Genomic DNA, 144,179 nt, shown 5'->3' on the forward strand with positions numbered 1-144,179 from the left:
ATTGCTCAGGTGCAATTTCGAAATGTGGTTGTGCTGCCCAGCTATGTAATGGGGACCTAGCTACCCAGCTATGTAGTGGGGACCCAGCTACCCAGCTATGTAATGGGGACCCAGCTACCCAGCTATGTAATGGGGACCCAGCTATGTAATGGGGACCTAGCTACCCAGCTATGTAGTGGGGACCTAGCTACCCAGCTATGTAGTGGGGACCCAGCTACCCAGCTATGTAATGGGGACCTAGCTACCCAGCTATGTAATGGGGACCCAGCTACCCAGCTATGTAATGGGGACCTAGCTACCCAGCTATGTAGTGGGGACCCAGCTACCCAGCTATGTAATGGGGACCCAGCTACCCAGCTATGTAGTGGGGACCCAGCTATGTAGTGGGGACCCAGCTACCCAGCTATGTAGTGGGGACCCAGCTATGTAGTGGGGACCTAGCTACCCAGCTATGTAGTGGGGACCTAGCTACCCAGCTATGTAGTGGGGACCCAGCTACCCAGATATGTAATGGGGACCTAGCTACCCAGCTATGTAGTGGGGACCAAGCTACCCAGCTATGTAGTGGGGACCCAGCTACCCAGCTATGTAGTGGGGACCCAGCTATGTAGTGGGGACCTAGCTACCCAGCTATGTAATGGGGACCCAGCTACCCAGCTATGTAATGTGGACCTAGCTACCCAGCTATGTAGTGGGGACCTAGCTACCCAGCTATGTAATGGGGACCCAGCTACCCAGCTATGTAATGGGGACCCAGCTATGTAGTGGGGACCCAGCTACCCAGCTATGTAGTGGGGACCTAGCTACCCAGCTATGTAGTGGGGACCCAGCTACCCAGCTATGTAATGGGGACCTAGCTACCCAGCTATGTAGTGGGGACCCAGCTACCCAGCTATGTAATGGGGACCCAGCTACTCAGCTATGTAATGGGGACCCAGCTACTCAGCTATGTAATGGGGACCCAGCTATGTAATGGGAACCTAGCTACCCAGCTATGTAGTGGAGACCTAGCTACCCAGCTATGTAGTGGGGACCTAGCTACCCAGCTATGTAATGGGGACCCAGCTACCCAGCTATGTAGTGGGGACCCAGCTATGTAGTGGGGACCCAGCTACCCAGCTATGTAATGGGGACCCAGCTACCCAGCTATGTAATGGGGACCCAGCTATGTAGTGGGGACCTAGCTACCCAGCTATGTAATGGGGACCCAGCTACCCAGCTATGTAGTGGGGACCCAGCTATGTAGTGGGGACCCAGCTACCCAGCTATGTAATGGGGACCCAGCTACCCAGCTATGTAATGGGGACCCAGCTATGTAGTGGGGACCTAGCTACCCAGCTATGTAATGGGGACCCAGCTACCCAGCTATGTAGTGGGGACCCAGCTATGTAGTGGGGACCCAGCTACCCAGCTATGTAATGGGGACCCAGCTACCCAGCTATGTAATGGGGACCCAGCTATGTAGTGGGGACCTAGCTACCCAGCTATGTAGTGGGGACCCAGCTACCCAGCTATGTAATGGGGACCCAGCTACTCAGCTATGTAATGGGGACCCAGCTATGTAATGGGAACCTAGCTACCCAGCTATGTAGTGGAGACCTAGCTACCCAGCTATGTAGTGGGGACCTAGCTACCCAGCTATGTAATGGGGACCCAGCTACCCAGCTATGAAGTGGGGACCCAGCTATGTAGTGGGGACCCAGCTACCCAGCTATGTAATGGGGACCCAGCTACCCAGCTATGTAATGGGGACCCAGCTATGTAGTGGGGACCTAGCTACCCAGCTATGTAATGGGGACCCAGCTACCCAGCTATGTAGTGGGGACCCAGCTATGTAGTGGGGACCCAGCTACCCAGCTATGTAATGGGGACCCAGCTACCCAGCTATGTAATGGGGACCCAGCTATGTAGTGGGGACCTAGCTACCCAGCTATGTAGTGGGGACCCAGCTACTCAGCTATGTAATGGGGACCCAGCTATGTAATGGGAACCTAGCTACCCAGCTATGTAGTGGAGACCTAGCTACCCAGCTATGTAGTGGGGACCTAGCTACCCAGCTATGTAATGGGGACCCAGCTACCCAGCTATGTAGTGGGGACCCAGCTATGTAGTGGGGACCCAGCTACCCAGCTATGTAATGGGGACCCAGCTACCCAGCTATGTAATGGGGACCCAGCTATGTAGTGGGGACCTAGCTACCCAGCTATGTAATGGGGACCCAGCTACCCAGCTATGTAGTGGGGACCCAGCTATGTAGTGGGGACCCAGCTACCCAGCTATGTAATGGGGACCCAGCTACCCAGCTATGTAATGGGGACCCAGCTATGTAGTGGGGACCTAGCTACCCAGCTATGTAGTGGGGACCCAGCTACCCAGCTATGTAATGGGGACCTAGCTACCCAGCTATGTAGTGGGGACCTAGCTTCCCAGCTATGTAATGGGGACCCAGCTATGTAGTGGGGACCCAGCTACCCAGCTATGTAATGACGACCCAGCTATGTAGTGGGGACCCAGCTACCCAGCTATGTAATGGGGACCCAGCTACCCAGATATGTAATGATGACCCAGCTACCCAGCTATGTAATGGCCACCTAGCTACCCGGCTATGTAGTGGGGACCAGCTACCCAGCTATGTAATGGGGACCTAGCTACCCGGCTATGTAGTGGGGACCTAGCTACCCAGCTATGTAATGGGGACCCAGCTATGTAGTGGGGACCTAGCTACCCAGCTATGTAATGACGACCCATATACCCAGCTATGTAGTGGGGACCCAGCTACCCAGCTCTGAAATGACGACCCAGCTACTCAGCTATGTAATGGCGACCCAGCTACCCAGCTATGTAATGGCGACCCAGCTACCCAGCTATGTAGTGGGGACCCAGCTACCCAGATATGTAATGGGGACCCAGCTACCCAGCTATGTAATGGGGACCCAGCTCCTCAGGAGGGAGAGGGTTAGGGGAATAGGAGAGAAGGAGGAAGAGGGGAGTAGAGGGAGGAGATGAGTTGAGAGGGATGGTGGAGGCAGAGGAATTGGTGGTCTCACTCCCAGCCTCCCTCCCCCCTCTCTCTTCCTTCCTTCCTCCCTTTCCTCCCTTTCCTCCCTTTCCTCCTCCCCCACTCCCTTTCTCCCATCCTCCCAGACGACATTTCTCTCTCATTAATCATTGATGGCGACCTTTCTCTACCAGAAGCACCAACCTCAATCACAGGAACACTTAGCAAATCTAACCCTCCATTCCTACTAGCCCCTGGGCTAACACTAGGCTAACACACTTAACCCTTAATTCCACTAGCCCCTGGGATATCGCTAGGCTAGGTCCAATACCATTCCACTAGCCCCTGGGCTGCTAACCTAACCCTCCATCCCACTAGGCCTCTGGGCTGGGTCCTGCATGGACCTGTACTCTATGATGGAAGCCCCTGAGAGAAATATAGCACTAAACCAAAGTGTGATGTTGGCTCTGTCTTGAATAACATTAGAGGCAGTGACTAATGGCCATCCTTTAGTTAAAATAACAAAAATCCATCAGTCATTTATGTTGCCCTGGAGGTTGTCATCTGAAATGGCTGATTGATTGGCATTGCACCTGGAATAGCAGACCATGAGATGGAGAGAGGTTTTCTAATATAGAGAAAGGCAGGGACAGAGACAGAAAGACGTAAGAGAGAGAGAGAGAGTTTTAGACAGAAGGAAAATACAAATCTGCATTTGCAGGAGAAACAAACCCAGGCTTAATTAGCTTATTATATGACAGGGATCATGCTGGTAGAGGTATCAGCATGTGAGTTCATCACTGAGCCCCTCACCCTTATTCTATGTCTACCCCTTCTCCCCGCCCACTCCCTCTCTATCTCCCCCACTGTGTGCGGGAAGTCGGGGGTGTCACTGGCGTACATTTCATCCCAGAGCCAATCATCTCTAATGGATGATGTGCCACAGGGTTCGCAGTGGAGCTCACAACATGCTAACGTTAATTAGCTCACAGTGCAGGGGGGGGGGGGGTAATTAAGATAAACAAACATCGCCCCCTGCTCCACTACCTCACCCGTACGTCACCAATACCCCCCTTCACCTCAAATCTACCTACCTCACCCTTACATCACCCATACCCCCCATCCTTCGCCTCAAACCTCCCTACCTCACCCTTACATCACCCATAACCCCCCCTTCACCTCAAACCTCCCTACCTCACCCTTACGTCACCCATAACCCCCCCTTCACCTCAAACCTCCCTACCTCACCCTTATGTCACCAATGCCCCCCCCCCCCCCAAACCAGCCTCTCTGAAGACATCTACAACTTCATGTGTGTGTGTGTGTGTGTGTGTGTGTGTGTGTGTGTGTGTGTGTGTGTGTGTGTGTGTGTGTGTGTGTGTGTGTGTGTGTGTGTGTGTGTGTGTGTGTGTGTGTGGAGGGGGTTATGGGGGCCTTGATGTTTGTGGTCTTCTGATTGGAGTAAATCTGTCTTTCATCTCAGTGAAGATCCAAAGGACAGGAACCTTTCAGGCCCTCTGTGTGAACTTATAGGGGGTCTCTTTTTAACTCTCTGCTTTATCCACCGATCTGAAATCAATCATTGAAAGCAAATAAACATTTGCTAAAAATATTTGTTTTGTTTATCTCAAACCACTAAGTTAGGCTGGGATTCACTTTGATCTCGGGTTGTCAACAATGCAGCTTTAAAGACAATTTCTGATTGAGCCGACATCTGCAGTGATTATTGTGATTACGATCTCTGCAAACACGGGGACATTGCCTTTAAAAGCCACATTGTTGAGAACCCGCGATCAAATTTAATCCCTTAAAGTATATAGCTCTTACAGTGAAGTTTTTGTAATATTGCCCAGTTGCTAATTAAGACCGTGAAGCAACAAGACAATCGCTAGATTTGAGGGGCGTCGGCTGCTTCTGACAGAGAGGATGGAAAAAAGAAGAGGAAGAGGGAGGAGTTGGAGAGAGAGGAAGAAGAAGAAGAGGAAGAGGGGGGAGAGGGAGGATGAGCTGTCTGTATAATCGGCTGGTATATTCTAGTAGTCAACAACAACAGCAGCTGGTAGTCATGACACGTCTTCTGAACTGGTACAGTCATAGAGACAGAGACGTAGGCCTACTTAGGGCTAGAGTGGAGGCTGCTGAGGGGAAGACGGCTCATAATAATGGCTGGAACGAAGCGAATAGAATGGCATCAAACACATGGAAACCATATGTTTGATGTATTTGATACCATTCCATTTATACCGCTCCAGCCATTACAACTAGCCCATCCTCCCCAATTAAGGTGCAACCAACCTCCTGTGCTAGATTCAATCCGTAGCGAAGAAGATGCTGCTCTATAGCGGGATTCAAATGTAAATATCATTTTGATTGCGTCGATGTAAGCATACTGTATACGTTAACACTCGGCTCCCTACGCAGGGCAGCAGGTAGCCTAGTGGTTAGAGCATTCAACTAGTAACCAAAAGGTTGAAAGATCGAATCCCCGAGCTGACAAGGTAAAAATCTGTCATTCTACCCCTGAACAAGGCAGTTTACCCACTGTTCCAAGGCTGTCATAAAAATGTGTTCTTAACTGACCTGCCTAGTTAAATAAAGGTAAAAAACATAGGTTTACTGTGAATGCAGTCTTTGCTAAATATTTTTTAAACATTTTATTTCACCTTTATTTAACCAGGTAGGCTAGTTGAGAAAAAGTTCTAATTTGCAACTGCGACCTGGCCAAGATTAAGCAAAGCAGTGCGACACAAACAACAACACAGAGTTACACATGAAATAAACAAACATACAATCAAAAATACAGTAGAAAAATCTATATACAGCATGTGCAAATGAGGTAGGATAAGAGAGGTAAGGCAAGAAATAGGCCATGATGGCGAAGAAATTAGAATATAGCAATTAAACACTGGAAGGGTAGGATGTAAAGAAGATGAATGTGCAAGTAGAGATACTGGGTTGCAAAGGAGCAAGATAAATAAATAAATACACCATGGGGATGAGGTAGATTGGATGGGCTAATTACAGATGAGCTATGTACATGTGCAGTGATCTGTGAGCTGCTCTTACAGCTGATGCTTAAAGCTAGTGAGGGAGGTAAGAGTCTCCAGCTTCAGAGATTTTTGCAGTTCGTTCCAGTCATTGGCAGCAGAGAACTGGAAGGAGAGGCGGTCAAAGGAGGAATTGGCTTTTGGGGTGACCAGTGAGATATACCTGCTGGAGCACGTGCTACGGGTGGGTGTTGCTATGGTGACCAGTAAGCTGAGATAAGGCGGGGCTTTACCTAGCAGAGACTTGTACTTGACCTGGAGCCAGTGGGTTTGGCGACGAGTATGAAGCGATGGCCAGCCAACAAGAGCGTACAGGTCGCAGTGGGGGGTAATATATGGGGCTTGAGTGACAAAACGGATGGCACTGTGATAGACTGCATCAAATTTGTTGAGTAGAGTGTTGGAGGCTATTTTGTAAATGACATCGCCGAAGTCGAGGATCGGTATGATGGTCAGTTTTACGAGGGTATGTTTGGCTGCATGAGTGAAGGATGCTTTGTTGCGAAATAGGAAGCCGATTCTAGATTTAATTTTGGATTGGAGATGCTTAATGTGAGTCTGGAAGGAGAGTTTACAGTCTAGCCAGACACCTAGGTATTTGTGGTTGTCCACAAATTCTAAGTCAGAACCGTCCAGAGTAGTCGGCAGGTGTTGGCAGTGATCGGTTGAAGAGCATGCACTTAGTTTTACTTGCATTTAAGAGCAGTTGGAGGCCAAAGAAGGAGAGTTGTAATGGCATTGAAGCTCGTCTGGAGGTTAGTTAACACAGTGTCCAAAGAAGGGCCAGAAGTATACAGAATGGTGTCGTCTGCATAGAGGTGGATTAGAGAATCACCAGCAGCGAGAGCGACATCATTGATGTATACAGAGAAGAGTCAGCCCAAGAATTGAACCCTGTGGCACCCCCATAGGGACTGCAAGAGGTCCGGACAACAGGCCCTCGGATTTGACACACTGAACTCTATCAGAGAAGTAGTTGGTAAACCAGGCGAGGAAATCTTTTGAGAAATCAAGGCTGTTGAGTCTGCCCAATAAGAATGTAGTGATTGACTGAGTCGAAAGCCTTGGCCAGGTCAATGAATACGGCTGCACAGTAATGTCTCTTATCGATGGCGGTTATGATATCGTTTAGGACCTTGAGCGTGGCTGAGGTGCACCCATGACCAGCTCTGAAACCAGATTACATAGCGGAGAAGGTACGGTGGGATTCGAAGAGGTCTGTAATCTGTTTGTTGACTTGGCTTTCGAAGACCTTAGAAAGGCAGGGTAAGGGCCTCCTGGGTGGCGCAGTGGTCTAGGGCACTGCATCGCAGTGCTAACTGCGCCACCAGAATCTCTGGGTTCGCCCCCAGGCTCTGTCGCAGCCGGCCGCGACCGGGAGGTCCGTGGGGTGACGCACAATTGGGCCAGCGTCGTCCAGGTTAGGGAGGGTTTGGCCGGTAGGGATTTCCTTGTCTCATCGCGCTCCAGCGACTCCTGTGGCGGGCTGGGCGCAGTGCGCGCTAAGCAAAGGGGGGCTAGGTGCACGGTGTTTCCTCCGACACATTGGTGCGGCTGGCTTCCGGGTTGGAGGCGCGCTGTGTTAAAGAAGCAGTGCGGCTTGGTTGGGTTGTGCTTCGGAGGACGCATAGCTTTCGACCTTCGTCTCTCCCGAGCCCGTACGGGAGTTGTAGCGATGAGACAAGATAGTAATTACTAGCGATTGGATACCACGAAAATTGGGGAGAAAAGGGGATAAAAATTAAAAAAGAAAAAAAAAAGAAAGGCAGGGTAGGATAGATATTGGTCTGTAGCAATTTAGGTCTAGAGTGTCTCCCCCTTTGAAAAGGAGGATGACCGCTGCAGCTTTCCAATCTTTGGGAATCTCAGACGATATGAAACAGAGGTTGAACAGGCTAGTAATAAGGGTTGCAACAATTTCAGCAGAGAGCAAAGAGAGGGTCCAGATTGTCTAGCCCGGCTGATTTGTAAGGGTCCAGATTTTGCAGTTCTTTAAGAACATCAGCTATCTGGATTTGGGTGAAGGAGAAATGGGGGATGCTTGGGTGAGTTGCTGTGGAGAGTGCAGGGCTGTTGAAAGGTGGAAGCCAGGTCGAAAGCATGGCCAGCCGTAGAAAAATGCTTATTGAAAATCTCAATTATTGTGGATTTATCAGTGGTGACAGTGTTTCCTAGTCTCAGTGCAGTGGGCAGCTGGGAGGAGGTGCTCATATTCTCCATGGACTTTACAGTGTCCCAGAACTTTTTTGAGTTTGTGCTACAGAATGCAAATTTCTGCTTGAAAAAGCTAGCCTTTGCTTTCCGAACTGCCTGTGTATATTTGTTCCTGACTTCCCTGAAAAGTTGCATATCGCGGGGACTATTCGATGCTAATGCAGAACGCCGCAGGATGTTTTTGTGCTGGTCAAGGGCAGTCCGGTCTGGAGAGAACCAAGGGCTATATCTGTTCCTGGTTCAAATTTTTTTGAAAGGGGCATGCTTATTTAAGATGGTGAGGAAGGCACTTTTAAAGAATGACCAGGCATCCTCTACTGACGGGATGAGGTCAATATCCTTCCAGGATACCCGGGCCAGGTCGATTAGAACGGCCTGCTTACTGAAGTGTTTTAGGGAGCGTTTGATAGTGATGGCCGTTTGACCACAAACCTGTTACAGATGCAGGCAATGAGGCAGGGATCGCTGAGATCCTGGTTGAAGACAGCAGAGGTGTATTTAGAGGGCAAGTTGGTTAGGATGATATCTATGAGGGTGCCTATGTTTACGGATTTGGGGTGATACCTGGTGGGTTCATTGATAATTTGTGTGAGATTGAGGGCATCAAGCTTAGATTGTAGGATGGCCAAGGTTTTAAGCATGTCACAGTTTAGGTCACCTAGCAGCACGAGCTCTGAAGATAGATGGGGGGCAATCAGTTCACATATGGTGTCCAGGGCACAGCTGTGGGAACATTGCCCTTACATTTTTTATCTCGCTATAGTGTGAATCTTCCGCACTACGGATTGAATCTAGGCCTTCTAGCTACTACCACCAGCAGAACAATGTTTATTATATTTTGAATGTAATGCCAATTCATGCCAGTAGAGAGAATAAGTGATCTGATGACACTAAAGGCAGTTAGTTTATGTACGACAGTACTGCCAGCTGTAGATCATTCTAGGACAGTACTGCCATCTGTAAATCATTCTATGACAGTACTGCCATCTGTAAATCATTCTAGGACATTACTGCCATCTGTAGATCATTCTATGACAGTACTGCCAGCTGTAGATCATTCTATGACAGTACTGCCATCTGTAGATCATTCTATGACAGTACTGCCATCTGTAAATCATTCTAGGACAACACTGCCATCTGTAAATCATTCTATGACAGTACTGCCATCTGTAGATAATTCTAGGACAGTACTGCCATCTGTAGATCATTCTAGGACATTACTGCCATCTGTAGATCATTCTATGACAGTACTGCCATCTGTAGATCATTCTAGGACAGTACTGCCATCTGTAGATCATTCTAGGACAGTACTGCCATCTGTAGATCATTCTAGGACATTACTGCCATCTTTAGATCATTCTAGGACAGTACTGCCATCTGTAGATCATTCTAGGACAGTACTGCCATCTGTAGATAATTCTAGGACAGTACTGCCATCTGTAGATCATTCTAGGACATTACTGCCATCTGTAGATCATTCTATGACAGTACTGCCATCTGTAGATCATTCTAGGACAGTACTGCCATCTGTAGATCATTCTAGGACAGTACTGCCATCTGTAGATCATTCTAGGACATTACTGCCATCTTTAGATCATTCTATGACAGTACTGCCATCTGTAGATCATTCTTGGACAGCACTGCCATCTGTAGATCATTCTAGGGCAGTACTACCATCTGTAGATCATTCTAGGATGGCGTTGCCATCTGTTGATCATTCTAGGACGGTACTACCATCTGTAGATCATTCTAGGATGGTGCTGCCATCTGTAGATCCTTCTAGGACGGTACTGCCATCTGTAGATCATTCTAGGGCAGTACTACCATCTGTAGATCATTCTAGGGCAGTACTACCATCTGTAGATCATTCTAGGATGGTGCTGCCATCTGTAGATCATTCTAGGATGGTGCTGCCATCTGTAGATCAAGCTTATTTCTCTCAAATGTTGTGCACAAATTTGTTTACATCCCTGTTAGTGAGCATTTCTGATTTGCTAGAGAATTGAATGTTAATTTCTCTACCATAAGCCGCCTCCAACGTCATTTTAGAGAATTTGTCAGTACGTCCAACCGGCCTCACATCCGCAGACCACGCCAGCCCAGGACCTCCACATCTGGCTTCTTACGGATCATCTGAGACCAGCCAACCGGATAGCTGATGGAACTGTGGGTTTGCATAACCAAATAATTTCTTCACAAACTGTCAGAAACCGTCTCAGGGAAGGTCATCTGCATGCTCGTCGTCCTCACCAGAGTCTTAACCTTACTGCAGTTCGGCGTCGTAAACGACTTCAGTGGGCAAATGCTCACCTTCGATGGCCACTGGAACACTGGAAAAGTGTGCTCTTCACGGAATCACGGTTTCAACTGTACCGGGAAGATGGCAGACAGTGTTATGGCGTCGTTTTGGAGAACGGTTTGCTGATGTCAACGTTGTCAACAGAGTGCCACATGGTGGCGGTGGGGTTATGGTATGGGCAGACATAAGCTACGGACAACAAACACAATTTGCATTTTATCAATGGCAATTTTAATGAACAGAGTAACCATGACGAGATCCTGAGGCCCATTGTTGTGCCATTCATCCGCCACCACCTCATGTTTCAGTATGATAAAGCACAGCCCCATGTCGCAAGGATCTGCACACAATTCCTGGAAGCTGAAAATGTCCCAGTTCTTCCATGGCCTGCATACTTGTCATACTTGTCATTGAGCATGTTTGGAATGCTCTGGAACAATGTGTACGGCAGCAGGTTCCAGTTCCCGCCAATATCCAGCAACTTCGCACAGCCATTGGGACAACATTCCACAGGTCACAATCAACAGCCTGATCACTTCTATGCGAAGGAGATGTGTCGCGCTGTATGAAGCAAATGGTGGTCACACTAGATACTGACTGGTTTTCTGATCCACGCCCCTACTTTTTTAAAGCTATCTCTGACCAACAAATGCATATCTGTTTTTCCAGTTATGTGAAATTCATAAATTAGGACCTAATTTATTTATTTAAATTGACTGATTTCCTTAAATGAACTGTGACTCAGTAGTCTTAGAAATAGTTGCATGTTGCATTTCTACTCTCATCGAGTGGAAAAGGCAACATGTAGAGATAGTGTAGATTGGAATTATTTTCTAAACACTTTATTTAAAATCAAACTGAACAACGTAGTCCTGTTTTTAAACACTTTATTTAAAATCAAACTGAATGACGTAGTCCTGTTTTTAAACACTTTATTTAAAATCAAACTGAATGACGTAGTCCTGTTTCTAAACACTTTATTTAAAATCAAACTGAACGACGTAGTCCTGTTTCTAAACACTTTATTTAAAATCAAACTGAACAACGTAGTCCTGTTTCTAAACACTTTATTTAAAATCAAACTGAATGACGTAGTCCTGTTTCTAAACACTTTATTTAAAATCAAACTGAACGACGTAGTCCTGTTTTTAAACACTTTATTTAAAATCAAACTGAACGACGTAGTCCTGTTTCTAAACACTTTATTTAAAATCAAACTGAATGACGTAGTCCTGTTTTTAAACACTTTACTTAAAATCAAACTGAACGACGTAGTCCTGTTTCTAAACACTTTATTTAAAATCAAACTGAATGACGTAGTCCTGTTTTTAAACACTTTACTTAAAATCAAACTGAACGACGTAGTCCTGTTTCTAAACACTTTATTTAAAATCAAACTGAAGGCACACTGTTTGCATAGGTCTCATGGTGGATCGTGAATTTCAACAATCAAGGAAAACCAGATTATTTTATATACATTCATTTTATGGGCCTGACTATAATTGTGTTGACTATGCTGTCCTGTGCATCACATGTCAAAAGATAACAGTTATACAGGAACTAAAACCTTCCAGGTGTCCAAATATCCATTCATCTATTCAGTCAGAAGACCTGAATTTAGCACCCAAAAAAACAAGAACAGTACAATTTACAAAAACATATATTAAAAAAACAGTCATAACAAAACAATGTCATTTTCAAATAGTTATTGCTACATTTGAGATGTCCTTCATCTTAGGCATACACATGTAGTAATAATAACATGCATGTTTGTGTCCTTATAATTCCAGTATATCGTTTATTCACATACTAGAAGCATTAAGCATCATTCAATACATGGCGTTTTCTTAACATAAGATGTTCCCTTTAAGACTCATGCTCTTGTAGAAACAATATACAGTACATCCCCTTTAAATACTAGTCTCTTTGCTCTGAAGCTTTGCAAATAAATAGACCTGAAACAGCATATCAACACATGATACTGTTAACCCATGGTATAAGGTACCATCTACAAGAACTAAATCAGTCGATAAAGTCCAGTCTTAAATATTACACATTTACAGGATGCCTGGTTTCAAGTGGTAAGAAAAGACATAGCCTGGCAGCTAGTCTAGTAGCCAGAGATGTTTGTTAATCAGGCAACTCCATTGTCTTTGTTGTTGGAATGAAATAAAAGTACTGAGATGGGCCAACAGAGGCTACCAGGCTAGCATTAGTATAATTCTATAGTAATGGCATCCCTGGACAGATCTGAAACGGAACCCTATTCCCTATATAGTGCACTACCTTTAGGGTGCCATTTTGGACTGAGTCCCTGTGTGTCAAGCCGTGGCCCTCCTCTCTCCGTTCCCACAGTGTAATTTTCTTCATAAAGGCTGACGGTGATGTTCCTCTTTGTACAACCTTGGGAAAAGACGCAGCTCACAGAGAGAGAAGGGATTTCCAGTTAGATGTCTCAGTAATCTCACTGAGCTCCGTTGTCCAGTGTTGGTCCTCGTCTCCTCCCTGAGACGTTGTTTTGGGATCTAGAAAAGAAAGTGGAGCGTCATGAAATTGAGTGAAAATAACAGATATTTTTGTAATTAACTGTTCTGTTGCTTTGGAATCTAGAACAGAACAGATGAGTCAAAACTAGTGCACTTTAAATAGGAAAAAGGGTGCCATTTGGGACATAGCATAGCAAACACTTTGTGATGTTCTTGAGGTTCTATATTCTGTTCTTACCTGCTGGGTTTCTTCTGTCCACCAGGTGACGACAGATTGGATTTTCCTCTCTGTAACACGTCTGATGGTATTTTGGGCTTGGTGAGCGGGCAGGGGGGTGGGGGTCGGTTGGGGGGGTCAGGTCTGTGTGTGTGAGGTGTTGAGTGGGGGTTGGGGGGCAGGATGGCTGGAGGAAGGGGAAGAAGGGGTCCTTTCTGCTGGGCTAGGTAGCTGGGGATGGGAGGTTTAGGCTTGGGCTGTGGCAGGGGCTTGAGAGAGGGTTGGGGCTTGGGCTGGAAGGAGGGTTGGGACTTGGGCTGGAGGGAGGGTTGAGGCTGGGGCTGGGATTGAGGCTGGGGCTGGGGCTGGGGTTGAGTCTGGGGCTGAGGCTGGGGCTGGGATTGAGACTGGGGCTGGGATTGAGGCTGGGGCTGGGATACAGCCTGTCTCTGCTGGGCTGCGTAAGCAGGTATAGGAGGGGGTTTCACAGTCGGATGGAAGATAGCGTGCCTGGTCCTGGTGGAGGGGCTGGGGCGAGGACTGGACTGACGCTGTGGAGGACAAACACAAGCAAACGAGCAGCATTGATTTTACTGTACATACAATGTACTTTGGTTTTACTGTACATACAATGTACTTTGGTGTAAGGTGAATGAACAGATCCCCTCACCAGTCTGTCTGAGCCCTGTCTCTTCAGTAGGAAGGCAGGGTTGGCATGGCCGTTGGCATGGCTGTTGTCAAGGTGACTGTTGGCATGATTGTTGACAAGGTGACAGTTGGCAAGACTGTTCACAAGATGACCATTTTCAAGACTGTTGGCTTGTAGATGTTTGGCTTCAGCAGGGACTGGCCAACTGACTGGACAACTAAGGAGTCAAACACAGTGTTTTTCATTCTAGAAGTTAAATCTGAGATGTTGATTACTGTGAAATGTCTATGGTGCATATTTTCCTTGAATAAAATAAGATAAATTCAAACAGTTGAAGATGTGAAAACAACTGAAATACTGATTACACACATTGTCTTGGGTGGTGGGACCGAGGTCTTCAGAGGAAGGTTTTTATGGACTTTATGGCTGTAGCAGCACCACAGTCCCACAGCAGCCAATAGGACAAAGAGAACCATGGGGAGGAGCAACAGGACAGGAAGTAGACTGCCTAGAAACACAAACAACATCAACAACAAAGGTCAGATCAAAGATTAACCTGGAAGATATGACTTGAAAACCAACAATCAAATATATGTGGTTTAACCTAGTAGTCTTTTGCAACACCACATCAGTTATTAGATTTAATCAGTTATTTGACTGACTGAATCATTATTTGAGTGACTGGTTGGTTGGTAACATACTGTGGTTGATGACAGGTCCACTGTCGACACTCCCTCCTGTCCCCTCCTGGTCACACAGGGGAGGAGCCCAGCCTGAGTCACAGTGGCAGTGGTGGTTGTTGTTACACAGCTAGAGGGAGAGAGAAAGAGAGAGAGAGAGACAGAGAGAGAGAGGAGAGAGAGACTTTCAACACTGACAACCTGTCAATATTCCTCCTACTCCATATGATGTGTTATAACAGCTTTATTAAACCCCTGAGTCCATAACCTCAGACCCAGCACCTTCCCTTATTCTGCAGTAGCCCATACGCCTACCTACCCCTCCCACATCACTCCCATACCCTTCCCCTATCACACACCCAGCCCCTCCCATACCCCATGGCCGTGGCACTTGGCATTGCACTCATCCGCCCTCAGGAAAGACGCGTTGCGGCACTCTCCTCCGAAACAGATCTGTTACAGAGAGAAAGAAAGAGAAGGAGGGATGGAGAGAGAGGGTGAGAGAGAGAAAGGAGAAGGATACGAGAGAAATGAGAGGGATGAGAGAGCGAGAAAGAGAGAGAGAGAGAGAGAGAAAGGAGAGGGATAAGAGAGCAAGAGAGCGAGTGAGCGAGAAAGAGAGAGAGTCATTATCATAAGTAGATTGTCCAGTAAATGGCATCCTGCCACAACAGAGAGCTCATAGAGTACTGAAAGATACACAGCGCGCACACACACACACACACACACACACACACACACACACACACACACACACACACACACACACACACACACACACACACACACACACACACACACACACACACACACACACACACACACACTACCCCCACTCCTCTTCTCCCCTCCTCACCGAGTCCTCTCCACACTTGGTCCCGGTCATGACCAGTCCTGGGTCCAGTGTGTCCCCCTGTTCCTCGTCCCCCTGGCCTGGTCGGTAAACGTGTGTCCCCCTACAGAGGACCTTCTTGCCTCCCACCCGGACTGTGGTGTCGATGGGAACAGCGTTAGTCTCCAGGGGCTTGGAGGCTGAACTCACACACTGGATCTTACCACATCTAGCATCCCTAAAGCAACAGACCGGTCACATGGATTCAGACATGTAGGGATTGTTTTGTAGGTGTGAAAGAAATGTTAAATGGTAGTTCAAGGAAGAGACACTTCTATACAAAGGATCACACATTTGGTGCCGACTGTGTGACTCCTCACCTGTCCCTGCATCCTTTGTATTTCCCCAACAGGTCTTTGCCACAGTTCCCAAAGGTGTCTCCTGCCTCGTTCACCTTCTTAAAGCACAGGTCTAGAGCAGGACGGCCATCTAGAGAGGACAGAACACACACAGTGTTATATGACCTCCTGCAAGCACACAAATGTTCCTGTGGTCAGGTAAAGCCTGTCCTGTGAAGATCTGTGATAGTAAAAATAGAAATAACACCAGAGCCCAGTCCAGTAACAAGCCCTAATCCTTCTCCCTTGGAGCCAATTTGAAGGACCCAGATAGGTGTGAGCAATATTGTCGAAGCCGCAGACCAGACAATGGTTTCAATAGGGTAGAATTACATTGAGTGCTATAAAAGCAATCCATTACTTTATAACAGCATGCAATAACATGCCTACTAACTCTGCCCCAGAATGATTGATAGGTACTAACCCCGCCCCCAGAGTGATTGACACTGCTGCTCCAGGGTGAGACACATGCCGGTGTAGCAGTAGGCCCGCCCCCCATCACAGGAAGTACCATCCACCAGGTATAAGTTAGAAGGACAAGACTCCGCCTTCCCATCACAGTACTCGGGTAGATCACATGACCCTGATGGAGTACGACACAACACACCTGGACTCTTCAACTAGAGAGAGAGAGAGAGAGACAGAGACAGAGACAGAGACAGAGAGAGAGAGAGAGAGAGAGAGAGAGAGAGAGAGAGAGAGAGAGAGAGAGAGAGAGAGAGAGAGAGAGAGAGAGAGAGAGAGAGACAGAGACAGAGACAGAGAGAGAGAGAGAGAGAGAGAGAGAGAGAGAGACAGAGAGAGAGAGAGAGACAGAGACAGAGACACAGAGAGAGATAGAGAGAGAGAGGTAGAGAGAGAGAGACAGAGACAGAGACACAGAGAGAGAGAGAGAGAGGTAGAGAGAGAGAGAGAGACAGAGACAGAGAGAGAGAGAGAGAGAGAGACAGAGACAGAGACAGAGACACGAGAGAGAGAGAGAGAGAGAGAGAGAGAGAGAGAGAGAGAGAGAGAGAGAGAGAGAGAGAGAGAGAGAGAGAGAGAGAGAGAGAGAGAGAGAGACAGAGACAGAGACAGAGACAGAGACACAGAGAGAGAAGGGGACTATTAAACGATCCAACACACCTCGACTCTTCAACTAGAGAGAGAGAGAGAGATAGAGGGAGGGAGGAAGGGAGGGGGGGAGGAGGAAGCATAGAGAGAGAGAGAAGGGGACTATTAAACGATCCAACACCCCTCGACTCTTCAACTAGAGAGAGAGAGAGAGAGAGAGAGAGAGAGAGAGAGAGAGACAGAGACAGAGAGAGAGAGAGAGAGAGACAGAGACAGAGACACAGAGAGAGTTACAGAGTTACCTTGAATGAGTTACAGGACAAAATAAAAACCCTCCAACCCAAAAAGGCCTGTGGTGTTGATGGTATCCTTAATGAAATGATCAAATATACAGACAACAAATTCCAATTGGCTATACTAAAACTCTTTAACATCGTCCTTAGCTCTGGCATCTTCCCCAATATTTGGAACCAAGGACTGATCACCCCAATCCACAAAAGTGGAGACAAATTTGACCCCAATAACTACCGTGGAATATGCGTCAACAGTAACCTTGGTAAAATACTCTGCATTATCATTAACAGCAGACTCGTACATTTCCTCAATGAACACAATGTACTGAGCAAATGTCAAATTGGCTTTTTACCAAATTACCGTACAACAGACCATGTATTCACCCTACACACCCTAATTGACAACCAAACAAACCAAAACAAAGGCAAAGTCTTCTCATGCTTTGTTGATTTCAAAAAAGCCTTCGACTCAATTTGGCATGAGGGTCTGCTATACAAATTGATGGAAAGTGGTGTTGGGGGTAAAACATACGACATTATAAAATCCATGTACACAAACAACAAGTGTGCGGTTAAAATTGGCAAAAAACACACATTTCTTCACACAGGGTCGTGGGGTGAGACAGGGATGCAGCTTAAGCCCCACCCTCTTCAACATATATATCAACGAATTGGCGCGGGCACTAGAACAGTCTGCAGCACCCGGTCTCACCCTACTAGAATCCGAAGTCAAATGTCTACTGTTTGCTGATGATCTGGTACTTCTGTCACCAACCAAGGAGGGCCTACAGCAGCACCTAGATCTTCTGCACAGATTCTGTCAGACCTGGGCCCTGACAGTAAATCTCAGTAAGACCAAAATAATGGTGTTCCAAAAAAGGTCCAGTCGCCAGGACCACAAATTCCATCTAGACACCGTTGCCCTAGAGCACACAAAAAACTATACATACCTCGGCCTAAACATCAGCACCACAGGTAACTTCCACAAAGCTGTGAACGATCTGAGAGACAAGGCAAGAAGGGCATTCTATGCCATCAAAAGGAACATAAATTTCAACATACCAATTAGGATCTGGCTAAAAATACTTGAATCAGTCATAGAGCCCATTGCCCTTTATGGTTGTGAGGTCTGGGGTCCGCTCACCAACCAAGATTTCACAAAATGGGGGAAACACCAAATTGAGACTCTGCATGCAGAATTCTGCAAAAATATCCTCCGTGTACAACGCAGAACACCAAATAATGCATGCAGAGCAGAATTAGGCCGATACCCACTAATTATCAAAATCCAGAAAAGAGCCGTTAAATTCTACAACCACCTAAAAGGAAGCGATTCCCAAACCTTCCATAACAAAGCCATCACCTACAGAGAGATGAACCTGGAGAAGAGTCCCCTAAGCAAGCTGGTCCTAGGGCTCTGTTCACAAACACAAACACACCCCACAAAGCCCCAGGACAACAGCACAATTAGACCCAACCAAATCATGAGAAAACAAAAAGATAATTACTTGACACATTGGAAAGAATTAACAAAAAAACAGAGCAAACTAGAATGCTATTTGGCCCTAAACAGAGAGTACACAGTGGCAGAATACCTGACCACTGTGACTGACCCAAACTTAAGGAAAGCTTTGACTATGTACAGACTCAGTGAGCATAGCCTTGCTATTGAGAAAGGCCGCCGTAGGCAGACATGGCTCTCAAGAGAAGACAGGCTATGTGCACACTGCCCACAAAATGAGGTGGAAACCGAGCTGCACTTCCTAACCTCCTGCCCAATGTATGATCATATTAGAGACACATATTTCCCTCAGATCACACAGATCCACAAAGAATTCGAAAACAAATCCAATTTTGATAAACTCCCATGTCTACTGGGTGAAATTCCACAGTGTGCCATCACAGCAGCAAGATTTGTGACCTGTTTCCACAAGAAAAGGGCAACCAGTGAAAAACAAACACCATTGTAAATACAACCCATATTTATGCTTACTTATTTTAACTTGTGTGCTTTAACCATTTGTACATTGTTACAACACTGTATATATTTAATATGACACTCGTAATGTCTTTATTGTTTTGAAACTTCTGTATGTGTAATGTTTACTGTTAATTCGTTTTGTTTGTTTCACTTTTGTGTATTGTCTACCTCATTTGCTTTGGCAATGTTAACACATGTTTCCCATGCCAATAAAGCCCCTTGAATTGAATTGAATTGAAATTGAGAGAGAGAGAGAGAGAGAGAGAGAGAGAGAGAGAGAGAGAGAGAGAGAGAGAGAGAGAGAGAGAGAGAGAGAGAGGAAGGGAGGAAGGGAGGGAAGGATAGAGAGAGAGAGAGAGAGAGAGAGAGAGAGAGAGAGAGAGAGAGAGAGAGAGAGAGAGAGAAGGGGACTATTAAACGATCCAACACACCTCGACTCTTCAACTAGGGAGAGAGAGGGAGGAAGGGAGGGAATGAGGAAGGATAGAGAGAGAGAGAAGGGGACTATTAAACAATCCAACACACCTCGACTTCAACTAAATAGAAAGAGAGAGAGAGCGCGAGAGAGAGGGAAGAGACAGAGAGAGAGAGAGAGGGTGGGGGATAGAGAGAGAGAGTATGAGAGAGAGAGAGAGAGAGAGAGAGTGGACAACCAGAAAGCGAAAGAGAGAGAGAGAGAAAGACAGAAAGAAAGAGAGAGAGAGAGAGGACAACCAGAAAGAGAGAGAGAAAGAGGACAGTGTACAGTACCTTACAGTTGTCACAGCAGACTCCGTGGGCACATTCTGCTCCAGCCTTCAGAGTACAATTGTTGGCATTACAGCAGGGACTGAAACACTCCTGCAGAGAGAGGATGATTAATCAGTATATATATATATATACACACACACACCAGTGGAGGCTCTTCAGAGGAGGAAGGGGAGGACCATCCTCCTCAGTGAATTTCATTTTTTTTAAATTGTAAAACATTGAAAAAGTTACCGTTTTAAGATAAAACTATACAAAATATATTCACATCACCAAATAATTGATTAAAACACACGTATTATCTTATTCACTTATTTAGCTAGCAAATGCAGCTGGCTAGTTTAGTAACTCAAACACCCGGCTCAAACAGAGGTATGCTATGTTAGCAAGCTGGCTATGGCTATCCAACACAACACTGGAGCTCTTCCAATTCAAGGTAAGCTTTTGGTTTTATTAATTTATTGCCACTGTGGCTCACGGATGTAACTGCTTACTGACTGTACACTGTAACGTTACTGCATGATTGTAGCCGGTTTACCAATGAATTAGTTATATTAGCTATGTTGACTAGGATGTTACTTTAGCTAATATGGGGAGAACGATGTAGGCTGTGTGTAGCGGTTATGACATGGTTTGGCTTGGAAAGTTTTTTTCACCTGGTCACAAACAGCTGATGTGTTGTTCATTGAAGTCCACAAACAAAGGGAAACGGCGTGAGGAGGAGAGTGCATAGAGGCGAGAAGGAATACAACATGGCTGCTATGAAAGTGAACTGTTTTTATGCGTGATCACTGTTGTGTTCATTGCGCCGATTCTGTTGACAAACGTTTCTTAAACAGAGCTAAAAATACCTGAATTTGTCAAATGGAAACTCTCGTTTGCAACTGTTGGACTAATGATTACACCATAGATAAGCTACATGCAGTTAAGAGTGTGCAAGGCGGTATTGAATGTGTCACTGTCTGTCATCTCTCATTGTCTTTCTCTCGACCTAAGTGCACCTACGTTGTAAACTTTCATTCATAGGCTAGGTTTCAGCAACCTCATGATTGATATAGGGAAAATGTGAATATCATGTAGTAGTCTAAACCTATCGATGTTATATTGAACTGGGTGAATGGAATATGAATGACAGTCATCCAACATGCTGTAATAGAAGTAAGGCCATGTCAATGGCGGCACTGACCATCACTGACACACACGCACACTTCCCCCCCTCACCTTCTCGTCTCCACAGTCACACTCCTCTCCATCCTCCAGGTAGCCGTTCCCACAGCGCTGTCCCCCGTACATGGCTCTGGTGTTGGGGAGGTTGAACAGACACTTTCCCCCTCCGGAGCTCAGGTACCTGCTCAGCCCCCGCTGGTTACAGCCATTAAACACACGCGGGAACGGGTGGCTGCGACACACACACCACGAGTGTATTCAGTAAGGTGCAACGCATTGCAGATAGAAATGCCATCAATAGACTTTACATTATTCCTTCTACTCTACGTGTCAGAGAGGAAATTCTGCTCTAAGTAATATATTTTTATACAGACATTACTTTTCCACTACATTTTGTGTCCCGGGAATGTCTTTTACAAAGCAGGATCAATCATTATATCATTATTTAACCTTTATTTATACAGGTTTATTCTCATTAAGATAAAATATCTTTAATAAGAAAGATATTTTCAACATAGATAGATTCTCTCACCCAGTGGCAGCAGCCATGACGCAGCCTCCATCATCAGCCTTGGCCTGGCAGCACCCAGGGCTGTCATGGCTCATGCCAAAGTTATGCCCCATCTCGTGAGCCATGGTCGCTGCCACGCCCACAGCACTGTCAGAGTGGTCCTGCAGGGGGTAGAGGTCAGGGTGTAGAGGTCAATGGTTAGAGGTGGATTCCCGTATTGAAAGTCAAAGGGACATACATCTCATGCTAGCTTGGTTCTAGATCTATGTGTGCTATTATAAATACATCACAACTTTATTACAACTTTAGAGAAATCTTACTGAGTTGATTCCCCCTGACTGGTACTCTGAACACATGGCTCTGAGAGGGGCCAGCCCAATGGTGGTGCCCTGAAATGCCACGCCCCTGGGGAAACAAAAACCACAGCTGTGTAGTTCCACTGAATGGTCTTAATGGAAGGAAAGAGAGATGGATTGAGATTAAAGAGATCTAGAGTACAGTAAGGTGTGTGTCACACTAACGTGATGAGTTGAGCGTTGTCGTTAGGTAGTGTGTGTAGCTGTTTGCGTCTCCAGGCCAGAAACGCTCCCAAGGTACTGTAGGGGTTACCAGACACACTGATCTTGTCCTGATCAGACCACACCTCCAGACCAATCACTGCCACACGAATACTTAGAGACTTGTAGTACTGCACAAACACACACACACAGATCATTTGACTAAAAAAATTGTATTAATTATTTTATTTCAACTTTATTTAACCAGGTAGGCAAGTTGAGAACAAGTTCTCATTTACCAAGATAAAGCAAAGCAGTTCGACACAGAGTTACACAAACAAACGCACAGTCAATAACACAATAGAAAAAACTATACACAGTGTGTGCAACTGTAGTAAGATTAGGGAGGTAAGGCAATAAAAAGGCCATAGTGGCGAAATAATTACAATTTAGCATTAACACTGGAGGGATAGATGTGCAGATGATGATGTGCAAGTAGAGATACTGGCGTGCAAAAGAGCAAAGAAATAACAATATGGGGATGAGGTAGTTGGGTGGGCTATTTACAGATGGGCTGTGTACAGGTGCAGTGATCGGTAAGCTGCTCTGACAGCTGATGCTTTAAGTTAGTGAGGGAGATAAAAGTCTCCAAGCTTCAGTGATTTTTGCAATTCGTTCCAGCCATTGGCAGCAGAGAACTGGAAGAAAAGGCAGTCAAAGGAGGTGTTGGCTTTGAGGATGACCAGTGAAATATACCTGCTAGAGCACGTGCTACGGGTGGGTGTTGCTATGGTGACCAGTAAGCTGAGATAAGGCGGGGCTTTACCTAGAAAAGACTTAAAGATGACCTGGAGCCAGTGGGTTTAGCAACGAATATGTAGCGAGGGGCAGCCAACGAGAGCATACAGGTCGCAGTGGTGGGTAGTATATGGGGATTTGGTGACAAAATGGATGGCACTGTGATAGACTGCATCCAATTTGCTGAGTAGAGTGTTGGAGGCTATTTTGTAAATGACATCGCTGAAGTCAAGGATCGGTAAGATGGTCAGTTTTACGAGGATATGTTTGGCAGCATGAGTGAAGGAGGCTTTGTTGCGAAAAAGGAGGCTGATTATAGATATCATTTTGGATTGGAGATGCTTAATGTGAGTCTGGAAGGAGAGTTTACAGTCTAACCAGACACCTAGGTATTTGTAGTTGTCCACATATTCTAAGTCAAAACCGTCCATAGTAGTGATGCTAGCCGGGCGGGCGGGTGCGGGCAGCGAGTTTTACTAGCATTTAAGAGCAGTTGGAGGGCACAGAAGAAGTGTTATATGGCATTGAAGCTCGTTTGGAGGTTTGTTAACACAGTGTCCAAAGAAGGGCCAGATATATACAGAATGGTGTCGTCTGCGTAGAGGTGGATCAGAGAATCACCAGCAGCAAGAGCGACATCATTGATATATACAGAGAAAAGAGTCGGCCCGAGAATTGAACCCTGTGGCATCCCTATAGAGACTGCCAGAGGCAGACAACAGGCCCTCCGATTTGACACACTGAACTCTATCTGAGAGGTAGTTGGTGAACCAGGCGAGCCAGTCATTTGAGAAACCAAGGCTATTAAGTTAGCCAATAAGAATGTGGTGACTGACAGAGTCGAAAGCCTTGGCCGGGTCGATGAAGACGGCTGCACAGTACTGTCTTTTATCGATGGCGGTTATGATATCGTTTAGGACCTTGAGCGTGGCTGAGGTGCACCGTGACCAGCTCAGAAACCAGATTGCATAGTGGAGAAGGTACGGTGGGATTAGAAATGCTCGGTGATCTGTTTGTTCACTTGGCTTTCGAAGACTTCAGAAAGACAAGGATAGATACAGGTCTGTAACAGTTTGGGTCTAGAGTGTCTCCCCCTTTGAAGAGGGGTATGACCGTGGCAGCTTTCCAATCTTTAGGGATCTCAGACGATATGAAAGAGAGGTTGAGCAGTCTAGTAATAGGGGTTGCAACAATTGCGGCAGATAATTTTAGAAAGAGAGGGTCCAGATTGTCTAGCCCAGCTGATTTGTAGGGGTCCAGATTTTGCAGCTCTTTCAGAACATCAGCTATTTGGATTTGGGTGAAGGAGAAGCGGGGTGGGGGGTGGGGGACTTGAGCAAGTTGCTGCGGGGTGCATAGCTGTTGGTCGGGGTAGGGGTAGCCAGGTGTAAAGCATGGCCAGCTATATAGAAATGCTTATTGATATTCTCGATTATCATAGATTTATCGGTGGTGACAGTGTTTCCTAGCCTCAGTGCAGTGGGCAGCTGGGAGCAGGTGCTGCTATTCTCCATAGACTTTACAGGGTCCCAAAACGTTTTGGAATTATTGCTACAGGATGCAAATATCTGTTTGAAAAAGCTAGTCCTTGCTTCCTAACTGACTGTGTATATTGGTTCCTGACTTCCCTGAAAAGTTGCATATCGCGGGGACTATTCGATGCTAATGCAGTACGCCACAGGATGTTTTTGTGCTGGTCAAGGGCAGTCAAGTCTGGAGTGAACCAAGGGCTATATCTGTTCTTAGTTCTACCAGGCAGTGATGGGTACGAGACCCGGCACCTATGATCCAAATGAGAGCCAGACGAAGCTGAGGCACGGTACCTTTGGTTATTTGAATTATCTCATGAAAAATTGTTGTCCCCATTTAATGTTCCACAGCCAACAACACGAGTAAACAACAGCAAAATCAGACAACTCCATAGTAGAATAGTTGACCTATTAAATTGCTCAACCTGTCGCATTCTATGAGAGAAACGAATATTTCTCTTGAGTCGCATTCAAATTGCAAGAGAAAGAGAGAGAGATTTGCATGCTCAGTCATTGGACAACATTCTTAATGCAGTCCAGAGGAAAATACATATTTGAAATCATTTTTGATGGCCACTGTTAAAAGTGGAGGATAACTGAGCTTTCTAGAGTTACCAGGCTATACTTAATTCTCAAATCCAAGAAATGAGTAGGCCTAAACTGCCCCATTTTAGAACCAGAGTGTTCAGCAGTGGTGTTCAGTAGTGGTATTGTTCCATGCGAGTTAGCGCTCGCCAATGGCGTCGAATGCATAGGGAAGACTGGGGCTAAATGTAACACGGGTCAGGTGTAACTAGGCCTACATTATATTCACAGTACAGGATCCTTGGTTGGCTGAGTGTCAGTGGAACAGTTTTTTTTTTTTTGGGGGGGGGGGGGGGGGGGGACAATCAAGTCATCAATATGTTTCTAACTAGCGACATTATAGCCTTATGTTTACACTTTTTAAAGTGTGTGATCTAACCTGCCTGATCATACGGACCTATATGTTATTGGGCTCATTTCTGGAGGGGGAAATTATATTTTCATTCAGTTTGCAGTAGAATGTTCTTATGAAAAGTCACCAGAACCGGCCTTCTCACAGTCCTTCTCCCCCACAAAATTGTAGGTCCCTCCACCACCTGTAGTATGCTGTGATATGTGCCTTTTGTCAGTATTATATTGTTTAGGTTAGTGTCTTATACCCCCCACCGCACCCCAAACTAAATTCCTGGTTAAATAAGGTTAAATAAACAAAAAATATAAAACTAGGGCCTCACAATCTCCCAAATCCCAAATGAACCACAGTGTTAATTTGTGTGGTTTTCTCACCTTGTCTACGTAGTTAGCTGCCTCCAGAAGTTTCGTCTTCGTCCTATTTAAGTCCCCGTCGTGCTTCTGAAACTACACACACACACACACACACACACACACACACACACACACACACACACACACACACACACACACACACACACACACACACACACACACACACACACACACACACACACACACACACACACACACACACACACACACACACACACACACACACACACACACACACAGTTACAGCCATGCTTGAAGAATTCCACCTGGAAGAGTAAGGACAGCAGGATGACCTCAACCAATCAGACACGTCGAACAGCAATAAAGGATATTAGAACAGACCCTGTTAGATCTCATTAGAACAGACCCTGTTAGGTCTCATTAGAACAGACCCTGTTAGATCTCATTAGAACAGATCCTGTTAGGTCTCATTAGAACAGAACCTGTTAGGTCTCATTAGAACAGACCCTGTTAGGTCTCATTAGAACAGACCCTGTTAGGTCTCATTAGAACAGAACCTGTTAGGTCTCATTAGAACAGACCCTGTTAGGTCTCATTAGAAAAGACCCTGTTAGGTCTCATTAGAACAGAACCTGTTAGGTCTCATTAGAACAGACCCTGTTAGGTCTCATTAGAACAGACCCTGTTAGGTCTCATTAGAACAGACCCTGTTAGATCTCATTAGAACAGACCCTGTTAGGTCTCATTAGAACAGAACCTGTTAGGTCTCATTAGAACAGAACCTGTTAGGTCTCATTAGAACAGAACCTGTTAGATCTCATTAGGGGGGAGTGGGGAGGATGTTGATGAGATGTGACGATAGAGAGATGGAGGGATGGGGGGGATGTAACAGAGTGATGGATGGTCTCTAGTTCAGTCTTTCCTTGGAGTATGAGTCACAGGTCAGAAGAGGAGATAGAGGGATGGGGGGGATGTAACAGAGTGATGGATGGTCTCTAGTTCAGTCTTTCCTTGGAGTATGAGTCACAGGTCAGAAGAGGAGATGAAGGTCATGCATCCTTTCCACGCTCTCAACTGACAGACTGGAATAAATGGCCATGTAAAATGGACGAAGGTGTCTGGCCTCTTACCTCAGCATGGTCAGCTACCAGCAGCAGCTCTACATACTTCATACTCTGGCCCACGTCTCTACGCTCCTGGAGAAAATCAGGACATATTAGAGAACTTTACAGCCAACTACTACAGTGCATGATTACTTGTTATAAGCATGGGCGCGCACCACACACATAACCCCGCCCCCATAATGGTGTATTATCAACTCATAGTATGTTTTGCCTCTATTTTTTATCAGTCTTAAAATGCCTGACATTTCTTGGATATTTCATTGATACAAAGCAGCCCTCTATTCACTGGAGAAGATAGTGGTTGTTCTCATATCAGATACCAGTCTAATCATCCCTCCTCCACTCACCCTTCCGCCCCGCGCCGTCATCATTCCCTGGATGAGGTCATCCAGACCCTCCCCCTGGCCCTGGTTGCTATGGCGATGCCCGCAAGTTCCGTTAGGCAGACGGAGGTTCTCGGCTCGGAACACAGCGTGAGGAGGCTGTGTATCCATGGTGACAGCAGGCAGGGGTTCTATCAGATAACTGACGCTGGTGTTCACCGTAATCAGTCCCCTAGGGAAACCGAGATCTGAATCACAACAGTTCCAGGCTAGAAAACAAACTAAAACTATTATAGCTGGGGAAAACGTAGTGGTTTTTCAGTCTCTGGTTTAAGAGAGAATCCATCAAATAACTATTGAGATAAGTTAGATATGGCAGAATGTAAAACTAGAAACAGCTGGGATTTACATGTCAGGTCTGAGACAACTAAATCCTGGCTGAACAGTATGTTGAACTGTGTATATAAATCCTGATACCGGATGGGTATCAGGAGTAGAGAGAAATAGAGAGACAGATAGAGAAAGAAAGAAAGAAAGAAAGAAGGAAATAAAGAAAGAACGGAGGAGTGAGAGAGAGAGACAGATAGAGAAAGAAGGAGGAGGGAGAGAGAGATAGAGAAAGAAAGAAAGAAGGAGGGAGAAAGAGAGAGAGAGAGATAGAGAAAGAAGGAGGAAGAGAGAGAGACAGATAGAGAAAGAAAGAAAGAAGGAGGCGGGAGAAAGAGAGAGAGATAGAGAAAGAAGGAGGACGGAGAAAGAGAGAGAGAGATAGAGAAAGAAGGAGGAGGGAGGAAGAGAGAGAGAAAGAAAGAAGAGAGAGAGAGAAGGAAGAGTAGAAAAATAGAGATTAAATTGGATCAGGGAGACACCCAGCACATATCAGGTTCTGACTCAGTGGGGACTGGATCAGGGAGACACCCAGCACATATCAGGTTCTGACTCAGTGGGGACTGGATCAGGGAGACACCCAGCACATATCAGGTTCTGACTCAGTGGGGACTGGATCAGGGAGACACCCAGCACATATCAGGTTCTGACTCAGTGGGGATTGGATCAGGGAGACACCCAGCACATATCAGGTTCTGACTCAGTGGGGATTGGATCAGGGAGACACCCAGCACATATCAGGTTCTGACTCAGTGGGGATTGGATCAGGGAGACACCCAGCACATATCAGGTTCTGACTCAGTGGGGATTGGATCAGGCAGACACCCAGCAAATAGCACCCTTCTCCAGATGCTTTCTACAGCCCTGTGTGTGTGTGTGTGTGTGTGTGTGTGTGTGTGTGTGTGTGTGTGTGTGTGTGTGTGTGTGTGTGTGTGTGTGTGTGTGTGTGTGTGTGTGTGTGTGTGTGTGTGTGTGTGTGTGTGTGTGTGTGTGTTATTCTCCTATAACCGTCTCCTCTGTGAACCCAGAAAGGAAACAACGTCATGGCTGGATCCCAACCTCTAAACTTCCTCCCTGATGCTGCTGGGGCCTCAATGACTTAACATGGAACCCAATGACCTAGAAACACACTGGCCTGTATATCTCAGCAACCTCTAAACTTCCTCCCTGATGCTGCTGGAGCCTCAATGACTTAACATGGAACCCAATGACCTGGAAACACACTGGCCTGTATATCTCAGCAACCTCTAAACTTCCTCCCTGATGCTGCTGGAGCCTCAATGACTTAACATGGAACCCAATGACCTGGAAACACACTGGCCTGTATATCTCAGCAACCTCTAAACTTCCTCCCTGATGCTGCTGGAGCCTCAATGACTTAACATGGAACCCAATGACCTAGAAACACACTGGCCTGTATATCTCAGCAACCTCTAAACTTCCTCCCTGATGCTGCTGGAGCCTTAATGACTTAACATGGAACCCAATGACCTGGAAACACACTGGCCTGTATATCTCAGCAGTCAGTGCATGGCCAATAAATAAACCATCTTTTCACCTGCTATCCTATTGTGTTGGTTTGAGAATGACCGTGTGACAAATATATGTCTGAATTGTCATTCAAATAAAATGTATTCATATTTAGGAGGCATGTCTTATTCAATGCCGTTAGTGATCACCACGTTCACCAGAAATGTTACCTGTGGTAACTCTTACCTGAGACCTGAGCAGGTGCTGAGTGCTGCACTGGACCCCTCCACACCACGGACGTCACCATGGTAGAAACAGTGGCCCTGCAACATGAGAGGAGAGTTAAACAAACTCACATTATGCACTTTTCTTTTCGCGATGATGTCACCTAAGATTTAAGAGCTTGGTTAGCCTGTCTCTGATTCAGCCAACTTTCTGCCATTTGACATCCACAAATCAGAAAAAGGCTGGTTACATGATTACCCCCCTATTGTGAGATGCTTTAGAACACCCCATTGAACTCACAGTGCTGGGTGGATTGGAGGTCTGGCGGGAACCACTGGGACTGTACCATATCTCCTGATATCCGGGGGCCAATAACTGCCTGGAACATACGGAATGGGAGAGAGAGAGAGAGAACATTACCTCACTGAAACCAGTGCTGGTGAATAGAATACACTCTCACCATAAAACAAAGGGGAGCAGGGTGCTTCAGTCAGAGAGAGGGAAAGGGAATGAGAACATGACAGGATTGTGATAGAGTGAGTGAGTGAGGAAGAGAGAGAATGAGAGTGAGCGATGAAAACTGAGAAAAGAAGAGAGAGAGAAGTACTGTATTCCTCTCCAGGGGCACACAGCTCATGAAACATTAATTGTGACATTCTGAGTTACAAAGGGAAAGAGAGTGCCTCAAAGCATTACAAAGAGATACACAGATAGATACACAGAGAAATACACAGAGAGATAGAGATACAGAGAGATACAGAGACAGATAGATACACAGAGAGACAGATATAAAGAGAGACAGAAAGATACACAGAGAGATAGAGATACAGAAAGATACATAGAGAGATACATATACAGAGCGATACACAGAGAGATACACAGAAAGACAGATATAAAGAGAGATACAGATATACAGAGAGAGACTGAGATAAATCCCTTTGAATTTAATTTAATTGATAGAGATACAAAGAGAGACAAATATATAGATAGATACACAGAGAAATACAGAGAGATAGAGATACAGAGAGATACAGAGACAGATAGATACATTGAGAGACAGATATAAAGAGAGACAGAAAGATACACATAGAGATAGAGATACAGAGAGATATAGAGAGACAGAGCGATACACAGAGCGATACACAGAAAGACAGATATAAAGAGAGATACAGAGATACAGAGAGAGACTGATATAAAGCCCTTTGAATTTAATTTAATTGATAGATATACACAGAGACACAAAAATAAAGAGAGATACACAGAGAGAGACAGAGATAGATATACACAGAGAGACAGATATAAAGAGAGATACACAGAGAGAGACAGAGATAGATATACACAGAGAGACAGATATATAGAGAGATACACAGAGAGAGACAGAGATAGATATACACAGAGAGACAGATATATAGAGAGATACACAGAGAGAGACAGAGATAGATATACACAGAGAGACAGATATATAGAGAGATACACAGAGAGAGACAGAGATAGATATACACAGAGAGACAGATATAAAGAGAGATACACAGAGAGAGACAGATATAAAGAGAGATACACAGAGAGAGACAGAGATAGATATACACAGAGAGACAGATATAAAGAGAGATACACAGAGAGAGACAGATATAAAGAGAGATACACAGAGAGAGGCAGAGATAGATATACACAGAGAGACAGATATAAAGAGAGATACACAGAGAGAGACAGAGATAGATATACACAGAGAGACAGATATATAGAGAGATACACAGAGAGAGACAGAGATAGATATACACAGAGAGACAGATATATAGAGAGATACACAGAGAGAGACAGAGATAGATATACACAGAGAGACAGATATATAGAGAGATACACAGAGAGAGACAGAGATAGATATACACAGAGAGACAGATATAAAGAGAGATACACAGAGAGAGACAGATATAAAGAGAGATACACAGAGAGAGACAGAGATAGATATACACAGAGAGACAGATATAAAGAGAGATACACAGAGAGAGACAGATATAAAGAGAGATACACAGAGAGAGACAGATATAAAGAGAGATACACAGAGAGAGACAGATATAAAGAGAGATACACAGAGAGAGACAGATATAAAGAGAGATACACAGAGACAGACAGATATAAAGAGAGATACACAGAGAGAGACAGATATAAAGAGAGATACACAGAGAGAGACAGATATATAGAGAGATAGAGAGACAGATATATAGAGAGATACACAGAGAGAGACAGAGATAGATATAAACAGAGCGACAGAAATAAAGAGAGATACACACAGAGAGACAGAGATAGATATACACAGAGAGACAGATATAAAGAGAGATACACAGAGAGAGACAGAGATAGATATACACAGAGAGACAGATATAAAGAGAGATACACAGAGAGAGACAGAGATAGATATACACAGAGAGACAGATATATAGAGAGATACACAGAGATAGATATACACAGAGAGACAGATATAAAGAGAGATACACAGAGAGAGACAGATATAAAGAGAGATACACAGAGAGAGACAGAGATAGATATACACAGAGAGACAGATATAAAGAGAGATACACATAGAGAGACAGATATAAAGAGAGATACACAGAGAGAGACAGAGATAGATATACACAGAGAGACAGATATATAGAGAGATACACAGAGAGAGACAGAGATAGATATACACAGAGAGACAGATATATAGAGAGATACACAGAGAGAGACAGAGATAGATATACACAGAGAGACAGATATATAGAGAGATACACAGAGAGAGACAGAGATAGATATACACAGAGAGACAGATATAAAGAGAGATACGCAGAGAGAGACAGATATAAAGAGAGATACACAGAGAGAGACAGAGATATATATACACAGAGAGACAGATATAAAGAGAGATACACAGAGAGACAGATATAAAGAGAGATACACAGAGAGAGACAGAGATAGATATACACAGATAGATATACACAGAGAGACAGATATATAGAGAGATACACAGAGAGAGACAGAGATAGATATACACAGAGAGACAGATATATAGAGAGATACACAGAGAGAGACAGAGATAGATATACACAGAGAGACAGATATAAAGAGAGATACACAGAGAGAGACAGATATAAAGAGAGATACACAGAGAGAGACAGAGATATATATACACAGAGAGACAGATATAAAGAGAGATACACAGAGAGAGACAGATATAAAGAGAGATACACAGAGAGAGACAGAGATAGAGATACACAGAGAGACAGATATAAAGAGAGATACACAGAGAGAGACAGAGATAGATATACACAGAGAGACAGATATAAAGAGAGATACACAGAGAGAGACAGATATAAAGAGAGATACACAGAGAGAGACAGAGATAGATATACACAGAGAGACAGATATATAGAGAGATACACAGAGAGAGACAGAGATAGATATACACAGAGAGAAAGATATAAAGAGAGATACACAGAGAGAGACAGAGATAGATATACACAGAGAGACAGATATATAGAGAGATACACAGAGAGAGACAGAGATAGATATACACAGAGAGACAGATATATAGAGAGATACACAGAGAGAGACAGAGATAGAGATACACAGAGAGACAGATATATAGAGAGATACACAGAGAGAGACAGAGATAGATATACACAGAGAGACAGATATAAAGAGAGATACACAGAGAGACAGAGATAGATATACACAGAGAGACAGATATATAGAGAGAGACACAGAGAGAGACAGAGATAGATATACACAGAGAGACAGATATATAGAGAGATACACAGAGAGAGACAAAGATAGATATACACAGAGAGACAGATATATAGAGAGATACACAGAGAGAGACAGAGATAGAGATACACAGAGAGACAGATATAAAGAGAGATACACAGAGAGAGACAGAGATAGATATACACAGAGAGACAGATATAAAGAGAGATACACAGAGAGAGACAGATATAAAGAGAGATACACAGAGAGAGACAGATATAAAGAGAGATACACAGAGAGAGACAGAGATAGATATACACAGAGAGACAGATATATAGAGAGATACACAGAGAGAGACAGAGATAGATAAACACAGAGAGAAAGATATAAAGAGAGATACACAGAGAGAGACAGAGATAGATATACACAGAGAGACAGATATATAGAGAGATACACAGAGAGAGACAGAGATAGATATACACAGAGAGACAGATATATAGAGAGATACACAGAGAGAGACAGAGATAGATATACACAGAGAGACAGATATAAAGAGAGATACACAGAGAGAGACAGATATAAAGAGAGATACACAGAGAGAGACAGAGATAGATATACACAGAGAGACAGATATAAAGAGAGATACACAGAGAGAGACATATATAAAGAGAGATACACAGAGAGAGACAGAGATAGATATACACAGAGAGACAGATATATAGAGAGATACACAGAGAGAGACAGAGATAGACATACACAGAGCGACAGAAATAAGGAGAGATACACAGAGAGAGACAGAGATAGATATACACAGAGAGACAGATATATAGAGAGATACACAGAGAGAGACAGAGATAGATATACACAGAGAGACAGATATATAGAGAGATACACAGAGAGAGACAGAGATAGATATACACAGAGAGACAGATATATAGAGAGAGAGACAGAGAGAGACAGAGATAGACATACACAAAGCGACAGAAATAAAGAGAGATACACAGAGAGAGACAGAAATAAAGAGAGATACACAGAGAGAGACAGAGATAGATATACACAGAGAGACAGATATATAGAGAGATACACAGAGAGAGACAGAGATAGACATACACAGAGCGACAGAAATAAAGAGAGATACACAGAGAGAGACAGAAATAAAGAGAGATACAGAGAGAGAGACAGATATAAAGAGAGATACACAGAGAGAGACAGAGATAGATATATAGAGAGAGACAGATATATAGAGAGATACACAGAGAGAGACAGAGATAGACATACACAGAGCGACAGAAATAAAGAGAGATACACAGAGAGAGACAGAAATAAAGAGAGATACACAGAGAGAGACAGAGATAGATATACACAGAGAGACAGATATATAGAGAGATACACAGAGCGAGACAGAGATAGACATACACAGAGCGACAGAAATAAAGAGAGATACACAGAGAGAGACAGAAATAAAGAGAGATACACAGAGAGAGACAGATATAAAGAGAGATACACAGAGAGAGACAGAGATAGATATACACAGAGAGACAGATATAAAGAGAGATACACAGAGAGAGACAGAGCGATACACAGAGCGATACACAGAAAGACAGATATAAAGAGAGATACAGAGATACAGAGAGAGACTGATATAAAGCCCTTTGAATTTAATTTAATTGATAGATATACACAGAGACACAAAAATAAAGAGAGATACACAGAGAGAGACAGAGATAGATATACACAGAGAGACAGATATAAAGAGAGATACACAGAGAGAGACAGAGATAGATATACACAGAGAGACAGATATATAGAGAGATACACAGAGAGAGACAGAGATAGATATACACAGAGAGACAGATATATAGAGAGATACACAGAGAGAGACAGAGATAGATATACACAGAGAGACAGATATATAGAGAGATACACAGAGAGAGACAGAGATAGATATACACAGAGAGACAGATATAAAGAGAGATACACAGAGAGAGACAGATATAAAGAGAGATACACAGAGAGAGACAGAGATAGATATACACAGAGAGACAGATATAAAGAGAGATACACAGAGAGAGACAGATATAAAGAGAGATACACAGAGAGAGGCAGAGATAGATATACACAGAGAGACAGATATAAAGAGAGATACACAGAGAGAGACAGAGATAGATATACACAGAGAGACAGATATATAGAGAGATACACAGAGAGAGACAGAGATAGATATACACAGAGAGACAGATATATAGAGAGATACACAGAGAGAGACAGAGATAGATATACACAGAGAGACAGATATATAGAGAGATACACAGAGAGAGACAGAGATAGATATACACAGAGAGACAGATATAAAGAGAGATACACAGAGAGAGACAGATATAAAGAGAGATACACAGAGAGAGACAGAGATAGATATACACAGAGAGACAGATATAAAGAGAGATACACAGAGAGAGACAGATATAAAGAGAGATACACAGAGAGAGACAGATATAAAGAGAGATACACAGAGAGAGACAGATATAAAGAGAGATACACAGAGAGAGACAGATATAAAGAGAGATACACAGAGACAGACAGATATAAAGAGAGATACACAGAGAGAGACAGATATAAAGAGAGATACACAGAGAGAGACAGATATATAGAGAGATACACAGAGAGAGACAGAGATAGATATACACAGAGAGACAGATATAAAGAGAGATACACATAGAGAGACAGATATAAAGAGAGATACACAGAGAGAGACAGAGATAGATATACACAGAGAGACAGATATATAGAGAGATACACAGAGAGAGACAGAGATAGATATAAACAGAGCGACAGAAATAAAGAGAGATACACACAGAGAGACAGAGATAGATATACACAGAGAGACAGATATAAAGAGAGATACACAGAGAGAGACAGAGATAGATATACACAGAGAGACAGATATAAAGAGAGATACACAGAGAGAGACAGAGATAGATATACACAGAGAGACAGATATATAGAGAGATACACAGAGATAGATATACACAGAGAGACAGATATAAAGAGAGATACACAGAGAGAGACAGATATAAAGAGAGATACACAGAGAGAGACAGAGATAGATATACACAGAGAGACACATATAAAGAGAGATACACATAGAGAGACAGATATAAAGAGAGATACACAGAGAGAGACAGAGATAGATATACACAGAGAGACAGATATATAGAGAGATACACAGAGAGAGACAGAGATAGATATACACAGAGAGACAGATATATAGAGAGATACACAGAGAGAGACAGAGATAGATATACACAGAGAGACAGATATATAGAGAGATACACAGAGAGAGACAGAGATAGATATACACAGAGAGACAGATATAAAGAGAGATACGCAGAGAGAGACAGATATAGAGAGAGATACACAGAGAGAGACAGAGATATATATACACAGAGAGACAGATATAAAGAGAGATACACAGAGAGACAGATATAAAGAGAGATACACAGAGAGAGACAGAGATAGATATACACAGAGAGACAGATATATAGAGAGATACACAGAGAGAGACAGAGATAGATATACACAGAGAGACAGATATATAGAGAGATACACAGAGAGAGACAGAGATAGATATACACAGAGAGACAGATATATAGAGAGATACACAGAGAGAGACAGAGATAGATATACACAGAGAGACAGATATAAAGAGAGATACACAGAGAGAGACAGATATAAAGAGAGATACACAGAGAGAGACAGAGATAGATATACACAGAGAGACAGATATAAAGAGAGATACACAGAGAGAGACAGATATAAAGAGAGATACACAGAGAGAGACAGATATAAAGAGAGATACACAGAGAGAGACAGATATAAAGAGAGATACACAGAGAGAGACAGATATAAAGAGAGATACAAAGAGACAGACAGATATAAAGAGAGATACACAGAGAGAGACAGATATAAAGAGAGATACACAGAGAGAGACAGATATATAGAGAGATACACAGAGAGAGACAGAGATAGATATACACAGAGAGACAGATATAAAGAGAGATACACATAGAGAGACAGATATAAAGAGAGATACACAGAGAGAGACAGAGATAGATATACACAGAGAGACAGATATATAGAGAGATACACAGAGAGAGACAGAGATAGATATAAACAGAGCGACTGAAATAAAGAGAGATACACACAGAGAGACAGAGATAGATATACACAGAGAGACAGATATAAAGAGAGATACACAGAGAGAGACAGAGATAGATATACACAGAGAGACAGATATAAAGAGAGATACACATAGAGAGACAGATATAAAGAGAGATACACAGAGAGAGACAGAGATAGATATACACAGAGAGACAGATATATAGAGAGATACACAGAGAGAGACAGAGATAGATATAAACAGAGCGACAGAAATAAAGAGAGATACACACAGAGAGACAGAGATAGATATACACAGAGAGACAGATATAAAGAGAGATACACAGAGAGAGACAGAGATAGATATACACAGAGAGACAGATATAAAGAGAGATACACAGAGAGAGACAGAGATAGATATACACAGAGAGACAGATATATAGAGAGATACACAGAGATAGATATACACAGAGAGACAGATATAAAGAGAGATACACAGAGAGAGACAGATATAAAGAGAGATACACAGAGAGAGACAGAGATAGATATACACAGAGAGACACATATAAAGAGAGATACACATAGAGAGACAGATATAAAGAGAGATACACAGAGAGAGACAGAGATAGATATACACAGAGAGACAGATATATAGAGAGATACACAGAGAGAGACAGAGATAGATATACACAGAGAGACAGATATATAGAGAGATACACAGAGAGAGACAGAGATAGATATACACAGAGAGACAGATATATAGAGAGATACACAGAGAGAGACAGAGATAGATATACACAGAGAGACAGATATAAAGAGAGATACGCAGAGAGAGACAGATATAGAGAGAGATACACAGAGAGAGACAGAGATATATATACACAGAGAGACAGATATAAAGAGAGATACACAGAGAGACAGATATAAAGAGAGATACACAGAGAGAGACAGAGATAGATATACACAGAGAGACAGATATATAGAGAGATACACAGAGAGAGACAGAGATAGATATACACAGAGAGACAGATATATAGAGAGATACACAGAGAGAGACAGAGATAGATATACACAGAGAGACAGATATATAGAGAGATACACAGAGAGAGACAGAGATAGATATACACAGAGAGACAGATATAAAGAGAGATACACAGAGAGAGACAGATATAAAGAGAGATACACAGAGAGAGACAGAGATAGATATACACAGAGAGACAGATATAAAGAGAGATACACAGAGAGAGACAGATATAAAGAGAGATACACAGAGAGAGACAGATATAAAGAGAGATACACAGAGAGAGACAGATATAAAGAGAGATACACAGAGAGAGACAGATATAAAGAGAGATACAAAGAGACAGACAGATATAAAGAGAGATACACAGAGAGAGACAGATATAAAGAGAGATACACAGAGAGAGACAGATATATAGAGAGATACACAGAGAGAGACAGAGATAGATATACACAGAGAGACAGATATAAAGAGAGATACACATAGAGAGACAGATATAAAGAGAGATACACAGAGAGAGACAGAGATAGATATACACAGAGAGACAGATATATAGAGAGATACACAGAGAGAGACAGAGATAGATATAAACAGAGCGACTGAAATAAAGAGAGATACACACAGAGAGACAGAGATAGATATACACAGAGAGACAGATATAAAGAGAGATACACAGAGAGAGACAGAGATAGATATACACAGAGAGACAGATATAAAGAGAGATACACAGAGAGAGACAGAGATAGATATACACAGAGAGACAGATATATAGAGAGATACACAGAGATAGATATACACAGAGAGACAGATATAAAGAGAGATACACAGAGAGAGACAGATATAAAGAGAGATACACAGAGAGAGACAGAGATAGATATACACAGAGAGACAGATATAAAGAGAGATACACATAGAGAGACAGATATAAAGAGAGATACACAGAGAGAGACAGAGATAGATATACACAGAGAGACAGATATATAGAGAGATACACAGAGAGAGACAGAGATAGATATACACAGAGAGACAGATATATAGAGAGATACACAGAGAGAGACAGAGATAGATATACACAGAGAGACAGATATATAGAGAGATACACAGAGAGAGACAGAGATAGATATACACAGAGAGACAGATATAAAGAGAGATACGCAGAGAGAGACAGATATAAAGAGAGATACACAGAGAGAGACAGAGATATATATACACAGAGAGACAGATATAAAGAGAGATACACAGAGAGACAGATATAAAGAGAGATACACAGAGAGAGACAGAGATAGATATACACAGATAGATATACACAGAGAGACAGATATATAGAGAGATACACAGAGAGAGACAGAGATAGATATACACAGAGAGACAGATATATAGAGAGATACACAGAGAGAGACAGAGATAGATATACACAGAGAGACAGATATAAAGAGAGATACACAGAGAGAGACAGATATAAAGAGAGATACACAGAGAGAGACAGAGATATATATACACAGAGAGACAGATATAAAGAGAGATACACAGAGAGAGACAGATATAAAGAGAGATACACAGAGAGAGACAGAGATAGATATACACAGAGAGACAGATATAAAGAGAGATACACAGAGAGAGACAGATATAAAGAGAGATACACAGAGAGAGACAGAGATAGATATACACAGAGAGACAGATATATAGAGAGATACACAGAGAGAGACAGAGATAGATATACACAGAGAGAAAGATATAAAGAGAGATACACAGAGAGAGACAGAGATAGATATACACAGAGAGACAGATATATAGAGAGATACACAGAGAGAGACAGAGATAGATATACACAGAGAGACAGATATATAGAGAGATACACAGAGAGAGACAGAGATAGAGATACACAGAGAGACAGATATATAGAGAGATACACAGAGAGAGACAGAGATAGATATACACAGAGAGACAGATATAAAGAGAGATACACAGAGAGAGACAGAGATAGATATACACAGAGAGACAGATATATAGAGAGAGACACAGAGAGAGACAGAGATAGATATACACAGAGAGACAGATATATAGAGAGATACACAGAGAGAGACAAAGATAGATATACACAGAGAGACAGATATATAGAGAGATACACAGAGAGAGACAGAGATAGAGATACACAGAGAGACAGATATAAAGAGAGATACACAGAGAGAGACAGAGATAGATATACACAGAGAGACAGATATAAAGAGAGATACACAGAGAGAGACAGATATAAAGAGAGATACACAGAGAGAGACAGATATAAAGAGAGATACACAGAGAGAGACAGAGATAGATATACACAGAGAGACAGATATATAGAGAGATACACAGAGAGAGACAGAGATAGATAAACACAGAGAGAAAGATATAAAGAGAGATACACAGAGAGAGACAGAGATAGATATACACAGAGAGACAGATATATAGAGAGATACACAGAGAGAGACAGAGATAGATATACACAGAGAGACAGATATATAGAGAGATACACAGAGAGAGACAGAGATAGATATACACAGAGAGACAGATATAAAGAGAGATACACAGAGAGAGACAGATATAAAGAGAGATACACAGAGAGAGACAGAGATAGATATACACAGAGAGACAGATATAAAGAGAGATACACAGAGAGAGACATATATAAAGAGAGATACACAGAGAGAGACAGAGATAGATATACACAGAGAGACAGATATATAGAGAGATACACAGAGAGAGACAGAGATAGACATACACAGAGCGACAGAAATAAGGAGAGATACACAGAGAGAGACAGAGATAGATATACACAGAGAGACAGATATATAGAGAGATACACAGAGAGAGACAGAGATAGATATACACAGAGAGACAGATATATAGAGAGATACACAGAGAGAGACAGAGATAGATATACACAGAGAGACAGATATATAGAGAGAGAGACAGAGAGAGACAGAGATAGACATACACAGAGCGACAGAAATAAAGAGAGATACACAGAGAGAGACAGAAATAAAGAGAGATACACAGAGAGAGACAGAGATAGATTTACACAGAGAGACAGATATATAGAGAGATACACAGAGAGAGACAGAGATAGACATACACAGAGCGACAGAAATAAAGAGAGATACACAGAGAGAGACAGAAATAAAGAGAGATACAGAGAGAGAGACAGATATAAAGAGAGATACACAGAGAGAGACAGAGATAGATATATAGAGAGAGACAGATATATAGAGAGATACACAGAGAGAGACAGAGATAGACATACACAGAGCGACAGAAATAAAGAGAGATACACAGAGAGAGACAGAAATAAAGAGAGATACACAGAGAGAGACAGAGATAGATATACACAGAGAGACAGATATATAGAGAGATACACAGAGCGAGACAGAGATAGACATACACAGAGCGACAGAAAGAAAGAGAGATACACAGAGAGAGACAGAAATAAAGAGAGATACACAGAGAGAGACAGATATAAAGAGAGATACACAGAGAGAGACAGAGATAGATATACACAGAGAGACAGATATATAGAGAGATACACAGAGAGAGACAGAGATAGATATACACAGAGAGACAGATATATAGAGAGATACACAGAGAGAGACAGAGATAGATATACACAGAGAGACAGATATATAGAGAGAGAGACAGAGAGAGACAGAGATAGACATACACAGAGCGACAGAAATGAAGAGAGATACACAGAGAGAGACAGAAATAAAGAGAGATACACAGAGAGAGACAGAGATAGATATACACAGAGAGACAGATATATAGAGAGATACACAGAGAGAGACAGAGATAGACATACACAGAGCGACAGAAATAAAGAGAGATACACAGAGAGAGACAGAAATAAAGAGAGATACAGAGAGAGAGACAGATATAAAGAGAGATACACAGAGAGAGACAGAGATAGATATATAGAGAGAGACAGATATATAGAGAGATACACAGAGAGAGACAGAGATAGACATACACAGAGCGACAGAAATAAAGAGAGATACACAGAGAGAGACAGAAATAAAGAGAGATACACAGAGAGAGACAGAGATAGATATACACAGAGAGACAGATATATAGAGAGATACACAGAGCGAGACAGAGATAGACATACACAGAGCGACAGAAATAAAGAGAGATACACAGAGAGAGACAGAAATAAAGAGAGATACACAGAGAGAGACAGATATAAAGAGAGATACACAGAGAGAGACAGAGATAGATATACACAGAGAGACAGATATATAGAGAGATACACAGAGAGAGACAGAGATAGACATACACAGAGCGACAGAAATAAAGAGAGATACACAGAGAGAGACAGAAATAAAGAGAGATACACAGAGAGAGACAGATATAAAGAGAGATACACAGAGAGAGACAGAGATAGATATATAGAGAGAGACAGATATATAGAGAGATACACAGAGAGAGACAGAGATAGATATACACAGAGAGACAGAAATAAAGAGAGATACACAGAGAGAGACAGATATATAGAGAGATACACAGAGAGAGACAGAGATAGATATACACAGAGAGACAGATGTATAGAGAGATACACAGAGAGAGACAGAGATAGATATACACAGAGAGACAGAAATAAAGAGCAACCCAGACTCAAACCTATTAAAGAAACAATCCTATTTGCAACATATACAATCCCAAAACTTTCTGTCCGGTCAGAAAAACTATTTTTCCCCCAGACATTTGGATAATAACTATGTCTACATCAATAGATTGACTGTTTGTTTGCCCAACGACACTCTGACAGGGCTTTCAGTCAACTCTTACTTCTGGACTTTTCTAACGTCCTAACTGAATGGGTTCATGCTGAATTTGGAGTGTCACTCTGGGTAAACTCATAGTTAGGAGTATGTGATAGTCTGGTCAAACACACACAGATGCTCTATAGACAGACCAACAAATATTCAGGGGTCTTGTGCAGATGTTTATTTTGTTGCTCTGATTGGTTCCAAGTCTGTCTCAATCCACACTTCCTGTTTTCATTCAAATATTAAACCACACACTACCAGCTGTTATGGGTCTCTCTCTCTACCTCTCCCTCCCTCCCTCTCTCTCTCTCTCTCTCTCTCTCTCTCTCCCTCCCTCTCTATCTCTCCCTCTCCCTCCCTCTCTCCCTCCCTCTCCCTCCCTCTCCCTCCCTCTCCCTCTCTCTCTCCCAGATCCATCAAACTAAGGAATGCAGTTGGACCATGCTGAACACACACACACACACACACACACACACACACACACACACACACACACACACACACACACACACACACACACACACACACACACACACACACACACGACATCTTTCTTCATCATTGGGCTTGGCTGAGGGCTCACACGAATAGCTAGAACAAACTCAAGAGTATCTATACCTCCACCCATCTCTCTATCATCCATCTCTTCTATACCTCTATCCATATCTCTATCCATCCATCTCTTCTATACCTCCACCCATCTCTCTATCCATCCATCTCTTCTATACCTCCACCCATCTCTCTATCATCCATCTCTTTTTTACCTCCACCCATCTCTCTATCCTTCCATCTCTTCTATACCTCCACCCATCTCTCTATCCTTCCATCTCTTCTATACCTCCACCCATCTCTCTATCCTTCCATCTCTTCTATACCTCCACCCATCTCTCTATCCTTCCATCTCTTCTATACCTCCATCCATCTCTCTATCCACCCATCTCTTCTATACCTCCACCCATCTCTCTATCCTTCCATCTTTTCTATACCTCCATCCACCTATCTCTCTATCCATCCATCTCTTCTATACCTCCACCCATCTCTCTATCATCCATCTCTTCTATACCTCTATCCATATCTCTATCCATCCATCTCTTCTATACCTCCACCCATCTCTCTATCCTTCCATCTCTTCTATACCTCCACCCATCTCTCTATCATCCATCTCTTCTATACCTCTATCCATATCTCTATCCACCCATCTCTTCTATACCTCTATCCATATCTCTATCCATCCATCTCTTCTATAGCTCCACCCATCTCTCCATCATCCATATTTTCTATACCTCTACCCATCTCTCTATCCTCTATCTCTCTATCCAGCAATAAAAACTCTAACATAGAGGAACTAACAGTACAGATAGATAGTAATAAAAACTCTAACATAGAGGAACTAACAGTACAGATAGATAGCAATAAAAACTCTAACATAGAGGAACTAACAGTACAGATAGATAGCAATAAAAACTCTAACATAGAGGAACTAACAGTACAGATAGATAGCAATAAAAACTCTAACATAGAGGAACTAACAGTACAGATAGATAGCAGTAAAAACTATAACATAGAGGAACTAACAGTACAGATAGATAGTAATAAAAACTCTAACATAGAGGAACTAACAGTACAGATAGCAATAAAAACTCTAACATAGAGGAACTAACAGTACAGATAGATAGCAATAAAAACTCTAACATAGAGGAACTAACAGTACAGATAGATAGCAATAAAAACTCTAACATAGAGGAACTAACAGTACAGATAGATAGTAATAAAAACTCTAACATAGAGGAACTAACAGTACAGATAGATAGCAATAAAAACTATAACATAGAGGAACTAACAGTACAGATAGATAGCAATAAAAACTCTAACATAGAGGAACTAACAGTACAGATAGATAGTAATAAAAACTCTAACATAGAGGAACAGAATAAGTTAGAAGAAAACTAATAGAAATAGAGGGACTTATTTAAGAAAGATCAAGTGTAATATATTGTAAAAATAAAGCAAACTGGATGGGATATGGGTATAAATGCACCAAATATTTTTTTTTATCTTCAACATAGAAATTCTAACAAAAATAATGTATAGGAATGTGTTATCCATGATTTACCAAACTATATTTTGAAAGAGGAAGCAAAGTATTTTAATTTAATTCTCCTCCATTTCCACTAACTGAAGTTAATTGAAATGATTTGTTTTCTATGAATAATGTAAACTTAACAGCTATACAGGAAGACTCATGTGAAGACCTAATTACAGAGGAGGAACTTCTAGATTCAATTAAAGCCTTCAAGTCTGGGAAAACTCCAGGGCTGGACGTCATACCAGTTGAGGTATATCAAATATTTTTCAATGTACTCAAAGGTACGTTATTAACATGTTTTAACCACTCTTAAAAATGGTAGACTATCAAATACTCAGCAAGAAGGTCTGATTTCACTATTACTGAAACATGACCCAGGTGGTAAATATAAAGATCCAGTCCACCTAAAAAACTGGTGACCGCTTACACTTCAGTGTTGTGATGCCAAAATCCTAGAAAAATGCATATGGCATAGAATTAAAAATGTATTGTCGGATATTATTCATTCAAATCAGACAGGTTTCTTACATGGACGGTAGATTGGAGATAAAATAAGACAAGTACTGGAAACAATAGTACACTATGAAATATCTGGGAAACCTGGTCTGGTATTCATAGCTGACTTTAAAAAGGCCTTTGATAAAGTACAACTGGAGAAGAGAAACTCTTATACAATGGGTTAAAGCTATGTATAGTAACCCTAGATGTAAAATAGTAAATAAAGACTACTTCTCGGAAAGCATTAAATTGTCAATAGAAGTAAAACAAGGCTTTCCACTATTGCCATATCTATTTTATTATGGCCATTGAAATGTCAACTATTAAAACTGGATTCAAAAATAACATCGAGGGGCTACAAATTCACGTTTTAAAAACAAAAGTGTCATTGTACACTGACGATTCATGTTTTCTTTTAAATGATCTTTGGTTCCCTGCACAGCCTCATAGAGGATCTAGATACTTTTTCCAACCTCTCTAGATTAAAACTGAATTATGATAAGTGCCCCATATTACGTATTGGATCACTGAAAAATGCAACTTTTACATTACCGTGTAGTTTACCAATAAAATGGTCCGATGGTGAAGTGGACAAACTCAGTATTCATATCACAAAAGATACAATGAATTTTAATAGAAAGTTATCCAAATTAGATAAGATTTTGCTACCATGGAAAGGACAACACTTGTCTATTTGTGGAAATATCACCCTGATTAATTCTTTAGTCAAATCACAGGTTACTTATCTATAGGATCGGTGTCCCTAAACCGGGAAGGTTGGTGCTAACAAGCGCTAATGTGACCAGAATGACGTGGTAAACAACAGCCAACTTTCCAGGACAAAGACATGTCTTATATTGTAACGGTTGTCCTCCTCCTCTTCGTCCGAAGAGGAGGAGTAGGGATTGGACCAAAGCGCAGCATGAAAGTTTGACATAACGAATTTATTAAAGAAAAGACGAAACACGATAAACACTTGAAAGGATTACCAAAATAACAAAACAACGTAGACAGACCTGAACATGGAACTTACATAAATACACAAAGAACTCACAAACAGGAAGAGACTACATACACGAACGACAAAACGAAACAGTCCCGTGTGGTGCACATACACAGACACAGGAGACAACCACCCACAAACAAACAGTGTGAACAGCCTACCTTTATATGGTTCTCTGTCAGAGGAAACGTCAAACACCTGTCCCTGATTGAGAACCATATAAGGCTAATTACAAACGACCTAAACATAGAAACACATAACATAGAATGCCCACCCCAACTCACGCCCTGACCAACTAAACACATACAAAAACAAGAGAAGACAGGTCAGGAACGTGACATATATGGGCAGAAAGCTTAAATTCTTGTTAATCTAACTGCAGTGTCCAATTTACAGTAGCTGTTACAGTGAAATAAAACCATGCTATTGTTTGAGGAGACTGCACAACAACAAAACACTTTTATCACGGCAACTGGTTTGATGCATTCTCCTCTGAAGGTAAATAATGTACTTACATTCAGTAATCTTGCTCTAATTTGTCATCCTGAGGGTCCCAGAGATAAAATGTAGCATAGTTTTGTTTGATAAAATACATTTTTATATTCAAATGTAGAAACTGGGTTCTCCAGCTTGAATCCCTGCTGTCTCTGTATATTCCACTTGATTTAGAACGGGAAGCCAGACAAAATTAAAACGGGCCTATTTATATAATGAATAGGAATTTGAAATACTATTGAACACGGGGTGAGCCATTCATACTAATGGCTCACCCAGTGTTCAGAAATGTCAATTTTCCCTTAATTCGGATTACAAACTCTCACTTTCGGTTATTTGAATTTGAAATAATCTCCAAAATATTGCTATTTTTAAAACAAGCAATAGATAGCTGGTTGAAATTTCAGTTTAATCCAACAGAAAAGACAGAACTAATATAACAAATATTATGGTTAAACTCAAACATAATAATTGATTAAAAAAAAGAAAAAAAAAAGATGTCTATATGTAATCTTTGTCAATTATATTATAAATCGGACTGGTGGAGTTATGTTGCATATGCAGTTAACAAAAATCAATGGAAATGTCTTCTCTATCCAAAATTACAACTAACTGACTGCAGCATTACTGAAAAAATGGAGGAGGCAAGTGGAAAGCGGAAGAAGGTAAAGAACTTGTCTGTCGGCATTAAAGACCAAAATTGGCCAAAGTGATAAATCAAAAAGTAGACCAGTTCCATTTAAGGACGACAAATGGACAGCTGCGCCATACAGGTTGCAAAAATAGTTGGGAAGAGATTTGAAATGTACCAATTCCATGGCACACGGTTTATGAACTGATACACAGAACGATGCCGGATTCAAAACAGAGAGTTTTTCCATTTAAATTATTATACAAAATACGTGCAACCAATAGAATGGTGGCAGTTTTTGGTCGCAGGTTCAGGAAAGGCTGAAAAAATTCAACATTTCTTGGAGCTAACTCTGCAAATAGCACTGCTGGGTGATTTGATAAGTCATAGTCAATAGATCAATAATATAATAATACTCTTAGCAAAGGTGTTAATCTTTAATTTACAATCTCGAGAAACTGTGAGAATAGGAAGGTTCAGAACTTTTGTGAAAAGTCACAGCGCAGTTGAAAAATATGTGTTAAACAGAAAACTGTATGGTCTTCAGAGATAGATGGGAGGTGTTGAAGGTAGCAGAAGGCTGGGACTGGATGGTCTTCAGAGATAGATAGGAGGTGTTGAAGGTAGCAGAAGGCTGGGACTGGATGGTCTTCAGAGATAGATGGGAGGTGTTGAAGGTAGCAGAAGGCTGGGACTGGATGGTCTTCAGAGATAGATGGGAGGGGTTGAGGAGAGCTGAAGGCTGGGACTGGATGGTCTTCAGAGATAGATGGGAGGTGTTGAGGAGAGCTGAAGGCTGGGACTAGATGGTCTTCAGAGATAGATGGGAGGGGTTGAGGAGAGCTGAAGAATGGGACTGGATGGTCTTCAGAGATAGATGGGAGGTGTTGAAGGTAGCAGAAGGCTGGGACTGGATGGTCTTCAGAGATAGAAGACCATAAATAATAAAGAAGGAAAATATATTTAAATGTATATACAGTACCAGTCAAACGTTTGGACACACCTACTCATTCTAGGGTTTTTCCTTATTTTTACTATTTTCTACATTGAAGAATAATACTGAAGATATCAAAACTATGAAATAACATATATGGAATCATGTAAATTAAAATGTAAATGATATCCCATTCACCATTCAATTTCTTAGAGGGGGAGTGTACTAAAAGAGCAAACAGGGGGAGTGGGGAGGATGATTGAGCATTTGTTGTCTCTCTCCTTTGGGGCAGAGTAGCTCATTGATCAAATCATCCTAGAGAGAGGGGGGGACACAAGACCTGTTCCATCCCCAACAGACAACCACTCTGATGGTTATCAAGATACAACCTCCCTCCAGCACAGGCCACACACAGCCCCCAGCAGCACAGGCCACACACAGCCCCCAGCAGCACAGGCCACACACAGCCCCCAGCAGCACAGGCCACACACAGCCCCCAGCAGCACAGGCCACACACAGCCCCCAGCAGCACAGGCCACACACAGCCCCCAGAAGCACAGGCCACACACAGCCCAGAGCAGCACAGGCCACACACAGCCCCCAGCAGCACAGGCCACACACAGCCCCCAGCAGCACAGGCCACACACAGCCCCCAGCAGCACAACAGGTATGTCACGCTCCATAGAGAGGCTTTATTCTCTATTTTGGTTAGGCCAGGGTGTGACAAGGGTTGGCATTCTAGTTTCTTTATTTCTATGTTTTCTATTTCTTTGTGTTTGGCCGGGTGTGGTTCTCAATCAGAGGCAGCTGTCTATCGTTGTCTCTGATTGAGAACCATACTTAGGTAGCCCTTTTTTACACCTGGTTTTGTGGGAAGTTGACTTTTTTTTTAGGGCACATAGCCTTTGAGCTTCACGGTTTGTTTTTGTAGTGTTTATTGTTTTGTTCGGGGTCTTTTTCCCAAATAAAGAGAAAATGTACGCTCACCACGCTGCACCTTGGTCCTCTTCTGTTAATGGCCGTGACAAGGTAACACATTAATACTCGTTAGGGTTCACTGTATTTGGATGACATCCCCCTGCACTGGGCAAAGGTAGACTGTGCTGCTATGCCATTTATTTAGAGTCTGCAACCTTTCTCGCTCTCTCCCCCGCATCTGTCTTCTCTCATGTAATCCATTCCCTCCTCTTCCTCCTCCTCCTCCTTCTCCTCATTTCACCTCTGCTTTGAGAGCCGTCTCTCTCTCTCCTCTCTCTCTTTTTCTCTCATTCTCTCTTTCTCGTTTGCCTCTCTCCGTCTTTCTCCCTCTTTTTATTATTTCTCTCTTGCTCTCTAACTTCTCTCTCTCTTCTCTCCCTCTCTCTTTCTCTGTGTGATACTAATCCCAGTAAGCTATCATCGTGCTGAGCAGTACTGAGTTGACAGTCCTTATGGGAGGTTACAGCCTGACACAGCGATGGTCCTAGGGGAGGTTACAGCCTGACACAGTGATGGTCCTAGGGGAGGTTACAGCCTGACACAGTGATGGTTCTAGGGGAGGTTACAGCCTGACACAGCGATGGTTCTAGGGGAGGTTACAGCCTGACACAGCGATGGTTCTAGGGGAGGTAACAGCCTGACACAGTGATGGTCCTAGGGGAGGTTACAGCCTGACACAGTGATGGTCCTAGGGGAGGTTACAGCCTGACACAGTGATGGTTCTAGGGGAGGTTACAGCCTGACACAGGGATGGTCCTATGGGAGGTTACAGCCTGAAACAGTGTTGGGTCTGACTCCTGACACTGCAGTTACACACACAGACACAACATGTAATTAAGATGGAACAGGAAACAGTTCTTTGTCTCTCTCTTTTGCAGAAAATTTAGCAGGTTTAAAACGTATTTCTGACAAGTTATAAATAGCTCTCTGATGTATGCAAGGACTGACATGACAAGAGGAACTGCCGATGCACTACCCAATTTCGAATTTGCAGCTTGTGCATTTTACTATTACAACTTTCAAGAGTAAGCTGAAAGCCGGACTGAGTTCCTTTTTTGTTGTTGTTGAGTGTATGCACAATGGGTTTTTGGTTCTGGGTTCTGGAGTCCAGGCTCCAGACAGATGCTGTGATTGAGAACCAGCTAGTCTGAGAGCAGGGCTAGGACAAAAGACTTGGCTCAGTCACGACCAAAAGACAGAGAGAGAGAGAGAGAGGAGGGGGAGAGAAAGAGAGGGAGGAAGAGGGAGAGAGGAGGTCCAAGAAAGAGAGAGAGACTGAGATAGAGAAAGAGGGAGGATTAGGAAAGATGGATAGATGTGGATAGAGAGACAGGGGGATTAGGAAAAATGGATAGATGTGGATAGAGAGAGAGGGGGATTAGGAAAGATGGATAGATGTGGATAGAGAGAGAGGGGGATTAGGGAAGATGGATAGATGTGGATAGAGAGAGAGGGGGATTAGGGAAGATGGAAAGATGTGGATAGAGAGAGAGGGGGAGAAGGAAAGATTTTTTTATTTTTTTCATTTTTTATTTCACCTTTATTTAACCAGGTAGGCTAGTTGAGAACAAGTTCTCATTTGCAACTGCGACCTGGCCAAGATAATGCATAGCAGTGTGAACAGACAACAACACAGAGTTACACATGGAGTAAACAATAAACAAGTCAATAACATGGTAGAAAAAAAGAGAATCTATATACAATGTGTGCAAAAGGCATGAGGTAGGCAATAAATCGAATAATTACAATTTAGCAGATTAACACTGGAGTGATAAATCATCAGATGATCATGTGCAAGAAGAGATACTGGTGTGCAAAAGAGCAGAAAAGTAAATAAATAAAAGCAGTATGGGGGGTGAGGTAGGTAAATTGGGTGGGTAGTTTACAGATGGACTATGTACAGCTGCAGCGATCGGTTAGCTGCTCGGATAGCAGATTTTTTAAGTTGTTGAGGGAGATAAAAGTCTCCAACTTCAGGGATTTTTGCAATTCGTTCCAGTCGCAGGCAGCAGAGAACTGGAAGAAAAGGCGTCCAAATGAGGTTTTGGCTTTAGGGATGATCAGTGAGATACACCTGCTGGAGCGCGTGCTACGGGTGGGTGTAGCCATCGTGACCAGTGAACTGAGATAAGGCGGCACTTTACCTAGCATAGCCTTGTAGATGACCTGGAGCCAGTGGGTCTGACGGCGAACATGTAGCGAGGGCCAGCCGACTAGGGCATACAGGTCGCAGTGGTGGGTCGTATAAGGTGCTTTAGTAACAAACCGGATGGCACTGTGATAAACTGCATCCAGAGTATTGGAAGCTATTTTGTAGATGACATCGCCGAAGTCGAGGATCGGTAGGATAGTCAGTTTTACTAGGGTAAGTTTGGCGGCGTGAGTGAAGGAGGCTTTGTTGCGGAATAGAAAGCCGACTCTAGATTTGATTTTGGATTGGAGATGTTTGATATGAGTCTGGAAGGAAAGTTTGCAGTCTAGCCAGACACCTAGGTACTTATAGATGTCCACATATTCTAGGTCGGAACCGTCCAGGGTGGTGATGCTAGTCGGGCGGGCGGGTGCAGGCAGCGAACGGTTGAAAAGCATGCATTTGGTTTTACTAGCGTTTAAGAGCAGTTGGAGGCCACGGAAGGAGTGTTGTATGGCATTGAAGCTCGTTTGGAGGTTAGATAGCACAGTGTCCAGGGAAGGGCCGGAAGTATACAGAATGGTGTCGTCTGCGTAGAGGTGGATCAGGGAATCGCCCGCAGCAAGAGCAACATCATTGATGTATACAGAGAAAAGAGTCGGCCCGAGAATTGAACCCTGTGGTACCCCCATAGAGACTGCCAGAGGACCGGACAACATGCCCTCCGATTTGACACACTGAACTCTATCTGCAAAGTAGTTGGTGAACCAGGCAAGGCAGTCATTAGAAAAACCGAGGCTATTGAGTCTGCCGATAAGAATATGGTGATTGACAGAGTCGAAAGCCTTGGCCAGGTCGATGAAGACGGCTGCACAGTAATGTCTTTTATCGATGGCGGTTATGATATCGTTTAGTACCTTGAGCGTGGCTGAGGTGCACCCGTGACCGGCTCGGAAACCGGATTGCACAGAGGAGAAGGTACGGTGGGATTCGAGATGGTCAGTGATCTGTTTGTTGACTTGGCTTTCGAAGACCTTAGATAGGCAGGGCAGGATGGATATAGGTCTGTAACAGTTTGGGTCCAGGGTGTCTCCCCCTTCGAAGAGGGGGATGACCGCGGCAGCTTTCCAATCCTTGGGGATCTCAGATGATACGAAGGAGAGGTTGAACAGGCTGGTAATAGGGGGTGCGACAATGGCGGCGGACAGTTTCAGAAATAGGGGGTCCAGATTGTCAAGCCCAGCTGATTTGTATGGGTCCAGGTTTTCCAGCTCTTTCAGAACATCTGCTATCTGGATATGGGTAAAGGAGAAGCTGGGGAGGCTTGGGCGAGTAGCAGCGGGGGGGGGGCGGGGCTGTTGGCTAAGGTTGGAATCGCCAGGAGGAAGGCATGGCCAGCCATTGAGAAATGTTTGTTGAAGTTTTCGATTATCACGGACTTTTCAGTGGTGACCGTGTTACCTAGCCTCAGTGCAGTGGGCAGCTGGGAGGAGGTGCTCTTGTTTTCCATGGACTTTACAGTATCCCAGAACTTTTTGGAGTTAGAGCTACAGGATGCAAATTTCTGCTTGAAAAAGCTGGCCTTTGCTTTCCTGACTGACTGCGTGTATTGGTTCCTGACTTCCCTGAACAGTTGCATATCGCGGGGGCTCTTCAATGCTATTGCAGTTCGCCACAGGATGTTTTTGTGCTGGTCGAGGGCAGTCAGGTCTGGAGTGAACCAAGGGCTATATCTGTTCTTAGTTCTGCATTTTTTGAACGGAGCATGCTTATCTAATATGGTGAGGAAGTCACTTTTAAAGAATGACCAGGCATCCTCAACTGACGGGATGAGGTCAATATCCTTCCAGGGTACCCGGGCCAGGTCGATTAGAAAGGCCTGCTCGCAGAAGTGTTTTAGGGAGCGTTTGACGGTGATGAGGGGTGGTCGTTTGACCGCGGACCCGTAGCGGATACAGGCAATGAGGCGGTGATCGCTGAGATCTTGATTGAAGACAGCAGAGGTGTATTTGGAGGGCAAGTTGGTCAGGATAATGTCTATTAGGGTGCCTATGTTTACGGATTTAGGGTTGTACCTGGTGGGTTCCTTGATGATTTGTGTGAGATTGAGGGCATCAAGCTTAGATTGTAGGACTGCCGGGGTGTTAAGCATATCCCAGTTTAGGTCACCTAACAGAACAAACTCTGAAGCTAGATGGGGAGCGATCAATTCACAGATGGTGTCCAGGGCACAGCTGGGAGCTGAGGGGGGTCGGTAGCAGGCGGCAACAGTGAGAGACTTATTTCTGGAGAGATTAATTTTTAAAATTAGAAGTTCGAACTGTTTGGGCATAGACCTGGAAAGTATGACAGAACTTTGCAGGCTATCTCTGCAGTAGATTGCAACTCCTCCCCCTTTGGCAGTTCTATCTTGACGGAAAGTGTTATAGTTGGGTATGGAAATCTCAGAATTTTTGGTGGCCTTCCTAAGCCAGGATTCGGACACGGCAAGGACATCAGGGTTGGCAGAGTGTGCTAAAGCGGTGAGTAAGGCAAACTTAGGGAGGAGGCTTCTGATGTTGACATGCATGAGGCCAAGGCTTTTTCGATCACAGAAGTCAACAAATGAGGGTGACTGGGGACATGCAGGGCCTGGGTTTACCTCCACATCACCCGAGGAACAGAGGAGTAGTAGGATGAGGGTGCGGCTAAAGGCTATCAAAACTGGTCGCCTAGAGCGTTGGGGACAAGGAATAAAAGGAGCAGATTTATGGCCGTGGTAGAATAGATTCTGGGCATAATGTGCAGACCGGGGTATGGTGGGGCACGGGTACAGCGGAGGCAAGCCCAGGCACTGGGTGATGATAAGAGAGGTTGTATCTCTGGACATGCTGGTCTCAATGGGTGAGGTCACCGCATGTGTGGGGGGTGGGACAAAGGAGGTATCAGAGGTACGGAGAGTGGAACTACGGGGTCCATTGCAAACCAAAACAATGATAACTAACCTGAACAACAGTATACAAGGCATATTGATATTTGAGAGAGACATACAATAAGGCATAAAGTGATTGCAGGTCTTGATTGGGAGAGCTAGCTAAAACAACAGGTGAGATAACAGCAGCTAGTCAGCTAACACAGCAACAGCAGGTAAAAATGGCGACGACTAGGCAGAGAGGGTCGGATTAACTACACACAGATCCTGAGTTAAAGCACAGAGCCGACAGATAAAACACAAATAAACAGAATGGAGTACCGTGAATTAATGGATAGTCAAGCAGGCATCAGCTATGTAGCCAAGTGATCATAGTGTCCAGGGGGCAGCCGTAGATGGAGCAGGGAGGCCTCCACTAAGCTAGCACGCGGCGTTTAAAGTTAGTAGCCCGGGGGGTGGTCTGCTCAGACGGAGGGGGTCTGCTCAGACGGAGGCCGGTTGAGGGCACAGCGGATGGGGTATTCGTCTGCAGACCAGACGTGGTCGTGTCGACAGAGAATCCAAGCCGGATGGCGATGGCGAAAGAGAGGTTGTGAATTGTAGAATTGTGTTTGCTAACTGGTGCTAGCTTCGTGGCAGTGGCGCTAGCTGCAAGCTAGCTGTGAGGATCAGAAGTAGTGGCTCAGGGATTACGGCAGGAATCCGGCGTTGTTGTCGAGAGACAGTCCGATGCTGGTAAATTGGTGAGTAATATCCAGGCTAATAACAGGGCTGGTGTCTGTGCAGAAGGTAAAAGCTGCTAGCAGCGGCAAAAAATGGCTAAATTAGCTTGTAGCTGATTAGCTGGTTAGCTACTGGGGGTTCTTGAAAGTGTTCCAAAGTTAAAAAATAATAGCGATTCCGTATCACATTGGGTGAGGTAGGTTACCGGAAGGTATAATCGAATTAAAAATCGAAAAGATATAGAAAAAAAATGTTAAAATATATACAAGAAGATGGATAGATGTGGATAGAGAGAGAGGGGGAGAAGGAAAGATGGATAGATGTGGATAGAGAGAGAGAGGGGGATTAGGAAAGATGGATAGATGTGGATAGAGAGAGAGGGGGAGAAGGAAAGATAGATAGATGTGGATAGAGAGAGAGGGGGAGAAGGAAAGATGGATAGATGTGGATAGAGAGAGAGGGTGAGAAGGGAAGATGGATAGAGAGAGAGGGGGAGAAGGAAAGATGGATAGATGTGGATAGAGAGAGAGGGGGAGAAGGAAAGATGGATAGATGTGGATAGAGAGAGAGGGGAGGAAGGAAAGATGGATAGATGTGGATAGAGAGAGAGGGGGAGAAGGGGCGGGTCAGTGGGTGGCATTCTGTCCTGGTATCAGATGACATCATCAGGGTCTCTCAGTGTGTGACTTCACTAGAGCTAAATGGAGGGGTGGCAGGGGATGACGCAACTAGAGGCTACTCAGAAATGAATGATGAAGGGGCCTTTATGGCAGAGCCGGGTGTGTGTGTGTGTGTGTGTGTGTGTGTGTGTGTGTGTGTGTGTGTGTGTGTGTGTGTGTGTGTGTGTGTGTGTGTGTGTGTGTGTGTGTGTGTGTGTGTGTGTGTGTGTGTGTGTGTGTGTGTGTGTGTGTGTGTGTGTGTGAGAGTCGGGGGTCAAGCTAAAGTCACACAAGCACATAGATCTGTAGCGGTGGAAGACTAATCAACTGAAAACAGGAAAGACAAGCAAACGTACCAAAGTCACAGAGAGAAGAGATGACTCTGTCTGGTGTCCACCCCTCTCCTCTCCTCTGTCTGGTGTTGTGTCTATCTGGTCTGGTGTCTGTCTGGTGTCTGTCTGGTATGGTGTCTATCTGGTGTCTGTCTGGTCTGGTGTCTGTTTGGTGTGGCGTCTATCGGGTGTCCAACTGGTCTCTGTCTGTCTGGTGTCTATCTGGTCTGGTGTCTATCTGGTCTGGTGTCTGTCTGGTCTGGTGTCTGTCTGGTCTGGTGTCTGTCTCTGTGTGTGGTCATCATTCTCTACATCCTGACTGTACAGTGGGGGACTTGTGATGACCTGAAGCTTAAACTACTCTACTGGGAAAAGGATGAGAGGAGAGGTGAGGAGAGGGGTGGAGAGGGGAGGATGGAGGAGTGGGGTGGAGAGGGGAGGGGAGGAGAGGGAGGAGAGGTGAGGAGAGGGGAGGATGGAGGAGTGGGGTGGAGAGGGGAGGGGAGGAGAGGGAGGAGAGGTGAGGAGAGGGGAGGATGGAGGAGTGGGGTGGAGAGGGGAGGAGAGGGAGGAGAGGTGAGGAGAGGGGAGGATGGAGGAGTGGGGTGGAGAGGATAGGCGTGGAAAGGAGTGGACAGAGGAGAGTGGTGGACAGAGAAGAGTGGTGGACAGAGGAGAGGAAAAGAATGGACAGAGAGCAGTGGACAGAGGAGAGCAGTGGACAGATGAGAGGGGTGGTTGGACAGAGGAAATGATTGGACAGAGGAAAGGAGAGGGCTGGACAGAGGAGAGGGGTGGACAGAGGAAATGGGTGGACAGAGGAAAGGAGAGGGAGGGACAGAGGAGAGGGGTGGACATAGGAGAAGGGTGGACAAAGGAAATGGGTGGACAGAGGAGAGGAGAGGGCTGGACAGAGGAGAGGAGAGGGGTGGACAGAGGAGAGGGCTGGACAGAAGAGAGGAGAGGGGTGGACAGAGGAGAGGAGAGGGGTGGACAGAGGAGAGGAGAGGGGTGGACAGAGGAGAGGAGATGGGTGGACAGAGGAGAGGAGAGGGGTGGACAGAGGAGAGGGCTGGACAGAGGAGAGGAGAGGGGTGGACAGAGGAGAGGAGAGGGGTGGACAGAGGAGAGGAGAGGGGTGGACAGAGGAGTTCTATAGTCAAGGCAGAGGGTTCATGTACTTTCAGAATGGAGTCGGGAGGGAGGCGAGGTGCAGGGGGGAACAGGACAATAAACAAATTTGAACACCACATAACCCTCCCCCCGCGACCGACCAAATGTCTCCTCTCGTTCATTAACTCCGCCTATCTTTCCTGACCTCTACCCTTCCCTTGTACTTCCATGTCTCTCTTTCTCCCTCTCCATCTTTCCGTTTCTCTCTCTCTGTCTCTCTCTGAGTCAGCAACACAGCCCCGCCTGACTCTTAACCAAATCACCGTCCTCCTCTGGCCCCACCATAGCCTTTCATTAGACTAAAAGCCCTGTGACACTCACACACACACACACACACTCACACACGCAAATTCACAGCAGGTTTATGATTAAGTGATTCAAAGACAAGAGCAAAAGAGACAGACTGAAATAGAGAAGGAGAGAGGGAAGGAGTGAGAGAAGGAGAGAGGGGGAGACATAAGGTGATAGAGAGGGGAAGAGAGAGAGAAGGAGAGCGGGAGGGGAAGAGAGAGAGAAGGAGAGCGGGAGGGGAAGAGAGGGAGAATGAGAGCGGGAGGGGAAGAGAGAGAGAATGAGAGCGGGAGGGGAAGAGAGAGAGAATGACAGCCAGACAACAGGAAGGAGATGAAAGGAAAGAATGATCAAGGTAGAAAGAAGGAGAGAAAACTGAATCTCCTTTATTCCCTCAACCTGACGATAAACATCCATTGACTGGAGGCTGGTGAGGTCTAGGACTGGAGCAGGGGATAAGGCTGGTGAGGTCTATGACTGGTGCAGGGGATAAGGCTGGTAAGGTCTAGGACTGGAGCAGGGGGATAAGGCTGGTGAGGTCTAGGACTGGAGCAGGGAGATAAGGCTGGTGAGGTCTATGACTGGAGCAGGGGATAAGGCTGGTGAGGTCTAGGACTGGTGCAGGGGGATAAGGCTGGTGAGGTCTAGGACTGGTGCAGGGGGATAAGGCTGGTGAGGTCTAGGACTGGAGCAGGGGGATAAGGCTGGTGAGGTCTAGGACTGGAGCAGGGGATAAGGCTGGTGAGGTTAAGGACTGGGGCAGGGGATAAGGCTGGTGAGGTTAAGGACTGGGGCAGGGGATAAGGCTGGTGAGATCTAGGACTGGAGCAGGGGGATTAAGGCTGGTGAGGTTAAGGGCTGGGGGATAAGGCTGGTGAGGTTAAGGACTGGGGCAGGGGATAAGGCTGGTGAGGTCTAAGACTGGAGCAGGGGGATAAGGCTGGTGAGGTCTAGGACTGGAGCAGGGGGATAAGGCTGGTGAGGTCTAGGACTGGAGCAGGGGGATAAGGCTGGTGTACAGTAGAGGACTGTAGGAGAGGAGAGTTCAGGGACAAGAAAAGAAAGCTGAGGAAAAGAGGACTGGTGTAGAGGACTGGGGTAGATGACTGGGGTAAATGACTTGGGTAGATGACTTGAGTAAAGGACCGGGGTAAAGAGGACTGGGTTAAAGAGGCCTGGGGTAAACATGACTGGGTTAAAGAGGACTGGGGTAAACATGACTGGGGTAAAGAGGACTGGGTTAAAGAGGACTGGGGTAAACATGACTGGGGTAAAGAGGACTGGGTTAAAGAGGACTGGGGTAAACATGACTGGGGTAAAGAGGACTGGGTTAAAGAGGACTGGGGTAAAGAGGACTGGAGTTAAAGGACTGGGTTAAAGGACTGGGGTAGTACACTGGGGTAAAAAGGACTGGGGTAAAGAGATCTTTGGGTAGAGGACTGCTGTAGAGGACTGGGGTAGAGGGGTAGAGGACTGGGGTAAAGGACTGGGGTAAAGAGATCTTTGGGTAGAGGACTGCTGTAGAGGACTGGGGTAGAGGGGTAGAGGACTGGGGTAAAGAGATCTTTGCGTAGAGGACTGGAGTAAAAAGGACTGGGGTAAAGAGATCTTGGGTAGAGGACTGCTGGGGTAGAGGGGTAGAGGACTGGGGTAAAGAGATCTTTGGGTAGAGGACTGCTGTAGAGGACTGGGGTAGAGGGGTAGAGGACTGGGGCAAAGAGATCTTTGGGTAGAGGACTGGAGTAAAAGGGACTGGGGTAAAGAGATCTTTGGGTAGAGGACTATTGTAGAGGGCTGGGGTAGAGGGGTAGAGGACTGGGGTAAGGGCTGAGGCAGGGGTACAAGAGTGGGGTATAGGGTTGGGACTGGGGCTTGGGCTTGGGCTGGGAGAAGGCTTTCTTTTTGAGGTTCCTCTGAGAATGTTGAGCAGTCAGATTACTAAAGGTTCCTCTGAGGATGTTGAGCAGTCAGATTACTAAAGGATGTTGAGCAGTCAGATTACTAAAGGTTCCTCTGAGAATGTTGAGCAGTCAGATTACTAAAGGATGTTGAGCAGTCAGATTACTAAAGGATGTTGAGCAGTCAGATTACTAAAGGATGTTGAGCAGTCAGATTACTAAAGGATGTTGAGCAGTCAGATTACTAAAGGATGTTGAGCAGTCAGATTACTAAAGGATGTTGAGCAGTCAGATTACTAAAGGATGTTGAGCAGTCAGATTACTAAAGGTTCCTCTGATGTTGAGCAGTCAGATTACTAAAGGTTCCTCTGAGGATTTTGAGCAGTCAGATTACTAAAGGTTTCTCTGAGAATGCTGAGCAGTTGGATTACTAAAGGTTCTTCTGAGGATGTTGAGCAGTCAGATTACCAAAGGTTCCTCTGAGGATGTTGAGCAGTCAGATTACTAAAGGTTCCTCTGAGGATGTTGAGCAGTCAGATTACTAAAGGTTCCTCTGAGGATGTTGAGCAGTCAGATTACTAAAGGTTTCTCTGAGGATGTTGAGCAGTCAGATTACTAAAGGTTCCTCTGAGAATGTTGAGCAGTCAGATTACTAAAGGTTTCTCTGAGGATGATGAGCAGTCAGATTACTAAAAGATGTTGAGCAGTCAGATTACTAAAGGTTCCTCTGAGAATGTTGAGCAGTCAGATTACTAAAGGTTCTTCTGAGGATTTTGAGCAGTCAGATTACTAAAAGATGTTGAGCAGTCAGATTACTAAAGGTTCCTCTGAGAATGTTGAGCAGTCAGATTACTAAAAGATGTTGAGCAGTCAGATTACTAAAGGATGTTGAGCAGTCAGATTACTAAAGGTTCTTCTGAGGATTTTGAGCAGTCAGATTACTAAAAGATGTTGAGCAGTCAGATTACTAAAGGATGTTGAGCAGTCAGATTACTAAAGGTTCTTCTGAGGATTTTGAGCAGTCAGATTACTAAAGGTTCCTCTGAGGATGTTGAGCAGTCAGATTACTAAAGGATGTTGAACAGTCAGATTACTAAAGGATGTTAAGCAGTCAGATTACTAATGCATAATCTCAGTAAAATAGTACCTGTTTTATCTCATTTCAAAGAATGTCTGCTAATGACATAGACACACACACATACACACACCCTGATGTTAATCACTCCCCCAGCTGTAATGTGACCACCTGCTGGGGCTTTCTCCCTGAGGGGATGGTCAGCCAGACACAGCGGAGTCACGCTCTTTCTCTCTGTGTGTGTGTGTGTGTGTGTGTGTGTCACCACCATAACTTTATCCAACCCTGATGCCAGATTTAATCCTACTCCCCACACCTCATTTTTAACTGTTATTGTCCACTGTCAAAACGGGTTGTCTGTCCATTATGTTTGTTAATAGAAATACATTCCATACCATGCATGACAGTCCCGTCCTAAAGGTGGAAGTCTGCTGCTCCCTGGAAGTTAATGTAACCGCTCCCTCTGTATTGTGGCCATAGGGACTCATTGTGTTGTTAGCCAGATGATATGAGAGACTGTGACACGGGTCAATGTGTCGTTAGCCATTACAGCATCAATGTTGACAGAAAAACATCCAGTATTCATCTGTCCATCACTACTTTCGACAGATGGAGAAGATAGTCACTTCCTGTTTCCCCTCGGGTGACATCCCTCTATCTTTCTCTACTCCATCCCCCTCTCCCTCCATCCATCCCTATGTAAAACATATGTTCACTTTGACATCTGTCTAACTAAACTCAAACATATGGGATAGCCTGAAGGATGAGGTCTGAGACTCCCTCTGTGTGTCTCTGTGTGTGTGTGTGTGTGTGTGTGTGTGTGTGTGTGTGTGTGTGTGTGTGTGTGTGTGTGTGTGTGTGTGTGTGTGTGTGTGTGTGTGTGTGTGTGTGTGTGTGTGTGTGTGTGTGTGTGTGTGTGTGGTATAGCACAGTATAGTACAGTGTTATGGTATAGTACAGTGTTATGGTATAGTACAGTATGTTATGGAATAATACAGCATGTTATGGTATAGTAGAGTATAGTACAGTGTTATGGTATAGTACAGTATGTTATGGAATAATACAGTATGTTATGGAATAATACAGTATGTTATGGTATAGTACAGTATGTTATGGAATAATAAAGTACGGTATGGTATAGTACAGTATGTTATGGAATAATACAGTATGTTATGGTATAGTACAGTATGTTATGGAATAATACAGCATGTTATGGTATAGTACAGTATGTTATGGAATAATAAAGTACGGTATGGTATAGTACAGTATGTTATGGAATAATACAGTATTTTATGGTATAATACAGTATGCTAAGGTATAGTACAGTATTTTATGGTATAGTACAGTATGTTATGGAATAATACAGTAATGTATGGTATAGTACCGTATTTTATGGTATGGTGCAGTATTTTATGGAATATTACAGTAAGGTATGGTATAGTATGTAATGGAATAGTACAGTATGTTATGGTATATTGCAGTAAGGTATGGTATAGTACAGTATGTTATGGTATAATACAGTAAGGTATGGTATAGTACAGTATGTTATGGAATAATACAGTAAGGTATGGTATAGTACAGTATGTTATGGTATAGTGCAGTATTTTATGGTATAGTACAGTATGTTATGGAATAATACAGTAAGGTATGGTATAGTACAGTATGTTATGGTATGGTAAAGTAAGGTATGGTATAGTATGTAATGGAATAGTACAGTATGTTATGGTATATTGCAGTAAGGTATGGTATAGTACAGTATGTTATGGTATAATACAGTAAGGTATGGTATAGTACAGTATGTTATGGTATGGTACAGTAAGGTTCTTACTCATTCCTGTGCAGACGGAGTGTCATCTCCTCTCCCTCAGCTGTGATGAGGACCTCTGCCTCAGACGGGTGCTGCTGGGTAGAAAAGCAGAGAAATAGAATAATATCTCTCTAGCATTATATCTAACTAACATTATATCTCTCTAGCATTAAACATAACAGTATATCTCTCTAACATTATATCTAAAATTATATCTCTCTAGCATCATATCCATATAACATTATATCTATATAACATTACACCTCTTGAACATTACACCTCTTTAACATTACATTTAACATTATATCTCACTAAAATTATATCTCGCTAGCATTATGACGTGCTGTATCTCTCTAACATTATATCTCTCTAACACTATATCTCTCTAACATTAAATCTCTCTAACATTAAATCTCTCTAACATTAAATCTCTCTAACACTATATCTCTCTAACATTAAATCTCTCTAACACTATATCTCTCTAACATTAAATCTCTCTAACATTAAATCTCTCTAACATTATATCTCTCTAACATTAAATCTCTCTAACATTAAATCTCTCTAACATTAAATCTCTCTAACATTAAATCTCTCTAACATTAAATCTCTCTAACATTAAATCTCTCTAACATTAAATCTCTCTAACATTAAATCTCTCTAACATTATATCTCTAACATTATATCTCTCTAGCATTAAACATAACAGTATATCTCTCTAACATTATATCTAAAATTATATCTCTCTAGCATTATATCTCTGTAACATTATATCTAAAATTATATCTCTCTAGCATTATATCTCTGTAACAGTATATCATTCTAAAATTATATCTCTCTAGCATCATATCCATATAACATTATATCTCTATAACATTACACCTCTTGAACATTACACCTCTTTAACATTACATTTAACATTATATCTCACTAAAATTATATCTCGCTAGCATTATGACATTATGCTGTATCTCTCTAACATTAAATCTCTCTAACATTAAATCTCTCTAACATTAAATCTCTCTAACATTAAATCTCTCTAACATTATATCTCTCTAACATTATATCTCTCTAACATTATATCTCTCTAACATTATATCTCTCTAACATTATATCTCTCTAACATTAAATCTAACATTGTATATTTCTAACATTATATCACTCTAACATTATATCACTCTAACATTATATCACTCTAGCATTATATCACTCTAGCATTATATATAGCTATATATCTCTAGCCTTATATATATAACTATATGTCTCTAGCATTGTATATATAACTATGTGTCTCTTTAACAATATATCTCTTTAACAATATATCTCTTTAACAATATATCTCTTTAACAATATATCTCTCGAACATTATATCTCTCTAACATTATAACTCCCTAGCTTAATATCTAACATTACATCTCAAATTATATCTCTCTAGCATTATATCTCTGTAACAGTAAATCATTCTAACATTATATATCTCTAGCATTATATCTAACATTATATCACTCTAACATTATATCACTCTAACATTATATCACTCTAACATTATATCACTCTAACCTTATAAATAACGGTATATCTCTCTAACATTATATCTCTCGAACACTATATATCTCTAACCTTACAAAGAATGGTATCTCTCTCTAATATTACATCTAAAATTATATCTCTCTAGCATTCTCTCTAACATTATATCTCTCTAACATTATATCTCTCTAACAGTATATCTCTTTAACATTATATCTCTCTAGCATTATATCTAGCATTATACATCTCTAGCATTAAATCTAACATTATATCACTCTAACATTATATCTCTTTAGCATTATATGTAACATTATATCTCTGGCATTATATCTTTCTAGCATTATATCTTTCTAGCATTATATTGAACATTATATCTAAAATTACATGTCTCTAGCATGATATCTAACATTATATCTCTCCAAAATGAAATCTCTCTAACGTTGTATCTAGCATTATATCTAACACGCCAGCAGCATACCACCCTGCATACCACTGCTGGCTTGCTTCTGAAGCTAAGCAGGGTTGGTCCTGGTCAGTCCCTGGATGGGAGACCAGATGCTGCTGGAAGTGGTGTTGGAGGGCCAGTAGGAGGCACTCTTTCCTCTGGTCTAAAAAATATCCCAATGCCCCAGGGCAGTGATTGGGGACACTGCCCTGTGTAGGATGCCGTCTTTCGGATGGGACGTTAAACGGGTGTCCTGACTCTCTGAGGTCATTAAAGATCCCATGGCACTTATTGTAAGAGTAGGGGTGTTAACCCCGGTGTCCTGGCTAAATTCCCAATCTGGCCCTCAAACCATCATGGTCACCTAATAATCCCCAGTTTACAATTGGCTCATTCATCCCCCTCCTCTCCCCTGTAACTACTCCCCAGGTCGTTGCTGCAAATGAGAACGTGTTCTCAGTCAACTTACCTGGTAAAATAAATAAAATATGCCAAATTATATCTCTCTAGCACACTGGTTCTCAATCCTGGTCCGGGGGACCCAAGGGGGTGCACATTTTGTTTTTGCCCAAACAACACACAGCTGATTCAAATGATCAACTCATCAAAAGGCTTTGATTTGAATCAGCTCGAGCATTATATCTCTCTAGCATTATATCTAACATTATATCGCTATAGCATTATCTCTCTAAAATTATATATCTCTAACATTATATCTCCTTTTCATTATATCTATAGCATTATATCTCTCAAACATTATATCTCTTTAACATGATATCCAACACTATATCTCTCTTTAACATTACATCTCTCTTTAACATTACATCTCTCTCTAGCATTATATCTCTTTAACAGTATATCTCTCTAACATCATATCTCTTTAACATGATCTCCAACACTATATCTCTCTTTAACAGTACATCGCTCTCTAACATTATATCTCTCTTTAACATTACATCGCTCTCTAACATTATATCTCTCTTTAACATTACATCTCTCACTAACATTATATCTCTCTTTAACATTACATCTCTCACTAACATCATATCTCTCTTTAACATTACATCTCTCTTTAACATTACATCTCTCTTTAACATTATATCGCTCTAACGTTATATCTATTTAACATTATATCTCTCCAGCACTATATATCTCATACATTATATATCTCTAACATTATATCTCTCTTTAACATTATATGTCTCTAACATTATATCTAACATTATATCTCTCTAACAATATATCTCTAGAACATGACATCTCTCGAACATTAAATCTCTCAAACATTATATCTCTCTAGCATTGTATCTAACATTATATCTCTCTTATGCTATATCTCTCTAAAATTATATCTGACATTTTATCTCTCTAGCATTTTATTTAACATAATATCACTCTAACTTACAAATAATGGTATATCTCTCTAACATTATATCTAAAATTATAGATCTCCAGCATTATATCTCTCTGACATTATATCTCTCTGGCATTATATCTCTCCAGCATTATATACCTCTAGCATTATATCTCTCTAGCCTTATATCTCTCTAGCCTTATATCTCTCTAGCCTTATATCTCTCTGGCCTTATATCTCTCTGGCATTATATCTCTCTGGCATTATATCTCTCTAGCATTATATCTCTCTAGCATTATATCTCTCTGGCATTATAGATCTCTAGCATTATAGATCTCTGGCATTATATCTCTCTGGCATTATATCTCTCTGGCATTATATCTCTCTGGCATTATATCTCTCTGGCATTATATCTCTCTGGCATTATATCTCTCTAGCATTATATCTCTCTGGCATTATAGATCTCTAGCATTATATTTCTCTGGCATTATATCTCTCTGGCATTATATCTCTCTGGCATTATATCTCTCTGGCATTATAGATCTCTACCATTATATCACTCTAGCATTATATCTCTCTGGCATTATAGATCTCTAGCATTATATCTCTCTGGCATTATATCTCTCTGGCATTATATCTCTCTAGCATTATATCTCTCTGGCATTATAGATCTCTAGCATTATATCACTCTAGCATTACATCTCTCTGGCATTATATCTCTCTGGCATTATATCTCTCTAGTATTATATCTCTCTGGCATTATATCTCTCTGGCATTATAGATCTCTAACATTATATCTCTCTGGTATTATATCTCTCTAGCATTATATCTCTCTGGCATTATATCACTCTAGCATTATATCTCTCTAGCATTATATCACTCTAGCATTATATCTCTCTGGCATTATATCTCTCTAGCATTATATCTCTCTGGCATTATAGATCTCCAGCATTCTAGATCTCTATCGTTATATCACTCTGGCATTATATCTCTCTGGCATTATATCTCTCCAGCATTATAGATCTCTAGCATTATAGATCTCTAGCATTATATCACTCTAGCATTATATCTCTCTAGCATTATAGATCTCTAGCATTATAGATCTCTAGCATTATATCTCTCCAGCATTATATCACTCTGGCATTATATCTCTCTGGCATTATATCTCTCCAGCATTATAGATCTCTAGCATTATATCACTCTGGCATTATATCTCTCTAGCATTATATCACTCTAGCATTATATCTCTCTGGCATTATATCTCTCTAGCATTATATCTCTCTAGCATTATATCACTCTAACATTATATCACTCCAGCATTATATCTCTCTGGCATTATATCTCTCTAGCATTATATCTCTCTAGCATTATATCACTCTAGCATTATATCTCTCCAGCATTATATCTCTCCGGCATTATATCTCTCTAACATTATATCTCTCTAGCATTATATCTCTCTGGCATTATATCTCTCTAGCATTATATCTCTCTAACATTATAGATCTCCAGCATTATATCTCTCTAGCATTATAGATCTCCAGCATTATATCTCTCTAGCATTATATCTCTCTAGCATTATATCTCTCTAGCATTATATCTCTCTAGCATTATAGATCTCCAGCATTATATCTATCTAGCATTATATCTATCTAGCATTATATCTCTCTAGTATTATATCTCTCTGGCATTATATCTCTCTGGCATTATATCTCTCTGGCATTATATCTCTCAAACATTATATCTCTCTAGCATTGTATCTAACATTATATCTCTCTTATGCTATATCTCTCTAAAATTATATCTGACATTATGTCTCTCCAGCATTATATCTCTCTGACATTATATCTCTCTAGCATTATGTCTCTCCAGCATTATATCTCTCTAGCATTATATCTCTCTGGCATTATATCTCTCTAACATTATATCTCTCCAGAATTATATCCTTCTAACATTATATCTCTCTGACATTATATCTCTCTAGCATTATGTCTCTCCAGCATTATATCTCTCTAACATTATATCTCTCCAGCATTATATCTCTCTAACATTATATCTCTCCAGAATTATATCCTTCTAACATTATATCTCTCCAGCATTATAGATCTCCAGCATTATATCTCTCCAGCATTATATCTCTCTGGCATTATATCTCTCTAGCATTATATCTCTCTGGCATTATATCTCTCTAGCATTATATCTCTCTGGCATTATATCACTCTAACATTATATCTCTCCAGAATTATATCCTTCTAACATTATATCTCTCTAGCATTATACAGTTCATTCGGAAATAATTCAGACTTTCCCCCCCACATTTTACGTTACAGCCTTATTCTAAAATGGATGAAATACATTTCCCCCCTCATAAATCTACACACAATACTGCACAATGACAAAGCAAAAACAGGTTTTAACATTTTTGGCAAATGTATTAAAAATAAAAAACGGAAATATCACATTTACATAAACATTCAGACACTTTACTCAGTACTTTGTTGAAGCACCTTTGGCAGCGATTACAGCCTCAAGTCTTCTTGGGTATAATGCTGTTTGGCATAACTGTATTTGGGGAGTTTCTCCCATTCTTCTCTGCAGATCCTCTCAAGCTCTGTTAGGTTAGATGGGGAGCGTCGCTGCACAGCTATTTTCAGGTCTCTCCAGACATGTTCGATCGGGTTCAAGTCCGGGCTTTGGCTGGGCCACTCAAGGATATTCAGAGACTTGTCCCAAAGCCGCTCCTGCATGGTCTTGGCTGTGCGCTTAGTGTCATTGTCCTGTTGGAAGGTAAACCTTTACCCCAGTCTGAGGTCCTGAGTGCTCTGGAGCAGGTTTTCATCAAGGATCTCTCTGTACTTTGCTCCGTTCATCTTTCTCTCAATCCTGACTAGTCTCCCAGTCCCGGCCACTGAAAAAGAACCCCACAACATGATGCTGCCACCACCATGCTTCACTGTAGGGATGGTGCCAGGTTTTCTCCAGACGTGACGCTTGAAATTCAGGCCAAAGAGTTCAATCTTGGTTTCATCAGAGCAGAGAATCTTGTTTCTCATGGTCTGAGAGTCCTTTAGGTGCATTTAGGCAAACTCCAAGTGGGCTGTCATGTTCCTTTTACTGAGGAGTGGCTTCCGTCTGGCCACTCTAACATAAAGGCCTGATTGGTGGAGTGCTGCAAAGATGGTTGTCCTTTTGGAAGGTTCTCCCATCTCCACAGAGGTACTCTGGAGCTGAGTGACCATCGGCTTCTTGGTCACCTCCCTGACCAAGGCCCTTCTGCCCTGATTGCTCAGTTTGGCCAGGTAGCCAGCTCTAGGAAGATTCTTGGTGGTTCAAAACTTCTTCCATTTAAGAATGTTGGAGGCCACTGTGTTCTTGGGGACCTTCAATGTTGCAGAAATTTTTGAAACCTTTCCCCAGATCTGTACCTCGACACAATCCTGTCTCAGAGCTCTACAGACAATTCCTTTGACCTCACGGTTTGGTTTTTGCTCTGACATGCACTGTCAACTGTGGGACCTTATATAGAAAGGTTGATGCCTTTCCAAATCATGTTCAATCAATTGAATTTATCACTGGTGGACTCCAATCAAGTTGAAGAAACATCTCAAGAATGACCAATGGAAACAGGATGCACCTGAGCTCAATTTCGAGTCTCGTATTAAAGGGTCTGAATACTTATGTAAATAAGGTATTTGTTCTTTTTTTTTTATTGCAAAATTTTATAAAAAACTGTTTTGCCTTTTCATTATGGGGTATTGTGTGTAGATTAAGGAGGATTAAAAAAAATCCACTTTAGAATAAGGCTGTAACGTAACAAAATGTGGATAAAGTCAAGGGGTCTGAATACTTTTCGAATGTACTCTATATCTCTCTAGCATTATAACTAACATAATACCTCTCTAACATGTAACATGTGAAATGTGTTGTGCTATTTTAGAGGACAACCATGTCTCTCTGAGTTAGTAGGTAATGTCAGTGATAGGATAGGATCTCACCTTCTCTCCATGGACGGACCTCCTGTGTCTTGCAGGCTGCAACCAGTGTGGATAGGTAATCTCATAGCTCTCTCTGTGTTCTATTCTGTGGCTGTTCTCCCGAGGGCTCGGTCTCTGCTCCTCTAAACAAAGGATTTACAAGCATGTCAACAAAGGGGACAGTAGAAGGTAACAGTTTGACAGATTCGTTGGTTGATTTATTTCTCAATGTTTAATTGTGCACTTCATTTTCTTAGACAGGTTTGAATATGATGTCTCCTGATAAAATATAATAAAACAAGCTTGTGTGGGCATTGTAAAATCAACTCAAATAAATGTCTGTCACATGCTTCGTAAAACAGCAGGTATAGACTAACAGTAAAATGCTTACTTACGGGCCCTTCCCAATAATGCAGAGAGAAAGACAATAGAGAAATAATAGAAAAGTAAAATGTAAAAGTAATAACGAATACACAATGAGTAATGATAACCTGGTTATATGGGTACCAGTACCAAGTCGATGTGCAGGGGTACGAGGTAACTGAGGTAGATATGAACAAATAACTAGTTTATGTGACAAAACAAGCAATAGTATAGACAAGTGCAGATAATCATTGTACCATCTAAACCACTGTGAAATCTATTTTCAATAACCAAAAATATTGTATTTTCAGCTGTTTGAAACTAATGTACAAAACCAGAAGTAAAAGACACAAAAATGAAATGGGAAGCATAGAAATAGCGCACATAGAGCAGACCAACCGCTTGTTAGACTTGCTTTCAATGCAAATGACAGTTCTATAACTAATATTTCTATGTAAATTTGGTCAGGTCAGCCAAAAAGTTACATAATGCAGTTTTAATTATTTAACTAACTATTTAGCAGTCTTGTAGCTTGGGTCTAGAAGCTGTTCCGGGTCCTGTTGGTTCCAGACTTGGTGCATCGGTACCGCTTGCCGTACAGTAGAACAGTACAATAGAACAGTCTATGACTTGGGTGGCTGGAGTCTTTGACCATTTGTAGGGCCTTCCTCTGACACCGCCTACTACAGAGGTACTGGATGGTGGGGAGCTTGGCCCCATGGATGTTCACACTACCCTCTGTAGCTTAGTGATGAGCTTGGAGGGCACTATGGTGTTGAATGCTGAGCTGTAGTCAATAAACAGCATTCTCACATAGGTGTACCTTTTGTCCAGGTGGGAAAGGGCAGTGTGGATTGCAATAGAGATTGTGTTATCTGTAGATCTTTTGGGGCGGTATGTGAATTGGAGTGGGTCCAGGGTGTCTGGGGTGATGGTGTTGACTTGAGCCATGAAGAAACATTCAAAGCATTTCATGTCTACAAATGTGAGTGCTGGTCATTTATTACCTTGGCACAGGGACTATGGTGGTCTGCTTGAAAGATGTAGATATTACAGACGGGGTCAGGTAGAAGTTTACAATGTCAGTGAACACACTTGCCAGCTGGTCAGCGCATGTGCGCATGCACTGAGAATGCATCCCGGTAATTTGTTTGAATGTTAAGACCTGTTTAAAGGTCTTACATTGGCTATGCAGAGCATGATCACACAGTCATCCAGAACAGCTAGTGTTCTCATGCAAAGTTCAGTGTTGCTTGCCTTGAAGTGAGCACAGAAGCCATTTAGCTCATTTGGTAGGCTCGCGTCACTGGACAGCTCACGGCTGGATTTCCTTTTGTAATCCATGATAATTTGCAAGCCCTGCCACATCCAACGAGCGTCAGAGCCAGTGCAGTAGGATTTTATCTTAGTCCTGTATTGGCGCTTGCCTGTTTGATGGTTTGTCCGAGGGCATAGTGGGACTTCATATAAGCGTCCAGATTAGTGTCCCGCTCTTTGAAAGCACCTTTAGCTCAGTACGGATGTTGCCTGTAATCCATGGCTTCTGGTTGGGAAATGTACGTACGGTCACTGTGGGGACGATGTCGTCGATTAACTTATTAATGAAGCTGGTGACTGATGCGGTAAACTCCTCAATGCCACATATTCCAGTCTGCGCTAGCGAACAGTCCTGTAGCTTATTATTCGCTTCATTAGGACCACTTCCATATTGAGTGTGTCTATGGTACATCCTGTTTGAAGTTTTGCTTGTAAGCAGAAATCAGGAGGGTAGAATTATGGTCAGATTTGCCTAATGGAGGGCGAGGGAGAACTTTGTGTTTTCTGTGTGGAGTAAAGGAGACCTAGAGTTATTTAATCTCTAGTTGCATATGTGACATGATGGTAGATTTCCGTGTTCCTGCATTAAAATCACAGGCCACTAGGTGCGCCGCCTCTGGATGAGCATTATCTTGTTTGATTATAGCCCTATAGAATACCACAGTATGAGTCATCATACCCATAAAACCTAGCGGTCAAACAAGGAAATGGTTCCAATCATTTTTCACTGTTCATTTTTAGAAACACTTAAAATAAGGGCTGTGTTTTGTGTAGGCTTACCCTGGCGTGAGGTTTTGATAACTGTGTAAATCTCTCTAGGACAAGGTGACTTTTGTCAATATATTTGCTGGTATTTACCACACAAAAATGAAACACTAATTAGCTGCTACTGTGGCTTTCACAAAGAATTACAAATACCATGATGATATGGACGAGACTGCCGAATCGAGGCAAAGGTAAACATCTCTGGATTAGCTATCTAATGTTATCTAAATTTAGTAATGAAAAATTTGACAACATTTCTTTAAATTGACAATTCTGTGAACTGCCTTGTGCAAGTTTTAAATTGACACGATACCTGTTAGCAAAGGTGTCAGCTAGAGATGACATGCAGGAGCTTGCAGGGATTTGTAGTCTTGCATGATGTCTACTTTGATGCTAATTAGCATTTTCTAATCTGAGAGTAAATAGATTTGAATATATTGATAAAAATCACCTTGTCCGAGAGAGATTTAAATGGTTGGGAAAACGTCACTCCAGGGTAAGCCTACACGAAACACAGACCTTATTTTAATGGCTTCTAAAATTCATTATGGGAAAAATGTATGGTGGAAAAATGATTGGAACCGTTTCCCTGTTTGACTGCTAGGTTTTATGGGTATTATGACACCTCTACTGTGGGGCTCTATACAGCTGGGGTAGTCTTGGTTTGTGGTGGTAAATAGAAAGCTATGAAAAATATAGATGAAAACTTGCTTGGCACATAATATGGTCTACAGTTTATCATGAGGTAGCCAACAGGAAGTTCTTTAGATTACTGAATTTAAAAATGACTTCAGTACATTCTTTAAAAATAATTTAGGCTGCAATTTATAGAAAACTTGCTTATGTTATGAATGAATAAGAAAATTGATTCTTTCAAACATTCACAATAGACTAAGAAAGACTAAATAAACCTTGAAAAGGCAGTAAACACATAGTTATGGACTGAATGAACCAACATTATGCACAGTTCAAAATAAATGATCTTGAAATATTTATCAGCCATCCAGAGAATCTCCATGCATTAACTTACTGATTAGCTATTGTAATGAACGCACAGACTTACCGGCAGCATCTACGTGACCAGATACGACAGACCCAACACAGCAGATAACGACTGTCAAATACAGACACAGACTCAGAAGGGAATATGCAGAACACCTATTAAAGCGGGTTAACCGTTCTCGTGGACTCATGCTAAAATAAAGGGTTCGAATTTAAACCCTACAATGTAATCGCAAACAAAAAAAATGCATAGGCAAAGGATAAATAATAGCTGCCTGTCGACATATTCTATGAAGCGGATAAATGTGTAGGCAACAATAGCACTCTATCGCTCTGTCTGCTTCGGATGCTTCCACAGGGGTAGAGCGCATCTTTTCTGTTTCCAGCTCTTCCTTTCATTTTCAGCCCCTCCCCTTTACCCTATAACTGGCCAATCGATTTCTGTGATTTTGAAAACGTTTGAAGGCTAGAGATTGTTTTATGAGAGCCCTAACACAATTCAAAAAATCCTACAGTATGTAATATGATAGGTGAATGTGAATTTCTGAAATACAGAATGTCTCATGGCAATAGTCTACTGTAAAACATTTCTACTAAAGATGAATTATGTTATACAGCTCAGGCTCTGTACTAAAGACACCATATTTCCTATATAGTGCACGGCAGTGTTGTGGTCGAGACCACCTAAAGCGAGACCGATTCAAGACAAAGACCGGAGGGAATCTAGTCCAAGTCAAGACCAATACCGGAGAGGGGGCGAGACCGAGACCGGGGTGGGGGATGAGAGGTCCGAGAACAAGTCAAGACCGAGACCAGAAAAATGCGAGTCCAATTCAAGACCAAGACTGTAATTTTGTCAAATCGTCACCATCATAAGAGTTCAAAATGTCCAGTATTTCTGTGTTCATATTTCAGAACAACATATGGATTCTTTAGGCATTCAAATGGTAAATGGTGGTAAATGATGGTAAAACAAATATATGTTGAGGGCAAATAGAGCCACTCTACACATTACTACTGATCCTAACACAGTGGGGAACAACGAGGAGCTAGGAACACAAGCATTCCACTACACCCACAATAACATCTGCTAAATATGAGTATGTGACCAATAGGATTTGATTTGATTTGAGAGCCTTCTACGCTTTCAGAAAAAAGGATAAGGATTTATAGCAAAATAATAATATATATTATTATTTTCAATTATGTTCTGATTTAATCTCTTCAATTTTTTGATAGAAATGATAAGGTTAACGCTGAAGATTATTATTATTTTTTTTAGATAAATCTAGCTAGCTAAATCAGCCATTGGCTAAGACATCAGAAGCTTGATAGAAGGCATCTGCCATTCAATTGTATTAGGGCAACATTTTGGAGTGATGGTGGAATCAACCAATCACATTGACTTGTAATGGCCAACAGGTCGAAGGCCAACAAGTCACTGTGCAATAGTGAGCAGTAGTTTTCCCATGGTCTAACTAGCTAACTTTTATTGTAGGCTAGGTTGCAGCTGCTGCAGCAGGTGTTATCGAAGATGATGTTATGGCTAATTTGTTAGCTTCTCCATTTTCAAGAATAACTTTCAACGAGAAGTTAAAATAACCGATGTGTCTGAAACATTGTTGCATTTAAACTTTAGATCACCCATTACCTTGTGTGCTAAACATGAAACGTTTTTTGCAATGGGAGGTAATAGTTGTAAATTGCGATTGGAAAATGCTTAGCCTAATGATTGTGTTTTTGTATTCTTATTGATTGGGACCTACTGGCTTATTACGTCAGACTGAATGGACTGCTGTCTTTCCATCGGCCCTATGCAGTGGTGTAGTGATGCCTGGAGAACTGGGTCCTGTGTGAAGGAAAGGCCCTGCGTGAAAAATCCTATGTTTTCATATAGATTTTCAGATTTTCCCTTTCAAAAAAATGAATAATTAAAAGACAAAAATGTGATGTTAAAAGTCCACAATAATTCTTAAACCTCATCAGGAGAAAAACATTTAGATCTGGAAAAATATATATATTTTTGGAGGGTGTAGTTGCCCTTTAATTCAATTGAGCAAAACAAAATGCCCTCCCCATAGATACAAATCAGCATAATATTCTGTCAGGTAAGCTAACATTGCAGTCAACATTTAATTGGAAAGGTTTTTTGTGGAGGCCTTTAGAAATATTGATGCAAACAGCACTTGATGACTGGATTACACATCGCAAATAACCTACTAACCAAGACTAAGGACCACGGTAGAAACTATGAGAATAGAAAGGTTCAGAACTTTTGTGAAACATCACAGCACAGTTGAAAAATATGTGGCAAATAGAAATCAAAACTGGATGGTCTTCAGAGACAGATGGGAGGGGTTGAGTGATGCTGAAGGACGGGACTAAAAACAAACAAAAGATAATTATTACAAAATATACTGTGTCAGTAAAATGTTTATAGTATGTGTAAAGTAGAAGCCTAAGTGTTGTTGTCAATTAGTTTAATCCAATTAGGGGAGGGGTGGTAGGGTTAGGGGTAAATCATAAACACAAATAAATATATTATCTATAGAGTATCAGTCAAAAGTTTGGACACACCTACTCATTCAAGGGTTTTTCTTTATTTTTACTATTTTCTACATTGTAGAATAATAGTGAAGATATCAAAACTATGAAATGGAAACACATATGGAATCATGTAGTAACCAAAAAAGTGTTAAACAAATCAGATTGTATTTTATATTTGAGATTCTTCAAAGTAGCCACCCTTTGCCTTAATGACAGCTTTGCACACTCTTCACATTCTCTCAACCAGCTTCATAAGGAATGCTTTTCCAACAGTCCTTAAGGAGTTCCCACATATGCTGAGCACATGATGGCTGCTTTTCTTTCACTCTGCAGTATGTCACCCCAAACCATCTCAATTGGGTTGAGGTCAGGTGATTGTGGAGGCCAGGTCATCTGATGCAACACTCCATCACTCTCCTTCTTTGTCAAATCGCCCTTATACTGTCTGAAGGTGTGTTGGGTCATTGTCCTGTTAAAAAACAAATTGTAGTCCCACTAAGTGCAAACCAGATGGGATGGCGTATCACTGCAGAATGCTGTGGTAGCCATGATGGTTAAGTGTGCCTTGAATTCTAAATAAATCACAGACAGTGTCACCAGTAAAGCACCCCTGCACCATCACACCTCCTCTTCCATTCTTCACGGTGGGAACCATACATACAGAGATCATCCGTTCACCTACTCTGCATCTCAAAAAGACATGGCGGTTGGAACCAAAAATCTCAAACTTGGACTCATCAGACCAAAGGACAGATTTCTACCAGTCTAATGTCCATTGCTCGTGTTTCTTGGCCCAAGCAAGTCTCTTCTTGTTATTGGTGTCCTTTAGTAGTGGTTTCTTTGCAGTAATTTGACCATGAAGGCCTGATTCACGCAGTCTCCTCTGAACAGTTGATGTTGATGTGTCTGTTACTTGAACTCTGTGAAGGATTTATTTGGGCTGCAATCTGAGGTGCAGTTAACTCTAATGAACTTATCCTCTGCAGCAGAGGGTCTTCCTTTCCTGTGGCGGTCCTCATGAGAGCCAGTTTCATCATAGTACTTGATGGTTTTGAAGAAACTTTCAAACTTTTAAAGTCTTAAATTAATGATGGACTGTCACTTCTACACCTGCTTTGCTTGCTGTTTGGGGTTTTAGGCTGGGTTTCTGTACAGCACTTCGAGATATTAGCTGATGTACGAAGGGCTATATAAAATAAACTTGATTTGATTTCTCTTTGCTTATTTGAGCTGTTCTTGACATAATATGGACTTGGTCTTTTACCAAATAGGGCTATCTTCTGAATACCACCCTTACCTTGTCACAACACAAATTATATGCTCAAACGCATTTAGAAGGAAAGAAAGTCCACAAATGAACTTTTAACAAGGCACACCTGTTAATTGAAATGCATTCCAGGTGACTACCTCATGAAGCTGGTTGAGCGAATGCCAAGAGTGTGCAAAGCTGTCATCAAGGCAAATATACTATAAAATATATTTTGATTTGTTTAACACTTCTTTGGTTACTAACACTAGTTTGGAACTCGGTAGTGAGTGTTGCAACCGAGGACAGACGATTTATATGCGCTATGCGCTTCAGCACTCTGCGGTCCCGTTTGGTGAGCTTGTGTGGCTTACCTTTTTACAGCTAAGTCATTGTCGCTCCTAGAAGTTTCCACTTCACAACAACAGCACTTACAGTTGACCGGGGCAGCTCTAGCAGGGCAGAAATTTTACGAACGGACTTGTTGGAAAGGTGGCATCCTATGATGGTGCCAAGTTGAAAGTCACTGAGTTCTTCAGTAAGGCCATTCTACTGACAATATTTCTCTATGGAGATTGCATGGCTGTGTGCTCGATTTTATACACCTGTCAGGTGTGGCTGAATTAGCCGAATCCACTACTTTGAAGGGATGTCCACATACTGTTGTATATATAGTGTATCATAAGTTGAAACGTCTTTCCTACCTACCGGCTACCGATGTCAAAAAGTGGGTAAAGGACGTATACCTGCATATAGCCTCCACTACACCACCGGCCCTTTCTTTTTTACAAAAAGTGCACTTTCATACATGAGTGCGCTGGTGCTATGGTTGCTGTCCTTTCAGCATCACGAGCCTGAATGCCTAGGTTCAATAGATTCGCCACTGCGCAAATGTCTATAATAGATAGAAAGACCTAGAATTTCACCCTGTCTCCCCTTTACTAATAGTGAGCCCGCAACTTCCCAACATTTTCCCTCAACCTTCCCTACCAGCGAGTCAAGGATATTCAGACAATGTTTGAGTATTTCTTTCAGTGAAAGACAGTAATGTCACGAGTAAAGTCAGAATCCCAGGTTTAAATAGGTCATAGGCTATTAATATTTCAAAAAGGAGTGTATATATATTTGGCCTGGCGAAATGCTTTTATGGCTGACTGAATGGAAGCTGATAATGAGTTTTTTACTCCACTGGTCTGGGGAAGAAATTACGAGTCCTCAATATCTGATACCGAGATATTCAATATGTGGTCTCGAGACCGAGTACTACAACACTGGTGCACTGCCTTTGCCCAGGGCCATATGGCTGTTGGCACCCGGGGTGATAGTTATTGCCAGCACAGGTAGTTTCTGGGCAGAGCGGCAGGTAGTGTTCAGTACAGCATGCCATGACCATGCTGGGGTTGGCACCATTTCTGGGCAGAGATTGTAGTGGAGGGCAATCTGGTTTATGTAGGACTACTGTACCAGCATTGTGTATGGTGATACCGTACCTGAGAAACTAGGTTCCATCTTGTTTTTGCTATCCCACCTAAAGCGATAACATGGTCGGCACAACTAGTATACATTTATCAGCCACTGTAAATCAGAGTGTGTAGAGAGAGAGAGAAGAGAATCAGACAGATCTCTATGTGATTAACTTGCACATGCCCACACACCCAACAGTAAGCCTACTAGTTTATGATGATATATGCCAGCATCACCACCGGAAAAACAATCAACAGTACATATTCTCTTGGTTTAATGGTTCCAGACATAAAAAGAGCGGCTGTATTTAATCACAGTAAAATATTTGGATAGAGCACATGAGCAAAGAGAATGATGGTGTGGAGTTATGAAAGACCTCTTGTTTCACTGCCACCGTCGACAGTGTGTTCCAGTTGGTGATTAACAGTATCTGTCCATGCAGAGTGAGAGCTCTCAACCCTCTCCATCCCACAGCAGGAGCATTTGGGAGTACGAAGAACCCCCCTAGACTCTGTCCATGTTCAACGTTATCCACAAAGGGCTGGTGTCCGTCAGCTCAGCAGTTGTCGTCTTCTAGAATGTTGGGGTGTTCCTCCCAGAACTGGTTCCCTATGACGTCACAGACGTGGGCACTGACACGCCTCCTGGTGCGTGTCACTAGCACCTCCTCCCCCGCCTCGTTGGGGAGCGTCACGCTCTTGGTCACTGTTTCTTCCAGCTGGGACAGAGGGATGAAGGAAGGGGGTTAAGATGAAGGAAGGGGGTTAATAATTATTATGTATTATGATGGTTAACCCTATTTCACACGTAATATACAGGTGTGAATTGTATAAGCCTAACCCTTCATATCCCCCAGACACCCTTGGAGTGAGCCATTATTGACGGCGACTCTGGAGCAATTAGGGTTAAGTGCCTTGCTCAAGGGCACGTCGACAGATTTTCACCTAGTCATCTTGGTGATTAGAACCTCAAGATTTCAGTTACAGGCCCAACACTCTTAACCGCTAGAATACCTAACGCCCTCACACACACCAGCCTGTGTTTTTTATGAATGTATCTGAAATGGCATCCAATTGTCTATATAGTGCACTACCTCAGACAAGAGGCTCTATATAGTGCACTACCTCAGACAAGAGGCTCTATATAGTGCACTACCTCAGACAAGAGGCTCTATATAGTGCACTACCTCAGACAAGAGGCTCTATATAGTGCACTACCTCAGACAAGAGGCTCTATATAGTGCACTACCTCAGACAAGAGGCTCTATATAGTGCACTACCTCAGACAAGAGGCTCTATATAGTGCACTACCTCAGACAAGAGGCTCTATATAGTGCACTACCTCAGACAAGAGGCTCTATATAGTGCACTACCTCAGACAAGAGGCTCTATATAGTGCACTACCTCAGACAAGAGGCTCTATATAGTGCACTACCTCAGACAAGAGGCTCTATATAGTGCACTACCTCAGACAAGAGGCTCTATATAGTGCACTACCTCAGACAAGAGGCTCTATATAGTGCACTACCTCAGACAAGAGGCTCTATATAGTGCACTACCTCAGACAAGAGGCTCTATATAGTGCACTACCTCAGACAAGAGGCTCTATATAGGGGATAGGGTGCATTACGGACAACCTGAGTTCTCACCTTCTCCCAGATGAGGGCTGTTCCTTTCCTGTGGACCAGAGGCTCCTTGTTGTAATTGATATTAAACTCAGAAAACATGATCTCATTCTTATCTGCTGCCAACGTTCCCTGGGAGAGAGAGACATACGTCACAGAGATGTGATTATGTATCTACAGGTCTTTGTAAATGGAACGGTTAACTGTGAGGTAGATTTCAGTGAAAGTAAACAACATGAAGTAGTCATCCATTCTAAAGCTACTATCATAATAATTATAGTTCTGACTAACAAGCAGATGCCCCTTAGCCAATTACACACCTCAAAAAGAACAGATATTTGAAGACTGTGACACACCCCCACACCTGTAATTATGCTAATCTCACTGGAGTAACTCTCACCTTTAGTCGGTCCTCTGCCTGTGTAGTGGTGAGTCCGCCTTTCTGCACCAACGTCCAAAACACTGTGTTATACAGGTTGTTGACGTGACCTGGCGAACACACACACCATTATGAAAGAGAAGCAGAAATGTGGAAGAAAATCTACTGTATTCAAAGCATACACACACAGGATAATGTATTGGGGGATAGGAGTGTGTGTGTGTGTATTTACAGTCAGCCTGCCTCCAGCTGAGGTAGTCCCGGAGGTTGCGGTTGCTAGGATACAGAACCACCCGCCCGTCAAACCCCGGGGGGTAAAGAAGGGGCTGGTCTCCGAAGTAGTTCCTCCAGTAGAACACATAGGAAGAGGAGAACTGGGACGCGACATGGGTCATCAGCTTACTGGAGGGGGAGGAGGAAGGAGAGTGGGAGGAGACGAGAAAAGTGTCACTCAAATGCAATAAACATTTCTTGTGTGTGTGTCTGTGTGGTTGGCGAGTGTCGTGGTTGGCGAGTGTCTGTGTGGTTGGCGAGTGTCTGTGTGGTTGGCGAGTGTCTGTGTGGTTGGCGAGTGTCTGTGTGGTTGGCGAGTGTCTGTGTGGTTGGCGAGTGTCTGTGTGGTTGGGGAGTGTCTGTGTGGTTGGGGAGTGTCTGTGTGGTTGGGGAGTGTCTGTGTGGTTGGGGAGTGTCTGTGTGGTTGGGGAGTGTCTGTGTGGTTGGGGAGTGTCTGTGTGGTTGGGGAGTGTCTGTGTGGTTGGGGAGTGTCTGTGTGGTTGGGGAGTGTCTGTGTGGTTGGCGAGTGTCTGTGTGGTTGGCGAGTGTCTGTGTGGTTGGCGAGTGTCTGTGTGGTTGGCGAGTGTCTGTGTGGTTGGCGAGTGTCTGTGTGGTTGGGGAGTGTCTGTGTGGTTGGGGAGTGTCTGTGTGGTTGGGGAGTGTCTGTGTGGTTGGGGAGTGTCTGTGTGGTTGGGGAGTGTCTGTGTGGTTGGGGAGTGTCTGTGTGGTTGGGGAGTGTCTGTGTGGTTGGGGAGTGTCTGTGTGGTTGGGGAGTGTCTGTGTGGTTGGGGAGTGTCTGTGTGGTTGGGGAGTGTCTGTGTGGTTGGGGAGTGTCTGTGTGGTTGGGGAGTGTCTGTGTGGTTGGGGAGTGTCTGTGTGATTGGGGAGTGTCTGTGTGGTTGGGGAGTGTCTGTGTGACAGTGTGTGTGTGTCTCTGTACATGTGTGTTATTACCTGGCTCTCCTCTTGAACCAGTTGGAGGTCCTCTTGAAGACGAAGCTGAACTCGTCACTCTGTCCGTAGGAGATGATGATGTCATCCAGGTCCTCCATGACAGACCTGGCGCTGCACGTCATCAGACCCAGAGCTCTGTCGTCGTTGGGCTTCAGGAAGTTGTGCTGCTCTGCAAACCTACAGCAACACAGGGTCAGTCAGTGGGTCAGTCAGTCGGTGGGTCAGTCTGGGGACTGACCCACCGGTGGGTCAGACAGTCGGTGGGTCAGACAGTCGGTGGGTCAGACAGTCGGTGGGTCAGACAGTCGGTGGGTCAGACAGTCGGTGGGTCAGACAGTCGGTGGGTCAGACAGTCAGTGGGTCAGTCAGTGGGTCAGTCAGTCAGTCAGTGGGTCAGTCAGTCAGTCAGTGGGTCAGTCAGTCAGTCAGTGGGTCAGTCAGTCAGTCAGTGGGTCAGTCAGTCAGTCAGTGGGTCAGTCAGTCAGTGGGTCAGTCAGTGGGTCGAGTTACAGATACTAACACACTAGTGGTAATTTGCCACCTGGCTTGTCATTCAGGTCCCCCAGTCCACTTCAAGGGTGCGTCTCAATAATAAAATAAATTGTTCCCGTCCTGCTTGGTCACTAAACAAATGACTGTGAAATGCGACAGGATGGTAACGATTTTCTCCACATATTTAATCTGCAGACCATTCAGTGCAGAAGAGAGGAGAGGATGCCACTACAGATACTCTCTGGAGCTACAGATACACCCCCTGCTATTCTCTGGAGCTACAGATACACCCCCTGCTATTCTCTGGAGCTACAGATACACCCCCTGCTATTCTCTGGAGCTACAGATACACCCCCTGCTATTCTCTGGAGCTACAGATACACCCCCTGCTATTCTCTGGAGCTACAGATACACCCCCTGCTATTCGCTGGAGCTACAGATACACCCCCTGCTATACTCTGGAGCTACTTACTTGTGGAAGTTCCTTCCATCCAACCGCACCACGATGTAACAGTTTTTCAGACAGGTGTCGTCTGTCTCGAAGTTACGGACGTACTCAAACTTGCTCTTGGCCATTCTGGAGCTGCTGGTGAAAACCCTGGCTACTGGTCGAAGGATGCACGTCTTGATGCCTCCTGGTAATCTACACGGCACTGGACCAAACATGAGGGTTCTGTGTGAAAGGACAGACCAGATCAAATCAAAGTAGGTTCTGTTGGAAAAGAAGTGGCAGCACTAGGTTGGCTGTGGTCTTCATGTCTGAAATTCTGCTCTCCTTTAGACTCAGAGCATTTCTTATAATTCTGTACAGAAATTCAAGACACTCCATTTACTATGATGTTAAGTTTCGTTTGGTATGTATTCATCTGTCCATCATCCATTTCATGTTACAAATTACAATTCGTATGATATTTAACGATTTGCAATAATACAATATGCTACGAATTTCCAAATTATACAATATGTTACAAATCACAATTTGTTGTGGTTAACATTAGCTAGGAGGCTAACGTTAGCAAGCTGGCCAACTATAGCCAGGCTAGGGGTTAAGGTGAGGTTACGGTTAGGGGAAGGGTGGGCTAACATGCTAAGTAGTTAAAATTAGTAAGTATTTGCAAAGTATATATATATATATATATATATATATATATATATATATATATATATATATATATATATATATAAAACCATTATTTAACTAAGCAAGTGAGTTAAGAACAAATTCGTATTTACAATGACAGCCTACCCCACCAAACCCTAACCCGCACGACGCTGGGCCAATTGTGCACCGCCCTATGGGACTGCCAATCACGGCCCGTTCTGAAACAGCCTGGAATCGAACCAGGGTCTGTAGTGATGCCTCTAGCACTGATACGCAGTGCCTTTGATCGCTGCGCCACAATTAGCTAAAATTATCCATTCGAGATTCAAACAAGCATTTTTTCGTTTACTACCCATCCACCCTGACCAACCAACGTAATTTCGTTTTTACATTAAGTAGACTTCTGTTTTATGTAACACGTTACACTAATTTGACCATCCCTGATGTTACGCTTAGTCTATAAAATCAGCTGACAGGCTAGCTAGCTACTTACAAATTATTGGCATCATCTTCGGTTCATGATGAATACTTCCTTAAAACAATGCTATAATTTAGTTTACTTTAGTTGAATCTATGTAAGTGATGCTATTGTCGAGGCAAGGCTTACATTTTTATTTAAATTTTACTGTGAGAATGTATCGGGCAAATAAGAGTACACATGTTGTTTTCGCCAGTGGGTGCAACCCAGTCCGTCCACCAAATAAGTCCTACTAAAACAGATACTGCGTATTTCTTGTTCCGGGACAGTATCTCATCTACGATCTCAAAAAACAAAAAAACAAAACAAAAACGAACATAAATAGTTTTTGTTGTAGTTGTTGATTGTTATTTAGCTGGGTTCCTGGACATAATTTAATCTAAAAAACAATAAAAACAAAGATTACAGACGACTAATATACAAATCTGCTTCATAGTACTTCAGCGCCCTCTCCTGGTGAAAATTAAGAAATGTCTGCGGTTGTTTCAAAAATGGAGGAGAGGGAAAGAATAGGAGATAAACACCAGAAATGTAAAGAATCAGAAAAGAAAGAAAGAGAGAGGATCAACAAGTGGATGTGTTTCAGATACAACGGAACATACGGCAGAAGAAGAAGATATCGTGGCAAAGTTGGACGTCACCTCCGATAGATTTGATCCACTCCTGGAGCACTACTCCCCTGCAGCGCCTCTTCCATACCCCAACGTGAAGTTCTCCAACAACATAGCCGAGTATGAGCGCTTTCAGAAGGGGGGCCGGGGCCGCGCCAAGCGGAGAAAAACGTGGAGAGAAAACGGAGGAAATCCAGGAAAGGTGTAGCGGATCCGGAGAGGATAGAGAAACTGAAGAGGATGATGGTGAACAACCCGATAGAGGGAGAGGAGGGTACCAGCGGCACTGCCCGGCGTTGAAGAATGCACAAGAATGTTCTGACAAGGATGCTAAGTATGGCGTGAATTATTTCTAGCTTTTGTAGGCTTGCTTTGAATCATTTCGTTTTTGATGGTGGTGGTGTCAGAACAAAACATTACCTCTTTCATTCATATTTTACTTATCTGATCGTTGTCTCATATTGCCACATATATAAAAGCTAATTAAAACTCTATATTGATATGTGGGGCATTATTGATGTGTCAAACTTGTGATTGACAGCCAGGTGAATTCTATTTCATGTCTACTTTCTGTTTACACAGTCCATACAGGAAGCCCTCTGAGGGAGCTGTACTGCTGCGTGGAGGAGAGGATAAGGGTGAAAGTTCACATCAGAACCTTTAAGGGGCTCCGTGGTGTGTGTTCTGGCTTCATAGTGGCCTTCGACAAGTTCTGGAACTTGGTCAGAGCTCACCCCCTTCCCTTACCCGTCCTTCCCTCGCCCTTACCCATCCTTCCCTCACCCTTACCCGTCCTTCCCTCACCCTTACCCGTCCTTCCCTCACCCTTACCCGTCCTTCCCTCACCCTTACCCATGCCCTCCACCGCCTCTTGACAGGTGGCTTGCAGACTAGACTGTAGTCTGATGTAAGACGGTGCCCACATCATTGTCCTCACTCTCACCCCTCTCTCTCTCCGGCGATGGTAGATGAGACCTACAGGGAAGCTCTCTACCACGAGAAGGCCCTCACTGTCACACTTGTAGGTCTGGCTGCCAATGAAGGGCTCTGATCCTCTAGTCTAGTGGTACATTCTAGAGAGTAGGGTGTTGTTTTGGATGCAGGCTATGACATATCCAGATCATGTGCCACCCACTAAAAAAGGTACAGCCATTTTCATTCTCTGCAATCAGAAAACAAACTCATAAGCTGTCGCAAAGACGCTTTTAACCTCTTTGTCTCCCCTCTCCTTCTGTAGCTCTCTGACAAGCTGAAACTCTAAGAGAGTGCGGCTCTGAGAGAATGTGAGAAGAAGAAGCAGATAGGAAAGCTGAACCTCCCCAGGGTTCCAAACTCAAATCAGAGACAGCAGATGAGGGGACCCCAATAGAGGGGACCAGAGGGCAGTGGATCCCCAATTTCCGAGGACCACAGTGGGGCCACCAGTGGGTGATGACCCAGGGGCCACAGGCCATCCCTAGATGGCGTAGAAGTCGGACGTGTGTGTTTGTCTTTGTCTTATCCCGTGTAAATAGCAGTTTTTTTTCTTGTATATATCTTATTCTCACGTTCTATCTACGAACTAAATATACTTTGCTGCAACCCGCCTCACCCAATGTGGTACAGATCTGCTATTGTATTCCTTATAACTGGAACCTCCATCAGCAGTTAGCCAGCTAACTAGCTACTAGTCTTTGTTAGCCACGGCTAGCGGTCTTAACCTTTAGCTCGGTCACCAGCCAGCCTTAGCTTGGAGAATACCTGCCAGTCTGCACAGCGTGATATCAACCCAGAGCATATCTGACTGCTTCTCTCTACCACATCACCGGATTCCTGCTGCTCTGGATCATTACACCGGATCATCGCAGCTAGCTAGCTGCAAACGAGTGGCTACTGTTAGCTAACGCCTCTGTCCCGAAGCAAGCACCAGTTAGCCTTGAGCTAGCCTCGAGCTAGTCCCATATAACAGCTAATTCTAGGGCTACAATACCTCTTTTGCCAATTGGTCTGGACCCTTTATTGTCGACAGGGAGCCCCGCCTATCCATCACGACTGGACTGCCGACGTGATCGTCCGATGTGGTCTCAACAGGCTATTCTGTTACGATGTCGCCGAAGAACCATCTGCTATCCCCGGCCCGCTAGCTTTCTGAACGCTGTTCGCCTAGCATAGTAGTGACTACCGAACGGCACCCTGACTCACCTATTGCTGCTCTTTTGACCCTATGATCACTCGGCTACACAGCTGATGCCCCCTGGACTGTTTCAATAACACGGTACCTCGGTACCATACGGTCCTGTATGTACCTAACTGACCCGCTCTGCCCATCATCACCATTTACCCGTTGTTGTCTTAGCTCTCCTGATCAACACCTGTGATTGCTTTATGCCTCTCTCTAATGTCAATATGCCTTGCCTACTGCTGTCTTGGCTAGTTCTTATTCTTTTATTTCACTGTAGAGCCCCCAGTACCACTCAATATGCCATAGATAGCTCTTTTGTCCCACCCCACACACATGTGGAGACCTCACCTGGCTTAATTGGGGCCTCCAGAGATGAAACCTCTCTCATCGTCACTCAACGCCTAGGTTTACCTCCACTGTACTCACATCCTACCATCCCATTATCTGTACATTATGCCCTGAATCTATTCTATGCCCAGAAATCTGCTCCTTTAATTCTCTGTTCCCAACACACTAGACGACCAGTTCTTATAGCCTTTAGCCGTACCCTTATCCTACTCCTCCTCTGTTCCTCTGGTGATGTAGAGGTTAACCCAGGCCCTGGAGCCCCCAGTTCCACTCCTATTCCCCAGGCGCTATCATTTATTGGCATCTGTAACCGTAAAAGCCTTGGTCTCATGCATGTTAACATCAGCAGCCTCCTCCCTAAGTTTGTTTTATTCACTGCTTTAGCACACTCCGCCAACCCGGATATTCTAGCCGTGTCTGAATCCTGTCTTAGGAAGACCACCAAAAATTCAGAAATCTCCATTCCGAACTACAACATTTTCAGACAAGATAGAACGGCCAAAGGGGGCGGTGTTGCAATCTACTGCAAAGATAGCCTGCAGAGTTCTGTCCTACTATCCAGGTCTGTACCCAAGCAATTTGAACTTCTACTTTTAAAAATCCACCTCTCTAAAAACAAGTCTCTCACCGTTGCCGCCTGCTATAGACCACCCTCTGCCCCCAGCTGTGCTCTGGACACCCCATCTATCTTCAGAGCTCGTACTGTTAGGTGACCTAAACTGGGATATGCTTAACACCCCGGCCGTCCTACAATCTAAGCTAGATGCCCTCAATCTCACACAAATGATCAAGGAACCTACCAGGTACAATCCTAAATCCGTAAACACGGGCACCGTCATAGATATCATCCTAACCAACTTGCCCTCTAAATACACCTCTGCTGTTTTCAACCAAGATCTCAGCGATCACTGCCTCATTGCCTGCATCCGTAATGGGTCAGCAGTCAAACAACCTTCCCTCATCACTGTCAAACGCTCCCATTCTGTATACATCCTGCCTTTCTTTGGACACTGTGTTAACAAACCTCCAGACGAGCTTCAATGCCATACAACACTCCTTTCATGGCCTCCAACTGCTTTTAAATGCAAGTAAAACTAAATGCATGCTCTTCAACCGATCGCTTCCTGCACCCGCCCGTCCGGCTAGCATCCGGCTAGCATCACTACTCTGGATGGTTTTGACTTAGAATATGTTGACAACTACAAATACCTAGGTGTCTGGTTAGACTAAACTCTCCTTCCAGACTCACATTAAGCATCTCCAATCCAAAATTACATCTAGAATCGACTTCCTATTTCGCAACAAAGCCTCCTTCACTCACGCTGCTAAACATACCCTCGTAAAACTGACTATCCTACCGTTCCTTGACTTTGGCGATGTAATTTACAAAATAGCCTCCAACACTCTACTCAGCAAATTGGATGTAGTCTATCACAGTGCTGCCCGTTTTGTCACCAAAGCCCCATATACTACCCACCACTGCGACCTGTATGCTCTCGTTGGAGGGCCCTCGCTTCATATTCGTTGCCAAATCCACTGGCTCTATAAGTCTTTGCCAGGTAAAGCCCCACCTTATCTCAGCTCACTCGTCATCATAGCAACACCCACCCATAGCACGCGCTCCAGCAGCACTGAGCATCACCAAAGCCAACTCCTCATTTGGCCGCCTTTCCTTCCAGTTCTCTGAGAATGACTGGAACGAATTGGAAAAATCACTGAAGCTGGAGACATATCTCCCTCACTAACTTTAAGCATCAGCTGTCAGAGCAGCTTACCGATCATTGCACCTGTACATAGCCCATCCAACCAACTACCTACCTCATCCCCATGTTATTTTGTTGTTGTTGCTCTTTTGCACCCCAGTATCTCTACATGCACATCTATCCCTCCAGTGTTAATGCTAAATTGTAATTATTTCGCCACTATGGCATTTTTATTGCCTTCCCTCCCTAATCTTACTACATTTGCACACACTGTGTATAGATTTTTCTGTTGTGTTATTGATTGTACGTTTGTTTATCCCATGTGTAACTCTGTGTTGTTGTTTTTTGTCGCACTGCTTTGCTTTATCTTGACCAGGTCGCAGTTGTAAAGGAGAACTTGTTCTCAATTGGCCTACATGGTTATATAAAGGTGAAAAAAAATAAAAAATAAGACCCAGGGGTCAAATGTTAAAGGTCAGGAATCAGGGACCGAGGGGCCCCAGAGAAGATGATCCCAGAAGAAAGTGTCCCAGCACTACGGGAGGGTTCACACGCACCATGTCAACCAGCTCTTCATACGGGGAGAGAACGTGCTTCTAGTCAACCTACAACCACTCTGAACCTGTTGTGTATTTTATCCAGCAGGGGTGGCAACCTAGCCTGGAACTGGAAGCCAATCGGTTTCTGCTCTCTTGCCAACTCCTTATGGAGTTTCCATGCCTAACATGAGCAGAAGCAGACAGACTGGCACCCGGGCTAGTGGTAAATCTCCAGGGAAGTTACTTGATCAGAAGGTGCAACAAGCTGAAGCTTTACCAAGACTGACCCATCAATACCTACTACAGTATCTACACTGGTTTAGACCAACAAGGAGTGAACCATGAAGTCTCACTGCTACTGTATATCATATTGATATGTATTCTCTGCTTTATGCAAACAATAAGAAATAAAACAAATTACCAAGCTGTTTTCCCTTGTCTGTCTTCTCATCTGGTCTTTGCCTCTGGGTCATATGAAACACAGTATTGGAATGCAGGCATGGAGTGCACCACTATAAATAACCACCAGAGAGCAGTGTAGACTCATTCTAAGTAATAAAAAACTGATGTACATAAATCATTGTGAAAAACAAGTCTAAAAGTATTCATATAACTAAAGATACATTTAATTTCACATTATCCTGATATAGTGAGGATCAAAATGATAGCCTAACCCAATGACTGTCGTAATTTAAAATAAATAAATATGCAGATTATAATGTCAATGCAGAAAACCCATATAAATGTCATCCATGCTATTCCTGACCTGCCAACTCCAGGTAACATGGAGGCATATTGCCTCTAAAAGGAGGAAAGCCTACTGTTTGTCCCATTATCTTGCTTTTCTGTCAGCTAGAGCACAAACGGCAGCATGGTCTGATCTCAGAGGACCTCATGTGTGTTATGAATAATGGAGATGGGAGATGTTCAGATTGCAGATGGCACTAAGCTGCAAATCTTATGTCTAGACATTTCAGACTTTGTTTTATTCTTTAATGCCCACATTAGCCATAAACAGCATGATTTAACTGCATGTCATTGCTTTTGTGTAGCTTCTGCTTTTTGTCTCTAAACTAGGACAATAAACCTTCATCATTTCCATAATATTTTGGAGCCGTGAAGGATCTGTTAATTGATCAAACTTTGTCTGAGACAAGCCATTGTCCGACAGTATCTGGGTTTAATTACTCTGCTCTTCATATACCTTAATCGGATCTATTCAATTCCACTGGCTGTGTGTGTCTCTGTAGGGCTGCACTGTGTGGGTGTCTGTCTCAGCAGGTTCCAAGGCCATCTAAAGAAGTCACTAAATTGGTATTAAGTGAAATAAACACTTCAATAGAAAACTGTAATCAACTGTTTTAATGCCGAAGATAAAAGGATCATGGGACAATCAAATCAAAAACATTTTCTCAAGGCTCTTTTCATTGGTGATGCGTCACTTTTTCTTTTTATACATTTGCATAAACTAGTGTTTTTATTTTATGTAACAATCCCACATTACAGAAGATCTCAGAACAATTGTAATAAGTAGAAAAAAAATGAAACCAGAGAAAGAATAAAACAACCCCTAAGGACATCATCTCTTAGAAAAAGAGTTGCTACATTTTGGTCGTTTCCAGCAGGTAAAGCCTCAGCTCAGACAGAAGGCTACTGTGTTTATCTGGGCAGGGTTCGGGTCAATTCCATTTCAGTCAATTTAGAAAGTAAACTACATTCAACATTTTCCTTATGAAAAGCATTCAAGAAAACTGGAATTTCAGTGTACTTCCAGAATTGAAATGGAATTGACCCGAACTCCTGGAAGAGAACATAGCTCTGAAACAGAGGAGTCTAGTTTACATGTGAGGTACTCGCTGACCTTGTAAAAATGGTCATGACTTCCACATGTACCCATTACCTATATAGTGCACTACTTTTGACCAAAGTCCTAAGGGCTCTGGTCGGAAGTAGTGCACTATAAAGTGTATAGTGTGCCATATGAGATGTACGACCCCCCCTCAAAAAACAAGAGAAATCCTCTCCTAGACCTGCACTGTCTGAGAAACCTCTCATTCAGAGATCCACTCCGGGGTGAATTTTCCCCCAAGTACAGAGCTAGGATCAGCTTCCCCACCCACAATCCTAACCTAAACCATCAGTGGAGGGAAACGCAAAACTGACCCAAGATCAGCATCTGGGGACATCTTCCCCCCTATTCCACAAGAGTCCCAGGGGACATCTTCCCCCCTATTCCACGAGGGTCCCAGGGGACAGAGGGAGCAGTAAGAACCACACATACATACTGTGCTGTAGACTAACAGTAACTGTCATGAACACTATAGTTGTTTCGTCTCTCCGTCTGTCTCCTGTAAGTTATGAAGGAAAAAGGCCTCCGTCGTACAGGCACCATGTGCTGTACTTAAAGAACACAGCCCACCAGGAGGCTGTTCCTACATCTACTGATTATCTTATTTGGATGCAAAAAAAAAAAAAAAAAGATTAGTTCTTTAAAAAATATATACCCATAAGAAAGGCCACAAAGGAGATCTGTGTTATCGTTACCACAGCTTCTTCAATTAACAACTTTCAATCATTTCTCATTCATTCACTTATTAAATCCATCCATCAATAAAGGATTGATTGATTTGTTAAGTCTAATATTGAACAGAAACTCCACATTGGGAGTGTGGAACGCTGTTATATAAAGTAGGTATTAAAGACCGGCTCCATGGCAATGTAGCGTGCCATAGCAACGTCTTGATTGACATCTGGTTCCGTCCAATTGACACCCACCTCTTCACGGCATCATCATATCATAATCAAGTACTCAATAATTTATTTGTCTGTCGCACCAGTAATATTTACAGTTGTAGGGAAGGGACAGGTGGAGAACCTGACATTCTAAAAGAGATGGCTGGGGAGTTATTGGGGTGGGATTATCATAGAAAACTAGATTTTTGCTACTCTGGACAATTAATTGATTAAGTAAAGCAAAACCCCTACTGACATTCTCTTGAAGTTTCATCTGGACAATTCCATGGTAACAGAATGGTGCTTTAAATGCAATACAAACAAAAAAATATTATTGAGAAGTTAAACAAACCACACAAGTTTAAAAGCCATCCTGGTGCATAGAATTGTCTGGGTTGTTTAACTTTGCAATCATTGGTTTTTGTTTGGCATACATTTTAAAGTGAAAAATCTCTGCATTATTCTGGCACCGTGTTTTTTGCTCTCAGTTGTTCTCTGATTCAGACCTGAACAGCACACAACCATTACTGTACTGAATACACTCTAAAAGGTACTTGATTGCAAGTTCCAACTGATTAAAAGACACATACAATCATGTATATTCATGTCTCTATATATCACTTAAAGGAAAGAAAGAGGAAATGGAGGGGTGGCAGTCAGTATTTGATATTTGACAACATTCAAGTACTCTTTGTTTGCAGCTCTTTACAATCCTTCATGGACAGTCTGTTGGATGGAGAGAAACAGAAACACCCCTCTCCTTCACCTTCTCTTCCCTCACTTCCTGAAGTTGCCGAAATCCGCAAAGGCGTCCACTCCTTGCTTGGGCTGCTGCTGTACCATGCCAGAGCCCATAGACATGGCTGGCATCCTCATCCCCATGGTCATGTTAGCCTGGGGCATAGCACCCATGTTCATGCCCATTCCCATCATGCCCTGGCTGGGGGCCATACCAATCCCCATCATGCCCTGGCTGGGGGCCATGCCCATCCCCATCATGCCCTGGCTGGGGGCCATGCCCATCCCAGCACCGGGGTACATCATGGGAGTTGTAGGGGTTCTGATGGGAGAGGGGGCGAGGCCCATGCTGGCGAATCCTTGGGAGAGCATGTTGACAGGTGGGAGGGGCTGGACTCCTAGAAGAAAAAAAAACAGGAAGAAGTGGAGTCAGAAAAGAGCATGACCTCACATGCACACACAGGTTCACACACACACTCCACAAGTAGTCCCAAGCATCCTTCTATTCCACACTGAACTAGTAGTCCCAAGCATCCTTCTATTCCATACTGAACAAGTAGTCTCAAGCATCCTTCTATTCCACACTGAACTAGTAGTCCCAAGCATCCTTCTATTCCACACTGAACTAGTAGTCCCAAGCATCCTTCTATTCCATACTGAACAAGTAGTCCCAAGCATCCTTCTATTCCACACTGAACTAGTAGTCCCAAGCATCCTTCTATTCCATACTGAACAAGTAGTCTCAAGCATCCTTCTATTCCACACTGAACTAGTAGTCCCAAGCATCCTTCTATTCCACACTGAACAAGTAGTCTCAAGCATCCTTCTATTCCACACTGAACAAGTAGTCCCAAGCATCCTTCTATTCCATTCTGACTGAACCTAAAGCCTTTTGAATTGTCTTGTGACCATCCTGATTAAAAGGAAGAAAGTCCCGCACGCTGAGGATCTTGGATACTCTACAAACAGTTGAATGGATCTCAATCCAACCTGTCGATCAACAGACATTCAGCAGCGTTTTAAACCCCCCACCCTGTAGGCTCACCTTGGACAGTACTATTATTATCCCAGTCTATACTACAACCCTGTAGGCTCACCTTGGACAGTACTATTATTATCCCAGTCTATACTACAACCCTGTGGGCTCACCTTGGACAGTACTATTATTATCCCAGTCTATACTACAACCCTGTAGGCTCACCTTGGACAGTACTATTTCTATCCCAGTCTATACTACAACCCTGTAGGCTCACCTTGGACAGTACTATTATTATCCCAGTCTATACTACAACCCTGTAGGCTCACCTTGGACACTACTATCATTATCCCAGTCTATACTACAACCCTGTAGGCTCACCTTGGACACTACTATTATTATCCCAGTCTATACTACAACCCTGTAGGCTCACCTTGGACACTACTATTATTATCCCAGTCTATACTACAACCCTGTAGGCTCACCTTGGACAGTACTATTATTATCCCAGTCTATACTACAACCCTGTAGCTCACCTTGGACAGTACTATTTCTATCCCAGTCTATACTACAACCCTGTAGGCTCACCTTGGACACTACTATCATTATCCCAGTCTATACTACAACCCTGTAGGCTCACCTTGGACACTACTATCATTATCCCAGTCTATACTACAACCCTGTAGGCTCACCTTGGACACTACTATTATTATCCCAGTCTATACTACAACCCTGTGGGCTCACCTTGGACACTACTATTATTATCCCAGTCTATACTACAACCCTGTAGGCTCACCTTGGACAGTACTATTTCTATCCCAGTCTATACTACAACCCTGTAGGCTCACCTTGGACAGTACTATTTCTATCCCAGTCTATACTACAACCCTGTAGGCTCACCTTGGACACTACTATTATTATCCCAGTCTATACTACAACCCTGTAGGCTCACCTTGGACAGTACTATTATTATCCCAGTCTATACTACAACCCTGTGGGCTCACCTTGGACACTACTATTATTATCCCAGTCTATACTACAACCCTGTAGGCTCACCTTGGACAGTACTATTTCTATCCCAGTCTATACTACAACCCTGTAGGCTCACCTTGGACAGTACTATTTCTATCCCAGTCTATACTACAACCCTGTAGGCTCACCTTGGACACTACTATTATTATCCCAGTCTATACTACAACCCTGTGGGCTCACCTTGGACACTACTATTTCTATCCCAGTCTATACTACAACCCTGTAGGCTCACCTTGGACAGTACTATTATTATCCCAGTCTATACTACAACCCTGTAGGCTCACCTTGGACAGTACTATTTCTATCCCAGACTATACTACAACCCTGTAGGCTCACCTTGGACAGTACTATCATTATCCCAGTCTATACTACAACCCTGTAGGCTCACCTTGGACAGTACTATTATTATCCCAGTCTATACTACAACCCTGTAGGCTCACCTTGGACAGTACTATTATTATCCCAGTCTATACTACAACCCTGTAGGCTCACCTTGGACAGTACTATTATTATCAGTCTATACTACAACCCTGTAGGCTCACCTTGGACACTACTATTATTATCCCAGTCTATACTACAACCCTGTAGGCTCACCTTGGACAGTACTATTATTATCAGTCTATACTACAACCCTGTAGGCTCACCTTGGACACTACTATCATTATCCCAGTCTATACTACAACCCTGTAGGCTCACCTTGGACACTACTATTATTATCCCAGTCTATACTACAACCCTGTAGGCTCACCTTGGACAGTACTATTTCTATCCCAGTCTATACTACAACCCTGTAGGCTCACCTTGGACAGTACTATTATTATCCCAGTCTATACTACAACCCTGTAGCTCACCTTGGACAGTACTATTATTATCCCAGTCTATAATACAACCCTGTAGGCTCACCTTGGACAGTACTATTTCTATCCCAGTCTATACTACAACCCTGTAGGCTCACCTTGGACAGTACTATTATTATCCCAGTCTATACTACAACCCTGTAGGCTCACCCTGGACAGTACTATTTCTATCCCAGTCTATACTACAACCCCGTAGGCTCACCTTGGAGTGTGTTGAGGGTGGGCTGGGCAGGTTTGGGGGGCTGCACACCAGGTGCCAGGAAATCCAGACTGATATTGACCGAGGAGTCAGACCAGGTGGAGGGGATCGCTGACCCCATGGAACCCTGGGTACCCAGCATGACTTGCTGCTGCTGCTGGGGCTGCAACGGACCGCTCATCACCTGGAAGGGCTGAGGGGGGGGGAGCGGGAGAATTTGGTAGCAAGTTCCAATAGATAGTAATGTTAAGGTACCTATATAATGGTGAAATATGAAGGTTGAACTACAGTCTCTATAGTAACCTACATAAAAACACACCCCATCTAACCAGAATGAACAGGTTGGAAAGGGGCAAGTTTGATTCATCTGTAAAACTAAGCTCGTCTTTTTAAAATAGGTCAGGTTTTTAACATGCAAATATCTATGTCAACACAACCTCGTATTAGATTGAATGGTTTTCTGACTCAAACTGGTTCCTTCTCATTGTGTGCATTTTTGTCCCTAGGCAAGGAGGACCATGTGCAGGGCTCTCTGCTCTCTCGTGTCTGTCCCGCTAAACCACAGCAGTTACTGTCACTCCTCTCATTAACAGTGCATCAGGCACAATAAAGACAATTTACAATGTGAATTCATTTACTGTTTGTGTGTATCATGTCTGTCCTATATTCTTACCAGTGATGTAGACTGTGGCATGGTACTGGTCACGTTCTGTGTGCTGGTCATATTGAAGGTGAGGCTCTGAGAGGCAGAGAGAGACTGAGTCTGGACTGGACCCATCAGATCAAACAGGTCAGCTGAGGCTGGTGCCGGGGCAGAGCTGGCCGACAGAGCCCCAAACAGGTCAGTGTTACTAGGGGCGAGAGGCTGGGCGAAAGGGGTGGGGACGGGGGCCTGGCCGTCAGGGAAAGCATTCCAGTCCCCAAAATCACTGTTCCCACTAGAGGCTGGAGGAGAAAAGAGAGGAATAAGGTTATAGTGGACTTAAATCTCTCACACACACGCACGTTAGCAGGCTCCACGTGGCCAGACCTCCTCCCCTCCATCTCTCAGAATATTCTAGTGCCGTCTAAACTCACCAGGTACTGTGGAGAGGCCGACAGAGGCAGCAGGAGAAGAAAAGTCAGCAAATCCTCCTATCAGGTCTGGAAAGAGACAAACCATTTGATTTGTATTGGTAACATATTTAACAGATGTTATTGCAGGTGTAGCTAAAAGCTTGTGTTCTTAGCTCCAACAGTGCAGTAATATCTAACACACACAAATCCAAAAGTAAAATCTAACTAAGAAATATATAAATAGTAGGACGAGCTATGTCGGAGTGGCATTGACAAGAATACAGTATATACATATGAAATGAGTAAAACAGTAAGTGACCATAAAACACTTAATGATTGAGATGTGACAGTTTCCAGTGACCAGCCCAGAGACCAGATGTGACGCTGAAGGGAAAAGGAACCCATAGAGTTATAGCTGATCAAACCCCCCCCCCCAAGATGTCCCGTAACTACACTACCGGCCCCCCAACCCTCCATGATATCTTCTCAGTGTGTAGTTACCGGTGGCTGCTGCAGGCTGGCTGGGTCCTGTATCTACCATGAATAGGTCAGCCAGACCACTACTGGAGGACTGGGGTGCTGCTGCAGACGGAGTCTGGAACAGAGAGGAGGAGAGATGTGAGTAGAGAGACAGGAAGCGAGACTGCACTGTCCACCGTTAACACCAGATAGCAGCAATAAGCTAGAGTGGACCAGCGTGGACTGAATGTGCACGGACGCACGTGCACACACACCTGTTTGGCAGAGGTATCGGGGCTCTTGTCTCCTGTGTAGTGGGCCGCAGCTCCCAGGGACACAGTTTTGGACGGAACCCCACCTCTCTTCCTGGTTGCTGTGGTTTCTGTTGCCTGAACGATCTGGACACTCTTGGTCGTCACGGTTTCCTCCTCGTCTTTGAACACCGACCTCCCAGACTGGCCGTTCCGTGACGGGCGACTTCGCTCCTCCTCGTTGTCACTACGGAGACCAGAGAGGACGCAAACCAGGTGAAAAAGACGACAATTTGTTTTGGGGATAGTTCAATTCAAATAGTGACTAAAGAATGACAGAACATCAGGATGTTAACATACTGTAAAATATGAGGACGACAGCGGGTAGCTCTAACATACCTTAATATGATATGAGGACGATAGCGGGTAGCTCTAACATACTGTAATATGAGGACGACAGCGGGTAGCTCTAACATACCGTAATATGATATGAGGACGACAGCGGGTAGCTCTAACATACCGTAATATGATATGAGGACGACAGCGGGTAGCTCTAACATACCGTAATATGATATGAGGACGACAGCAGGTAGCTCTAACATACCGTAATATGATATGACAGAATATCAGGATATTGACATACCGTAATATGATATGAGGACGACAGCGGGTAGCTCTAACATACCGTAATATGATATGAGGACGACAGCGGGTAGCTCTAACATACCGTAATATGATATGAGGACGACAGCGGGTAGCTCTAACATACCGTAATATGATATGAGGACGACAGCGGGTAGCTCTAACATACCGTAATATGATATGAGGACGACAGCGGGTAGCTAACATTCTGTAATATGATATGAGGAGGACAGCGTGTAGCTCTAACATTTTGTAATATGATATGAGGACGACAGCGGGTAGCTCTAACATACCGTAATATGATATGAGGACGACAGCGGGTAGCTAACATTCTGTAATATGATATGAGGAGGACAGCGGGTAGCTCTAACATTCTGTAATATGATATGAGGACGACAGCGGGTAGCTCTAACTTCTCCCTGTACCTCAGTATTGCCCCCCCCTCTCTATTTGAGTCATTAATTTCCTTCCTCTTTCTCTCAATCTCACCCAGTGGAACTCTTCTCTCTCCTAACCTGAATCATGTCTGGTGAGTCGTCCCTCTCCTAACCTGAATCATCTGTCTGGTGTGTCGTCTCTTTCCTAACCTGAATCGGTCTGGTGAATCGTCTCTGCTCTGCTTCCTGAACTTGTTGATTGTGTCATCGATGGTGCTGCCGATCTTATCACTGATCTCCCCCAGTTTCTCACTGAAGGGGAACTGGCCTCCGTCTCTCTTCCAGTCCTCATCCCACTTCCCTCTGCTGCTTCCCTCATTACCGCCAGAGCTGCTGGAGTCATACCGATCACCCGCTGGGGAGGGGGGAATAGACAGAGAGAGAAAGAGTGAGAACAGTGAGTTTGTGTTAGAGGCCAATAAGATCAGAAGACACTCCAATGTATACTGTGCATTTGGAAAGAATTCAGACCCCTTGGCTTTTTCCACATTTTGTTACAGCTGAAATTGATTTAAAAAATAAATACAAAAAAATCATTCATTCAATTTACACACAATACCCCGTTCAACTGTTTCTACAACTTGGAGTCCACCTGTGGTAATTTCAATTGATTGGAAATGATATGGAAAAGCACACACCTGTCTATATAAGTTCCTACAGTTGACAGTGCATGTCAGATCAAAAACCAAGCCATGAATTCGAAGGAATTGTCCGTCGATCTCCGATACAGGATTGTGTCGAGGCACAGATCTGGGGATAGGTAACAAAATATTTCTGCAGCATTGAAGGTCCCCAAGAACACAGTGGCCTCCATTTTTAAATGGAAGAAGTTCCTAGAGCTGGCCACCCGGCCAAACTGAGCAAAGGGAGGAGAAGGGCCTTGGTCAGAGAGGTGACCAAGAACCTGATGGTCACTCTGACAGAGCTCCAGAGTTCCTCTGTGGAGATGGGATAACCTTCCAGAAGGACAACCATCTCTGCAGCACTCAGACCATTATGGTAGTGTGGCCAGACGGAAGCCACTCCTCAGTAAAAGGCACACGACAGCCCGCTTGGAGTCCTAAAGCACTCAGACCATGAGAAACAAGATTCTCTGGTCTGATGAAACCAATATTTAATTATTTGGCCTGAATGCCAAGTGTCACGTCTGGAAGAAATCTGGCACCATCCCTATGGTGAAGCATGGTGGTGGCAGCATCATGCTGTGGTGATGTTTTTCAATGGCAGGGACTGAGAGACTAGTCAGGATCGAGGGAAAGATGAACAGAGCAAAGTCCAGAGAGATCCTTGATGAAAACCTGCTCCAGAGCGCTCAGAACCTCACTGGGGCGAAGGTTCACCTTCCAACAGGACAACAACCCTAAATACACAGCCAAGACAACGCAGGAGTGGCTTTGGGACAAGTCTCTGAATGTCTTTCAGTGGCCCAGCCAGAGCCCAGACTTGAACCCGATCGAACATCTGGAGAGACCTGAAAGTAGCTGTGCAGCGACGCTCCCCATCCAACCTGACAGAGCATGAGAGGATCTGCAGAGAAGAATGGGAGAAACTCCCCAAATACAGGTGTGCCAAGCTTGTATCGTCATGCCCAAGAAGACTCAAGGCTGTAATTGCCCAATATGCTTCAACAAAGTACTGAGTAAAGGGTCTGAATACTTATGTAAATGTGATATTTCCAGTTGTTTTTTTGATGTATAAAACTTGTTTTTGCTTTGTCATTATGAGGTATTGTGTGGAGATTTGAGAAAAAAATCAATTTAATCCATTTTAGAATAAGGCTGTAACGTAACAAAATGTGGAAAAAGTCAAGGGGTCTAAATACCTTCCAAATGCGCTGTAGGTGTGTGAGTGAGTGTTTGTGTGTTCTAGATTGACTTACTTCATCTGCTGAACCCTCCCCCAATACTGTATCTGCTGAACCCTCCCCCAATACTGTATCTGCTGAACCCTCCCCCAATACTGTATCTGCTGAACCCTCCCCCAATACTGTATCTGCTGAACCCTCCCCCAATACTGTATCTGCTGAACCCTCCCCCAATACTGTATCTGCTGAACCCTCCCCCAATACTGTATCTGCTGAACCCTCCCCCAATACTGTATCTGCTGAACCCTCCCCCAATACTGTATCTGCTGAACCCTCCCCCAATACTGTATCTGCTGAATCCTCCCCCAATACTGTATCTGCTGAATCCTCCCCCAATACTGTCAGAGGACTTACTGTATCTGCTGAACCCTCCCCCAATACTGTCAGAGGACTTACTGTATCTGCTGAACCCTCCCCCAATACTGTCAGAGGACACTCCAATGTATTTGTCTTTGTTCTTCTTTGCCTTCTTCCTCTCCTCTCTCAGTCTATCATCATCCTGGATCAGATCCACCATGTCCTTCACCTTCTGACGCACGTTCACTCCCTGGTCCTTACCGTTCTCATCTACACAGAGGGAGAGTAGCTGAAGGTTATTGGCAAGCTGTTAGTGTTCCATTCCCCTATAAACATACGCCTTCTCAATGTGTAGGAAGCTGATCAGTGTATTCAGAATGTCAGGTGGGACAACATGTTTTGAGAAGACAAAATGCAGAAGAAGTGTCCACAGTACTGTGTGAAAAAAATAAGAAACCTATCCGTCTGGGTTCACAAGGCTATATGGTGGTAAGGGGAGTGATTTACCTTTCACTTTGTCTGCTTTAGGGCAGAGCAGTGTGTGGTGGAGCTGGTTGTGGTTAAAGCAGTTCTTAGTGCACCATCTCTTCCTGAATGCTACAACACCGACTGAACACTGGCCCTTTTGTCTGGTTCTAAACTAACATTTCATTACAAACTCGCACACTGGTGTACAGAGGTGTACTGAGGACAGACAACAAAACGTAACATTTAACACAGATTCTACACTACGGTCAAGAGAGAGAGACAGCCATAGACTCGGGATTCTGTTTCTCTAGTGTCAACCAGAGAGATTACTTGCCTACGAAGTGGTAGCTCTCTAGAGATCGTAGGTCGTAGATGTGCTCTCTGGCGCTGGTGACAACTCTCTCTGAACCGTTCCTGATGAGGTGGGACAACAACAGCAGAGACTGGGGGAGAATAGATGGAGAACTATTGTTAGAACTGCTTATGATGGCCCCCTCGGTCATAGTCTCAACCGTTTCTGATGATCTGGGGGCAACAACAGAGACTGGGAGAGCAGACATCGGCTCTGGAGGTGTGGAATAGCCATGGTTTATGTCTTGGTTGTAAAGAGAGCAGACATCGGCTCTGGAGGTGTGGAATAGCCATGGTTTATGTCTTGGTTGTAAAGAGAGCAGACCTCGGCCCTGGAGGTGTGGAATAGCCATGGTTTATGTCTTGGTTGTAAAAAGAGAGCAGACCTCAGCCCTGGAGGTGTGGAATAGCCATGGTTTATGTCTTGGTTGTAAAGAGAGCAGACCTCGGCCCTGGAGGTGTGGAATAGCCATGGTTTATGTCTTGGTTGTAAAAAGAGAGCAGACCTCGGTCCTGGAGGTGTGGAATAGCCATGGTTTATGTCTTGGTTGTAAAGAGAGCAGACCTCGGCCCTGGAGGTGTGGAATAGCCATGGTTTATGTCTTGGTTGTAAAGAGAGCAGACCTCGGCCCTGGAGGTGTGGAATAGCCATGGTTTATGTCTTGGTTGTAAAAAGAGAGCAGACCTCGGTCCTGGAGGTGTGGAATAGCCATGGTTTATGTCTTGGTTGTAAAAAGAGAGCAGACCTCGGTCCTGGAGGTGTGGAATAGCCATGGTTTATGTCTTGGTTGTAAAGAGAGCAGACCTCGGCCCTGGAGGTGTGGAATAGCCATGGTTTATGTCTTGGTTGTAAAAAGAGAGCAGAACTCAGCCCTGGAGGTGTGGAATAGCCATGGTTTATGTCTTGGTTGTAAAAAGAAAGGAAGTCACACTATGCTGCCAACCTAACCAAGGTTTACCATTACAATGTTGAGCGCATAGTGTCCAAAACATTAGGAACACCTTCTCTTTTCATGACAGACTGACCAGGTGAAAACTATGATCCCTTATTGACGTCACTTGTTAAATCCACTTCAATCTGTGTAGATGAAGGGGAGGAGACAGGTTAAAGAAGGATTTTTAAGCCTTGAGACATGGATTGTGTGTGTGTGTGTGCGCCATTCAGAGGGTGAATGGACAAGAAAAAAAGATTGAAGTGCCTTTGAAGGGGTATGGTAGTAGGTGCCGGGTGCACAGCTTTGAGTGTGTCAAGAACTGCAACGCTGATACATACAGTTTCCTGTATGTATCAAGAATGGTCCACCATCCAAAGGACATCCAGCCAACTTGACCACTGTGGGAAGAATTGGAGTCAACAATGTAGAGTCCCTGCATCGACAAGCTGAGGCTGTTCTGAGGGCAAAAGGGGGCAGTGTAACTCAATATTAGGAAGGTGTTCCTAATGTTTTGTCCACTCAATGTATATACAGGGAGTGACTTACTTTCTGTCTTTATCTAAAGTTTATTCAGCACCTCTACAAACATTTTGGGGTGTGGGTCAGCTCATGCTTTTTACCAGACGATGACAGGTTGTCATGCTTATGACAGGTTATAGCTCCTCTCTGACCTTGTAGACCCTTCTCCAGTTCTTCTTGTTGTCCCGGAGCATCCTGTTCCACATCATGTTTATCACCTCGGGAAACTGCTCATACATAAACGTACATCTGAGGAGAGGGAGAGAAAGAGAGAGACACACACGGAGCAAGAGGTGTACAGGAGTTAGTCTACATGGCAACATGTTTCTATCCAAGTAGAACGTTGCAAATACTGTATACAAGTTGTTGTAATCTAACTTGTGTGTGTGTGTGTGTGTGTGTGAACAGCGCCCCTACCTGGAAATCTCTGCCATCTGCTGTCCTGAAGGTCCCCAGGGGTCATCGTTGGTGGCCTCCCTCACCTTAGTCTCCACCTCCGAGTAGTTCATCACCACGTTGGTTCTACAGGGGGAGGTAAAGGTAAGAGATATTTTAGTGGCTCTTATGAAAAGAATGATGTCAAACAGGAGACAAAAGGAGAGTTTGCACTCAATTAAGAGTTAAAAAGAAAGAAAAGTATTTTGTCTTAACAGAAAAGGCGCCCTAGACCGAGGCCCCGCAGACCTAGCTTTGGACAGCCTATTTACGGTAACGGTCAACACACACAGCCTCTATTTACATGAAACGGTTCTTTCCAACTGTTTCCCCAGGAACACAGAGTCAAATAGAGAGAGAGCAGAGCAGAGGGGACAGAAGAGGGGACAGAAGAGAGAGAGAGCAGAGCAGAGGGGACAGAAGAGAGAGAGAGCAGAGCAGAGGGGACAGAAGAGAGAGAGAGCAGAGCAGAGGGGACAGAAGAGAGAGAGAGCAGAGCAGAGGGGACAGAAGAGAGAGAGAGCAGAGCAGAGGGGACAGAAGAGAGAGAGAGCAGAGCAGAGGGGACAGAAGAGAGAGAGAGCAGAGCAGAGGGGACAGAAGAGAGAGAGAGCAGAGCAGAGGGGACAGAAGAGAGAGAGAGCAGAGCAGAGGGGACAGAAGAGAGAGAGAGCAGAGCAGAGGGGACAGAAGAGAGAGAGAGCAGAGCAGAGGGGACAGAAGAGAGAGAGAGCAGAGCAGAGGGGACAGAAGAGAGAGAGAGCAGAGCAGAGGGGACAGAAGAGAGAGAGAGCAGAGCAGAGGGGACAGAAGAGAGAGAGAGAGAGCAGAGGGGACAGAAGAGAGAGAGAGAGCAGAGGGGACAGAAGAGAGAGAGAGAGCAGAGGGGACAGAAGAGAGAGAGAGAGCAGAGGGGACAGAAGAGAGAGAGAGAGCAGAGGGGACAGAAGAGAGAGAGAGAGCAGAGGGGACAGAAGAGAGAGAGAGAGCAGAGGGGACAGAAGAGAGAGAGAGAGCAGAGGGGACAGAAGAGAGAGAGAGAGCAGAGGGGACAGAAGAGAGAGAGAGCAGAGGGGACAGAAGAGAGAGAGAGCAGAGGGGACAGAAGAGAGAGAGAGCAGAGGGGACAGAAGAGAGAGAGAGCAGAGGGGACAGAAGAGAGAGAGAGCAGAGGGGACAGAAGAGAGAGAGAGCAGAGGGGACAGAAGAGAGCAATGAAGGTTAAGTGCTTTGCTGAAGGGCACCAACAGTCGGCTCGGGGATTCACACTAGCGACCTTTCGGTTACTGGCCCAACGCTCTTAACCAGACAGGCAGACCAAGACAGACACAGAGAAAACTTAGGTGGAGTGGGTGGTGGGTGTGGTCGTGAGAGACAAGGTGTGTGTTTTTTTGGTGAATGAAGGGTGGGTCGCCTCAAGCAGCGTAGTATCAATGTCTCTGCTATACCTATGGTCCATAGAGAATGACTATAGTGTATACTTGACCCACTATCACAGTAGTTTCTTACAGTTCCACTGGTTATCCAGTTCTCCAGGCTTCTATGTAAATGTGTAAACAAACACAAGCAGAATCAGTTATTACCCTCCACAACACCACCACCCACACCCTCCACAACACCACCACCCACACACCACCACCCACACCCTCCACAACACCACCCACACCCTCCACAACACCACCCTCACCCTCCACAACACCACCCACACCCTCCACAACACCACCCACACCCTCCACAACACCACAACACCACCCACACCCTCCACAACACCACCCACACCCTCCACAACACCACCCACACCCTCCACAACACCACCACCACACCACCCACAACACCACCCACAACACCACCCACAACACCACCACACCACCCACACAACACCCACACAACACCACCACCACCATCCACACCCTCCACAACACCACCCACAACACCACCCACACCCTCCACAACAACACCCACAACACCACCCACACCCTCCACACCACCCACACAACACCACCCACAACACCACCCACACCCTCCACAACACCACCCACACCCTCCACAACACCACCCACACCCTCCACAACACCACCCACACCCTCCACAACACCACCCACACCCTCCACAACACCACCCACACCCCCCACAACACCACCCACACAACACCACCCACAACACCACCCACACCCTCCACAACACCACCCACACCCTCCACAACACCACCCACACCCTCCACAACACCACCCACACCCTCCACAACACCACCCACACCCTCCACAACAACACCCTCCACACCCTCCTTGCGCAAGAAACTTAACACGGTCAAGCAGGTTTAGTGACCTGAAAAACTCCACTAAGCATGAGCGTTACCAATCAAGGACAGCTGCAGCAATGGAATGCAGTTCATTTTGTAGCCTAACCGTGAAAGCAAACCACAGAGAAATAGGTCTAGATCGAGCACCGATATTCAACACATAGGCTGAGGCCTAGCATAGACTACAATAAGCACACAGCTACCCAGAACAAAGATTATCCACAGTATATACGGACTTCCTCTCAGCTCAGACACGACCTCGTGGAGCAGCACTCAGCTCAGACACGACCTCGTGGAGCAGCACTCAGCTCAGACACGACCCCGTGGAGCAGCACTCAGCTCAGACACGACCCCGTGGAGCAGCACTCAGCTCAGACACGACCCCGTGGAGCAGCACTCAGCTCAGACACGACCTCGTGGAGCAGCACTCAGCTCAGACACGACCTCGTGGAGCAGCACTCAGCTCAGACACGACCTCGTGGAGCAGCACTCAGCTCAGACACGACCTCGCGGAGCAGCACTCAGCTCAGACACGACCCCACGGAGCAGGACTCAGCTCAGACACGACCCCACGGAGCAGGACTCAGCTCAGACACGACCCCACGGAGCAGGACTCAGCTCAGACACGACCCCATGGAGCAGGACTCAGCTCAGACACAACCCCATGGAGCAGGACTCAGCTCAGACACAACCCCATGGAGCAGGACTCAGCTCAGACACAACCCCATGGAGCAGGACTCAGCTCAGACACAACCCCATGGAGTAAGACGCAGGAGGCAGTAAAGTCTGTCAGTTTTTCCCTCCCTTATGGCTAAAGTTTTAATTTAGAGACGGTAAGCTGATCTTAGAGCTGTGCCTACAACTTCTACCCAGAGCTAGGAGAAGGTGCATAGACTTAGCTTTGCAGAGGGCTGAAGGCATAGAGCAGGTAAAGGGGCACCTCCCCTCACTGGCCCCTGCCACATCACCCCCGGCCCCCTTCCCATCACTGTCAGACAGACAGAGCAGCATTGAAAGACAGCTGAGAGGAGAGGACACGCCCTGCGCGGTTCTGGAGCCAGAGCCTAAAGTACTGTAGCTGGAGCCAGAGCCTAAAGTACTGTAGTTGACAGTGATGGTTGTAATCAAAGTTATAAATAGCATGGCTCTAAAAGACTGGGAAACAGCTAGTTGGTGCAAACAGCTATTCAAATAGCCTATGAGTTGTTAAATAGACTGTAGCATGTCTGCCTGGGGCCACAGGCCTTTATAAGGTTGTTCACTATGTTTCCTAAAGTTTAGACCACATTGTGTGTACTATCCAGCCCAATACTGTAGTTATACAATATTGGTTTTCCTCTCTGTGCCTTGTGTGACTGGATTACCATAATGCCATATTTGCTTGCAACTTTACAATCAAATTTGATTTGTCACACTTCTAAACAATGCAGAGAGAGAGAAACAAAATAGAGAAATAAAACAGGTAAACAATAAAAGTAATAATAAATACACAATGAGTAAAAGTGTGTTCCCTGACCGGGAATCAATAGGATCATTATTACCGTCATGTTTGCATGGGTGACGCCACAGGCAGTACCATACACAGGGAGTGATATAGCCAACCACTTACACAAGACAGCTAGCAAGTCTACTGAGAGGAGAGAACTACCTCTGGCTCACATTATCAACTTGATCAAATGGAAGCCTCTGATCTTCTCTGTGTGTGCATGTAGGTATGTGTGTGTGTGTGTGTGTGTGTGTGTGTGTGTGTGTGTGTGTGTGTGTAATCGCACAATATGGCAAAGGCTTCTGTTTCGTTGCAAGTCTGTCTAATGCACACACCCATTTCCTTCATCCTGTGACAAGTCCAAATAAAGTCTTTAGGACAATTTATTCAGTATTGTATCAATTTGTCCATGTGACAGCCGGGAGGACTTGGAAACAAGAATTGCCAGTTTCTTCATTCAGTTTTAGGCCTCTAGATAACCTTCACAGTGAGCCAGCATTCAGACAGCTGTTTCAAGGAGATTCCCTGTTGCTTTTGCGGAATAGACCTCCACTGATGGGTGTTGCCCACTCACTCACGTCTCCACTCAAGGCCCGTAGAACTCTGGACCTCGTTTCTCATAGCGTTCAGATTGTTGGAACCTTCTTACGTCCAGTCTTTAGTAGCCAAGGTGCTTCCCAGAGCTTTCCTTGGTAACATGGCTCTTAAAAACCGTTGTACATCTACGAGGGATTGTAGAGCAGCCAAAGTGCATCGTTAGATACTTTATTCACAGAACACCTCTGCAAAACATAGATTCTAGGTCAGAACAAAGTTGACTACAAAGTTGCAAAAGTATTTGCAATTGTTTTTGCAAACAAGTGAAAGACAAAATTATGCTTCAAATGAAACCCGAGATGACTTCATTAAAAAAAGCGGCTACATGGGGTTAGAAAGGTTATTTCATGTTCAATTAAATGAGTTCCATTTTGCAACTTGGCTACTGTCAAATTTTTGCCTCAATGTGTTATGATGTGTGACAACGTGCCCAATCTGTCATTGAATTCATTATTATTGGGTAAGCATAATGTCACCTCAATAGTGTTTTTGAAGCCATAGGTGGTAATATCTCTCTAGGAGCTTATCCGTCATCAGTATTGTGGAATAATTTGAATGTTACGGTAAAATTTGAATGGAGAAAGCTGATCAGAGAGAAGTGCAGTTCTTTGGATCCTATTAGTATCAACACATGGCTTAGTGACACACTTAGTGACCGTTCTCTCTACATGCGTGTTTGGGAAACACTTAAAAAGTTAGCTCATAAATAATGACTCATCAGGTATGATCATTGTAATGCTTAAGTTACCCGGGTCCTCTACAACACACTAAAACCACTGACTTCAATACAACAGGGAGGAAACAGAGTCCCAACTCTACTTCCTTCACCCATTACAGCGCAAAGCCCAGTCCTCTTCCTGCTTGCTCTTTCTCTCCCATTATCGGCCTCCTTCTCTTCCTGACCCTCTCTCTGTACCTCTGCTCCCCTCTCTCTCTCTGAAGAGGTCACCCAGTAGGGGAGACTAGCAGAGGGGACTTGACTTTTAGCAGGAATGCATTCTTGGACAGGAACTGTGTGCTCCTGCTGTTGCCACAGCTTGCCAAACCAGCCGTTAAAGCTTTGAACTGGAGATTGCGCAATCCCACTACTACCCATAGCTCTACAGTAGGCCTGTGTGTGTGTTGCCTGGCCTCTCAGGTCATTACTCAACAGGGACGAGGACAGTAAATTATACAAGAGGAGGACAAAAGACAACAATAAGCCGGTTAAACCAGGTGTGGCTCTCGCTCAGAGGTGGAAACATTCAGCCATTCATTCAAGACTTCAGTTTCAATCTCTACTGAAAGCGACTGTTCAGGTTTAGGCTAATGTTTAGGCTAGTGTAGGGTGTACTATCCAAGGTAGTGTAGGGTGTGTCCCAAATGCCACCAGTATTTCTACTTGCACATCCTCATCTGCACATATCACTCCAGTGTAAATTTCTAAATTGTAATTACTTTGCCACTATTGGCCTATTTGTTGTCTTATCTCCTTATTTCATTTGCACACACGGTATACATATTTTTCTATTGCGTTATTGCCTGTACGTTTGTTTATACCATGTGTAACTCTGTTGTTTTTGTCACACTGCTTTGCTTCATCTTGACCAGGTCGCAGTTGTAAATGAGAACTTGTTCTCAACTGGCCTACCTGGTTAAATATTATTATTATTATTTTTTTTTTAAACAATGTACTTTATTTTGAATCCAGATACTCTGGCTAATAAGGCAGTGACAGCAATATCTTCACAACGCAACTGTATGCAGCGTGACATTGCCTCTTAATTGTGCAATCTATTGTTGCATTCAGCAAGTCATTGTTTATCACAGAGTTATACATTACAACACTCAGTCACTGTGGTTGATAATTGTCTGGGCTCCACCTTTCTGCTTCTGCATGCAAGGCACATCCATTTTGCAAATGCAAAAGGCCCATATCAGACATACACTACGATCAAATATATTGTACTTGTTTTGATAATTTAGCCTATAGTATACTTAAGCAATGAGGCCCGAGGAGGTGTGGTATATGGCCAATATACCACGACTATGGGCTGAATTATGCGCGACGCAATGCGGAGTGCCTGGATACAGCCCTTAGCCGTGGTATATTGGCCATATACCACAAACCCTCACGGTGCCTTGTTGCTATTATAAACTGGTTACCAACGTAATTAGAGCAGTAAAAATAAATGTTTTGTTATACGCGTGGTATACCACGGCTGTAAGGGCTCGATCCACCCAGTTTATAATAAGAAGTATAGAGGTAGCTAGGCAGAAGTTGAGAGTTATCCAGGTGTTCTAGGTTTACTTGGATCATCCTATACTTTAAAAAACAACAAAAAACGAATACATTCTAGTCAAGTCAACTGGGCTGTGGGAGTTTTGATAGACCTGTAACATGAGAAAAGCTAAATGTCCTGGTTGTTATGCTAGATACTGTCACCCGTTAGTTGGATTGTCAGAATACCTCCAGTTAGCATTCAAGGCCTTTGCCACAACTAACAGTAGCTACAATTACAAACAAATGTACCCTCACGTAAGTATACGTGTGTTTTTTGATCTGGCTAACTACCTCGCTCAGTTGGCTAACTACCTAGTTCAGTTAGCTAGCCAAAAAAATAATAATAAAATGACAAGTGGCTGTCAAGCTGATAAAAATAAAATTTTAAAAAAGACCCAAGACAACGTTAAAAATGGTCTAATGGCAATGCCGCGTAAAAAAAACGGGAACTCTGAAAATATGAGGTCAAATCATGACGTCACTGATCTTCAGGTCGAAAAGTCGGAACTCTAGAAAGAGGCCCGAGATGGACAGAGTTCCCGTTAATCGATTTTTCCCAGTCGGTGCTCGTTTTTTGCCTGTTCCCATTTGTTTTGAACACACAAAAATCGGAGATAAACCGAATTCCCATTTGTTTTTAACCCAGCATAATTTACGCTAGGTAATTAGCTAACTAGCTAACGTTAGACATCTCAACTTTCTAAGGCAGTAAACGCGGCTAGAAAGTTGAGTTATCAATAGCTCGTCGGATAGTTCAAGACGAGATTAAAATGGGAATATAGTCGAATGGCAAAAAAAATGAATTTGTCCTGTGTTTGACTGTCACAACTTTCTATTGAAGCTAGCTGGCTAACTAGCTTCCTGCTACTACGTGACGTCAAAGTGTTGGGTACGTGTCTCTTTCAAATAGGTAAACTCAAGAGTTTAGCTCGGATAGAGTGAAAATACTTACGCTTTATCAACCAATTCCCGGACTTTCCACATGTTCATCATCTTGGCTCTCTACAGCGGGGCTGTCCGCCTCAGTAACCTGTATTCCAAGCTCTCAAAACCCGATAGAGCGGAGCACTGTCACCGAAATCAAACCTTGAACCAAAGACAGTATACAGTATTTCTTCATCTGTGGATTTTATATGGCAGTTGGCAACCGTTTTAAAGCTGCATTACCGCCACCAACTGGACTGGAGTGTGGACCAGAGACAGTGAAGTTCTAATAATCCTACCCGATATTCTCGTCTCCCCAACGAAACGAAATACATAAATACTACCTCCCCTGAAGACGTCCCCAGCAGTTCACTTAATCCTGACTCTTCATTACTCTTCAAATCGAATAACAATCGCTCCCTTTCTGTTACATATTTCTGGCACATGCGTAAACAGATACATTTACCGTTGCTATTGTTGTCCCTGCCAATTTAACCCCAGGAACACTAAAAGCTCCACCTGTCCTTCCTGTTTTAGGGTCCTTAGGTCCATCTGTGAATATATTAAAGAAAGCATAGTATTGTGTTCTTAAATGTTCACTTACAGCTGAATCGACTCCTTCCTCAACATCTCTTACCCTCTAGATCTATCACTGGATGAAGGAGAAACCAAGGTGGGATAGCAGGAATAACCACAGAGGGGCTAAGTATGAACACTGGAAAATGATTCACCTCTTTTAAGGCAGGGGGCATATGCAGTCATGCATTGGACAGGTTACTACAGAGATGTCCTTGTAACGTCACGAGGAAGAAGATATGCGTAGATCAAAATAGGATATGTAGTTTTCTCTGTGAGTAAAAGGAGAAAGTATCACTTTTGGATTGTGTTTTATGAAATGAATTAGCCATGCATTCAACAGTTAAGTGGTGGTAAATCAGATAATTACATTACCAACCAAGAGGGAAAATATTTGTTCTAAAGACATTGATTCCAATATACATAATCTATATTCTAGAAAATATTGTTTTCTCTTGACTTCTTTTTTCATTGAATTTGACTTTCGAATAAAATAACCACAAATATCAGATGGAACCATTTGTAGCCTAAATTAGTTCCCAAATCATTTAAAATGACAGAAACTGCCCAGACAATTGCCATAATTGATACATTCCATAACTTCAGCAGATACTGCATGATCAGAATATCCACCCACTGTTCTGGAGAGACAGGGGACGACATCCTAACCCAATCCTGGCCTCAACCACAACCCTAACCCTAGCTTCATGTCCACCTTCGGGTTCAACCCAACCCTGGCTTGAAGGAAAGTTGAAAATACGTAATTTATAGACGTCTATGATTGGTTCAGATTTGGTCATGTAGGCCAGCAGTAGAATTCTATGAATGCCCATTTACAGTACCACTCAAAAGTTTGGACACACCTACTTATTCCAGGGTTTTTCTTTATTTAAAAAAAACTATTTTATACGTTGTAAAATAGTAGTGTAGACATAAAAACCATGAAATAACACGTGGAATCATGTAGTAACCAAAAATTTGAGATTCTGCATTTGAGATTCTGCAAAGTTGCCACCCTTTGCCTTGATGACAGCTTTGCACACTCTTGGCATTCTCTCAACCAGTTTCATGAGGTAGTCAAATGGAATGCATTTCAATTTGACAGTTGTGTCTTATTAAAAGATAATTTGGGAAATTTCTTCCTTTCTTAATGCATTTGAGCCAATCAGTTGTGTTGTGACAAGGTGGGGGGGTATACAGAAGATAGCCTTATTTGGTAAAAGACCAGGTCCATATTATGGCAAGAACAGCTCATATAAGCAAAGAGAAACGTCAAGTTCAGTCAATCCGGAAAATGTCAAGAACACCTAGAAGCGCCTTCTAAAGGACACCAATAAGAAGAGACTTGCTTGGGCCAAGAAACACGAGCAATGGACATTAGACCCGTGGAAATCTACAGGGGGGGGGGGGGGGTATACAGAAGATAGCCCTATTTGGTAATAGACCAAGTCCATATTATGGCAAGAACAGCTCAAATAAACAAAGAGAAACTAGTTGCAAGTTGAAACACTAAGTTGAAAGTTAAAAAAATGGTCTAAAAAAAGGGAGATGTCATGTGTATGTACCTGGAGTGTCATGTGTATGTACCTGGAGTGTCATGTGTACGTACCTGGAATGCCATGTGTGTGTACCTGGAGTGTCATGTGTACGTACCTGGAGTGTCATGTGTACGTACCTGGAGTGTCATGTGTATGTACCTGGAGTGTCATGTGTGCGTACCTGGAGTGTCATGTGTACGTACCTGGAGTGTCATGTGTATGTACCTGGAGTGTCATGTGTATGTACCTGGAGTGTCATGTGTACGTACCTGGAGTGTCATGTGTATGTACCTGGAGTGTCATGTGTATGTACCTGGAGTGTCATGTGTACGTACCTGGAGTGTCATGTGTATGTACCTGGAGTGCCTGAGGGTGGCCCTGTTACTAATTTCTTAATGTGTTCATCTGTACTTGAACTTGACCCGTGACATCGGATAAACATTGTTCTTCTACCCACATCCCTGTCTCAGTGTGCTAATACACTACAGCTACATTAGCTAACGTTGGCTAGCTAGCTGACAAAGGACTTGTGGGCTGAAAGTTTTTCCCCATACAAAACAAACTCATCAAATATGATACAATATTGTGTAAAACATTGAATTTGTAGACTTTATGCCCCCTTTTTCCCATGTTTTAGACATGAGGCGTGACATGCGGAACATCAGGCTCACCCCATGAGAAGCAGTGCCTGATCCACGCCACCCTCAGCAAGGAGATCTGCTGGAGGTGATGTACTGTCTCTCTCACTCTGGGGGTAAAACAGATTTTAAACATCAAATATAAATTCTGACTGTGCCCATGATAAAATGCAATGTGAATTGTGTTGTATTACGAAAGTGAATAGATTGGATGTATATAGCCTATTATAGGAGCCTATTGTTTGTGTATGATCTTTTTTCATTGTTCACTTGTTTTTCAACAATGTCAGGTACAGACAGGAATTACTGGGGCCTTCAGCAAGTAAGACACAGGGAGTAAGAAATAATTTGATCATCACAGATATAAATTCCCACTGTGCCCATGATAAAGTTAACAATACCAAACAAAAATATAAATGCAACGTGTAAAGTTTTGGTCCCATGTTTCATTAGCTGAAATAAAAGATCCCAAAAATGTTCCATTATGCACAAAAAGCTTATTTCTCTCAAATTTTGTGCACAAATTTGTGTACATCTGTTAGTGAGTATTTCTCCTTTTCCAAGCTAATCCATCCACCTGACAGGTGTGGTATATAAAGAAGCTGATCAAACAGCATGAGCTTTACACAGGTGCACCTTGTGCTGGAGACAATAAAAGGCCACTCTAAAATGTGCAGTTGTCACACAACACAATACCACAGAAATTGCAAGTTGAGGGAGCATGCAATTGGCAGGAATGTCCACCAGAGCTGTTGCCAGAGAATTTAATGGTAATTTCTCTACCACAAGCCGCCTCCAACGTCGTTTTAGAGAATTTGGCAGTACGTCCAACCGGCCTCACAAATGTGTATTGAGTCATGTGGGCGAGTGGTTTGCTGATGTCAATGTTGTGTGCCCCATGGTGGCGTTGGGGTTACGGTATGGGCAGGCATAAGCTATGGATAATGGATAATGGATAATGGATAATGATCACAATTGCATTTTATTGATGGCAATTTGAATGCACAGAGATACCGGGATGAGATCCTGAAGCCCATTGTCGTGCCATTCATCCTCCACCATCACCTCATGTTTCAACTTGATAATGATTGGCCCCATGTCACAAGGATCTGTACACAATTCCTGGAAGCTGAAAATGTCCCATTTCTTCCATAGCCTGCATACTCAGACATGGCACCCATTGAGCATGTTTGGGATGTTCTGCATCGAAGATTACGACAGCATGTTCCAGTTCCCGCCAATATCTAGCAACTTCGCACAGCCACTGAAGAGGAGTGGGACAACATTCCAAAGGCCACAATCAACAGCCTGATCAACTCTATGCAGAGGAGATGTTGCGCTGCACATCAGATACTGACAGGTTCTGATCCGCGCCTCTACCTTTAAAAAAATATATATCTGTATTCCCAGTCATGTGAAATTCATAGATTAGGGCCTAATTTATTTATTTAAATTGACTGATTTTCTTATATAAACTGTAACTCAGTAAAGTCTTTGAAAATGTTGCATGTTGCGTTTATATTTTTGTTCAGTATACATTACTTTATTTGGCTATTTTGAGCAAAACTTGTATGTAATATAACCTATTCTGGGAGCAATGTGGAATATTTTTGGACCATTGTCTTCCCTGAAAAAGGTGCTGACAGGAGGAGCAATATGAGTCGGTCAGAGGTTGTTACGCTGGATGGGGACGGTGATAGAGGCTTTTGTGGACAACACAATGAAGAAGCAGATGTTCCAGGTGTTCTTGGACCTGGTGCCAGTAAGGATGATCTTCACGGAGGCATGTTTATGTATGGTTCTCATGATGGTGCCAATGTTCGGTACAGACAGGAATGACAGGGAGGGTAGCGGTTGTTCTGGCTCAGGTTCAAGGAGCCATGAGATTCCACTGAACCTGCCCAGAGACGGTTACTTAGCCACTGAACATCCTCCTCTGTGGGCTCTCAGGACAGACGGTTGTAGTCTTCAGCCAGGTACATGTCCTCCACTGACTGCACCTAGTTGGGCAAAGCTGGCTTCCTCCAATCCCATTCCACATCCGTACAGCAGATATTGTGAATCACAAAAATAGCCAAATGCAGCTGCGTGACTACACTTATGAACGCCACGGAGGCATTCGCATGTGGTAGAGAGAATCTCCTGGTCACCTGTAGAGACGTGCCAACAGGAAGTGGTCACCTGTAGGGACGTGCCAACAGGAAGTGGTCACCTTTAGAGACCTGCCAAAAGGAAGTGGTCACCTGTAGAGACGTGCCAACAGGAAGTGGTCACCTGTAGAGACGTGCCAAAAGGAAGTGGTCACCTATAGAGACTTGCCAACAGGAAGTGGTCACCTATAGAGACCTGCCAACAGGAAGGATGTTAAGAGCTACATGTGGTAGAGAGAATCTCCTGGTCACCTATAGAGACCTGCCAAAAGGAAGTGGTCACCCTATAGCGACGTGCCAACAGGAAGTGGTCACCTATAGAGACCTGCCAACAGAAAGTGGTCACCTATAGAGACCTGCCAACAGGAAGTGGTCACCTATAGAGACCTGCCAAAAGGAAGTGGTCACCTGTAGAGACGTGCCAACAGGAAGTGGTCACCTGTAGAGACGTGCCAAAAGGAAGTGGTCACCTATAGAGACTTGCCAACAGGAAGTGGTCACCTATAGAGACCTGCCAACAGGAAGGATGTTAAGAGCTACATGTGGTAGAGAGAATCTCCTGGTCACCTATAGAGACCTGCCAAAAGGAAGTGGTCACCCTATAGCGACGTGCCAACAGGAAGTGGTCACCTATAGAGACCTGCCAACAGAAAGTGGTCACCTATAGAGACCTGCCAACAGGAAGTGGTCACCTATAGAGACCTGCCAACAGGAAGTGGTCACCTACAGAGACCTGCCAACAGGAAGTGGTCACCTATAGAGACCTTCCAACAGGTAGTGGTCACCTGTAGAGACCTGCCAACAGGAAGGATGTTAAGAGCTACATGCTTTTCAATGCTTGACTTTGTACACCTTGAAATGCATTTGTTGTAAGAAATGTGCTATATGAATAAATTTAGATTTGATTGATGACATTACAGCTGTAGCATATTTAATAAACTGTACTTTTCAAAAGAGGACAAGTGCAGTTTCTCCATGAACTTTTCATTGATCATTTGGGATTTTCTCACTTGACATATCAATCATATAGTGGGAAGGAACCTATACATCAAGACTATGTGAATGCATTTACCACTCTGGATAAATAAATACTGTTCCTTAGAAGATGTGTCTCTGGTCATGAAACTACAGCACAGGCTGGATGGCTAAACAAAGTCCATTCTGAATGTCAATAGATTTTTAGATTCATTCTCCTCAATGACAACATTCTAGAACTGAGTTATCACTCATCTAAGTCTGGTATCTAGGGTAATCTGGTTAATGGTTATATAATTGATTAAGTGTCTCTTTCCTTGTAGAATGTTGATAGCTGTATAGAACATTGTGTTGTTAAGATGCTCAAAGTTAATAGCTACACTCACCGACACAGGATAAACGTTAACCCTCATGCTGGCCCAGACCATACCGGTAAGTTGGCCCTCACTATAGCTGCACTTCTCCACATGGCCAGACTTCTCAAATCAAATCAAACTTTATTTGTCTCATTCGCCGAATACAGTGTAGACCTTACCATGAAATGCTTACTTACGAGCCCTTAACCAACTGTGCAGTTAAATAATAGTTAAGAAAATATTTACTAATTATTATTAATTAAGTATAAGTAACACAATAACATAACAATAACGAGGCTATATACAGGGGGTACCGGTACCGAGTCAGTGTGTAGAGGTACAGGTTAGTTGAGGTAATTTGTACATGTTGGTACCGGTGAAGTGACTATGCATAGATAATAAACAGTGAGTAGCAGCAGTGTCCTGGATGTCAGGAAGCTTGGCCCCAGTGATGTTCTGGGTCGTACGCACTACCCTCTGTAGCACCTTACGGTCAGATGCCGAGCAGTTGCCATACCAGGCGGTGGTGCAACCGGTCAGGTGCTCTCAATGGTGCAGCTGTAGAACTTTTTGAGGATCTGGGGACCCATGCCAAATCTTTTCAGTCTCCTGAAGGGGAAAAGGTTTGTTGTGCCCTCTTTACGACTGTCTTCGTGTGTTTTAAGGAACTTGAAACTCTCGACCCGCTCCGCCTGTTCGGCCCGCCTATTCCTGTAGTCCACAATCAGCTCCTTTGTCTTGCTCACATTGAGGGAGAGGTTGTTGTCCTGGCACCACGCTGTCAGTTCTCTGACCTCCTCCCTATAGGCTGCCTCATCGTTGTTGGTGATCAGGCCAACCACCGTTGTGTCGTCAGCAAACTTAATGATAGTGTTGGAGTCGTGTTTGGCCACGCAGTCGTGGGTGAAAAGGAAGTACAGGAGGGGACTAAGTACACACCCCTGAGAGCCCCAGTGATGAGGATCAGCATGGCAGACGTGTTGTTGCCTACCCTTAACACCTGGGGGAGACCCGTCAGGAAGTCCAGGATCCAGTTGCAGAGGGAGGACGTGTAGTCCCAGGGCCCTTAGCTTAGTGATGAGCTTTGAGGGCATTATGGTGTTGAACGCTGAGCTGTAGCCAATGAACAGCATTCTCACATAGGTGTTCCTTTTGTCCAGGTGGGAAAGGGCAGTGTGGAGTGTGATTGAGATTGCGGCATCTGTGGATCTGTTGGGGCGGTATGTGAATTGGAGTTGGTCTACGGTATCCGGGAGGATGCTGTTGATGTGAGCCATGACCAGCCTTTCAAAGCACTTCCTGGCTACCGATGTGAGTGCTACGTGGCGGTAATCATTTAGGCAGGTTACCTTCGCTTCCTTGGGCACAGGGACTATGGTGGTCTGCTTGAAATATGTAGGTATTACAGACTCAGCAGGGAGAGGTTGAAAATGTCAGTGAAGACACTTGCTTTGAGTACAAGTCCTGGTAATCCATCTGGCCCCGCGGCTTTGCGAATGTTGACCTGTTTAAAGGTCTTGCTCACATCGGCTACCGAGAGCGTTATCACACAGTCATCCAAAACAGCTGGTGCTTTCCTTCATGCTTCAGTGTTGCCCGCCTCGAAGCGAGCATAAAAGGCATTTAGCTTGTCTGGTAGGCTCGCGTCACTGGGCAGATCGCGTCTGTGTTTTCCTTTGTAGTCCGTAATAGTTTTCAAGCCCTGCCACATCCGACGAGCGTCAGAACCTGTGTAGTAGCATTCAATCTTTGCTCGATGCGGATGTTGCCTGTAATCCATGGCTTCTGGTTGGGATATGTACGTACGTGGTCTTCTCCACTTTTAATGCTCTTATACTCAATCTTGAAAAATGCCATAAGGTCTGAAATAGACACCAGTCGACATACTGTACATACTAACAATTATCTAGGCTAAGTAAAACCATAAAAAAAGATCTGATCTGCTAACTAGATAACTAAAGTGTAGTCAGTGGCTAGCTAAAACAGAGACAGGGGATGGAGAAAGATAATGGATTGGACATCGGTCAATGATGGCACTAGTGAACGGTAGTTGACAGTGTCAGTTAGAAATGACATGCAGGAGCTTCCTGCAGGAAATGGTAGTCTTGCTGAGGTCTTCTCTGTTGCTAATTAGCATTTCATTTTTTTTAGTAAATTGAGGCTAATATATTAATAAAACTCACCTTGTCTCAGAGAGAATTACATGGCTATCAAAGCATCACGCCAAGCTAAGCCTACACAAAACCCAGACCTTATATGAAGTAGTTCTAAAATCCCAGATGCAAAAATTAATGAGGAAAAAATGATTGGAACCATTATCGGGTTTTACCGCTAGGTTTTATGGGTATTATGATGGGTCCACTGTGTCAGACTATACCAGCTACCCAACTTTTTAGGAGTTATCGTGAGCCTATTTGCAATGTGTTTACACATCAGGAAATGCAGAAGTATTTTCTTTATCGCTATGATCAGCTTGTCAAAAATGTAAGGATACAAACTTGAAACCACTGATCATGACAATATGGTGAAACTCCCGGGCAACAGTTGTGGTTGTCCATTCCATATTGTCCATTTTACTTTGACCTGTGCTGTTTTTAGGACATGACGTTAACTTGATATGCATTTTTTATTTGATTGGGCAAAATCAAATATCAAACATTTAGGTTAGGCTAGGTTTAGGTTATTTGATTGGAGAAAGCGGCATGATGTAAAAAGTGTCTGTCTCAATACATTGTCATCCATTGTATCTCCAGCCTGTAAGCTACACAAAAGGCCACATACTCTTTCTACTATATCTTGATCTGTTTCACCTGTCCTTGTGCTTGTCTCCAGCCCCCTCCAGGTGTCGCCCATCTTCCCCCTCCAGGTGTCGCCCATCTTCCCCCTCCAGGTGCCGCCCATCTTCCCCCTCCAGGTGTCGCCCATCTTCCCCCTCCAGGTGTCGCCTATCTTCCCCCTCCAGGGGTCGCCCATCTTCCCCCTCCAGGTGTCGCCCATCTTCCCCCTCCAGGTGTCGCCCATCTTCCCCCTCCGGGTGTCACCCATCTTCCCCATCCAGGTGTCGCCCATCTTCCCCCTCCAGGTGTCGCCCATCTTCCCCCTCCAGGTGTCGCCCATCTTCCCCCTCCAGGTGTCGCCCATCTTCCCCCTCCAGGTGTCGCCCATCTTCCCCCTCCAGGTGTCGCCCATCTTCCCCCTCCAGGTGTCGCCCATCTTCCCCCTCCAGGTGTCACCCATCTTCCCCCTCCAGGTGTCGCCTATCTTCCCCATTATCCCTTGTGTATTTATATCTGTGTTTTCTGTCTGTCTGTCTGTTGCCAGTTTGTCTTGTTTGTGTAAGCCTACCAGCGTTTTGACTCAGCTCCTGATTTTCCCTAGTCTCTCTTTTTCTCGTCCTCCTGGTTTTGACCTTTGCCTGTCCTGACCCTGTACCCGCCGCCTGACCACTGCCTGACCTGACACTGAGCCTGCCTGCCATCCTGTTCCTTGGCCCCACTACTCTGGATTATCGATCCCTGCCTGCCTTGACCTGTCATTTGCCTGCCCCTGCGGTTACAATAAACATGGTTACTTCACACAGTCTGTACTTGGGTCTTACCTTGATTCCTGATACTGTATGTGCTACATGATTTATGTTAGATGGTTTCTTTGAGGAACGTTGGTGGAGCGCCGCAGCGATGCGTCTCCCCGACAGCACCCTGGAGAGAAGTGCTAGGAATGGACAAGCAAATATTTTGCGCCGCTGCCTGCTTATCACAGGGCGGCATCAGAGCTCACCTAAAAAACCATATGCCACTGGTTGAGAGATGTTGTCATTGTTTTTGGCAGTAATTCTGTGAGGTTTTATGTGTTGTTGTTGGAGGTGCGTCTTGGTCAGTTTAGCTAAGAAAAGGCCTAATTAGGGGGCTGGCTGTGCCTGGCCTCAACCACAACCCTAACATCAGCCTCATTCCACATCCTGGTTTAGCCCTGAGTGGCACAGTGGTCTAAGACACTGCATCTCAGTGCAAGAGGCGTTACTGCTGTACCTGGTTTGAATCCAGGCTGCATCACATCCGGCTGTGACTGGGAGTCCCATAGGGCGGCGCACATTTGGCCCAGCATCATCCGGGTTTGGCTGGGGTAGGCCGTAATTGTAAATAAGAATTTGCCTAGTTAAAAATTGTTTTTTTAAAAGCCACAACCCTAACCCTAACCCCAACCCTAACCCTAACCCTAACCCTAACCCTAGCCACAACCCTAACCCTAGCGTCATTTCCACATCCTGGTTCAACCCTGGCCTCAACCTTGTGATTGTGTGCAAACGTGTGTCTGTGAGAGAGCACCGTGAGAGAGAACCGTGAGAGAGAACTGTAGGAGAGCACCGTGAGAGAGCACCGTGAGAGAGCACCGTGAGAGAGTACTGCCCTGTCAAGTTTGTTTGGGTGAAAATGCAGCAGCAGGCCTCTCTATGTTTCATGACATCCTACCCCTGGGAAAGCAGAAAACATCTCTGTCTCTCTCTCTATGTCTGTTTCTCTCTATTAGGACAAAAGAAAGAAAGAAAGAAAAGGAAAACTAACCATAAGACAGGAAAGAAATGGAGAAAACACATTTGAGAGAAAACAAGAGACAGCACTTAACAACCCAGAATGCACTGCACCCAAGGGAGCCACCTCAATTACCGCCTCACGTCCGAAGAGGAGAACTCTGCAAGAAATGATGGCTGAGATGGAGATGGCTGGGGGAGGTGTGTGTGTGAGAGAGAGACATAGAGAAAGAGACAGAGAGATCAACCAGCGCTAACCCATGCTATACTCCTTTGGGAGGGTCTAAGTGGGAAGGGATGTTGTTCAGGGTGTGTGTGCGTGTGAGTATGTGCACACCCATGAGTGTGTGTGTATGTATCGGGAAGTAGGGTTGGGGGGGTCTATTGAATCCTAAAATTGTGCAGAAAAAGTCTATCACTGACTATTTTTTGAAAATAACGGAGAAATCAACCCAATATACCAAGGTGTCGTTTTTCAAGTAAAACACTTGAAGACACTAATGTCCCCCCAGTTCCTATTATTCCTGGCAGTGGATGAATCAGATCCACATCTGATGTACAGAGAGAAGGAAGGCAAAGCTCTCATGTTCTGAATGTAAACAGTAAGAAATTGCCTGTCCGGTTTCAAATCTGCATTCAGAATGTTTCTCCTTCAGAAAATACTCTTTGTCCCCAAAACACTGCTTTTGGACATGTGACCCAATCTCCCTGTGTCGTCCTTTGATATGTGAGCACAAATAACTTTCAGACTTCCCAGAGAATGAAAACTGCTTTAAGATTGTTTAAAACATCTTATCTGACGTTCCTGTCAAAGTGTGGGACATTTTCAGGAATTACATTTTCATTGAACTGTAGAAATAGATGCAGAGTGAAGCGATGTAGTGGGAGGTTTTACCACTAGGGGGCAATGTGACTGTTCAGGTAGATGGAAATTATAGTTGCGAAGCCGAAGACTTGCCTAAAGCTAGATAAAACGGAACAATGAGGCTGTGTGTGTGTGTGTGTGTGTGTGTGTGTGTGTGTGTGTGTATGTGTGTGCATGCTTACGTGCCTGTGTGAGTGCGCATGCTTCCGTGTGTCTGTGTGTGTGAGTGTGTGAGTGTCGTTGATGACAGAGGGGAGAGAGTGTGTTGACACATAAGTTTCCATGACAAGTGTGGTCAGAACATCATCAGGGGGCCCGGAATTGAAAAACGAATGCAGAAAGAAAGAAATGCATCCAACTCTCTCTCTCTCTCTCTCTCTCTCTCTCTCTCTCTCTCTCTCTCTCTCTCTCTCTCTCTGTCTGTCTGTCTGTCTGTCTGTCTGTCTGTCTGTCTGTCTGTCTATCTGTCTGTCTGTCTGTCTGTCTGTCTGTCTGTCTGTCTGTCTGTCTATCTGTGTGTGTGTGTGTGTGTGTGTGTGTGTGTGTGTGTGTGTGTGTGTGTGTGTGTGTGTGTGTCTGTCTGTCTGTCGGTCTTTGACTGAGGACATATATTTCCAATCCACAGCAGCAATGTCTGGTTGTTTTTTCTCTCTTTTACAATGTCATTAGAAAACAACATTCTCTGTTTGGAACATTGGCTCTTACTTAACGCTCTGTGTGTGTGTGTCCACCATGTAGTTCCTGGGCACCTCTCCCTGTGTGTGTGTGTGTGTGTGTGTGTGTGTGTGTGTGTGTGTGTGTGTGTGTGTGTGTGTGTGTGTGTGTGTGTGTGTGTGTGTGTGTGTGTGTGTGTGTGTGTGTGTGTGATTTTGTGCATGCATGCGCACATGCGTTAGTGTGTGTGTGTCTCTGCTGTTAAATTAATGTCGTTGTTGGCCCCGATGCAGCCCACAGCGAGACCATTTTTTGGTCCTTTTCCCAGGTCCTTTTCCCTGGCGATATAACCCCTCATACATCACATAGTCTCTGACCCTGTCTGCATGACAGGCCCCTGTGTATGTGTGTGTGGGTGTGTTTGTTTGAATGCATGTGCAAACATTTTCTGTGTGTGTGTGTGTGTGTGTGTGTGTGTGTGTGTGTTTCTTATGTGTGTGTGGGTGTGTGTGTGTGTGTTTCTTATGTGTGTGTGGGTGTGTGTGTGTGTGTTTCTTATGTGTGTGTGTGTGTGTGTGTGTGTGTGTGTGTGTGTGTGTGTGTGTGTGTGTGTGTGTGTGTTTCTTATGTGTGTGTGTGTGTGTGTTTCTTGTGTGTGTGTGTGTGTGTGTGTGTGTGTGTGTGTGTGTGTGTGTGTGTGTGTGTGTGTGTGTGTGTGTGTGTGTGTGTGTGTGTGTGTGTGTGTGTGTGTGTGTGTACCCAGTCACAGTCTGCACTGGCCCTGAAAGCATCTGTTCCTTTACAGACAGATTCAATTATCAATTCTAGTTAAACCAGTAAAACCCAGAGAGAGCAGAACATCTGGACTCATAACCAGTGGACTGGATCGATCGGAGAGAGGAGGAAATAGTACAGCGTCCCAAATGGCAGCATATCCCCTATACGGTGCATTAATAACCCCATAGGGCTCTGGTCTAAAGTAGTGCACTATATAGGGAATAGGGCTCTGGTCTAAAGTAGCACAATATATAGGGAATAGGGCTCTGGTCTAAAGTAGTGCACTATATAGGGAATAGGGCTCTGGTCTAAAGTAGCGCACTAAATAGGGAATAGGGCTCTGGTCTAAAGTAGTGCACTATATAGCGAATAGGGCTCTGGTCTAAAGTAGTGCACTATATAGCGAATAGGGCTCTGGTCTAAAGTAGTGCACTATATAGGGGATAGGGTTCTGGTCTAAAGTAGTACACCATTTAGGGAATAGGGCTCTGGTCTAAAGTAGTACACTATATAGGGAATAGGGCTCTGGTCTAAAGTAGTACACTATATAGGGAATAGGGCTCTGGTCTAAAGTAGTACACCATTTAGGGAATAGGGCTCTGGTCTAAAGTAGTACACTATATAGGGAATAGGGCTCTGGTCTAAAGTAGTACACTATATAGGGAATAGGGCTCTGGTCTAAAGTAGTACACTATATAGGGAATAGGGCTCTGGTCTAAAGTAGTACACCATATAGGGAATAAGGCTCTGGTCTAAAGGAGTGCACTATATAGGGAATAGGGCTCTGGTCTAAAGGAGTACACTATATAGGGAATAGGGCTCTGGTCTAAAGTAGTACACTATATAGGGAATAGGGCTCTGGTCTAAAGTAGTACACCATATAGGGAATAAGGCTCTGGTCTAAAGGAGTGCACTATATAGGGAATAGGGCTCTGGTCTAAAGGAGTACACTATATAGGGAATAGGGCTCTGGTCTAAAGTAGTACACCATATAGGGAATAGGGCTCTGGTCTAAAGTAGTACACTATATAGGGGATATGGTGCCATTTGGGAAGCACAATAGGAACATCAGCCAAGGAGATTCTCAAGGATAGGACAGTGTGTCCAATCTGCTTTTTGGGTGAAGGTTTGCCAAAGGTTTTAAACCAGCAAGGAAATGGTTGGATGTATGAGAAAATAAAAAATGAGGAGGATAGGATATGATAGAGGGATAGATAAGTAGAGGATAGGATAGAGGGATAGATAACTAGAGGATAGGATAGAGGGATAGATACATAGAGGATAGGACAGAGGGATAGATAAGTAGAGGATAGGATAGAGGGATAGAGAAGAAGAGGATAGGATAGAGGGATAGATACATAGAGGATAGGATAGAGGGATAGATAAGTAGAGGATAGGACAGAGGGATAGAGAAGTAGAGGATAGGATAGAGGGATAGATACATAGAGGATAGGATAGAGGGATAGATACATAGAGGATAGGACAGAGGGATAGAGAAGTAGAGGATAGGATAGAGGGATAGATACATAGAAGATAGGACAGAGGGATAGATACATAGAGGATAGGATAGAGAGATATGTAGAGGATAGGATAGAGGGATAGATAAATAGGTGATAGGATAGAGGGATAGATACATAGATAGGATATAGAGATACAGTATATCACAAAAGTGAGTACACCCCTCACATTTTTGTAAATATTTGAGTATATCTCTTCATGTGACAACACTGAAGAAATGACACTTTGCTTCAATGTAAAGTAGTGAGTGTACAGCTCATATAACAATGTAAATTTGCTGTCCCCTCAAAATAACTCAACACACAGCCATTAATGTCTAAACCGCTGGCAACAAAAGTGAGTACACCCCTAAGTGAAAATGTCCAAATTGGGCCCAAAGTGTCAATATTTTGTGTGGCCACCATCATTTTCCAGCACTGCCTTAACCCTCTTGGGCATGGAGTTCACCAGAGCTTCACAGGTTGCCACTGGAGTCCTCTTCCACTCCTCCATGACAACATTACGGAGCTGGTGGATGTTAGAGACCTTGCACTCATCCACCTTCCATTTGAGGATGCCCCACAGATGCTCAATAGGGTTTAGGTCTGGAGACATGCTTGGCCAGTCCATCACCTTTACCCTCAGCTTCTTTAGCAAGGCAGTGGTTGTCTTGTAGGTGTGTTTGGGGTCGTTATCATGTTGGAATACTGCTCTGCGGCCCAGTCTCCGAAAGCAGGGGATCATGCTCTGCTTCAGTATGTCACAGTACATGTTGGCATTCATGTTTCCCTCAATGAACTGTAGCTCCCCAGTGCCGGCAGCACTCATGCAGCCCCAGACCATGACACTCCCACCACCATGCTTGACTGTAGGCAAGACACACTTGTCTTTGTACTCCTCACCTGGTTGCCGCCACACACGCTTGACACCATCTGAACCAAATAAGTTTATCTTGGTCTCATCAGACCATAGGACATGGTTCCAGTAATCCATGTCCTTAGTCTGCTTGTCTTCAGCAAACTGTTTGCGGGCTTTCTTGTGCATTATCTTTAGAAGAGGCTTCCTTCTGGGACGACAGCCATGCAGACCAATTTGATGCAGTATACGGCGTATGGTCTGAGCACTGACAGGCTGACCCCCCACCCCTTCAACCTCTGCAGCAATGCTGGCAGCACTCATACGTCTATTTCCCAAAGACAACCTCTGGATATGACGCTGAGCACGTGCACTCAACTTCTTTGGTCGACCATGGCGAGGCCTGTTCTGAGTGGAACCTGTCCAGTTAAACCGCTGTATGGTCTTGGCCACCGTGCTGCAGCTCAGTTTCAGGGTCTTGGCAATCTTTTTATAGCCCAGGCCATCTTTATGTAGAGCAACAATTCTTTTTTTCAGATCCTCAGAGAGTTCTTTGCCATGAGGTGCCATGTTGAACTTCCAGTGACCAGTCAGTATGAGGGAGTGTGAGAGCGATGACACCAAATTTAACACACCTGCTACCCATTCACACCTGAGACCTTGTAACACTAACAAGTCACATGACACCGGGGAGGGAAAATGGCTAATTGGGCCCAATTTGGACATTTTCACTTAGGGGTGTACTCACTTTTGTTGCCAGCGGTTTAGACATTAATGGCTGTGTGTCGAGTTATTTTTAGGGGACAGCAAATGTACACTGTTATACAAGCTATACACTCACTACTTTACATTGTAGCAAAGTGTCATTTCTTCAGTGTTATCACATGAAAAGATATACTCAAATATTTACAAAATGTGAGGGGTAGATAGAGGATAGGATAAGAAAAGATATACTCAAATATTTACAAAATGTGAGGGGTAGATAGAGGATAGGATAGGACAGAGGGATAGATAAATAGAGGATAGGATAGGACAGAGGGATAGATAAGTAGAGGATAGGATAGGACAGAGGGATAGATAAGTAGAGGATAGGATAGGACAGAGGGATAGATAAGTAGAGGATAGGATAGAAAGATAAATAGATGATAGGATAGAGGGATAGATAAATAGAGGATAGAAGGATAGATAAGTAGAGGATAGGATAGAGGGACAGATAAATAGAGGATAGGATAGAGAGATAAGTAGAGGATAGGATAGAGGGATAGAGAAGTAGAGGATAGGATAGAGGGATAGATACATAACAGTAAAGACAACAATGTTTAGGTCCTGTGAAATGCTTCTGTGGAAAATTCCTTGATAGCTGGAGAAGGATGGATAGAGGGAGGAGAGGGTTGGAGGGAGGGAGGAGAAGGATGGATAGAGGGAGGAGAGGGTTGGAGGGAGGGAGCGAAGGAAAGAGAGACAGAAGGAAGACTAAAGCTTACCGTGTGTGTGTGTGTGTGTGTGTGTGTGTGTGTGTGTGTGTGTGTGTGTGTGTGTGTGTGTGTGTGTGTGTGTGTGTGTGTGTGTGTGTGTGTGTGTGTGTCAATAGAATGCCAAACTTTAATTTCACCATTCTGTACACAGAAAATACCCACCAAAAGGAAAATTGGCTACGTGTTATAATTGTTTTTACAAAAAAATGCATCATATTCATTATTTTCATTTTGGTATCAATCCACATGTGAAAAAATGAGAGGTTGGACAGGCACATTAGCGTTAACACATCTGTTAAGACCATTACAGGTAGGCAGTAGGAGTGTGTGTGCGTGTGTGTGTGTTTACAATGCAGCAGAAATGATCCAGGTGATGAGTTAGTGTTGTCATTAGAGTGATAGGATCCAGTTATACCTTGCATTAGGGAAATGATTCTGTACCAAGAGAACTCCACCAGTCATGTAGGGAGGCAGTAGAACAGTGAAACATAGGCTGTTTCCCAAAAGGCCCCCTACTGCCTTTATAGAGCCCTATGGTGGACACCCTACTGCCTTTATAGAGCCCTATGGTGGACACCCTACTGCCTTTATAGAGCCCTATGGTGGACACCCTACTGCCTTTATAGAGCCCTATGGTGGACACCCTACTGCCTTTATAGAGCCCTATGGTGGACACCCTACTGCCTTTATAGAGCCCTATGGTGGACACCCTACTGCCTTTATAGAGCCCTATGGTGGACACCCTACTGCCTTTATAGAGCCCTATAAGGGCTTGTGAGGCATCTGTTTCTCAAACTAGACAATCTAATCTACAGCGTTGACAGTGCTACTGAGAGTAGTACATTTTAAGAACGGCCCATGATCTGAATTCTGTAGCTGTACATTTCAAAAGTGCTGAACAAATAGTTATATTGACTACGTCCATTAATAAATTCAAACGATATACTGTATGTGAGGCTCTTGATTATATCTTTGATCATGACACCGGTGAGGAGGAGTGTCACGCCCTGACCTTAGAGAGCCGTTTTATTTCTCTATTTGGTTAGGTCAGGGTGTGATGTGGGGTGGGCATTCTATGTTGTCTATTTCTTTGTTTTTGGCCGAGTATGGTTCCCAATCAGAGGCAGCTGTCTATCATTGTCTCTGCTTGGGAATCATACTTAGACAGCCCTTTTTCCCACTTTCTGTTGTGGGATCTTGTTTTGTTAGTTGCTGGTTTAGCGCTACTATACTTTACGTGTCGTTTATCTTTCTTGTTTTTTTGGTGTTCATTTAATACATTCAAAATGTACGCCTACCACGCTGCACCTTGGTCTCATTCCGACGACAGCCGTAACAAGGAGAGAGTCCTTGTTAAACTTTGACACAAGGTAGTCTGTGATAAATAGCACAATATGTTTCATGGGAGTATTTATTATAGTCAAAATAATCCATACATTATGTTTTTTTACTCAAAAACGAGTTGTTTGAGCTCAGGTCAATGAGGCCTACAGGCCATAAATAGCAAATAGAAGTTCACAACTTGTAATGTTCACAAGAACTGAAGTTATAAAAAGATCTAACACAACATTAGGTGATAATATATTTATTATTATGGATTTATAATCAGCTATAATGGGGTGGTCACAGGATTAATTAACATGAAACGAGCACAACAGGAGGGGTAAGCAAGTCAGCCATATCAGCTATGTTTTTTTAAAAGGCAGTAAATGAGGCTGAATGAACTGTTTCGCTGGCAGACAAGGCTCCGCTGATAGCCAGGTGTAGTAGTGGTTAGGTGTTCGGACTGCTGTTGGGATTCTGCTGTTGGGACAGCTTTATGTAGGCCCTAACAGTTTGTGGGCACCGTTTGTCACCATTATAGTGAAATGAATGTATTGTTTAGTGTTGTGTTGTGGCTTTGCTGGCATGCATCCCACATTTTTATTTTTTGCCCCACCAAGATGTACATGCTAAAATCGCCACTGAAAATAATTGATATCTGTATCGCCGTAGACTGCACCATTGCTGGCTTCCTTACCTCCAAGCGTTTGTTCAAGTTGGATATTATTTGGATGCCGACAGCAGTCGCACCATTGGAAGACATAGCTTGGACTGTAGCCTACAAAAACCTTTTCCGGCTCTTTTCCCGCTATCCATCAAACACATTTGGTGTGTCATCATAGTGGTCTCTGACTTGTGGTCAGACTCTCTCAGGTGGAACAAACTTACAACTATGCCTTGTTTCAATGCTGATTTGAGAAGTGTCAAAGATTTTTTCCCCGCAATCATCCTTTCTGAATATAAAAGTAATCCTCGGGGTTATCATATAGGTTTTCAAAAGTATCTGGAATCTGATTACAATATTTTTGCTCGTAACGCAACGGATAACAGTTATTGTTATTTTGTAATCCCTTACATGTAACGGATTACATGTAATCCATTACTCCCCAACCCTGCACACACTACCCCCGTAGCTCCATTAGTTGGAGCTAATTATCAGAGCAAAGCCATTTGGCCTTCAACGCTGTCTCTCTCTTTTATTTGTCTCTGTCTCTCTCTCTCTCTCTCCTTCTCATTATCTCTCTCTCTTTTTCTATCTCTCTCCTATTTTATAAGAGAAATAAGGTGATACTTTATCTGTCTTGGAGCTACAGGTGTGGCGTGCAAAGACGGAATGAAGAGGGATCTCTGTAAGGAGGGATGTCAGTGAAAAACAAAGAGGAGACGGAGGTAGAAAGTAGGCTATGTTAATTAAAGTACCCAGGACAAATTGAAAAGTAACAAAGGAACCAGTTTTGGAACGAAGGACAATATCAATCGAGTCATATCAATTAAAAGCTGGAACAATGTTTACATTCTCCAGGGTAAAAGACAGAGGCTGGTTCAAACTGGTCAAGGCCAGGGGAACAGACAGAGGCTGGTTCAAACTGGTCAAGGCCAGTGGAACAGACAGAGGCTGGTTCAAACTGGTCAAGGCCAGGGGAACAGACAGAGGCTGGTTCAAACTGGTCAAGGCCAGGGGAACAGACAGAGGCTGGTTCAAACTGGTCAAGGCCAGGGGAACAGACAGAGGCTGGTTCAAACTGGTGAAAGCCAGGGGAACAGACAGAGGCTGGTTCAAACTGGTGAAGGCCAGGGGAACAGACAGAGGCTGGTTCAAACTGGTCAAGGCCAGGGGAACAGACAGAGGCTGGTTCAAACTGGTGAAGGCCAGGGGAACAGACAGAGGCTGGTTCAAACTGGTCAAGGCCAGGGGAACAGACAGAGGCTGGTACAACTGGTCAAGGCCAGGGGAACAGACAGATGCTGGATCAAACTGGTCAAGGTGGAGGAAGAGAAAGTTGATTAACAACCAGCTGAAATTTGTATGCTAATCTACTTTATCGTCATGTTTTTATGAAGAGGGCCCGCAACTCTGAATTAGCATGCACACGCTCATTATATTATCAATTATCCAAACACTGTTCATAAAATTAATTGAAAATGAACCAAACAAAAATAAAACCTGTATTTGCATATATTCAAAAAAAGCAGATATGGTCCCCTGGGGTTGGTTAATATGTCAGAGGCATGCTAATAAGCAAACTAATATGCTAAATATTTTACCTGTGCAGAGCCGAGCCTAAACAAGGTGACTTTGCAGCTCTAACATTAATATGTCTGTTTTAGAAGAGTTGAAACACCCTGGCAAAATGACCATGTTTGGCTTGTATTTATTTAGCTGAGCAGTAGAGGCCAGTAGATAACTACTGATTGGAGATTTGTTAGTGTAGGTCCCAAATGGAACACTATTCTCATAGGGTTTGTGTCAAAAGTTGTGCACTATATAGGGAATAGGCTATCATTTGGGACGCAAACCCAGTGTTCTCAGTGCCCTTAAAGGTGGAATCCTTAATGGTGAAACAGCCACAGTCCATTTGCGATATTACAACAACAAAGAAGTTACTGCAAACATCGAACGCTGTTCGTTTTTTCCCCTCGGACATCATTGTGCGTGCGATAGAACAGCAGAAAATATACTGCCGTTTTTCTGTTGCACAACGCTCCTCACCTCCGCTTCGTCAACAAAACAAAACCAATAACAACGTCCATGGGGTGGACAGTGGCGTTGTTTCCCCTACTGAGGATGCCATCTTTAAAACATTGATCCAGCTCCAGACATGTTAACTCCAATATAAACATGATAATAAAGTAATCCCACTCTGTGTGGCAGCCAGCCTGCGTTGTTTGTCCTTTATTACACTGTTAACCAGAGACAAGCCATATTCTACTATTCTCAGTACATTCAATATGCCTTCATACAAATGTAATGACCCTTAAATGAACCGTCCTATTTCCACCCTTATTCTCCTCAGCCTGATACGCATCAACATGAGCAGCACGTGTTCGGTTACGGAGTAACAGTTTTATAATTCCATCGCCTGGGCGAATAAGCCATTTCTGTATTTGTTTATGCACAGCGGCCGTTTCCTTTTAATAACGGCCTAATAATAGGCCTACTGTACACTCAGGCATGCTGGCCTGCATTCCAGCACCCTGACAGATGTTTAGTGTCCACTCCTATGCCTAACAATAAATATATTTAAGCCAGCAGCATACCACCCTGCATACCCCTGCTGGCTTGCTTCTGAAGCTAAGCAGGTTGGTCCTGTTCAGTCCCTGGATGGGAGACCAGATGCTGCTGGAAGTGGTGTTGGAGGGCCAGTAGGAGGCACTCTTTCCTCTGGTCTAAAAAAATATCCCAATGCCCCAGGGCAGTGATTGGGGACACTGCCCTGTGTAGGGTGCCGTCTTTCGGATGGGACGTTAAACGGGTGTCCTGACTCTCTGAGGTCATTAAAGATCCCATGGCACTTATCGTAAGAGTAGGGGTGTTAACCCCGGTGTCCTGGCTAAATTCCCAATCTGGCCCTCAAACCATCATGGTCACCTAATAATCCCCAGTTTACAATTGGCTCATTCATCCCCCTCCTCTCCCCTGTAACTATTCCCCAGGTCGTTGCTGCAAATGAGAACGTGTTCTCAGTCAACTTACCTGGTAAAATAAAAATAAATATGCAGTACCAGTCAAAAGCTTGGACACACCTACAAATTCAATGTTTTTTTTATTATTTGTATTATTTTTCCTACATTGTAGAATAATAGTGAAATCATCAAAACTATGAACTAACACACATTGAATCATGTAGTAACCAAAAAAAGTGTAAAACAAATCATAGTTTATATAGTTTATATTTGAGATTCTTCAAAGTAGCCACCCTTTGCTTGATGACAGCTTTGCACACTCTTGGCATTCTCTCAACCAGTTTCATGAGGTAGTCACATGGAATGCATTTCAATGAACAGTTGTGCCTTGTTAAAAGTTAATTTGTGGATTTTTTTTTTTTTAATGCATTTGAGCCAGTCAATTGTGTTGTGACAAGGTGGGGGGGTATACGGAAGATAGCCCTATTTGGTAAAAGACCAAGTCCATATTATGGCAAGAACAGCTCAGATAAGCAAAGAGAAACGTGAAGTTCAGTCAATCCGGAAAATGTCAAGAACACCTGGAAGCGCTTTCTAAAGGACACCAATAAGAAGAGACTTGCTTGGGCCAAGAAACACGAGCAATGGACATTAGACTGGTGGAAATCTATCCTTTGGTCTGATTAGTACAAATTTGAGATTTTTGGTTCCAACCGCCATGTCTTTGTGAGACGCAGAGTAGGTGAACGCATGATCTCCGCATGTGTGGTTCCCACCGTGAAGCATGGAGGAGGAGGTGTTATGGTGTGGGGGTGCTTTGCTGGTGACACTGTCTGTGATTTATTTAGAATTCAAGGCACACTTAACCAGCATGGCTACCACAGCATTCTGCACTTACACGCCGTCCCATCTGGTTTGCCCTTAGCTGGTTGAGACAATGCCAAGAGTGTACAAAGCTATAATCAAGGTAACGAGTGGCTACTTTGAAGAATCTAAAATCTAAAACATATTTTGTGTCAGAGTCCTTGAAGAACAGTGGGTTGGAGTCAGGCGCAGAGAGCAGAGGGTTCGCGGTCACGCCACAAACACAAGGCGCATAAACTGACCGGCCCATACACAGGACCCAAAATGTCCGGGGAAACAGAATACAAAATGAACATTCACAACCTGACAGATAAACAACCCTGCACAAACCTAGGCGGAGCTAACAGGCTTAAATAGACAAAAATCAAGAAACACAATAAGGAACAGGTGCAACTAATAAGACCAAACGAACAGAAAAGGAAAAAGGGATTGGTGGCGGCTAGTAGACCGCCGCCGACGACCGCCGAGCACCGCCCGAACAGGCAGGGGAGCCACCTTCGGTGGGAGTCGTGACATTTTGATTTGTTTAACACTTTTTTGGGTTACTACATGATTCTCTATGTGTTATTTCATAGTTTTGATGTCTTCACTGTTATTCTACAATGTAGAACATTTGAATGAGTAGGTGTGTCCCAACTTTTGACTGGTACTGTACACATTCTTATTGATGTTATGGGCTGTGTTGTTAGTCGATCCATAGTTGATATCCCTGCTCTACGTCATGTTTAGCTGGTACTGCAGCAGAAGTAGCAGGGTAGGGTTGTAGATATTGAGTTGTAGAATGTGGGGTGCCACAGAGAGGAACGCTCTCCCACTTCCTGGTTACATAATTCAGGACCCCCCATTGGACGAATTGTGATGTAAGAGGCCAGACACAATACAGAGAAACACTACTACTACTGTACGACATGATTTATATCTACTATAGCAAATCATTTTGGGTCTCGCTGAATTGGGTTACAATGCAGTTATGTTACACTAGATCTATAGCATGCCTTCTGATGGAGAATGGGTGTGTGTGTGCGAGTGTGTGTGTGTGTGTGTGTGTGTGTGTGTGTGTGTGTGTGTCTCACGTTTGTATGTGTGTATACAGTGCCTTCGGAAAGTATTCAGACCCCTTCCCTTGTTCCACATTTTGTTAGGTTAAAGCCTTAGTCTAACATTGATTAAATAGTTTTTTCCCTCATCAATGTACAACAATACCCCATAATGACAAAGCAAAAAATTGGTTTTATACATTATTGGACCTGATTTGGAAAGGCACACACCTGTCTATATAAGGTTCCAAAGTTGACAGTGTATGTCAGAGCAAAAACCAAGCCATGATGTCGAATGAATTGTCCAAAAATCTCCAAGAAAGGATTGTGTCAAGGCACTGATCTGGGGAAGGGTACCAACACATTTCTGCAGCATTGAAGGACCCCGAAAAAACAGTGGCCTCCACCATTCTTAAATGGAAGAAGTTTGGAACCACCAAGACTCTTCCTAGAGCTGGCCGCCCGGCCAAACCAAGCAATCGGAGGAGAAGGGTCTTGGTCAGGGAGGTGACCAAGAACCCGATGGTCACTCTGACAGAGCTCTAGAGTTCCTCTGTGGAGATGGGAAAACCTTCCAGAAGGACAACCATCTCTGCAGCACTCCACCAATCAGGCTTTTATGGTAGTGTGACCAGATAGAAGCCACTCCTCAGTAAAAGGCAGATGACAGCCCAATTGGAGTTTGCCAAAGGGAGCGGCACATCTGGAGGAAACCTCGCACCATCTCTACGGTGAAACATGGTGGTGGCAGCATCATGCTGTGGGGATGTCTTTCAGCGGCAGGAACTGGGAGACTAGTCAGGATCGAGGGAAAGATGAACAAAGCAAAGTACAAAGAGATCCTTGATGAAAACCTGCTCCAGAGCGCTCAGGACCTCTGACTGGGGCGAAAGGTTCACCTTCCAACACTTCCTTGAGTGGCCCAGCCAGAGCCCAGACTTGAATCCAATCTAACATCTCTGGAGAGACCTGAAAATAGCTGTGCAGAAACATTCCACATCCAACCTGACAGCTTGATCTGGAGAGAAGAATAGGAGAAACTCTCCAAATATAGGTGTGCCAAGCGTCATACCCAAGAAGACTCGAGGCTGCAATCGCTGCCAAAGGCGCTTCAACAATGTACTGAGTAAAGGGTCTGAATGCTTATGTAAATGTGATTTTTCAGTTGTTTATTTTTGTGCAAATAATGTCTAAAAACCTGTTTTTGCTTCGTCATTATGGGGTATTGTGTGGAGATTGATGAGGGAAAAAAACGATTTAATCAATTTTAGAATAAGTCTGTAACCTAACAAAACGTAGAAAAACTCAAGGGGTCTGAAAACTTTCTGACGACACTGTAAGTCTGTGTTAAAGAGTGTACATTAATGTGTGTGAGTTTGGTGAGGCATTAGATTGAGTCATCGGTCTCCTGGGTGACCAGAGGAGAAAGACTCATGCTCCTTAAACATAGACATCAACCCCAGACCAGCTGGTGTACACTGTCTGTCAACACTGTCCTGAGAGAGAGAGAGAGAGACTATAGCTCTCCCCAGGCATATTGCATTAGTGTGTGTGTGTGTGTTACATACAGGTCCGGTGCATAGTGAGCAGTGTCAAGCCATCATTAGAGCCCCTGTCACCCATCCTCAGCTGATCACACAATTAAGCCCTGTTTGGAAAACCCCGGCTCAGCTGATCTCTCTATAAAGCCCTGTTTGGTATACCCCAGGCTCAGCTAATCTCTATAAAGCCCTGTTTAGAATACCCCAGGCTCAGCTAATCTCTCTATAAAGCTCTGTTTGGAATACCCCAGGCTCAGCTAATCTCTCTATAAAGCACGGTTTAGAATACCCCAGGCTCAGCTAATCTCTCTATAAAGCCCTGTTTAGAATACCACAGGCTCAGCTAATCTCTCTATAAAGCTCTGTTTGGAATACCCCAGGCTCAGCTAATCTCTCTATAAAGCACGGTTTAGAATACCCCAGGCTCAGCTAATCTCTCTATAAAGCCCTGTTTAGAATACCCCAGGCTCAGCTAATCTCTCTATAAAGCCCTGTTTGGAATACCCCAGGCTCAGCTGATCTCTCTATAAAGCTCTGTTTGGAATACCCCAGGCTCAGTTGATCTCTCTATAAAGCCCTGTTTAGAATACCCCAGGCTCAGCTAATCTCTCTATAAAGCCCCGTTTAGAATACCCCAGGCTCAGCTAATCTCTCTTTAAAGTCCTGTTTAGAATACCCCAGGCTCAGGTAATCTCTCTATAAAGCCCTGTTTAGAATACCCCAGGCTCAGCTAATCTCTCTATAAAGCCCTGTTTAGAATACCCCAGGCTCAGCTAATCTCTCTATAAAGCCCTGTTTAGAATACCCCAGGCTCAGCTAATCTCTCTATAAAGCCCTGTTTAGAATACCCCAGGCTCAGCTAATCTCTCTATAAAGCTATGTTTAGAATACCCCAGGCTCAGCTAATCTCTCTATAAAGCCCTGTTTAGAATACCGCAGGCTCAGCTAATCTCTCTATAAAGCTCTGTTTAGAATACCCCAGGCTCAGCTAATCTCTCTATAAAGCTCTGTTTGGAATACCCCAGGCTCAGCTAATCTCTCTATAAAGCCCTGTTTAGAATACCCCAGGCTCAGCTAATCTCTCTATAAAGCCCTGTTTAGAATACCCCAGGCTCAGCTAATCTCTCTATAAAGCTCTGTTTGGAATACCCCAGCCACATGTTCTGCACTGCTATTGACTAGCTCTGAGAGGGTGCTGATGGATTGTGTGTGTGTGTGTGTGTGGGTGTGTGTGTGTGTGTGTGTGTGTGTGTGTGTGTGTGTGTGTGTGTGTGTGTGTGTGTGTGTGTGTGTGTGTGTGTGTGTGTGTGTGTCAGGGGTGTTGACAGAGTTAAACTGCCCTGACAAAGACGTTACCCAGCAGCCATAGTACTTATTCAGTTCACCCTTCTCCAGTTAACTCTCAGAGTTACTCTAAAACACTACAGTTTAATTTTGCAGTTTAAAACCTGTCATCCAGCCACTCTCTGGGGACCACCCCTCACTCTGGTAGTACAGAGTTTAGTCAACTCAGGTCACGTCCCAAATGGCACCCGGTTACTCATATAGTGCACTACGAAGGCAATCCGTTTCCATTTGGGACACAACCTCAGTTTACAGGACTTCACAATGGATGTTAGATGTCTAAAACCCATTGTGAAGTCCTATAAACTGAGGTGGTGTCCCTAGTTAGACCCTAGTTTAATTCTATGTTTTCAGTCGCAGTCCGTCAGGTGTTAGACCCTATTAAATCTGTTTTCAGTCGCAGTCTGTTAGGTGTTAGATCGTAGTGTCACGTTCCTGACCTGTTTTCTGTTGTTTTTGAACTTTGTTTAGTTGGTCAGGACGTGAGCTGGGTGGGTAGTCTATGTTATGTGTTTCTATGTTGGGTTAAATGTGTTGCCTGATATGGTTCTCAATTAGGGGCAGGTGTTTGACGTTTCCTCTGATTGAGAACCATATTAAGGTAGGCTGTTCTCACTGTTTGTTTGTGGGTGATTGTTGCTGTGTCTGTGTTAGTTGCACCACACGGTACTGTCTCGTCTCGTTCGTTCTTTTCCTGTTCATACGTTCTTCGTTTTATGTAGTTCTTATGTTCAGGTCTGTTTAACGTCGTTTGTTGCTTTGTAATCTATTCAATTGTTCTTCGTGTTTCGTCTTGTTATTAAATTCATTATGTCTACATACCTCGCTGCGTGTTGGTCCGATCCATGCTCTTCCTCGTCTGAGGAGGAGAACGAATATGACGACCGTTACACATAGTTTAATTCTATGTTTTCAGTAGCAGTCTGTTAGGTGTTGGACCGTAGATTAATTCTTTGTTTTCAGTAGCAGTCTGTTAGGTGTTGGACCATAGATTAATTCTATGTTTTCAGTAGCAGTCTGTTAGGTGTTGGACCGTAGATTAATTCTTTGTTTTCAGTAGCAGTCTGTTAGGTGTTGGACCGTAGTTTAATACTATGTTTTCAGTAGCAGTCTGTTAGGTGTTTTCAGTAGCAGTCCGTTAGGTGTTTTCAGTAGCAGTCTGTTAGGTGTTTTCAGTAGCAGTCTGTTAGGTGTTTTCAGTAGCAGTCCGTTAGGTGTTTTAAGTAGCAGTCCGTTAGGTGTTTTCAGTAGCAGTCCGTTAGGTGTTTTCAGTAGCAGTCTGTTAGGTGTTTTCAGTAGCAGTCCGTTAGGTGTTTTCAGTAGCAGTCCGTTAGGTGTTATACCCTAGTTTATTTCTGTCTTTTCAGTAGCAGTTCGTTAGGTGTTAGACTGTAGTTTAATTCTGTGTTTTCAGTAGCAGTCCGTTAGGTGTTTTCAGTAGCAGTTCGTTAGGTGTTTTCAGTAGCAGTCCGTTAGGTGTTTTCAGTAGCAGTTCGTTAGGTGTTAGACTGTAGTTTAATTCTGTGTTTTCAGTAGCAGTCTGTTAGGTGTTTTCAGTAGCAGTCCGTTAGGTGTTTTCAGTAGCAGTCTGTTAGGTGTTTTCAGTAGCAGTCTGTTAGGTGTTTTCAGTAGCAGTCCGTTAGGTGTTATACCCTAGTTTATTTCTGTCTTTTCAGTAGCAGTCCGTTAGGTGTTTTCAGTAGCAGTCCGTTAGGTGTTTTCAGTAGCAGTTCGTTAGGTGTTAGACTGTAGTTTAATTCTGTGTTTTCAGTAGCAGTCCGTTAGGTGTTTTCAGTAGCAGTTCGTTAGGTGTTTTCAGTAGCAGTCCGTTAGGTGTTAGACTGTAGTTTAATTCTGTGTTTTCAGTAGCAGTCTGTTAGGTGTTTTCAGTAGCAGTCCGTTAGTGTTAAGGCTGTCGCTCTCCTCATCCTCGGACGAGGTGAGGAGAGAAGGATCTTCAGACCAATACGCAGCTTCAGGGAAATAAGCCATCTTTTTATTTATAAACGACAAAACTGAATAATGATGGCAACACGAAAACAAACACTATACCAAACTTTACAAAAAACAAGAAAACGACGTAGAACGAAACCTGAACATAAACTCACATCACTAAATGTTAACTCACGGACAGGAACGTTACATCTAAACGCACGAACAGCCAAACAGCCCCGTAAGTGAATAACATCGACAACACGAGAGACATCACAGGAGACAATCACCCACAAACAAACAGTGAGAACGCCCTACCTAAATATGACTCTTAATTAGAGGAAAACGCAAACCACCTGCCTCTAATCAAGAGCCATACCAGGTAACCCAAAACCAACATAGAAACAGATAACATAGACTGCCCACCCAAAACACATGCCCTGACCATAAACACATAAAAAACAACATAAAACAGGTCAGGACTGTTACAGAACCCCCCCCTCAAGGTGCGAACGCCGGGCGCACCAGCACAAAGTCCAGGGGAGGGTCTGGGTGGGCAGTTGACCACGGTGGTGGCTCCGGCTCTGGACGCTCTCCCCACACCACCATAGTCACTCCCCTCTTCTGTCTACCCCTTCCACTGACCACCCTAAAACTACCTTCCCCTAAATAAACGGCCAGCACCGGGACAAGGGGCAGCACCGGGACAAGGGGTAGCACCGGGACAAGGGGCAGCACCGGAACAAGGGGCAGCACCAGGATAAGGACCAGCACCGGAACAAGGGGCAGCACCGGGACAAGGGGCAGCACCGGGACAAGGGGCAGCACCGGGACAAGGGGCAGCACCGGGACAAGGGGCAGCACCGGGACAAGGGGCAGCACCGGGACAAGGGGCAGCACCGGGACAAGGGGCAGCACCGGGACAAGGGGCAGCACCGGGACAAGGGGCAGCACCGGGACAAGGGGCAGATCCCGGCTGAAGGACTCTGGCAGGTCCTGGCTGGACGGCTCTGGCAGGTCCTGGCTGGACGGCTCTGGCAGGTCCTGGCTGGACGGCTCTGGCAGATCCTGTCTGGTTGGCGGCTCTGGCAGATCCTGTCTGGTTGGCGGCTCTGGCAGATCCTGTCTGGTTGGCGGCTCTGGCAGATCCTGTCTGGTTGGCGGCTCTGGCAGATCCTGTCTGGTTGGCGGCTCTGGCGGATCCTGTCTGGCGGGCGGCTCTAGCGGCTCCTGTCTGGCGGGCGGCTTTAGCGGCTCCTGTCTGGCGGACGGCTCTGTAGGCTCATGGCAGACGGGCGGCTTTGCAGGCTCATGACAGACGGGCGGCTTTGCAGGCTCATGGCAGACGGATGGCTCAGACGGCGCTGGGGAGACGGATGGCTCAGATGGCGCTGGGGAGACGGATGGCTCAGATGGCGCTGGGGAGACGGATGGCTCAGATGGCGCTGGGGAGACGGATGGCTCAGATGGCGCTGGGGAGACGGATGGCTCTGTAGGAAGGAGAAGGAGAGACAGCCTGGTGCGTGGTCTAGGCACTGGCTGCGCTGGAGAGGAGGAAACAGCAGGAGAGAGAACCCGGAGAGACAGCCTGGTACGGGGGGCTGCCACCGGAGGACTGGTACATGGAGGTGGCACCGGGTCTACCGGACCGTGAAGGAGGACACGTGCTCTTGAGCACCGAGCCTCCCCAACCCTACCAGGTTGAATGATCCCCGTAGCCCTGCCAGTGCAGCGAGGTGGAATAGCCCGCACTGGCCTATGCAGGCGAACCGGGGACACCACCTGTAAGGCTGGTGCCATGTACGCCGGCCCGAGGAGACGTACTGGAGGCCAGATACGTTGGGCCGGCTTCATGACATCCGGCTCGATGCCCAACCTAGCCCTCCCAGTGCGGCAAGGTGGAATAGCCCGCACTGGGCTAAGCACGCGTACTGGGAACACCGTGCGCTTTACCGCATAACACGGTGTCTTACCAGTACGACGCCTTCTACCTCCACGGTAAGCACGGGGAGTTGGCTCGGGTATCCTACCCGGCTTTGCCACACTCCTCGTGTGCCCCCCCCCCCAAGAAATTTTTTGGTCTGACTCACGGGCTCCCAACCGCGTCGTCGCGCTGCCTCCTCATACCAGCGCCTCTCAGCCTTCGCTGCTTCCAACTCCTCCTTTGGACGGCGATATTCCCCTGGTTGAGCCCAAGGTTCTCTACCGTCCAGGATCTCCTCCCAAGTCCAGGAGTCCTTGTTGCTCCGTAGAGCATTCCCATACCGCTTGGTCTTAGCGTGGTGGGTGATTCTGTTAAGGCTGTCGCTCTCCTCATCCTCGGACGAGGTGAGGAGAGAAGGATCTTCAGACCAATACGCAGCTTCAGGGAAATAAGCCATCTTTTTATTTATAAACGACAAAACTGAATAATGATGGCAACACGAAAACAAACACTATACCAAACTTTACAAAAAACAAGAAAACGACGTAGAACGAAACCTGAACATAAACTCACATCACTAAATGTTAACTCACGGACAGGAACGTTACATCTAAACGCACGAACAGCCAAACAGCCCCGTAAGTGAATAACATCGACAACACGAGAGACATCACAGGAGACAATCACCCACAAACAAACAGTGAGAACGCCCTACCTAAATATGACTCTTAATTAGAGGAAAACGCAAACCACCTGCCTCTAATCAAGAGCCATACCAGGTAACCCAAAACCAACATAGAAACAGATAACATAGACTGCCCACCCAAAACACATGCCCTGACCATAAACACATAAAAAACAACATAAAACAGGTCAGGACTGTTACAGTTAGGTGTTATACCCTAGTTTATTTCTGTCTTCTTAGTAGCAGTTCGTTAGGTGTTAGACTGTAGTTTAATTTTGTGTTTTCAGTAGCAGTCCGTTAGGTGTTTTCAGTAGCAGTTCGTTAGGTGTTTTCAGTAGCAGTTCGTTAGGTGTTATACCCTAGTTTAATTCTGTGTTTTCAGTAGCAGTCCGTTAGGTGTTTTCAGTAGCAGTCCGTTAGGTGTTTTCAGTAGCAGTCCGTTAGGTGTTTTCAGTAGCAGTCCGTTAGGTGTTTTCAGTAGCAGTCCGTTAGGTGTTTTCAGTAGCAGTCCGTTAGGTCTTAAACCCTAATTTAATTCTGCGTTTTCAGTAGCAGTTCGTTAGGTGTTTTCAGTAGCAGTTCGTTAGGTGTTAGACTGTAGTTTAATTCTTTGATTCCAGTAGCGGTCCGTTCGGTGTTTGAACCTACACCCTTAGAAAAAAGGGTTCCAAAAGGGTTTCTTTGGCTGTCCCCATAGGACAACCCTTTTTGGTTCCAGGTAAGACCCTTTTTGGTTCCATGTAGAACCCTCTGTGGAAAGGGTTCTACATGGAACCCAAAAGGGTTCAACCTAAAACAAAAAATGTTCTACCTGGAAGCAAAAAGGGTTTTTCAAAGGTTTTATTCTGTGTTTTAAGTATTAGTCTGTTAAATCTTTGACCTTAGTTTAATTATCTGTGGATGGAAGCTATTTGATGTTGTAGAATGAACACATCCAGGTAATGGGTCTGGTGTGAGAGGTATGGGTCTGAGAGTGGACTGACAAAGTTAGTTTGTCTCTCACAAGTCCCTTACTCCCCCAGGATCCTTAAAAAGCTGTCCACTGCAACCTAGGCATGTGTGTTTGTGTGTGTGTTTCTCTCAGGTCTGGTCACTTAACCTCCATCTCTCTCTCTGATCGGTGTTACCCAACCGACCCTAAGGGAATACACAACCCACTCAGACCACATCTCTCTCTCTCTCACACACACACACACACACACACACACACACACACACACACACACACACACACACACACACACACACACACACACACACACACACACACACACACACACACACACACACACACACACACACACACACACACAGACGCAACTAGCTCTCACAGTCTCACGTCAGAATTAGACATTCATCCATTTTTCTCAAAAGTCACATTTCAAAGTTATTGCAAACATCAAATTTCGAAGTGTTTAACATTAAGTTCAGACATTACCTCCAAAATGTTAAGGTTAGGCATTAACTCTGAATGGTTAAGATAAGGCATAAAACAAAAATCTCAAAAACAACTTTCTATCGCTTGATTTCAAATTGCAACCTTTGGAATCAGAGGCAGATGCTCACAGCGCTCACTGTTGCCCCTAGTGGCCAGTTTCCACTTCATCTCCCGAGGTCCTCAGACATGGATGGACGTAGAATACTGACTTGTATCACAGGTGACCTAGCTGAACAGACGGACGTGTGTTTTTAACCCCTTGCAGGAGGAGAGAGATGATTGTGATGGCTGAGGTGTAGATTCATCTTCCTCAGACTATGATAACATTTCAATTGTCCTTTCTCTTTTCCCATATAGTAGACACAAGAAGAGTGAAACATGTCCACTTACCTTGGTTGGACCACAGAGAGGAGAGACAAGGAATAGGTGGAAGAGACGGGGTATGGACACCTGAAAGATCGAGAGACAGAGAGAGAGCGACAGAGATAGAGGTTAGAGAGAGAGAGGGGGCAGAGAGAGAGAGAGAGAGAGAGAGAGAGAGAGAGAGAGAGAGAGAGAGAGAGAGAGAGAGAGAGAGAGAGAGAGA

At 43.9% G+C, this 144,179-nt stretch overlaps 3 protein-coding genes and 1 pseudogene across 7 annotated transcripts; 1 reads left to right on the forward strand and 3 right to left on the reverse strand.

Annotated features, from left to right (window-relative positions):
• Positions 1 to 11,923: 11,923 nt before the first annotated feature.
• Positions 11,924 to 73,654, reverse strand: LOC129827382 (disintegrin and metalloproteinase domain-containing protein 19-like). Of its 4 annotated transcripts, none has more exons than XM_055888168.1 (22): positions 73,320 to 73,654; positions 69,833 to 69,954; positions 62,539 to 62,609; positions 29,498 to 29,576; positions 29,219 to 29,295; positions 27,140 to 27,347; positions 26,799 to 26,864; positions 25,708 to 25,779; positions 22,094 to 22,260; positions 21,893 to 21,977; positions 21,594 to 21,733; positions 21,116 to 21,293; positions 19,898 to 19,987; positions 16,245 to 16,440; positions 15,803 to 15,911; positions 15,447 to 15,660; positions 14,966 to 15,043; positions 14,612 to 14,720; positions 14,280 to 14,418; positions 13,932 to 14,127; positions 13,283 to 13,812; positions 11,924 to 13,083 (listed from the first exon to the last, which is right to left on the reverse strand). In XM_055888168.1, the coding sequence occupies exons 1-22, from the start codon at positions 73,447 to 73,449 to the stop codon at positions 13,023 to 13,025; spliced, it is 3,117 nt and encodes a 1,038-aa protein (XP_055744143.1). In that variant the 5' UTR covers positions 73,450 to 73,654; the 3' UTR covers positions 11,924 to 13,022. The 4 variants fall into 4 exon arrangements, with proteins under 4 accessions (XP_055744143.1, XP_055744142.1, XP_055744144.1 ...); XM_055888167.1 differs by having other exon boundaries at positions 62,539 to 62,612; XM_055888169.1 differs by lacking the exon at positions 73,320 to 73,654 and having other exon boundaries at positions 27,140 to 27,363; positions 69,833 to 69,852.
• Positions 73,655 to 78,767: 5,113 nt separating this feature from the next.
• Positions 78,768 to 84,051, reverse strand: thg1l (tRNA-histidine guanylyltransferase 1-like). Of its 2 annotated transcripts, none has more exons than XM_055888172.1 (7): positions 83,833 to 84,051; positions 82,710 to 82,910; positions 81,746 to 81,922; positions 80,751 to 80,920; positions 80,540 to 80,628; positions 80,164 to 80,271; positions 78,768 to 79,233 (listed from the first exon to the last, which is right to left on the reverse strand). In XM_055888172.1, the coding sequence occupies exons 2-7, from the start codon at positions 82,901 to 82,903 to the stop codon at positions 79,072 to 79,074; spliced, it is 900 nt and encodes a 299-aa protein (XP_055744147.1). In that variant the 5' UTR covers positions 82,904 to 82,910; positions 83,833 to 84,051; the 3' UTR covers positions 78,768 to 79,071. The 2 variants fall into 2 exon arrangements, with proteins under 2 accessions (XP_055744147.1, XP_055744148.1); XM_055888173.1 differs by having other exon boundaries at positions 83,947 to 84,047.
• LOC129827387 (U7 snRNA-associated Sm-like protein LSm11) lies at positions 84,039 to 89,607 on the forward strand (annotated as a pseudogene).
• A 916-nt stretch (positions 89,608 to 90,523) lies between these two features.
• clint1a (clathrin interactor 1a) lies at positions 90,524 to 111,193 on the reverse strand. Its single transcript, XM_055888174.1, has 12 exons — positions 111,026 to 111,193; positions 103,411 to 103,515; positions 103,146 to 103,242; positions 101,523 to 101,631; positions 100,820 to 100,990; positions 98,710 to 98,914; positions 97,505 to 97,727; positions 97,272 to 97,365; positions 96,792 to 96,857; positions 96,388 to 96,659; positions 95,718 to 95,907; positions 90,524 to 93,048 (listed from the first exon to the last, which is right to left on the reverse strand). Exons 1-12 carry the CDS (start codon positions 111,064 to 111,066, stop codon positions 92,690 to 92,692), a joined length of 1,932 nt encoding a protein of 643 aa, XP_055744149.1. The 5' UTR covers positions 111,067 to 111,193; the 3' UTR covers positions 90,524 to 92,689.
• Between the last annotated feature and the right edge of the window lie 32,986 nt (positions 111,194 to 144,179).

The sequence above is a fragment of the Salvelinus fontinalis genome, chromosome 29 (assembly GCF_029448725.1).
Source record: "Salvelinus fontinalis isolate EN_2023a chromosome 29, ASM2944872v1, whole genome shotgun sequence".
Lineage (NCBI taxonomy): Eukaryota > Metazoa > Chordata > Actinopteri > Salmoniformes > Salmonidae > Salvelinus > Salvelinus fontinalis.

Bases quoted from the DNA above. Each gene is read 5' to 3' on its own strand.
- thg1l (XM_055888172.1), bottom strand. From the start codon at position 82,903: ATGTTTGGTCCAGTGCCGTGTAGATTACCAGGAGGCATCAAGACGTGC. The intron at 81,923-82,709 runs GTAAGTAGCTCC...GTGTTGCTGTAG, and splicing joins GATGGAAGGAACTTCCACAA to GTTTGCAGAGCAGCACAACT. The intron at 80,629-80,750 runs GTAAATACACAC...TGTGTTCGCCAG, and splicing joins CAGCTGGAGGCAGGCTGACT to GTCACGTCAACAACCTGTAT.
- LOC129827382 (XM_055888167.1), bottom strand. From the start codon at position 73,449: ATGAGTCCACGAGAACGGTTAACCCGCTTTAATAGGTGTTCTGCATAT. The intron at 21,734-21,892 runs GTAAGATTTCTC...TACCCCCTGCAG, and splicing joins AGTCAGGGGGAATCAACTCA to GACCACTCTGACAGTGCTGT. The intron at 21,294-21,593 runs GTGAGAGAATCT...TGTGTGTCGCAG, and splicing joins GTCATGGCTGCTGCCACTGG to CCACCCGTTCCCGCGTGTGT.
- clint1a (XM_055888174.1), bottom strand. From the start codon at position 111,066: ATGATGAACATGTGGAAAGTCCGGGAATTGGTTGATAAAGC. The intron at 103,516-111,025 runs GTAAGTATTTTC...CTCCCCCTGTAG, and splicing joins CGGGAATTGGTTGATAAAGC to AACCAACGTGGTGATGAACT. The intron at 96,660-96,791 runs GTGAGTTTAGAC...TTTCTCCTCCAG, and splicing joins CGGCCTCTCCACAGTACCTG to CCTCTAGTGGGAACAGTGAT.